Below are 107,849 nucleotides of genomic sequence, written 5' to 3'. Positions count from 1 at the left end.
GCAGCTCATCCAGAATGCCGCAGCTTGACTAGTCTTTAACCTCCCGAAATACACTCACACTACTTCGCTCTTCCTCCTCCTCCTCCTCCTCCTCCTCCTCCATTGGTTACCAGTAGCTGCCCGCATCCGTTTCCAAACATTGGTACTTGCGTACCGTGCTGTGAACAGATCGGGTCCAGTCTACATCCAGGACATGGTCCAACCTTACATCCCAGCCTGCTCCCTCCGCTCTGCTTCTACCAATCGGCTTGTTGCTCCTCGCTGCGAGCTAAACACTACAAAATCACGACTGTTTGCTGTCCTGGCTCCTAAATGGTGGAATGAGCTCCCCAACAACATCAGGACAGCGGAAACTCTGAACATCTTCCGCCGCAAACTAAAAACACACCTCTTCAGACTTTACCTTGAATAGGTAGCACTCTAGTAGCACTTAAAATGTCACTTACTGATAGCACTCTGTAGTTTGGCTTTCTTGAAGAAATTGTATTTTCTTGATTCCTGCTGTTCTGGGTTTTGTACCCTCATGGTTGAAATGCACTTATTGTAAGTCGCTTTGGATAAAAGTGTCAGCTAAATGAAATGAAATGAAATAATGTAATGCTTCAAAAGAATAAACTTCATAATTCTCAAAGTTCTCACCATTTGGCAATTATATTAACTACATATAATGTAGAAAAAAAAATACTTTTGATATTAAAGTAGAGTATATATCAGGTATTTGAAGTGATTTTCGAAAAGGTGACTTCTTACCAAAGTTATTTTCCGGTAACATATCTCTACTCTTGTTTGGCTTTCAGGTACTTTATACACCACTGGTTTTATGTATTATCAACAGTGACAGATTGTGGACATGATTTAAAGCCCCCATCACCACGGTCTTCTCCACCAAAGACAAAGTTTCTAAAATGTTGAATTCTTTAGTTTTTAAAATTTTATTTATTGACTTCAATCAGCTGATGTAACTCTACAGACTTCCCTCAGCCGGCTGTCACGGGAAAAATCCACTGGAGAAATATTGTTTCTTTATTTAATTTTTGTATATCCAACAAATAATTTACATTTAAATATATTCAGTCTAATTGTGCAGCGTCTGAAGTTACTGGACTGTGTAGATTGCTAAAGCCTTATCCCATATTCCTTCAATGAAATACTGAGTTAATGACAACGGGAGCCACAAATGTCTTTTGCATGCTTTGTGAGACTTGTTGGACAAAAGAAATAAAAGAATAGATACAGGTAATAAGACAAACAAACCAAGTGCCAACACATTTCAGGACAACATCCAACAACAAAGTCCCAAATTTCTACCATTCTCTGGCAATCTTTCTGAAACACAGTTCAATTTCCACAAACATAATTTGTCGCCTCCGTGACATACATACTATTGTTTCTGCCTCAGCCTGGAGCTCCCACTGTTTTTCTTTTTTTTTTTCATCACACCAGAGGGAGCCCCTGTCACTACTGTGCTCTGTTTTGTCCCTCTGCAGTTTCTAATGCCTCATCCCTTATGATAAATTAATGGCGGGTGATGATGACGGATATCGCTGTGCCAAGGTAACCGCCATTACGGAGCAGTGATTGAGGACCGGTCAGGCGAAGCTGTTGTTTATACTGTCTCCCCGGTGTAAAGTGCTGGCGTGATGACAAGGGTCATTAGCTAGGGGAAGGTCAGTAGTGTTAAGCTTATACACTTAAAGGTGATGAAGACTGATACCAAGAAAAAAAGAGGTGAACCGTCTTATTGCCCACGAGATAGTTTTAGGATCAGCAATAGGATAAAAGACACAAAGGTGATACTGTACTTTAACCTCCCTGCATATACTCCTATTGGTGATGCGTTGAATTCAATAATTTAATGTGCATTATGTGTGCTGTTATGAGCTTTTGTGTCCTTGACAAGTGGTTACAATGAACTTCTCTTATTTACTGTGTGTGTGTGTGTGTGTGTATGTGTGTGTGTGTGTGTGTGTGTGTGTGTGTGTGTGTGTATGTGTGTGTGTGTGTGCGTGCTTGTTTAGGTTGAGTTTTTGGTGTACATTATTTTATTTTTTTTCCTATCTTTTTTTTCTTGTGGTTGATATGTTACTTAAACATAATAAAAATAATAAATAATTAAAAAAAGAGTTTGAAGTATTTATAAGGTATTTTCAGGATTAGTTATTTCATCACTTCATAAATGTCCATAGCAGCTGTCATATTTAATGACAGAAGTTAGGCACATAAACATAATTGTAGTGTGTTATAAATCGTAAATATAGAGTAACTCAAAAGTTTGGACACACCTACTCATAAAATGGAGTTGTTGTTTTTTTACTATTTTCTACAGTGTAGAACAAAACTGAAAATACCAAAACTATGAATTGACAAAAATAGAATTAGGTACTAAGAAAAGGAAAACTGTAGACAAAGCAAAAGATGGATAATATATTTTAGATTCTTTTAAGTACTCACTGTTTTGCTTTGATGACAGTTTTGTATTCTAACCACATTATTCTTGATGATCCTCATGAGGTCGTCGCCTGGAACGGTTTTCAATTATCAAATCAAAAATTAATTGGTGCGTCAAAAATAAGTTTGCCACCGTCAGTTGTTTTTAATGCTTGTATACTACTAATACCTCCTGTTCAGTTACACTCTATTCATATTGGGAAAAGAGCCATGAAGAGAAACAACAGTCTGTCATAACTTAATGACATGAAGGTCAGTAAATCTGGAAAGTTTTTCGTGGTTCTCATTAAGACAGTTCCAGTAAAAGAGGACCAAAAGTTCCCCGTCCTGCAGAGTCTATTAGAGATACCAGACACAGACATCTCCAATTAACAGCATCTCACATTAGAGCCCACATCAATGCTTCCCTGAGTTCAAGTAGCAGACGGACTGAAACATCAACAATCCGGAGGAGACGGCATGAATCAGGCCTTCCATTTGCTGCAAAGACAACAGCTACTGAGGGAGATGTCGTGGAGCTTCTTATGTTTGAGAGCTGCTAATACTCTGGAGAGTTAAAGACTGAGTGTGATGAATCATATCCAGTTTAATTTTATGCGGGACGCGAGAAATATACACATTTGTTCTCAAAGAAAGCCCCGTTGGAGGTCTCTTTTATATGCAAAGACAAAAACAGCAGGTGACTGATGACTTTGCCAAAGAAGGGATACTGTTTCTAACTCATAGTTTACAAAAGAGGAGTTACTGTATGACCACACACCACTTTCTGCCCAGACATATTTTTGTCTGTGACACGGGTCTAAAGTTACTTATCGCCTTTGCCAGTAAATGGTCCTTTCACACAGAAACCTTAAAGAAGAAAAGTACTGATTGGGCCAAGAAACACAAGTAAATGATCACTAGACCGGTGAAAATCTGGTCTTTTTGTACGATGAATCCAAAATGTGAGAGTTTGGGTTTCAACCTCTATGTCCGAGACTCGGAGAAGGTGAACGGATGGTATCTGCATGTGTGGTTGCCACCGTGAAGCGTGGAGGAGGAGGTGGAGGAGGAGGAGGAGGAGGAGGAGGTGTGATGGTGCGGGGGGTAGGGAGGGGGTGTCTTTACTAGCGACACCATTGGCAATTCAGTCTGAAATCAAGGCAATGCTAAACCAGCACGACTTCCACAACCTTCTGCAGCGACACGCCATCCCATCTGGTTCCTGCTTAGTGGGACTGTCATTTGTTTTTCAAGAGGACAATGACCCGAAACACACCTCCAGGCTGTGTGAGGGCTGTCTGACTGAGAAGGGGGAGTGATGGAGCGCCGCACCACGTGATGAGCCCTCCTCCCCCGTCACCAGACACAAACCAGTGGAGAAGGTTTAGGAATGAGCTCGGCCGCAGAGCGAAGGAAAAGCAGCCAACAAGTGCTCAGCATATGTAGGAACGCCTTCACGACGGCTGGAGAAGCTCCAGGTGACGACCATGTGAAGCGGGTTCAGATGTCACTAGTGTACAAAAAAACATTTCACAAAAGGTCTACGTTGCTTTGTTTGCCACCTGTCACCGTGGTAATACCTGGTAATCCTGTGACTGCTTCACAATAAAAGCCCGTTTTGATGTGAAGCAGGAGCATCAGGAAGTTTTCATTGGCTTCAGATGGACGTGAACACGATGAAGCTCTGATACAGTGCAGAGAGAGGAAGCAGTGAGGCTGTTATTAATGAAATAAAAATCACACTGGATTATGTACATGCATTGTTTCCTGTGAATCCCTCATGAGAGAACTTAATCCATCACAGGAGTGGTGTGGACTGTTACTGAATCTAAGGAGATTAGATGCTGATTGCAGAAACAAATACACACCATAAACAATATTTGGGGTTTCTAATGAAAATGTTATAACTCTAATTCAGTGTTCAATCATTGGATTTTTTTTTCTGAAGTTTTCAGATTCATTTTGTGTTTTTTGTCAGTAAATGGAGTTTATTATTATTTTGTATTATCTTTTTATTATTTATTTATTATTGAGAGTTAAGACGAGTTTATAAATGAAGAAAGTAAGAATGAATAAAATGTGTTATATTTGTCATACAGTAAGTACTCGATTGGGAGATGTGAGTTAAAGACATTAAACACTGTGCTTGTATCTATTTGCAACTACCTCTTTAAAACAGTTTATTTATACCATGTACTTCTTCTAAATGCTAAAATAACTTCTTGAAAAAAACTCTGTTGAACTCGTGACCTTTCGGGAAACACAACTGTGACTGTGGGTTTCATATCTAGAGGAAATGCTGCTCACACACATTATGGCCAGTGTGTAAATGAGAGCAATCTCACTAGAGTGTCTCAGCTTTTGGAAACAGAAAGTACAAGGTAAATTAAGTAAGTCAACTGCTCAGGCATCAAAGCAAACCTGGAGGAGCAGAGCGTCTGTGTGACGACTTTATGACCACACTTCAACGTGACTGTGAGCAGTCTGCAGTTAAAAAACCTGTAAAATTAAATATGAGGTTTTAATAATCAACCGAAGTTTGAAGGATTTGTTGACTCCCTGAACACGGGACTTTATTTGTTGGTTTGTGGTGCTGTCACTACTTGTTCTAACCTGATGTGCCATAAATTGTTGTTTTCAGAACAAGTTAGACTGCTCATCATTCAGTCAGTATGACATGTTCAGTATCATTATTAGTAATGTCTTACAGTAATGTGATCATGTTTGCTGTCTGAACAGGAAAATAAGATAAAGCCACAATGAGAGCTACCTGTTGTTAACCATAATGACTTCTTTTCTTATTTCTACACACATTAAACATGGAATATTCAACATGTCGCTTGGTATATAGAGCTGGATTTGGGGAAACAACTGAAAGTAAATTTAAATTACTTTTGTTATTGAGTAATATTTTTTTTTTATTATCGACTGTCTGGTAATTGTAAAATGGCCTTTTTGAATTTTGTTGCACTGACAATTACAAACAAAAACAAAACATGTTTAATTCTGCACCTGAGGTTCAGGCTGGAGTACTGCAGCCATTTGATATTCATCATTAAGCTCCATATTCAAGTCCTGATGCTTCCATCTCTCCATCTCCTTACAGTAGCTCTCCTGTCTGTCATTTCCTCTCTTTTACCTTTGCACCACGTCGCTCAATTATATTTATTCATGCATGTCCTGGTTGATATACAGTATGAATATTCTTATTAGATGCTGTTGCTGGGACCCATTTCTTTATGGAGCATTGAATTTATATTCATGACCATGAATGCACATTCGGAGGTGTGTAATGATGGAGGAGTCATGTCCTACCACACGAGGCTATAGAGGGAACAATATTTGTTATGTTTGCATCAGCTGGAATGAGCCTGCGTTGCACGCATAGGATGACACCTTGGCTCAGATGAAAAAGAGAGAGAAAAAGATTGGATCTGTGTGTGTGACTCACAGCGGTTTTTGATCATCAAGTCTCACAAGTGACGCAAGTCCAATGTAGGAGAGTTGTTTGTTGTTTGTGGTGAAGATTACATCTGGAGGGTGAGGCGTTCGAAGATGAACTTTATTTTAAGGCTCTAAAGTAATCAATGAACTAAAGTAATCACCGTACATTGTTTTTGTACATCGTGTATGAATTCAATCAGGGCCATTTGTTCGCAGAGGTCGGCACACGATGCGGCTGAATAGAAGAGAGTTGAGTGGAGTGGAGAAAAGAAGAGGAAGGAAATACATGTAAAACTTCAAGTGTGACATTATGATTGTTTTGTTTATGACAGCCAGGCAATAAATCAGAGGATGCAAGTCATTCTCCGCTCAACTGACTCCAATTTTACATCTAAAATATTGCCCCCCTCCCCACCCCATTCGTTTATACACCAACACTGGTTGTAGAAACAGAACATACATGCGTTTCGGTCATTTCAACGCAACATTAAGTCCTCATACTAAAAACATTAATGTCCAAACACCAGTTTGAATAAATAAAGAAAAATTACAGTTTGTGGCAGGGTAATGAATATATACCACCAACAGAGAGAGGACAGATGACACAGTAACACAGCAGTTGTTTTAATTTGCAGAAATGAGGGACAACTAGCTGATGGTAGTCCTCTGAGTGAAAAGAAAAAGCCATTGTCAAGATACATCTGTTCTCTGCAGTGGTCTCCATCCCCAGAAAATACAGTAATAGGAAATTATGTCACTTGTTTGCTCATTTCGAGGAAAAGAGTGAACATTTAAACAGCAAACCACAACATTCTGTGAAACTGAAGTATGACGTGTACTTTTTCCGATTAAAGATAACGATAAGATCATTCTTGCAGCTTTGCATGAGAATAGGAGACTTACAGGGGACAGAAAAAATGTTGCAGCAGAGGGCTGAAATGTCTCGACTTTCTGAGCAGGCACCTGAAGCCACTCTGGATCCTACAGTAGGTGGCGACTGCCATGTTGTCCGGCATTGTTTCGCTCCAGCATATTCAATGCAAGAGCAGACTGTTTGATGCAAAAATAGGTCTCAAAGAACCCCAACATTTCATCACAGCATCTGCAGGTATGATCAGAAAGAGACAAATCTGACTGGCGTGGGAGGCGTGAAGGTTTTTCAAGCAGCAGAGAATGCAGAGTATCATTGTGGACTTCCCTCACTGCAGCAGCAGCGGTACTTTTTGTCAACCATCATATCACCATGGGACAAACTGGGCCGACATACAGCACATGCTAAACATCTGTTTGCATTCCTCAACTCTGTGCTTTATTCCAGAAGCGGAGGCCAAAGTGGTCTGACATCCGGAACAACACTTTCCGATGGTCCATATCTGCTGCTTCACTGAAATCCTGAGATTCCCCAGTGTGTCTCTCCAAACCTGATCCCAGTTTTTTTTTTTTTTTGTAACACCATGTTTTCTTCTCTGTGAGAAGGAAAGGTGTTGGACCTAGATCCCTGCAAGTGCAGAAAACCTTCTTCAGGCTGCGGAGGAGGCTTGTGGACACAAAGCTTTGGTCTCATGCCAGGAGTATTTCTGCTGCTGGCTGGCCATGGCCAACATGGTCTCTGATGTAGACACAAACGTCTGGAGTGACCCAGCCCAGAGGTGGAATGCTGGTGAAGAGTGAATGACCCTACAAAAAAAAACCTTAAATAAACCCATCCAACTTCAGGAAACAAAAACAAACAAAAAAAAAAACTTTTTGTATTTACAACTGAGAAACTGGGAGAAGAAATACCAAACAGATGGAGAGACACACGAACAAAGATGTAACGAGTCAAGGCAGGTCGACAGACAAACAGATGGATAGACAGAGGATTGGACAACACAAAATGAATTTCATCTAAAGAAGAAAATCTGAGCTATGAAGGAGTAAAAACACAATATTCCACGTTGGAAATTTGAGGGGAAATACTCTCTTGACTTCCTAAAGAATAGGATGTCAATATGACTTCCAGCTGCAGCATAGCGACACCATGGTGACAGGTCTGAGATTGGAAATATGATTGGCTAATCCTGCAGGATGAGCTCAAACATGACGCCTTTTTGAAGACCAAGGTAAACTTTGTCGAGGACGGGAAGTTAATTGAAGTGTCACTCCGTTCCCGATTTGAATGACATCCAGGACAAATGAGAATCACTGTTCTCTTCTCTCATTCTCCCCTGCTCTGCATAATTCAGTTTGGAGGTCACTGACTCTGAAAACAGCATCCGGTCACTTAGTTCACACCAATATCTTAGTCACTCTCAGGCATAAAATGGTCGGCCAGCTTTATCTGCTGCCAGTAGCCTTGACTGACATGCATATTAGCTCCTTTCTCCCAAGGCTCTGAAAACACATCATATTTTCCACAACTTTCATTTTCCCTATTCAGATTGCGGCCACATTGAGGTGTCTTGGTTGCATACTAATTGTGCGGTTCTCACCTCTGAGAACAAGCGGGACATCTATGCGAGGAACCAACTATTTTTCACTGTCTCTGTCGCAATAAAAATTGTCATCCAAGACAGGTTTCCGAATAGGAAAGATCCGTCGTCATCCGTGGAGAGCCGATGTAGATCAAAACATGGACAATATGTGATTGTTTGGGGACAAAAAGTCTAGATGGTAATATAAACACCGCCTGTCTTCATCTACAAACCCCGCAAAACCACCTTTTGTTCCTGGTGGCCTCTGATGATGTCTCGATTCCCAACTGTTGTTTTTTTCCCTTTCCCAATTCCAATCCTGCAGGTATCACCTTTGCTTTTCTTTCTCACTGAAATGAAAAAAAAAAAAAAAAACAGGCTCTTGTTTTCCCACCCCGAAGGATGTCTGATGCATTTCTCCACCTGTTTTCTACCCGAGAGAAAAGATGATCGCGAATAATGAAAATGCCACAGTGACATGTAAAGATATTACAGTTCTGAGGAGGCAGCAAATGTCTCTGTCGCACATTTACGCTCAGATTTGATACTTAAATAAAGGGTGTGGAAGAATGACAGATATTTAAAACATCTAAGACAAAGACCAAATTTGAATGCACAAAGCAGATTTTGTGTCATCAATAAGACTTCTGGATACTGAGACTTAAAGTGGAGAGGCTGTTTATTCACCGCATCTCACATTTCTATTCTACCTTTTCATTAATACATATGGAGAAAAAATTCCCAAGGAGAAATGGAAATGAAGGACTTCAGTAACCTAGCTTTGATGCTGTTTTTATAGATGGCGCGCGTGTGTGACGAAATATGGCCTGAGCAGGCCTTGTATGTGGTTTGAAATGAGTAAGAGAGTGTGTGTGTGTGTGTGTGTGTGTGTGTGTGTGTGTGTGTGTGTGTGTGTGTGTGTGTGTGTGTGTGTGTGTGTGTGGTTTAGGATGCTATGAGTAACATGATGGTGTGTGTTGGAGCCAGAGGATGCATGAGTCGCATTGGAAGAAATGGCAGCTGCAGTGGCATGAAGACCGACTTTAATATAAAAGAATCCTCGCTATGAAACATGCTTTGTCTTTTTCTTAGAGGACATTAATTATGGAATGCATAATGCATATTAAATGCATCTTTATCTTATGATAACCTATATTTTTATTTGATTGACTGATTGATTGAAGCATCGTCCCCTGCATCCAGCTCGTATTGGTTGGAGAGACACTAAACAACAACAACAACAACAACAACTCCTGTATATGGATATAGCAGCAACAGTTTATTTTATACACTCTCACTGATGTGTCAGAGCAGCAGCAGAGTCTGTAAATATGAATATTAATGTACAGTAGAGAAGCTGCATTATTATGCTAAAACTCCTCTGTCCTTCTGTCCGAGGCAGATTTGCAACCCAAAAATGCACTGATGTACAATACTTTGTCAATTTAGTCCATCAACTTTTATTTTGAAAATATTTTAGAGGAAGAGAAGAACAAGAAAGAGGCAGAAGAAGACATGAGAGAACTAAATACTGGATTATGTTACAGTGTGTTTTAAAACACATTATCAGTTCTTTCTGGCCTGTTGCACAAAGTCTCCAGCCCCTGCTGGCATCATCTGACACATGGTGTGTGTGTGTGTGTGTGTGTGTGTGTGTGTGTGTGTGTGTGTGTGTGTGTGTGTGTGTGTGTGTGTGTGTGTGTGTGTGTGTGCTGTGGGGGAGAAAAAGAGAGGGCGAGGAGCTTGACAAAAGAAATGTCTGAGTGAAATGAATGGAGGCTAAATCTGCCCATCAATAAGCAGCTTGGGCCTGCGCCACGAGGGCCACATGCCTCCCTGCAGATGCAGCACTTTAAAAAAAAAAAAGAAAAAAAAAGAAGATACATCTGGATCTCAAATTGTGAGTGCGAGTGTGTGAATGTGTGTGTGCGAACATGTCGCATGCAACTTGGTGCTCCTTCCAACAAGGATTAAACTCTCAGACATAGACTCATCTAATCACTAGTGGCCCAAATGGAGAGAAAATCCAATCCGCTCCCAACAAAGTGTGATCACAAGCACACACAGAAGCAAATGTGCATGGCTGGATGAAGAGCTTCCTCGCTTTCAGGCCAGCAATGTTTGGTATTTAAAGGCGGAGCTCAACCAAATTACTAAAAAAACCAAACATGTTTTCTCACTACCGCTGGACAGTGGTGGAGGAAGTTTTCACATTATTTACTTCAGTAAAAGTCCTGCTTTCAAAATCCAAGTACAACGTAGAAATATATTATCAGTGAAGTGTACTTCAAGGTAAAACTATGTGTAAAGCAGAAAAATAGTCTCTGTGACAGCTCAGTATTTCAAAATATTATCATGTACAATTGTGCCTTTATAAGTCTAAGACAATTAAATGACCTGGAAATTATTATTGATTGGGAAAGCTTGATTTAACCTTCAACGTTAATTTGCATTTTATAAGATATTATATCCCTTTAATGTGTCTATAATATTATAGATCAGAATTTATGTATATGTAAAATCTTAATTCTGGTAAATACAACGATCAAATACATTGTGATGTATTTCCTGCTGAAATGTAGTAGAGGTGAATTATAGCATCGAACTGCTGCTTCTAGAAGTATCAGAAAAAAACAGAGAAGAACTATTAAAAAAGATGTCCATGAGAGACAACTGAAAGATCTGAAATGCTAGTAAGTGGACCTTTAATTCACACACAGGTCACCCAAAGACCGCTGTTTATGGGGAATATTTGAATGTAGTACTTATGCACAAATCTCTAACACAGATATGTTAAAAGTGGGCCAAATAAAACTAAGATTATATGCTGCAGAATGAAAAAGGTGGTTTAACCTGGTTTAAATTCTTCAAATAAATCAAGAGAGCATGAGAAGATAGAAAAAGGCAAATATGGAAATGAAGATACAGCAACGGGGTCTGGCTATTTATATGTATAGTACACACATTCATATATATGCAATCATATAAATGGTCGGAAAAATGTTTATTGTCAGATGCTGCGGCAATACTGCTCATCTATCATTCATGCCAATACAGCACAGTGAATTGAAGTGAAATTAAGAGAAATAGAGAGGGAGGAAAGGGAGAGGAAGATTGAACAAATCTGACTTGGCTTTGATTGAATCCTGCACAGACAGTGGCCAGATACACCTGGGTTCCTCCGTTCATCTGAATTCAGATATTACCCCTGAATATAAAACATCAGAAGCTTGTGTAACAATGAGAACTACGTCTGAACGAAATGGCTCTGACTGCCACTGTGTTTAGCATATAGACAACAACAAAGGAAACATACTATAACCCGTGCAGTTTTACTACTGGGTTACACCCTCCCCTCTTAAATATCATGCACGTCCCACTGCTGGTTCACTACTCTAAAATTATAATTTCAAAAGCTTGACTTTGTGATCGGTAATCCCTATTATCAGCATTCAGTGAATCCAAGAAAATGCTGTACTTAAGCCCTGGAAAAGTGACTTAACTACTGTTACTAAGGGATTTCCTAGTTCAGGGTAATGGAGTCAACCCGATGGTTATGGATTCCTCTCCGACCTCCTGATAGGTTGAGTTGCTCCTGAGTCATTGCTTTTCGCTGTCTCTGACTGTTCTGTAACTTGACATGTCATCTCTTAACCAGCAGTCCTTTGACTGGTCTGCATGGAGTTCTTTTCAGGTAGGTCTAGCATCTCTGCTGGGGGGTTATCTGGTATGGATTAAAGTGAGTTTGGGTAACTGTCCTTTCTGGAAAAGGACTCAGATTCCCCATCTGTTGTGTTTTCTACATCCGGTCAGTATGATTCTGTTTCATTTTCTTTTTCAGGTAGAGTCAAGGGTTGGTTGGGCGCCTCATTATCAGGCCTCTCAGTAGAAGGGGTTCCAGGTGAGTGAAGAGCTCCAGTAACTGTCTCTTATGTCGTGTCCAGAAGGCTTCCAGGTGTTTCAATGGACCTGAATAAGTCAAGTTCATGCTTGGTTTACTTCCAGGTTTCTGACGTTCCTCTCTGTGTTTGTCTTATCATAGACTTTGACAATGCGTGTCTCTATCATCATGTGATGGTTCAAACTGAAAACAGATTTCATCATCCTCTTTGTCAGAATTGTTTACTTCCAGTTGGATTGCACTCTGTCTAGTCTGTGGTCTCTGAGACTTACTGGTACGCTGAGGTTCCTCTTCATCTGCTTGTGAAAGGAAGCCACAAGGGAGTAAGAGTATAGAGCGTTAGCAGTGATCCATCACCTTTCTCTGGTTTCAGAGTATATACAGGCATGTCTCCCCTTTGCTTGGTGACCAGGTATATTGTTGGTTCAGTCAGCCAGTTTGTGTTTGTTTCTGAGACGGAGATTGCGGACTAAGATCCAGTCCCCAACATCCAACGTGGACTCACAGATAACTTTGTCGAACCTTCTCTTGTTCTTTTCCGCCACTTTACAAGCATTCTTGATAGCTACTTGGTAGCTTTCCTTAAGATGGCTTTTCAACATTTACACATACTGTGAATGTGAGAGCTGTGTTTGTTGGTGACAGGTAGTCCAAAGGCTATGTCTATTGGCAACCGGGGTTGTCTTCCAAACACTAATTCATATGGGGAGAAACCTGTGACATCATTCTTTGTGCGGTTATATGCACATGTGAGGGGCTTGACAAAATCCCGCCAATGGGATTTCTCTTTGTTCTTTAAAGTACCCAACATACTGAGTAAGGTCCGGTTGTTGTGCTCTACTGGATTTCCTCTGGGGTGATACGGACTGGTTCGAACCTTTCATATCCGTAACAGGGAACACAGTTCTCGAATGGTATGTGACTCAAAATCTCTTCCCTGGTTCCTGTGGAGTCTTTCAGGAAAGCCATAATGGACTAAGAAATGTTCCCACAGGCCCTTTGCTACAGTGCTGGCCTTTTGGTCTCTAGTGGGAATGGCTACAGCGTATTTGGTGAAGTGATCAGTGATTACTAGAATGTCTTTTGTGTTCTTGCTATCAGGCTCGAGTGAGTGGAAGTCCATGCAGACTAGCTCCATGGGCCCGGATGTCTGTATGTTCACAAGTGGCGCTGCCTTATCTTACGAGCTTTCACTTTTCCATCAATGTGTATGAACAGCAATATGTGAAAAAACATGCACAGAAGAAAGCAAAAATCATTGTGGCAAAGTGGTCTCATCCAGGAAGAAATGTTTCCATCAATTGCAGGAAAATGAACATTAACAAATGCAAACACATATACTTCCCGCTGAGGGGACGCTAAGATTTTTGCTTATTTAAAGCAAATATATTACCTTGCAGCTTAAAAAGCTACACGGCTCTCCAGAGCTCCTCAGAGCTGTCATTGTTGATAATTAATTCACAGCCGCCTGGATCATTAAGATGCTGTTTTCATTGCACCATTGGTGACATCATTCTCACCTAAATGTCATTCTGCTCAACAAAAAGCTAATTCCTGTGCTCATTAAATACAGCGCTGGAATAATAAATTCTGGGCATCTGAAGAATGTTTTCATGCACACATTTTATAAAATAAATTTTGGAGGAGAACCAAAGCATCAGCCATTTCCACACAACCCTTTAAAATCAATACCATCACAGCACTGCAAAACACACAATCGCAATATATCTTCGTAACAGTTTGTAAGAATTGATAACGTTCTGTTTTTCTCTGGCAATCCAGTTTGTTCCCTTCCAAGAATAACTTCTAAAATCTAACCAGAGCAGGTCATCACCGAGATAAGATCGAATGCACACAACGATGATTAACTGTTGTTATTTAGCAGCGGATTCATATGCGTTATGTTATGTTTGTTAGGCTATTATATAAACTAATTACTGTCAAGGTTGCAGGAAATCTGAGGTCATGTTGAGGGCCTTTTAATTAAATATTCCCCCGATGTGTCTTAGAGTTTTTTACGATTATGCATTTATACATTGATGTGCTGCAAATTCATTGTTGCATTTCTCAAATCAATCTGCAGTCAATAATCTACAAAGACAAAGTGAAAGCATGTTTCCAGACAAATTTCTTATTTAAAAATTGAAATTGTGCATTTACAAAATGTGCCCTTTGCGGTGACCCTAAATGTGGTCAGATGTGTCCTGTTTTTTTTATGTTGTTTGTTTTTGATTTGATCTTCCTTGAAATGCGTTAAGAACCTGATTGAATTCCAGTGGTGGTAAATCTAATGAAATGGACATACTTTCAAAACGTCCATACTTGTGTAAATAGCATCTAGGAACCCAATGATTTATGGAACCGAGCTTCAGAAATCATCTGCATAGAAGGGAGAAACTGCTGGAAGGGTGACTATTGCAGCAGTACTCCATCATTAAAGCCTTAATGGTGGCGCATCAAGACCGAAGCAACTCTTAAATCAGAAGACAGCCTTCTTGGTGTTTGTCAAACATTATTTAAAAGAGTCTGAGAGCACAAGGGAAAAAGATTTTCTGAAAACTGAACCACAAGCACCACGTCCGGTAAACACCAGCCACTGCTCATCGCCTGCTGGCACCATCCCTACAGTGGAGCATGGTGGTGGTAGCATCATGCTACCAGCAGACTGGTCAGAGCTGATGAAAGGATAAATACACCAAACAAGTTCCTTGAGGAAACGCTGCTCCAGCAAGACAGTGAACCAAAGCCAACAGCCAATTTAATGTTGGAAGTGGTTTCAGGAAAAGTCTGTTAACTGTCTTGAATGGCCCAGCCAGAGCTCAACTTAAACCCCATAAAACATCTGCGGAGAGACTTGAAAATGGCAGTTCACAGATGCTACCCATCTACTCTGACAAAGTTTGACAGGATCTGTCAGGAAGAATTGGATAAACTGTACAAATCCAGGTGTGCAAATCCTGTAGAGACTCACCCAAGGAGACGCAACGCTGTGAAAGCTGCCAATACATGAACGGAATTAAGAGTGTGAATAAATTTGTAAATGCGAGACATAAAGAGACATAAAAGATGTTTTTACTTTGTCATCAGTGTAGAATGACGCCAATATTAGTCATTTAAAATCAAATTTACAACACTACAAATTAAAGGGATCAAATTACTTTTGTGAAGCAACTGTGAATTAGATGTGTTTGGAATTAAATCAAAATGAATGAGCCTTGAATGTTTGACAACAGTGTAATAAATTATCTATCTCTGTCACAGCATTTTCAAAAAATACAGTTCAAACATTTCACTAAGTAGGTGCTTCAAATGTTTAGATTCACAAAGTACCATCAGGGAGGCATCTGATCAATTCCTATTTAATTCTGGCGCATGACAACGACCACACAGCCAGAATCAAAAACTATCTTCAGTGACAAGAAGAACAGGGAGTCCTGCATCAGATGGTATGCCCCTCCTCCCTCTCCCTTCCCCAGAGTCCTGATGTCAGCATCAGAGAGTCAGTCGGGGATTACAGTCAACAAAAGCCTGAATCCACTGTGGCAACTGGATTGTGGTTCTCCAGGAACGACCCTACCCGCCTAGTACCTGTTCTCTGGATGTTTCACTTCACGTGTGGCATGTGTGTGTGTGTGTGTGTGTGTGTGTGTGTGTGTGTGTGTGTGTGTGTGTGTGTGTGTGTGTGTGTGTGTGTGTGTGTGTGTGATATCCCTTTATTATATGTGAAGTAATCCGCTTTAATAAAAGTGGGTAAAGCTTTAATGTAAAGTATGGACTGTTTTGATTACAACTTTACAATACAAAAAAATGTCCTGTTAGGCATCTACAATAGTCACAGGAGAAGTAAGCCTCATTAAAAAACCAACTCAATAAAGTAAGAGGGCTTTAGGAGATCTTTCATATTTCTTATGTGGTCTGCAGCAAAGGTCACTTCCTCTACAAAGTCAATTTCCCAGTAGTTAAACCTCATTATACCGCAAAGCATATCTCCACACTGAATGTTTTGTTCTTCAACTCGAAAATATCTGTCCAATTTTGAAACCTCCAAACACCAAGAAAATGATCCTTATCTCCGTCGTGACATTCAGTGCGGCCGGTCGTCAAATCGATACCTTCATAATGATGCCCTGTGAGGGTTTTGAGAGAACTGGGGGAAGGGTTAGACTTTTGGAGACCTCTGCTTCATCTCCATCTCACCGATTCAGAAACCCTCAGACAAAGACATGCAGCCATAATCCGGATCCAGGCGCTGCAACCACGCAGCACCTCCCAGAGCTTTCTCTGATCAAATCTCAACCTGTATGTACCTGCTGCAACCCTCCTGTCATTTTCACCCAGTTACATCAGCAGCTCTGTGTGTAAAACCTGAAAGGGAGGCTCCTGCCATTTGGTCATGCAAAATTAATGAATAGAAACTTTTGCAATGGACTGAGCAATGTGTTTGTTTCTGTTTGTTTGTACTGTATACAGGCCTACGTGTGTTTGTGTACTTGCTGTGAAGGAGGATATGGATTACAGCTCTGTTACCTCTGTCTAATGTGCACAAACCTTAATCCACAACAGCTGCTAATTCGTGGCTCACCTCAACGCTCCCTGGCAAACTAGTGCTGAGTAAGAGATTAATGGCAGCATGACACAGTTTCATGATCGATGTGATTGTCTTATATTGGAGTTTAACGGAAATTAAATTCAGTTTTGATAACAAATCGTATTTTCTTGGTGTTTTTATTTTTACTTATTTGTTTAGCATTAATAAACAATCAATAAAGTTCCACAGGGAGCATTATTTTTTTAGTTCTCACTGCCAATATAATTATTTCAAATTCAAGTGGTGCGGTATTTGTGAAGTTATCTACTAAAATACTTTGTAATGTCATTTAAATTCCCGGGCATTTAACCAGCTCAAGGTAACATACAGGCTCTGAGGTCACAGAGCTATCTATTACTTTTGTGTGTTTTAACAATGTCCTCATCTCAGTATCAAAAACTAGACAAATAACAGCTAACAACCTCCTCCCTTGTATAATGTTAAACAAATGTAGCACTGTTTGTGCAGAAGCTGCCGTGACCTATTGTGTGTTATGGGTGGGGTTAGCGTTGAATTGGGGAACATATTGGCTGTAATATGGCTCCTATTAACACCACAGTTTATGCGACACTAAGCAATACCCAACCAAGATCTTAGATGCTATTTCCACAAATATGACAAAAAAAACAAACAAAAAAAACACTGATCTGCTTATAAAAACAAAAGAATTACAACGTATTACAATTTATATTTCCCCACAGAAAAAGGGGATCAGATTCAGATTCCAGTTTAACTTTTAAGGTGTAAATGCAGAGATCACAAAAAAATGCATGTTTGAACAACGCCAGAGCGAAACAGTGTCCACAAACAAAGACATACACAGACGTGTGCACACAAACACACTCACGCAGGGGAACTGTCAGCCCATGTGAAAACCCTCTACGAGTTATCATGTTCTTCAGCCAAAGGGACATCCTCTCTGAAAAACCCTGCTCACAGACAGACCATTTTATTTGTCCACATAATTTTGGCTTAGCGCAGCTGACAAGTGTGATGTCCTCTTACACACCGGCTGAGGGGGGAGAAAGTGCTGACATGGACACTTGTCCCATGAATTTTGTGCAAGCGACGGGAATCTGCTGACACCGCCGAGTGTCTCAGGAAGAAATCTCAACAAAGAAGTGGAATTAAATGTCGACAACTTCTTCTGTGCTTCCAGGAGTTACACCCCGACTTAATATTTCATACCTGCTTTCATATCTTCCATATCCTTTTATTGATGCCAGACCTTACAAGAACCACGCTTCACAAAATCAAGGAACGAGTAAATCAAAGTATTCTTTCGTGGCTTCTGACCACTGGTTCCTCCTCGTTTTAAGATTGTAAGGAAACCTTTAATTATTCCGAAGCAATACCGAGAACATTTTATGATTTCAAAATCCATTTGGAAGAAAAATGAACTTGTTTCTGGAACACTCAGTCAACTGAAGTTCATTTCTATTTGCTGCAGTGTTTACAAATTAGGTGAAACATCATCAATTTCTGAAGAATAATGCTTCCTTCCTTTTTCGTTTATCAAGGAAATTAAACAAAAACTGGGGGGCAAAACAATCAACTGACACCAAATTATATTTCTGGCTTCCTCAATGTCTGAGGACTTTAGAACAATTATTCTGTATTATAAAGAGCTTGTCTTCTAATATTCATTTTGTCTTTCTGCCATTATATTATTGGAATATTTGATACTAAATTGAACCGTAGGAACCTGGAAGTCGGTGTGGGACACAGTGAGGATGGCAGCATGGCAGCGCTGCATTTTAGGGGATTTTTGCAATTACACTGACATGTTGGAGCGATGAGCAATGCTAGCTACATTAGCCAAGTTTAAATTGACCACTGACTCACCAAAGGTTTGATGTTGTACTTCTTCAAAGTCAATAAAAATGATAATTTCCCAAAACTATCCTTAAAATTAGCAAAACAACCTAAAGATGTATATGTCTGTTTCTCTTTATAGGCTCTATATTTTTTTTTAGTTTTCATAACAAAAGCCTTTTCTTAGAGGTTTCTTCGAAGTTGCTAGGTCAAATCTTGGCGTTGCTGTAGCAACTCCCAGCTACCGCCACTGAGTGAAACAACCAAGTCAAATAAAGGAACTGGCCACACAAAAAAATGTGGGTCACTACGGTGCCTGGAGTCTTGGATTTGAGATTTGACCTGAAGGGAAAATTCCCCCCAATAATAAATTCGCAAATATCGGGGCTGTCATCTCAAACAGCCGCGAACATTTCCAATCATCCCTGGCAGTTTTCTGTCCTCAAGTAGAAATAAAAATGATACATAACAAATAACCTTAAAAATATTTTTGAATTATGAAACCTAATGGAGAGTGTTTTTTTTCCCTCAAAATCCCCATACGGAGGATTTCAGAAGACCCCAGCACCGTGTTTATTGTGGTTCCCCCTCAGGATGCTGCATGCTTTTCATTTATTTCTTGTGATTGCCTGCCATCTTCGGTGGAGAGATGTGACCTTGGAGAGATTGTGGCATCTTGTAGTACCGTGGGTGCATCACGGATATCCTCTTTATGCTCTGCATCTCCTCATGTGATGATACAACGTTACAAACATCTGATTTTAAATGGAAATATACGATATGTGATTCTCGGACTAGTTTTCTTTGTGTTCACTGACAGCTTACAATGGCGTAATAAAACAGAACTGGAGGGAAGAACTCATCTAACATGGGACTAAGACGAAGCCCTTCGAGGCTTGTTGAGAACAGGGTGTTCAGACAGTAAATCAGTCTGTCAGTCTGCTCAGTATACGTCAGTCTCTATGGTCTATGTGGAGACATATATAAACTGGGGGCTATCTGACTTTGTGACCGTTGAGCATGCTCTTATAGCACAGAATGTGTTTCGAAGGATGTCAGACTGATAAAACATTTGCTTTTGCTATGCATTGAACCTAGTAGATGAATCCTGATGTTTGTAATGAGATATAGCGCCACCAGCAGATCGAACCTTTCATTTATCCAGTGGAATATCTCAACATCAATAGTACCTGACAGGCACCGCTTTTATTTTTTTTCCACAGACAATCATGGTTCAAAGCTGATGATTTCTTCAACTGGGTTTGGTTACTCCCTCATTTTTCCTGTCGCACCGCTGTGATTTTGAGCTTTGTGGTTGTGAAAAACCTCCACAACTAATCTTTTGTCACATCCAACTCTTATCCAAGAACAGCTGCAAAAGCTCGTGACATTTCCATCAGCCTCATGTGTTTGGTGCTAATTAGAGAATATTAGCACATCAACTGAGATGATGAGTATGTTAAAAAAAATACCTGATAAACATCAGCACATTAGCTTTGTCATTATAACTATGGGAGCAGTGTTGTGTTGGTCAGAGTGACAGTAGCCCAGCATGCGGCCCAATCATTCATTTGAATATGGATAGGAGACGCCAGCAAACAATGACTTAGCAAAACAGTGTATGTCAATCTGCAGCTTTGATCAATGACCAAACACATTTAAGAGCACAGTACTCGTCACATGAACACCATATTTCTGCTGAGTAGCTATGGACCATGGTAAAATAACTGTAACATGAAAATGGTGCCGTGTAAATTACCATCTGTAGCGCAGTGTTTGGGCATCTGATAAGACTTTAAAGGCTTCAATCTGTGCGGCTGTAGATCTTTATTCAAATTTTTATTTCACAATGAGCCGACTCGTGTTGCAAATGTGTCACACTGACGTACAAGTATTTATGGCACCCGTCGAAGTCATACGTGTTCTGTAGGTTAGACCTGTTGTAAGAGCAAGATGTAATCATGCTTAATACGACGTGTCTTCGGAGCTGCGTATGTAAAGGTGCACTGGTTGGAACGCTGATAAATTTATACGGGAGAGACTGGCTGGGAATAGTACAGCCTGGATCTTTTGGGACGTCTTTACCAGGAAAGATAAATGACTAGTGACCGCACAACCAGTCAACACAGTAACGTACAATTGAGAAAATACAGCAGTGGAATATATGTACGGGTCCAAATTAGCAACAAAGCCAAGAAGAAGGAAAATGAGAAGCTGAAGGAATAACAGGCTCTGAGACAGGAAGGAGGGAGGATGTTTTAAGGTCTCCTTGATGGTGTTAGGGCTCGAGGCTGAGGCCCTTCAAAAGGTGATCAAAAGAGATTTAAGGAATGACTTTTGATCTCTTTGGGAGATGCTCGGATATAGAAACAGCTACACAGATTCACTCACAATTTACAATATAAATATAGATATCTATATTTTTCATTATACGGATATATTTGTATTCAGAGGCAGAGGAGTCTGTTTCACCACATGTTCATTAAGTGAACAACAGAGGGCAGATCACCTTCTTCTAGTATGTTCCCAAAGTGGACCACATCAATTAGAAAACCTGCTCTTTGGTGCGCAAAACATTCTAGTCAAAATTTTACCTGTGTGCCATTAGTCAGTGTTGGACGCTCGGATGCTCTCAGGAAAGTCGGCCCTTCATGCACCAGCTTGAATCTCTGACAGACAAAGACAGACGATGTGAAGGGAATAGGTCGGGAGGAGCAAAGTGAAAAGCATGAAGATGAACATATCAAATGTTTCTCAGTGATTTGGGTGAGATTGTTAGCAATGCATGTTGGCTGCTTGTTTGTCTCCCTCCTGCACTCTCAACTCTCCCTGTAGTTGAGATGCTTTTAAAAATGGGGGAGAGGGGGGGGGCTGACAGCAAAATGGATTAAATGGGGTTTGCTGACGGAATACATATCAAATATGAGGGCATGCAATTGTGGGCTGCAGCATTTGCAAGGCTTATGACTTCTGCTGAGGCTGTGGATCCATCATGCCTTGCCTGCTCTCCTCTTCTCCTTGCTATTCAGATGTGTGGAGGAAGAGAGGAGGAGAAGAGCGAGAGGCAAAAAGGAAAGAGCTCTTGATCACCTGCTTTGTCTGAAGTGAGTCACCTTGCAAATATATGAATAGCAAATGTAGGAAAAGTAATCTGGTGGCACACTGGTACATCCGCATATTTGCATACCTGCCAGCCCATGTAGTTAGCTCCTGCATTTTCAAGACTTGGCACCTCAAATACGCAAAGGTATGCATATATTTTCGACCCTTTTTCCCCACAACTGCATCTCTTTCTTTTCCTATCTCGCCCTCCTTTGTCTCCTTCTCAACCCTGTCCATCTTTTCCCCCCTCTACTATTAGCTTTTTTTTTTTCCCTCTCTCCCTTTCTCCACCCCCTCCCACCACTACCTCACTCATCCCTTTTCCCTCTGTCTCCCTCAGACATCAGGGTGTATTTCCCCCCCGGCAGGATGCATGACAGGGGAGCAGGTGGAACGGAGAGCAAATGACAAATCTCTCTCTCCCCGTCGCCTCCCTGCATCTCTCTCTCACCATCTCTCCCACTGTCCTGCCAGAGGCCCTCCTCAGCCTTCCTTCCTCCCTCCTTCCAGCACCTTCCCATCCTATCTGACCACATTGATATTCAAATATGCCCAGGCTGCATTCCACCTTCCCTCGCCGTGAAGGTCTCGCCGAACAACCAAAGGAGAGAGAAGTTGGCCGCTGGTGTTCCCACCCTGATCCTTAATCCACAGTTATAAAAAAATGACAGAGAACATGCGATTAATTGCACTATCGCAGACTCATATCCAAGACGGTAACCGTCAATCTGTGATTAGAGGAACTTAAACAGGTCACTAAAAGGTTGTGAGACTGCTTAACTAAGACAATATAGGAGAGAGATGTCATTTCCCTCCCTATGTCCCAAACTCCTGCTTATTATTTGCTCTCATGTCTGTCTGCATGCAGCTTCTTCTGCAGACACAATCCCCAAAGAGAAACGGCACAAGAAAGTGGAAAAAGAAATTGTCTGTCTGTTGTTGTTGTTATTGACATGGTCCCACATGACATGCGAGTGGAGCCAGCATCTCACATCTGGCCATGAGCTATCATTATCTTTGCCTTCTTCTCTCTGATGAATCTGCCCCGGCTCCTCGCTGAGGAGCTGGGCTTTATTTAATGGGCTCTTTCAGCCGTGGTTTGCTTGGCGGAAGCCTCTTACAAACCCATTTAAAGAAGGGTCTATGGATTTCATGGCTCCCCGGGCGTCTCTCCTTCTTTCAATAAGGTGAAGTCCAAGGCTTTATCCATCCGTCAATGGGCCAGGGGAACAGTGGATGCAGCAGTTTTTAATCCCAGAGATGCCACTGTCCACTGTATGCTTGGCTGTTCTCTGATAGGAGCGCCTCCGTGCGCAGCTCTCACCTGGGGACTTTTAAGTTCCTGTGGCAGAGCAGATTTATTGTTGCATAGATGGGGGATAAAGACTGGACTCTGCCCGCAGTCAGAAATATAGATAAAAAGATGGAGGGAGAGACAGAGAAAGAGGATGCGAGCAGATTCGGGTGGTTCTGGAGTCCAATAGGTTTAACATGCAAGCAAACACATGGTCTCCATGAATATCTGTTTACTTGACTTTTTTGGATTTGAATCATCTGTCTGAAAGCATCAATTTCCTGCCAATGGTTGAACATGAAACTTGAAAAGAAAGACTTTGATTCATATAAAACTAAATAAACATACGTAAAAGACGGAACAGTGCTTTAAGCTAAATGCTTAAAGAGGCTGACGTGTCATTAGTTTTGAAAGTATTTTCCAAAAACTAAATTGTCCCAAATCAAATGTTACTGTGATAATCACATTAAATGAAAATGAAGTATTATATTTCGTTCTTGGAGGGGAATTAATATCTGCACCAAATTATGTGGCAATCCATCCGAGAGTGTTTGAGATACTAAAGTGGTGGACTGATGGCTCCTCATCTTTGTTTTCCATAGAGCCACACAGCCAGCATTACTAAAAACTCTTTACAACATTAAAAGTTTGCAGACAAACTATTGCTGTGTGATTAAAGCTTGAAAAGTATTATACACTCTTTCTCTTAAACTAAAGTAGCAACAGCTGTTTTTCTGGCACTTTATAATGTTCATATTTAATTGTATTTCTGTAGTTTTCCTTTGTAATGAAACCCAATGCTCATTATTACACTCTAATCTACTTCTGCTCTCAGCAACAAACATAAAAAAAGCCCTTTTGTAAGGTTTGAGTGTTATTTGTTATGACCACCACATTCAACTCTCTTTCTTTCCATTAGCCACTGGCATACAAATGAAAGGCTTTGAGGCTGAGGACCGATCAATGTGTGATTCAGTTACTTAGAAGCAAATGAAATGTGGTCATTTTTTTTGCTCTTTGATAAATCACTAGCGAGAAACATACACACCTCTTTCAGAAATAAAAGTATTTTCTATTGCCAGTCTCTTGATTGTGCCCCAGAGAATTGCAGGGCAGTGGTTAATGACATTATCAGAGACAATCACTTCACTGAGGTCAGATGATGAGGACTTGAAAGCAATAAAATACTCCACCGTGAGAAACTGTCCGTCAGCCCACACACACAGACACACACACCACAATGGCATGTCTTTTGTTCAAAAAATATATGGTAACCCACTTATTAATCTATTAAACAATATTCTGCAGAGAACAACACCTTCATATGTTGAACCGTATACGTTTTAATCTGTGGAAAACACAACAAAAGAGATTACCAGTGAGATTTCTTTGTGATTTGCATATTTTTCCAAAGTTACGTGCATATGTATATGGGCAGATGGTGGTGATGATGCTTTATTTAAAGGGCTATTTAGATGGTCAATTAAGAAACATAAAGCCCCTGACACATAAATTTGGTTAACGGTTTTAATAAAAATTATTTTCTCAAAGTTTAATTTGCTGGCGTGAAATTAACCCCGAAGATACAAGATGTGTGTAAATTTGAATATGTGACAGGCGGTCTGTATCAAAGGTTGAAAGTGTTAAAGTTTGATTTTACTGTGTATGTGAATGAATGGCTTCACATTCATTACGTGCTGATTGAAGTAAGTGAAAATGCATATTTTGTCTGTTCACCTTCATCAATTGAAAAAAAGCTGTTATGCCATAAAATCTTTTTTTGTTGTTGTCTTCCAATAAAAAAAATATGTAACAGTGCGTTGCTTTCCAATTTACTCTTAATAACTAAAAATGTTCTATAAATATGATTATTAGGCACATTTTGGAAGTTCATATTTTCGGGAAAACAGATGCGCTTTTCAATCCTGAAAGCAGAAATGAAATGTTCGCTCTCAGTCCCTTTTTTTTTGTTTTGTCTGCCATCACAAATTGTCATGCAGCACAAAATGTATAAAGTGCTCTCATCCAGAAGTGCAGTTTAAGTTTAGACTGCGGAAAATTGAACACAGCAGGTATATCTATTGTTCATTGTGCTCTTTTGAAGCATACTGTAAGTGCAGCGTAATCACGGCACCGCCTGTTCTCTTTTAATCCGCAGGAAAATTTTATCTTAAAAATGAATGAGGTGAAGAAAAAAAAATCCAAATAAAACTGCTCAGAGACACCAGAAAGACTGAAAAGTCTTTAAACCCCTTCAGACACTTCTCGTAAGACTTGTTATTACTTTTAAAGAACATCTTTCCATGTTCTCATTCTTTTCCTCCACTTCATCCTCCTGCTGACTGTCGTGTGGAGATGGACAAACACACATCCACCTTCGCTCAACTCAGGGCCTCAAATTCACCTCATTTGGATCCTTAAACTGTTGGAAGACAGTCGAACACTCGAAGGAAAGTCACGTGAGCGCAAGCAGCGCAACAAATTCTGGTAATCCTGAAATGATTGAACTTTTCGGACAAGTTAAAGGGCTTAACTAAATGAAATAGTAATTGAAACATTAATAATTCATGATCATTTCTCCATTTTAGGCACATGCCACGGCAATTTACTGGATGTACCGTCTGGGTGGAGAAGTCCTTGCAGGCAGCAGCCGAAGAGTTGATTTCCATTTTACACACTTGTTAAACTTGTGTTTTGTAATTCAAGTGAACGATCAAAGCTGCATTGTAATTTTTGAAGAAGTTATTCCTGGAAGATTGCGTAAATGCAGACAAAAAAAACCCCCAGATGTATAGCTATTATTATTATTATTAGACTGAGGAACAGCTTCGCCCATGAGGCTGTCAGGATGCTGAACTCTCTCCCTTTTCTCCCCCGTTGACCCATAGACTCTGAACTTTTGCACTATGGACCTGTATTTGCACCAAATTGTACTTATATATACTGCAGTTAAGCGTCACTGTGGTCGTTGTCAGTTTTATTGTTTTTATTGTTACATATTTATACTTTTCTTGTTTTATCTTTGTATTTTTCGCACCGTGGGACTTTGAGAAACAATATTTCGATGTCTCTATGTCTTGTACGTATGGTGGATTGACATTAACATTAACATTGACTTTGACTATTTCTTTCACATAATCTCATACAAAAGTCCATTTCATTGAAGGGCCTGTCAAAATCCAGTCAAGAAGAGTTGTATTAACAACTTATTGATTATAAAAACTCAGTCAGAACTGAACGGAAACAAACAGATCATACATATGTTGTGTGTTCATTGTGTGTGTCTGTGGTTTGAGAGGCAAATGAGAGACATTCAAATTTTTTAAAAATAAACCAACAGCATGATTATAGTTTTAGTTGAAGGTAGTTGTCGGTGCAAAGTCAAACTATCACGGCTGCAATTATTTTACCTCCTCATATTTACTCTGTCTGCTCTCCACAGACACACAGGTCAGACATTTAGTAATGTTTGCTGACCCATACAGGACTCCACTGGGTCTCACCACCAGTCTTGGGAACTTTTTCAACAGGGTGCCTTTGAGTTCTTGTACTCACATATGGGAGAGTAAGCTGTACTATATAAAAAGTCAGAATTTAAATAGTACCCCTCAAATCCCTTTCACTTCATTATTATTTGCAGACAGCTACAGATTTATAATTTGCACCTACAAGAGCAAAGAGCGTACACTTCCACCAGGCCAATATTCCACTCTGCTTTGATATGCAACTCTGCAATGACACCCACTATATACTGTGTGTGTGGACATATCTGCTGTGGCAAAGCTGCAATCCTACAGGTTCCAGTTCTCCCCTATGAAACTGTCCCTGAGCGCTCCGTACAGGTGGATCCCAGAGGATTACTAACGGTCGGGAATTTTGATCTCGATCAAGCAACGACCAACAGTGACATCACCCATTGGTTCACCGTTAACTTCCCTTATGAAGCCGCAAGTTCAGATACCTGACCGGACCACAGACCTGTCAATCAAACAGACACGCACCTAAAAACAGCTTTTTGAGGCCTATTTTGGAATAATGACGGGATTATTTTCAGATGAACCGCCAGAAAACTCATAAAAAAGAAGGACTTCAGCTAACGACACCATCGTAACATGTGGAAACCAGCCCCTACTGGCACTCGGTCGTACTGCAGTTCATGGCACTTCTGCATTGGTCTCATTTTTCAATGATCGTGACACGGAGTCATCATATTTTTAGAATGGCCGAGGTTTTCTCACTTCTGAGCTTCATTGCCATCTACTGGACGTTGAGATGTGTAGCATTTAGTTGGCCGAATAATAATTTGTGGCTTCGCCCGTGATTTGGATCCACTCCAAATAATGATCTGTTCTTCCTTGACCCCTTGCAACACCCTTCCACTAAGTTTCACGAAAATCAGGTCGGTAGTTTTTACGTAATCCCGCAATCTGGAACCATAAACCTCCTCGGTGGCGCTAATACAATTTTTTCCAATAAAATGCCGGTACATTGATATCAATGTATCCCCAAAAAAATAGTCCGTGGTCACCTTCTAAATCTGTACAGCACACCCTCCTCTCCCGCTCTCCCACCGCGTCGACCATCTGAATCCGTGACGACAGGTCTGTTTTTAGCCGTGCCGGGCGGAGGCCTGGCACGGTGTGAGGGGGAGGCCGGACCAGTGGGGATGTCCTGCTGCAGTCTGTCCTGCACTGAACGCTGGACTCCTGGTCGTCCCATATTAATCAGATTTGCCGCAGCAGCCATATGTCCAAGCAGCGTGATAAACCCCGGCTGCTACCTGGCACCCGCAGGACGCGCTGTCAACACAGTGTGTGTGTGTGTGTGTGTGTGTGTGTGATTACATGGGTGTGTGCATTTCACACATCGTTCCTCCAGAGACATTCCTTCAAAGATTTGTTGAGACATCAAAAATATTTGGCATGATTATCTTTGGTATTTTTTTGGTGATTGAATTTTTTTTCTTTAAGATGCTCTGAGTATAAAAAAATAAATTAAAAAAAAATAAACCAGGGCATCTGAGGTAATCCTGAAGGAGGAGGAAGTCCTGTTTGGGCCAAGTCATTATTTGTCACAGTGTTTGGGGAAATACATGGGGTTATGTACGTCACTGCAAAAAGAGAACTGGCACTATGGAAGTGCATTAACTAATGCTCATTCCTGTTTTCCATCTGTCACCTTATGCATAACAGCACATTATATATTTCATATTATGATTCAGCTCCCAGGATGTCCTATTTCAGACACTCTATCTCCCCGTTTCACAGCGTACAGGAGTATCAGCACTGGTGGCGCGGAGAGCATTTTGGTAATACAGTACAAAGAGTGACTGAACATCATTTCAGATCTGAAGCTTTCTATTAAATTCCACAAAAAATATGCATTCCACAATCCATAATTCATGGCTGAACCCCGCAAGAGGCAACATCAACACGTGTCAAACATGATTAACTGCGTCTGTATCGCACACAAATTTAATTCCTCTCTGTGTCTCTGCCTGTAAATCAGACAATTATTAGCGAGCCCGCTCACAAGATTCATGGCGGAGGTTTTTCATGAGTTTGAATGTCACTACTGTTATTTAAAAAAAGTAAAAAAAAACCAAAAAACAATGTTTCTCCAAACTTTTTTCCCCCCATGAATGGATAAAAAGTTAAAGCCCACAGAACAGTTCATGTGTTTGTTTGAATAAACAAGGCAGATGTTGGTATTGCCCTCTGCTGTCTGCGAAAGACAAGAAACAACAATGCGTCTCATTCACAACATTTAGCAGCTGCTAGGAAAGAGTTCAGAAAATGTTTCGTCTGCAAAAATTGTGGTAAAATTCTGTGAAATTAAGATTTATTTTGAACTTCATGTTGTTCCTGATTCATGTGCAAAATTGTAGGATACATATTTCAATTCACACCGGATCATCAGGGAGGCGCCTGATCGTCCCAGCAAATCCCCCACACACGTTCAGAGTCATAAGGAACTATCTTCAGCAACAAGAAGAAGAAGGAGTCCGGCAGCAGATGGCATCGCCCCCTCCCACCTCCAACCCCCCTTTGCCCCCTCCTCCCAGGGCCTTGATATCAACAACATGGAATCAGTCTGGGATTACATGAAAAAAACAGAAGCAATTGAGACGGCCTAAATCCACAGAAGAACCGCGACAGGTTCTCCAGGACGTTCGGAGCCACCGTACCGTAAAGAAATGAACGGATGGAGAGCTGCTGCGCCACGAGATTATTCTCAGTTTACTGGAGAATAAAAACTATTTATGGCATCACTGTAAAACATTTCTTTCACAACTGCATTATAGCTGCTAAAATTAAAGACCAACTATGGTCATTTATAGAAACGGGGTGACATCGGGCAGATGTTGGATGAAGATACATTTTATTTACAAAGGAACAACACAAGACAAAAGATTGTGTAAAAATAAATCTTAATGTATTTCGGTGCACCGTGAGCATAACTAAATAATTAAATGATAAATTCCTCTCATTAAAAGCCATCAAAGGGAGATCAACGTTCTCATATGATATCATAGTCACGCCATCATACTAGGTGGGCCCTTCTCCTCGCTACCCACCCACCCACCCACCAACCCCACATGTGCCCCCTTCATGCCGTTCAACCCCCACCCGCACTTCACCCACCCATCCTTTACACTGACATACATCTGAGCAGGACCCTGCACCTTTTGTCTTGGGCTCCCTCTTTGTTAGCAGCTGGTGGACAGAGCAGCAGCCTGCAGCACGTCTACGCTGCAATGACAGCAAGCTGAAACACATCAGTCCCGTTTTTTTTTTTAATTTATTTATTTTTATTTTTTTTACTGAATGTAAAGAAAGCTAATGAAAGTAGAAAATAAATGAACACTATGCATTTTTGTGAATTAATTGTTTTGCTTTTATTTGAATAAAACATTTAAATGTCTGGGGGAGGGAGGGGAATCAGTGGATGGGGGAATTTTTTTTATTTGTACTTTTATTATAAATATATTTTATTATAGTAATTATATTAGAATACTGGGATCTATCTATCTATCTATCTATCTATCTATCTATCTATCTATCTATCTATCTATCTATGTTGTTGTCTGTGTCTGCTTGAGGTGTGAAGCAGCATCACCACCAAAGTGAACTGCAGATAACCTCATGACGTGGCAGACATAGTATGCAAGCCTATATAAAAATTGACGGTGGCTGCATGTATCTGGTGGTGGTCTGAGCCGCTGATAAAGCTTTGCAGACTATCTGAGTTCAGTCTTAGATGAAGGATGAGCTTCTCAGGCATAGACGTTGTCCATCCTGCTGATGCTCCCTCGTCTCATCGTAAACTCTTGTGCACCCTCTGGTGCTTGCTAGTCTCTCAAACTTCTTTGTGTAGCCTGCTTTGCAGATTGTCTTCCTTGTCTGTGTGGTTGCTCATTATTCAGAGACAGACGGATCTCAGGTCATCTGCAGCTGCAGCAAAGGAGAAGCAGGAAAGATGGCGATCATCCATTAGACCGACCGGGCGCACGCATGAAATACGAGGACAACTTTTGGGAGGATCGCTTGAGGAGAAGATTGTACCAGTGAGTTTTTCCCTCTTGCACTATATTTCCAGTTTCGTCAAGATTTCGGCTGGGCTTTCAAGGTCTGCGAGAACGTCGGTATGGTAGATCATGGGATATAATTTGGAGAGCGCCTCGTGAATGACCTGGAAAGAGCTGATCTCCCCCGTTTCTCCTTTTAGTCCAGGTCCAGACGACTCGGCAGAGGAAGTCGGGGCGAGATTTTTGTCGGGTGGGCTCTCTGGCTGGAACCCATGCAGCCAAAGTCAAGTGGGTCTTCTCGCTTCCCAGTTAATATCCTAACCAACCTACCGCTTCCTCGCTATGTCGCCTTTCGGTTTGTTGTCAAAGTGACACAAGGAAATGGACGCGGCGGTGTAACGAGGCTCGCCTGCGTGTTTCAAGCAGCACCGGAGCGGAGTGTTTTGTTATTCTGACATGTCTGGTCAGGGGAATTATTGGCCCCGGCTGTGCGTCCCCTCTCCGGCCGTGCGTGTTGTTGCGCGTTAGCTTCATGGAGAAGCCATTGCACGGATTGCTCTCCTCTCCCAACCAGCCTCCATTAGCGACACAGAGGAGCTGGCATAGCCGCAGGTCCAGTCACACACACACACACACACACACACACACACACACACACACACTCACACTCACACACACACACACACACTCACCATGAAAGCCATGTCCAGCGTGAGGAGGCTATATGTGCTCCCCCTCCCCTGCTCCTCTCTAATTTAAAAAAGAAACCTTATCTGGTGGCTGATTTTGAGTCGCTTCTCCACAGTGTTGGAGCTACATATCTAGATGGTCGTGAAACGAATGTAAAAGCACAGTGTGGCTTTACAGAATTATTATTATTTATTTTTTAATGATTCTAACGCTTTGCTTTTGTTCCTGGTGCTTATGGCGACATTGTTAGCCGCTTGTCCCCCTGCACTGTTCGGATGTTTATTCGCTGTCACTGGTCTCAAGTCAGGTATGTCATGCAAGGAGAGCTTCACCATAAAATGGAGGAAAGCAGATGAGTCTCCAAGGAGAGCCCTGGAGTCAGACAGGCAGGATCCCTCACGCCAGAACAAAGGTTGTGTTTGTAAAAAAAAAAAAAAAAAAAACTGATCGGCCACCTCCTCTTCTTCCTCTTCTTCCTCTTCTGCTGCTGCTTTTTCAGCTCGGAAGTTAAAGTCAGCCAGAGGAAGCAGAAGAACTCTGAAAAGTGATCTTAGATCCTTTAATGGGGCTTTCAAGGTTAACTTATGCGTTTCAACTCTGGGAACTTACAGCTTTAATGTTCATGATTAGAAACAACCTGTCCTGTTAATATGTATTATTATTATTATTATTATTATTATTTAAAAGAAATTCATTTACAGCTGACACTTTTGTAAAATGTTACTGTGATGTCTGAGGGACACATGGATGGGATAGGAATTTTAATGCTGAATAATGCAGTGTTTTGACCATGCAGGTGGTTAATGTTCAACAGTGTCAACACACACACACTCACACACGCACACACGCATACACACACACACACACACACTCACTCTCTCTCTTCTGGCTGAGCGTGCATGTGTGTGAGGGTGAAGTAATGGCTGTTGCAGACCGCTTCTTTAAGGAAGTTCTCAAGATGTTCCTCGGTTTTTTTGTTTTTGGACGAGTTTCTGGTCCATTTGCTGTTTTCTGAGCACTTTAGTGGCTTTAAATGCAAAATAAAAGTGTTTGGTTGTTTATAATTTGTAGACTAATGGTTTACTAAGGGTGGCAGTGGAGTCTTCTGTGTACTGGGCAGCACACATGCATGTTATTGAAAGGTTATTTGGTGCTTGAAGTACTTTAAAAGTTTTTATTTTGGGGGATTAGGTTGTCAGTCCTTTGTTAACGGGCTCTGTGTTGTCATGGACCTCGTGTCCACCGTCCAGCCTCAGGTGACTTTTCACACATTATATCCTAAAGGTGTCTGTTGACCGGCCTGTCAGTGAAGTGAAGGAGGTGTGTTTGCAAGCTGTAGTGTGTTTCTGTGTTTTATAGCTGCTGTGTGTGTGTGTGTGTGTGTGTGTGTGTGTGTGTGTGTGTGTGTGTGTGTGAGACAGAGAGGCAGTGTGTGTGTGTGTGTGTGTGTGTGTGTGTGTGTGTGTGTGTGTGTGTGTGTGTGTGTGAGACAGAGAGAGGCAGTGTGTGTGTGTGTGTGTATGTGAGACAGAGAGAGGCAGTGTGTGTGTGTGTGTGTGTGTGTGTGTGTGTGTGATTGTGCTACGCTCTGCAGTTCCCCTGGTCACTGTGTGAAATCTTGCTGACAAGGAGACTGTGAGCTTGACACACTGTGCTGCGACAACGCTGGGGCTGAGAAGAGCAATCAAAATGGTGGCGATGCTCCTTCTCCCTGGTGTGGCAGGGCAAACAGGTTCTCAAGGAGGAGCCGATAGAGGACGGGCGGAGAGGAATCTGCTGCGGTCGACACATTTGTCTCGCAGACGGCTGCAGTGGATATTAGTCTGCTGGATGCTGGATGTTCTGCAAATGAGCTCGCTGATTTAAAACCTGCAGGTGATTGGGATGTTGTTTTTGATGAAAGCGCTTGACTCCACACAGCTCGTCTCTCTGCACTCACATTTCTTGCAGCAACTTTCTCAGGACTTCTCAACGCATTCTTGACCTATTCATGCGCCACTAGTAGTTTATCTATGAGCATCTGTCAAGGGGGCCCCGGATTCACCGAGGCCCCTGAAGTCCCCCGGTTCCCTGTGGGCCAATGTCTCTGCTGTAATTTGATAAATTGCACATCTTCATGGTAATAATATACAAAACATGCGAATTAAAAAGTGAAAATTATAGCTCTCTCAGGAGGCCCTGAGTTACGTGGTAAATTAATCGATGATAAACGATTTAATTGGAAACTATTTGAAAGTGATTAATGGTAACTCTAAACTGCAATTTAGTTACATTACATATAATATCTTTGGCTTTTAGACTGCTAACCTTTTGGACTGTTGAATATGTTACCTCGAATTGTGGGAAATTGTAATGTGACCTCACTTTTCTGATGTTTTTGAGACTAAAAGATTCATTATTGATTGATATTAAAGATTATTGTCAGTTGTAGCCCTACTAAATAGAATTTTGCAGTCAGTACTCTACTAAATGGAGCATATCTGTAAAGATTAGTGTTTTAGTGTGTTTATTACAAATGAACCTGTGATAAAGTAGTGCATGAGTAGTGCATGCGTGGGACTGCAGCTCCTGACGACGTTGACAATATGACATGAAATCTATTTTTTTATATTGTAGGTTTAATTATAATTTTATGGTCCAAATCTGTAACGAACCAAATATGAGCATTCTGCTTGAATTTTACTTCTGCATAAAACATTTAATTTATTGTTCATGCAGTTCAGCGTAAAGGTGACGGGGCAGAACCGAACTATGGCAGATAGAAAAAGAAAATTACATAACTGGATTTTTTTTTTTTGTTGCAAGGTATTTCAGGATTACGCTGAAAAAGCTTGACAGAGAGGAGAGAGGATCAAACAAGAGAGACTTCTGTGATGGTTTGAATGCTGAAAGGAAGTGGTCGTGAAGCTCATCACTCACCCTCTCTCTGTGTATCTTCCTCACTGACACCCACACCCACACACCCACACACCCACACACACACACACATACAGACACATAGACAACCACTGCCTCTCCTTCCCCTCCCTCCATCTCGCTCATTCATTCACTCACTTTGGGTGATGCACTTCTCCATTCTTCTCTACCTGGGGCAGTGAAGAAGGCTGGGGAGGCACACAAAAGCAAATTGAAATGCTCCAGTGAGTGCTTTCTTGACATGATGCATGGCTCACGAGATGCAGCCTGGCCCTGCTGCTACACTTGCAAGTGTGCTGAAGCAAACAAGGCCCCGGATCTAAAAACACTACAGTCATCACAGCACAGAGAAAAAAAACAAAAAACAACTTGCTACTTTTCTGTTGCATTTCACTGACCTGACCTTCATGTTTCTGGCTTCATGTGTTAAGATTGTGTGTACAGCTGCTTGAATTATTTAATGCTGTGTAACCATAGGAGGTAGAGATCTATTCGAAGCAACTAAAAGGCAACATCATGTCAGGGTTTAAGTGGAACAAGGAAGTGGCTCGGACAGAGGTGTCATTCCAGTTTTCTGTTGTTAGTTGCCACGTTACACTGCTGCAAAACTGGTTCCTCCTCTCTGCTTTTCATCAGAACATCAACAGTTCAAGGCTGCCTTTCCCCTCCTGGAACAAGACTTGTAGGTCAGTGAAGCTCGCAGTTGCGTCTATCTACCTTTGACATAGTCCTTTCAGTATACGTATGTTCAGGGATGAGTTTTATAGAAATTGAAAGTTTTAAGTGGCTGTTTGTCAAGCGAGATAAATTCAGCCACCTACGCTGTGTCCTCAGGTTTACAGCTTAATTTCAGGATTCATGTCCTTCTGTAATAAGACACAGTGAACCAACTCTGTTGGCCTTAAGCTGCCTGTGGTGGGGAAAAAAATCCTGAATTCTTTGGAGACGCCCGTTCCTTGGGCAGTGTGGTGCCACCGGACAAGGCCTTCATTGAGCAGGAACAGGAGTGGTCTTGTAGAAGGGATCCACACTGGCTCGGCCTCCGAAGCAACAGAGCTGTCCAAGAACGATTAAATATTTAAGAGCTTGGAAAGGAGGTCTCAGTGGTAAGTTAATATTGATGGGTCTCTCATCTTTCCCTTCTCCAACTTGTTGATCTGCCTCGAAAAAACGTCTGTTTGGTGGACCTGGTGAGGAACCTCACTTCTTCTCTTCCTAAATAAACGCAGCTTCAAAAAGTTCGTCGTTCCTCCAACATCTTTGTGAGGAAACCGGACGGAGTTTGAATTCGTGGCCTCTTATGGTCACTCTGAAATACTCTGTCCTGATGAGCCTGTAACCTCACCCACTCCCTGTAACTGTAGTAACTGCCATGTCAGGCTTACAAGGAAGTCGGCATTGCAGTGTTTTCTGGCAGATGTCCACCGAGCACCACTGACAAGAAACCTTCCAGTGCATCTTGTCTTTTCTTGCCATATTTGTTTTTGTTCTTTAATTTTGGTGAATTGGGGGGAATTGAATATGGATGAAGGCGTTTGGAGAAAGGAAAGGAAACAGGAGTGAAATCAAGGTTTTAGGTTTGATTGACGTGACAAGGAAGGTGTGTCAGTTACATCCCATATGTTAGAAACTCAATTACACCATTTTTTGTTAGTTAGATTCTTTGAGAGCTAAACTTTGGTCTGTGTAGTTTGTTCACAGTTGTTTGAACGAGTTTTCTGAGATAATGCAGAATTCAGACAGCAGACGATTGATTTACGTCAGGAAGCGGTTTCCTTGGAGAGACGGACGACAAGGCTGCATGGAATGTAAGGTTTCCTGGAGTAATTGTCCTTGTGGAAAAAGACTTCCTGGTTTCTCTCCAAGATCTGTCCTTGGACATCCTTCACTTGCCTGACTCTTCATGTTGTTTATTTAGCCCACCAACCCATGTGTTTCACTTTGGGGAGATCTGACTCAAGCACGTTTTTCCGTGTGTGAACATGTACAGTTTATACTTGTGTGTTGTGTGACGAGCAGCTAATATTTGTTTTGTTTTGCTGTAGCCTACTTGTGTACACTACTTAATAGAATTATTTTTTCTGAATTTTTCTCTTGACGCTCAAAAGGGAGAAACCTCCAGAGAAAACCAAATATATCTACCTATTCCTTCCCATATCAAATTGCAAAAATATTCACGCCTGAGGCTATTAATTAAATTGTGCACTTAATCATTTTTGGATGGAATATTTAATTATGTTGCTGAGGGTTGCCCCAAGTTTTGTCTTTGATGCTTTTCGGTTTAGAGGGAAAAAAAAGATTTCATTTCTATCATAAAGCACTAAAAACATGACAAGAACATGATGGGTCACCTATATTTCCTTATCTTCAGAAGATTCCACATATCTTCTTGAAAGTTTCGTACAACAGGGTGATTCAAAGCTCCGTGTTTTGAGGCACGCTGGACAGGTTGTGGACTTTGAAGAGAAGCAAAGTGATGCTGATAGGTAGCCATCTTTGCAGCGAGCAAAACCGCACATCTCACTTCTGCTTTCTGCTGACTGTCATGACAGTCTGCAGAGGAACCGACAGGAGGGGAAGCTGCTCGCTCAGGTCGGTGCTCTTAAAGTTAAACACTTCCATCTGTGTAACAAGATAGCAGAGCGAGCAGAGGCAGCAGCTCCACTCAGCTGAGCAGGACAGTCAAAGACCTTGAGGAGCACAAAATGGTGGATGGCCATGCCACTGATACTCCAGCGTGATTGGCTGTGTCTCCTTGGCCACTGTGGGGCTGGCTGTGTGAAATGGAGTCCTCTGTGTAGAGCACTGGCCCAGCCTCAGCTCTGATGCAGAAGATAATTCTGTCAGCCCCGAGAGAGAGAGAGGAGAGAGCAGCCAAGTGAGGTGACTATACTAAAAGAAGGCTGAGCAGTAGACTTTCAGAGCTGGAGACATGCTTCTCTGCTTGCTTTCTGTCCTCACCCAACTACTACATTTTCTAACAGTTTTTTTTCTTTTGGTGCTTTTTGCATGAAAGGCTCATTTGGGGTTTTTGTTGACAGGAATGAAGAGAGTGACTATGTGAGGGTATTCATTATCTAACCTTCACACCCAGCAGGCTCGAGCTGAGGGATTTACCAGCCCCCTGTTTTGTTGCTTTGTGAAAATTTCATCCTTGAAGGTCACACAAATATCTCCGAGGCTCGTGATTAAAACCTAAATGCAGGACATGTAAAAGACCGTCTGCACTTTGCTTTGAATGGACTGGTGAATTTTTTTGTATTTTATTTTGCAGGGAGTTTTCACCATGACAACCTGAAGACAGTAGCCACACGGAAGATGGCCATTAATGCTTGTCTCCTCCTAATCTGCTTGGTCATTATCGTCAGTGCAAAAAGAGGCCAAACGTTGCTACCGAGTGCTCCGTGTTGCAGCCGTCCCCTTTTCAGGAGGAACAATCTGAGCCCTTTGCTAAACACAAAGCCTACCCTTGGAGCAAGGTTACTTGTGCCATGATGGCCGGCTTCTTTCTATCTCTTTTTTTTTTGTGTGCAGCTTTAGAAAGAAACATGAATTTAGTTAGTTGTCTTTGATTGAGAAATGAAATGTCTTGGTTTGTAAGGGAAGACTCTGAAGAGGAGAGTGAGCGCACTGATATTAAGTATTAAGGCCGTCTGACTCGGGTGGCTGATGTCAGGTAACCATCTGTCAGAGAGAGACAGGCTGACATGGGCGCTGTCTGACCTTGCAGTATGGATGACCCAGACATAAAATAGAAAATGATCATCTCTTCCTGGGATTAGCATCGTATTCCAACTGGCAGCCATGCGAAAGGCATTCCTGTCTCCTTCCTAGCTGGTCTGTCTCTTTTTGATGTGAGAACCTGCATTAAGGTCTCAGTCAGTAGAACACTTTGAGGTCCAAAGATCAAAAATCCTGTAATCATCCAGGGCTCTGCTTGTTGTCCTGTGCTACAGAGGTGGCACATGTTGTTATTGCGCAGCTGAGATGTCAATCTGTTTAAGAGCAGTATGACTGCATAAACATTCATTCAGTGAAACAGGAAAAAACTATTCTGCTCTGCCTCATTTTGTTCCATTAAACCTGCATTCAGTCATCCAAATAGGAGGGTGGTAAACCTACATGATCTCCTCCTTTACCCAGAATCCTTAAGGGTCGCCTGAGCCTGCTGGGATGAGTTGTTTCTTTTTTACGCCCTCTGAATGTGACACGAGTGAAGGTCAGGCAGCAGACAGATCAGCAAAGCTGGCTGGATTGCAGCGTCTGAAAGGCTCTGCACCTGTATTTACTAGTCCTCTGAGACAATCGAGGATTACTGAGCCGGTTTCCTCAATGTTTACAAAAAATCCGGACTTTTTTGGTGTTCATTCAGTTTTAGTAAACAGTTAAAAGAAACAGTTTTTTGTCTGTGCTTATAACGGCTAAACATTTGTTGTGTAAGAATGCACATGCTTCATTAATTCAGACTTGTAATTATGTTAAGATTCAATTGCCTAATTGCATTTAAAATCATAAAGTTATCTAATTTTGCTTAAATTCATTCTAATTCGATAAAAATAAAACATAATTTTGTATTAAATGTCAAGATAGTAATGGGCAGGGACAGCAAGGAGGCAACATGACAGTTTCAAGATGTTACTGAAGAACATTTTAGATTAAGAGCAAGCATAGATTTAAAGCCTTCAAAAAAATTCCAGAACCACAGTGAAGACAGACATCAAGGAGGGTATTATGGCACCATGAGGACCAGATCTAGATCAGGTCATCTCTCTGTGATGGATGGTCATATAAAGAGGAAGCTCTAAAGGAAAAACTAGCAAGAGGCCAACAGCAAGCTAAAAATAACCGAAGGACTGGACTGTATAGCAGTCTGTCCACAACATGCACTCAGCAAGACTTTTATTTGCTCCGCTCACTTCGGAGCTCTTCAGGGCAACAGCACCAAGACGTCTTCTCGCCAAAAAGCACATCTGAAGTCTGCATGCATGTGGTTAATTCCCATGACAGGAAATAAAACTTGTGGTTTGATTAAATATAGATAGGTTTTCATGTCAAATATAGAGACAATGACACGTATGTGCAGGTTGAAATCTTTACACAGCTGTTGGGTAGGTGGGGAGGAGAGATGTTTCAGACATATTTTTTCTGATAATGTAAACACAACTGTTGAAAATGATTGTGGCTGGAAAGTATCATCCCACATCCAGATTTCCAGAGTTCAAAAACATCTTCAGTCTGTATGAGAGCAAAAGGTGCTTCTGCTGCAATCACTGACTTAGTTATTGAAAAGGGCTTTAACCTTTACATGTTATCTTTCTGCTGGACAAACAAAGTGCCAACATTTTATAGATCTAATGCATGTGAAATAATCATAATACTCTAAAGTTCCCCATTTAATATGACCTCGTGTAACTTTAGTTTAACCATGGCAACTTGTCACAATGACAGGCTCATAGTAAATGCTAAAATGTAAAGTTGGTTAACATTTGCTGCAAGCTGCTGATAACATCAGACCAAGTAAGGCTGCAGCAGCACCAGCAGTGAGTGTTGTGCATAAAGATGCATCTTATTGGGTATGAGCTCAACATTTGATTTGTAAGAGGAAGAATGTGGTATTTCTCATTTCAGAATTTACACAGTTGTGTTTTATTGCAAAGTGTTTTGCTTGTCATCAGATGTTTGAGATGGATTCATGAGGAAGGAGGGCAAGAAGAAAATCTCTAGTCAAGGCTGTGTTAGCTGGTTAATGGTTGACCTACTTTTTTTTTTTTTTTTTTTTTTTTGGTTGCCATATGCCTCCTGGAACAGATTTGTTTTCCGATTAACGTCAGCATTTTTAGTCAGGTGTCTGATAATATCTTCTGACAATGAGGATTTTAGCCAGTCTCAAAGACACTGTGGGCTTTTAGACTATTAGAGAGTTGATGAAAGGTAGGTAGGTAGGTATTTACTTTATTAATCCCCGAGGGGAAATTTTTTTACTACAGCAGCATACAGAAGCAATAAGATAATAATAGAAATAATAGAATAAAATAATAGAATAAAATATAATAATAGAAAAGCAATAAAATAGCAGTAAATAGCAGTAAAAAAAATATAAAATGCACAGTATATACAGTACATTATATATCTATATATATTATATACAAACAAACCAAGAGATGTGGCCTCAGCATTGCTGTGATTAGGATACAAATATGTGTCGTCATAGCTGGTGGTTTAGCTTAAAATAGGAGTAATTATGTGGCTCAAACTGCCCTTTTTTATTTAAGATATAGGAATAATCTCAGACAAAAAAAAAGAAAAAAAAGAAGTATCATCAGATTTGTGAAGCTAATTACAATAAAAACATTGTAAATTGAAACGTACACTCTACAGGGACATGTGTGGCAGCGTTGCTGCTCCACCCTGCTCTTTTCTGTAGCATTTCATGTCATCCCTCAATTCCAGCAGATGTCTGATGAATGTTATGACAAAACGTTCATACTGACCATTATTGATCTCTTACATCTCCCCTGAAAAGGCCGCGCTCATTGATCGGGCAGGTGGGATCGATGTTTCATCTCTGTGTATTCAGACTTTGCTGAAATGAGCAGCATCATGTGACCACGTCATTTAAAGGAAGCTCTGATCCCAGACAGAGGAATGAGGTCACCGTCCAGCTTACTGCTCTTATCACACAAGAACTGTTGCAATGAGACAGATATGCTCATCAAGGACACAGTTAGAGATAAACATCTGTCCCATTCAGGTGGTTGGATTGTGGTATTCTGAGTTGACTCCTGTGTCGCAATCTATTGTGTTATTAACGTGCTATTATCTCAATGTATAACATTCAGGAAATGACAGACCAAAGTAACAGCCCACGCTATTTCAGTTAAGCCAAGCCATGCGAGTTTGGGTATATATAGTTGTTATTTCCGGTTTGTATTTTTTGACATTTCTATTCTGATATGCAGCAAATGTTTTAGGATAGACAATTACTTATTTGGCTTTTCATCCAATGCCCTCTTGAAACACCTGATAGGTCCTGAATTCACTCTGCAGCACGACAACGAGTCCAAACACACAACCAGTTTAACGAAACTATCTTCAGCAACATGAAGAACAAGAAGTCCTGCAACAGATGGTACTGCTCGCCCACCCCACCACACCCCACCCCCACTCCCTCCAGAGTCCAGGTCTCAACAACATTGAGTCAGTCTGAGATTACATAAAGAGACAGAGCAGAAGAAATTGAGACTTAATCCACAGAACTGATGAAGTTCTCCTGGATGCACAGAGCAGCATTTTTTCTTAGTCATCAATTCATTAACTGCATTTTTGAGCCACACTAATATATTCCACTTCAAAATATTGCAGTACACAAGGCCTGCATGCACCGTTAAAAATAAAAACCACAAAAGTGCAACAAAATTGCAGCTAGGGCTAAAAGCCAATAAATAAAACAGCAGACTTTTCCTAACTCTGTTGACGCATTCTCAAAGGAGACTCAATTACTGATTTGACCATGTTAGATTTGATCATTGCTGTCAATAACAATCCGACGATGACGCCCGATTTAAAATCATGAGATCACCAAAGTGAGGCGCATGAATGTCATCCAATTTCATGCCAATCGTAGTTGAGACATGGTGGCTCGACACCCAAAGTCAGGAAATCACCAGAGTGAATAGGAGCCATCCTCTGGGTACCGTAGATATCTCCACCAAATTTCATGACAATCGATCCAACAGTAATTGTGCTACTTCAGTCTAGACGTCCCAACACTTTAAGATGCGAGAGGACATGACAACAATGAGACAAAAAGTATGTAAATAATGTAAATCTGTAAAAAACTAAATCGGCCTTCGTCATACACAGCACCTAGATACTGTCTCTCTGCTTTAGATGCTTACTAATGCAATATGAGACCACCATGCAGCATTGTGGTTGCATCTGTCAATATGTTATTCTTCAGTGAAGGGATGTGCCACAGTATTTGAATATTAAGGTCAGACAGGTCGGTCCGGCCTTTCGGTTTTGAGCCAGTGTTGTTAGCTGCTACAGTGCAGACAGATAAAAGCCTGTGAGCTAACTGAAGTGTGAAGCAGCACGCAGGCCAAAGAATCGCAACAAACCAGATCCTGTTATTTTTTTTTGCCAGGTTGCATTTGAGGACACCATAACTAATCTGAACCAAAATAACTTTCAAAGTATCTATTAAGAAATTCTTGAGGGACCCTTCGCAGGGAATAATGCTCTGTGACATGTTCAGCCCACATGGCTTTAATGTTGTGCTCTGAGACCTTCAGGTGAGGCTAAGCCATGAAAAATCCAAGACAAGTTGATGCTGGAAATCTGCACTGTGTGTTTGAGGTTGTGTCAGTGACTGTGTGTGTGTGTGTGTGTGTGTGTGTGTGTGTGTGTAGTCTTCACTGATTATCGTGTGTGTGCAGGGCAGTGAATTTAGGCACATATGGGTGCACGTTAGCTGACAGAACAAATGTTAATTATGCTTCCTGACCAGCCTTTAGCTGTGGTTTTAGGGCCTGTAGCACCGTGTATGTCGGTTCACCATAAAAATGAAATGATATAATAAATGTGTGGTCCCATCCCACTGTTAACATCGGCACTTTATTTTCTTTTACTTTATTATTATTTAAATCTCGCTGTTACAGATCAACAATATAATTCTTTTGGTATGAAGTTTCTGGTCGCCTGGCAACCATTAGTCCAACAGTCTCTTTTGGCTCTGGTTTGGGTCACTACCGACTCCTGCGCCACACTGTTAGCTATTTGTGACTAGGGGTGAGTTTTTAAAGCATTTTTACTTAGAAAGGCTTCTTGCCACTGCTAAAAATAAAAACATTAGATTTTAAAATTAAGTGTGACAGTAGAGATGAGTCATAAGGGCAGTGACTTGTGTCAATTGGACACGAGTGTCTTGGATACCAGAAGCTAGTTAGAGATTTAGTACTGTGACCAAGTAAGGATGGAAAAGGGAAACCTCTCAATAGTGTTTTTGTTTGTGTTGAACTGGTTCATTGGTGAGAAGAAGCATGTTTTACATGTGCTTTCCAGTAATATGGCTTTCAATTTTGTGTAATATGTTGAGTTATTCACATTTTTAGTTGTGATGGGTAACGTAGCGAGAGTTTCTGCTTGGCTGTTGGTTTAGCTTCTGAAATGTAAAGATGAGCGACTTTTCTTTGTTGTACATGATAGTAAAGTAGTTAACTTTGGATAAAGGGGTACGAATCTTTAAGATGGCCCCTTCAGTTCTGGGAAATTACAATCTTCACAAATTCTGGGGTCACCAGATTACTCAATATTGAAAATATTAGTCAGTTGTAGCCTGACATAGGATGAGATTTACACCCCAAATATTTTACAGAAAATGATCTGCATTAATAACACTGAATAATAGTTTAATGGTAGAGAGCTGTGACAAAATGGGAAAGGCACTTCTCAAAGATCAGGCTGTTTTGTGGGTTAAGATTTCCCACAGATGTGGAAGGAGTGACTCAGTCGTCCTGACCCTCCAGTCAGTGTCTGTGGTGACTCTATTTGCAACTCCGGGCAGCCTGGACGGTCGTGGCAGTCACCTAGTCTGAACTGTGTGGATGTTCCATCTGAGTCAGCTGCTTTTCAACCTGTTTTTTGGGAGGTTTGCGTGATGTTGTTCGCCTCACATATTGTCTCTTTTGCAGCGATTTCTCTTCACCAAGTTGGAATTTTCTTGATTTCAAGTGGGGATATGAAACGTTTCACTTGTTTCCCCAAAAAACTGAAATGTGTTGTTGTTCATAAAAGGAACTACTTCTGATAAGCCAATGCATTGCATGCTGTTGGTTCTTTGGGTGCTACACTTCCAACCCACCAAGGCATGGACTCTACAAGACCTGAAGGTGCCCTGTGGTATCTGGCACCGAGACGTTAGCAGCAGATCCTTTAAGTCCTGCGAGTTTGTGAGCTAAAGCGGCAGCTGATCAGACTTGTTCCAGCAAATCCCCCAGCACCCTGCTGCCTGCTCATGGTTTGTCGGACCCCTCTCAGCCCCCCCACTGCTGACTGGGAGCACCCTACGAGTCTTCTTGTTTTAGAGACACTCCAACCCAGTCATGTGGCCATAACAAGTCACTCAGATGTTCAGGTCTTTGCACCTGCCCATTTCCAGTTTTCTGTATCTAAAACACGTTGACCAGAAGAACCAACTCACTCACCATCTGATACATCCCAGACTTTGGCGTTTACTGTTGTTAAAAGATAATCAACGTTGTTTGTTTTGCTGATAAGTGGTCCAGCGATGTGGTCATAATGCTTTGGCATACAGTCAAAAGTTAGAAATCAAATAAGAAGTGTGGTCTAAAGAATATTATAAAATGGTGAGAGGTGCCTATCACAATCTCTAAAAATCCAACAGTTAAATCTTCATATTGCTCAACCAAGAGTACAAAACAGAATAAGTTTACTGTCACGTAAGAGAAAGAAAAGCAGCAAATCCTCACAATCGATAAGCAGGTATTTTTTGCATGAGATATATCTGAAACAGGTATTCAGTTATTAAAATAGTTGCTAAGTATTGTGACATCTCGCAGTGGGTTTCAATGTAATCGGATCAAAAGCTTCAGAAGTACAGAATAACTTCAACTGTTCACTGCTACATTAGCCACCAAATCAACTTTGGCCATTTGAACATGTCTCATCATCAAACTTCTAATAATAAGTACTCATTTATATTTGAATGGCGCATATTCTCCTATTTTTTCTGCTAAGATACCTGATAAATAATTTTATGACAAATGATTACTGTCTGTCTTCAAGAACCTACAATAATGTTATCGACAGGCTCTAGGTCTGTATCGCTATCACCCACCTAATGATGCAGTCACCAGGTGTAGGATGAGCAACAACAAAAAAAATAAAAGCAAAAATTCTGACTTTGAAACTGAAGCCTTACATCAGTTTTTGCTGGTTTCAAAGTCTCTCGGTTTGAAAGAATGATTAAAGGTTCGGTGCCAAAATAAATACTTCTTGCTGCTGCTCGACTTGGCCTGTACTTGCATCAGCAGATGCTGGATTTCGTGGACGATGATATGAGCCTTCACATACAAAGGGTTCGCAGAGGTTTGTCATTCTGTGATAAAAAGGGTATTGTTTAAAATCAGCAGGGGGTCCTGTATTTATTTTAGGTAAAAATATTAAAGTCAAAACAAGGCGAATGGGGACCAATGTAATGTCTGAATGTCATTTTTATAAAATAGCAAGAGAACGTTTCTTTAACTTCTTTAATGCATCATGATTATGACTTAAATGTCATCTACTTCCTTCATTAAAAAAGTCTAAAGAAAATAAGTATTACCCAATTAAAACAGATGATACAAAAAATAATGTAATGATGAACTTTTAGGGGAAAATCTATTTAAAATTAGTGTGGGTGCCTTTAAATTGTTGTTCGAAATATTTATTTTCTCTTGTTAGGAATGATAATAACAGATTTATTTCTAGAATCTCATTACTTTCCCTAAACTGTGTAGATTCAGGGACTCGTAGGCAGATTTGGCACATTCAGGAAAACATGTTGTGCACTTGAGTGTTTACTCAACTTAAAACAAAAAGTGTTAAAACAAGGGCGGGCGGAGAGGCTTACACACAGCATGGAAAGACAAAATCCCAGTAAAGGATCCAATAAAATAAAGCATAATTTGATATTATGAAATGAGCTGACCGATATTAACCCACTACTGATAATTCAGTTAAATATCAAGTGGTGTTATTTCCATATCTGGCCCGCGACTTCTATTTAAGTGATGCCTTTCATCAACAGCTTTACTCAGGTCTGATGGGATTTCCATTGTAGTTCAGCTAAATGCATCACAAAGGCTGTCAGTTTAAGTAATGTGTATCAGTCAATAAATGTCTCCTCAGTTTTTAACCGAAATTAAAACTAAGACCAAAGGTAACGGATACGACTGGGAAAATTACACATCTTGTTAATTTTTGAATTATTGACATTTTAATTCATGAATTTAGAAAATAGAATTAAAACTAGGTCAAAGCTAATATATAGCTGGACCATGTATGAAAATGTATACCGGAGGATTTTTATTTTGAAACAGATACAGGAAGTCGTGGCATTCAGCAGGCGAAGCAGATCAATAGTGTAACTTTATAGCTCACTCAGTGACAGACACTTGCTTTAATAGCGTTGACGCTGCTGTTAAAGTCCATCCAAAACCTAAACAGAAACTGTAGTATGTGCAAAACTTGTCTCAGAACTTCTTTAACTTGTTAGGCCTTAATTGACTCACTCGGACTTGTAAGGCAAGTCAGACTTTGACATTAGGAGTTAGAGCTCATGGCAATTTCAGAGCTGATAAAATAAAGTCTTTGACTTTTCAAAAGTTGTACTAGCAACTCTACAGGTTTCTGTAAGCCTCACTAAGGATCTGGAAATGAAGCTAATTGATGCCAACAAAGCAGGGAAGGGCTAAAAAAAAAAATATCAAAGCATTTCCAGCTTTCAGTTTCCACCGTCTGAAATGTCATTAAGAAATGTCAGTTAAGGCGAACTCTCGAAGTTGAGACAAGATCTGAAAGACTAAGAAAACGGCAAAACCCAAAGCACAATCCCTTCTGCAAAGGATCACAAGGGAGGTTCAGCTGACACAGAGGGGGTGGGGCACCGTTCTACTCTACGTGGAGGAGTCATCAGGAAACCTTTCGTCCAAACTCGTCACAAAAGTCAACAACATCCGTATAAGCTAGAATTTTTGGAACCAAGTGAAGAGTTGAAGTTCAAACTGAACTCTTTGGTGACAATTACAGAAAAGGACCAGCATTTGATGAAAACAACAACTTGCCAAGGTGGACACAGGAAACAGCACAAATTAAAGAATGGATACCACCTAACATCTCCAAACTCTGGATGAAAATGTAATGTCTGTCAAGAAAGGACAAAGATCCAAAGCATACCTCAAACTCCACCATGACCTACTTAAAGGCCGTCACAGTCCTGACTTGAAGATCATTGGAAATCCGTGGGTAGATCTTGAACATGCTGTGCATGCAAGACAGCCTAAAAATGTCTCAGAACTTGAAGTGTTGTGCAACAAAGAGTGGGCGACAATTCCCAGAATAAAAAGACTCAGTTTGCTACAAAAAGCATTTGCAAACCCTGATATCTCTCAAAGGCGTGTTACTAACCAACAACTCAGTCGGGAGCCCAAACCTTTTTTTATTTTTTTACTTTTGGCTACCATTTTTAAAACAAATACAAATACGGTATTAATAGGTCCAAATATATGTAGGTGAAGGATTAGTTAGGAAGGATTCGATTAGTTTTGGTTTTCAGTGGTCAGATGACATTATACTATGGGATTAATATCACTATGCATCAAAAATACGGTTTTCAATCACATTGTTGTCCAGAGCTTACCAATGTTTTGTTTTTTTCTAAATTCTTAATGATCTGCCTTTATTTTATCGGAGGAACTTGTGATTGTTTGTGTTGGCCAGACAAATCAAACATGTGGAAAAGTCTCCTTTAGCTTTGGGCATCCTCTTTTACATTTGATAGACCAAACAATTATTTAACTAGTTATGCGCAGACCTCCTTCAGTGTGCCTGCAGCTACTTCACAATAAAAGCTTTCTGTTGCTGCCAACTCTTTAAATTTGACTCAGTTTTGTAATTCCATCGATTTATATATATTCTATACATGATTCTCTGAGCTCTTAAAAATAATGTTTCTTCATGTCAGCAATCTTGTCATATAAAAGTTTTACATCTGACTACTCATTGGCAGATTCACTATTTATGACCAAAAGTACAATGGCTTTTTATACCCTCGAATGAATCCTTCAGTCAAAGCATCCTGTCAAATGTTAATATATTTTATGACAGTGAATGAAGGTGGAATAATGTTTCCAAAAGACAGGTGCATTGTGCGAAAGAAGTTGGGGTGGGGATGACTGACAAAAGGGAAAGGCACTGTTTTTGGCATGCCAGTAGTTAGTCATTTACACAGAGCCAGTGTGCCAGCATGAAGTAGCTGCTGGTTATGAACCTGTTTGTTGTGGTGTGCGGCGGACGTCCTGTCTCTTGCGGCTGTAATAAATGTGTGATAAACTGATCTCGTCAAAGAGCTGCAAAATTTTAATTCAAACAAAGCCAATCTCATTTGCACCGATCTTCTACCAGTAAGAGGTTCTGCAATCAGCTGTCGATCCAATATTTGGTTTTGATGCCAGGTCTGTCAGACGTTGAAGGCCAAGCTTTGCTGGGTTAGAAAGTTAAAAGTCTTAGCGAGGTCCTGCATATATTTCTAGTGAGCGCTTGGCATGCTTTTCTGTTCAAATTATAAATGTAATCGAATAGTTTTCTAATTTTAGTTTTTGAAGTATCTGTGGTGAATATGCGTGTCGTGAGTAAATGTTGAGAGAGGTTTGGCTGGTCATGTGTTTAGTTTTACCATAAATTTGCTGCCTTATGAAACATCTATTAGGCTCAATTAGATTACTGTTCAAGTAGATTTCGATTATTCAATGCACTTCTGTAAACGTTGTCCCATGTAGCTCCACAAACATCTGTATAGAGGTTCAGGTTACTTTATTTGAAGGTAGATTTGGTTTAAAGTAGACGGGGGGATCCATTGTGACCCATTCTAGGAAACCATACCAGTCCAGTACAATAGCCTCGCAACAAGTCTGTTTTGCGATTTATGCTCGACTGTTGTTGAAACCAACTCTGGAGAGGTGCTGTTCCAAGTCTTTGGTCACTTTCGGTCATTGCCTTGGTCTTTATTGGAGTGGATTCTGCTGTGTGCTATTTCTACACGAGCAACTCCTATGCTCACCGGTCCAATCTGGTGTGGTGAGTTCTCCACAGCTGCTGACATCAGAGGATGGGAGTAGCCATCTTAATCTCCAACTCTGTGTCTCCTGTTTGTGCAAGAGGCCAAATTCTCCCTAGTCCTGTGACGCAACGTTTTCTGCTCCTCTGCTGACACAATGAGATCTTTCTCTACCATCTTTCCCTCTTCTTCTGGGTAAACACCTGGAGACCACAGCGGGCTAAAGAGATCTGAATTTAAAGTGTGTTGCGGTTATCTGGCGCTCTTCCCCTATCTCTCTCTTTCTCTTTAAAAAAAAAAAAATCTTTCTTGAAACTAAAAATGTATTGATTTTTCTCTGGTATTCTCATCTCATTTCTGAAAAAAAAAAAAAATCAATTTCCATGATTCTGGCTATACCTGCTGTTACTGCCACTGTTTTCTTTTGGTCTTAAAAAGCAGGCTGTCACTTTCAGTCAATGGGTCATTAATTATTGAGGCTGTGCAGGTTGACAAGATGCACATCCTGTATTGTTTGCCACATGAATTGTGGTCTGTAGCCAGGATGGTCGCCATGTAATAATGTAACACATCCGTGGACTTTTCTCTCCCTGACGGCATGAGATGGTAGCACTAACCAACAGTTAAGGACAAAACCTCTGTACTCCTAATCAGCTTAATGCTGGCTTATTCAAAGGCCCTCTTTCAGACAGAGCAGCTGCTGTCAGCCAGTTTGAGTAGAGGGTGTGACTGCTGGCAGAGCTCATCGATGCAGAGAGACCGGTTGGTGATTAACAAATGTCAGTAGACTTTGGAATCTGGGGAGCCCAGTCGGATGGCTTTGTCCTCTGTTGCCTACCACTGAAGGTCTTCCAGGTGGCTCCGTCATGCCCTCCCTTCTCCTCCCACCCTTCCCTTCAGGCCTGCTCTACTCTTTTGCTCCTCTCTGACCCTTTTTCCCGTCGTCTCCTCAGGGCTCGGAGTTGCAGAACTCTGAGATAAAGAAGTTCAGACATGCCTCGCATTTTTAGACCCCCTCGTGGAACGTCGTTGGCAGCTTCTACCAAATGCATTTGCTGTATTTATCTGGACAAAGTTGGTGCTGCTCGCTCTGACCTATTCTGTCTGTCTGTGGACACGGGGCTCTTGCGTTTTCTCTGAAAATCTTTTGATGTGAGAGATAATGTCGCTGAGAAATGAAAGGACTCGGCAAAGTCAGGCTGGCAAAGAGTGTGAGATGTTTTCTGCTGAGCTGTGTGGGCAGAGGGCTCGGGCACAGTGCTGTACATCTGGCAGATAGATTTCTGTCAGCATCTCTCCAGTGACAGGCTGCCTGCCTTTGAGGAAGAGGATCAGATCTGTGGGTCCATGTTGTGTGCTGGCTGAACACCTAAGCGCACATAGTCAGCTCCTAAAATGGCTGCCCTTGAAGCTCGGCTCAGAGGAGGATCTGAGCAGCTCAGTCGCTGTCTGTTAGAGCCCCAGCTGACTTGATGAAAGCAGTTACACAATCTCACCCATTAACTTGATGCGGCGCAGAGACTGACTGGCTGAAAAGACACAGCCAACTCTAAGGCAGATGGTGGTTGTGTAGGAGAGGTTTTTTTTTTTTTTTTTTTTTTTTTTTTTTTCCCACCCCGGGCATTCCTCTCCCCTTCTTCTCCGAAAGGATTCTCTTGATATCCATGTCAAGGAACCTGGCATTAAGAGGCAACTTTGTTCAAAACAGCAGCGAACTGCCAAGAGACCAGGGTGGGGCCACGTGGTGAGGCTGTAACCTGACCCCGAACAACAATGGGTCCCCTGGTTGCTCAGGGACAGTTTGGCTGGCTCTCCACTGGCTGGCCAGTTGGGTGTGGGAAGCAGGGAGGGATTCCCAACTGTCTCTGGCCGGAACTCGCTCGAAAATTTCAGCGCCAGCGAGAGCAGCGGACTGAAATTGATAGCGGTGTTAAAGCAATATTTCACGGATGTCTCGGTTCGAATTAAAGCAGACACTGTAAACATTGTAATATTACATTTCTATTTGATAGTATGGCATAATTAGTTTAATTGGTTTTTCTAGTAAAATGAAATTATACTGGGGCTGTTTTTCAGCTTCACGTTTTCTGATGGTTTGGTTTTTCAAAATTGAACTCTTTAAACTAATGACTGAAGTTTGAAGTAGCTTTGTCTTTTTCACATCCGAAACAACGATTACGTACGAATACATTTTCTGTTATTTTTTTTTAATTGTGTGTTAACTACAGCACAGAGGTTTTTGTTTTAAGTAAACTTGGTGTCTTACCACGTTTGTGACATTTCAGGAATATTTCATTTGATCCTTTCCTGAACCTTCCTACGGTTGCGACGCTTGCTTGACTAGAAACTCCTCACCTGTTGATTGAGCTGGTGCCGGACTGGTTTGGTTATGTGCCTTCGCACAACGACCGTGGATATGAACAGTCGGGATCTAAGGGGGAAACCTGCTGTAAATATCATATTAAGTCAATTCAAAATGTACAGTTCTTCTTGAGACTGGGCCAGAGAGGTCCTGACTCTGTTTGAGCGTCCATTTGTTGCCGGGTTTACCTTTATTTTATATTTTTCATGCACCAGCAGTTTGAACTCTGTCATTAACTTAATTTTTTTTTGTGAAAAACACAACAATAATTGTGCAAATGTTTGGGCACCCAGCAATGCCAGTGATTATTAAGCCTCTTTTCTCAGAGATCACTGCTTGTAAACATTTTTGCAGCCAGCTAAGAGTCACGATATAGAAATGATCAACCCTTCTTTCTTGCAGATCGCTTGATGTTCTGAGATCGACCCTTAGATTTTCAATAATCCCCAAGCATACAGTGCCGTTAGTGATTGCATCCAAAAAAATACATTTAAACATCTGTCTGTAGCACATGTTTCCAAAATGACTGTGGCTTATCCTTATGTTGACTTTAGTCAGAAGGTTGCCGATTCGGTTTTTTTCTGATGCCTCCTCCATGTAGACCGTGTCTGTATGTCAACGCTGCACAGTGGGACCACTGCTCCTGTGTCAGCCTCCATGCCCAGCAGACATGCACTTATGTATCTTAATAATTATATCTATGTATGAATATATATATATATATCAAACTTACAGATCTTGTCTTGACTTCCACAGTTTCCCTTCGCTGCTGTTTCTTAATGATATTTCTGACAGTGGAAAGTGCAAACTGAAAGTGCTTTGATATCTTTTTATAGCCTTCCCCTCCTAAGTGGGCATCAATTGGTTTCATTTTCAGAGCCTCAGTCAGTTGCTTAGGAGGTGCCCAGGGATGTTCAGTGTTATCATAAAGTTTGACGATTCGGCTATTACTATTCATAATTTTATTATCAATTATAAGACAATTCCTAATGACCAAATCAATTGAAGCCTAACAAGTCGTGAAGTACTAAGATGTTACAAATAGAAAGTACCCAAGCATTTTGCAAATGCCACAATTACAGTTTTCCTTTTTTTTTTTCTTTAAAGTTCATACAATAAAAGGTAACAGTAAATATGTGCAAGTACAGTTGTGTGCAATGCTATGTATAGTGTGTACTGTTCTTGAAATACATTGAAGTACATCTATATTTAAAAGTGAAAATCATTTTAATTGCTGGAGCAATTCTCTGGAAAATATCTCGTACCTTCCTCTGAAAGGATGACATGCACCCGTATGAAGCTCTCGCCTTAAACAAATATAATACGCAGTCAAAATAAAAACATGTTTTACTTTGATTTATTTGTTATTGTGTAAAAAAGAAAGTCTGGAAAAAAAAAAAATCCAATTGAATGGGTTCTGATTTGACAGTCAAGGTTGTAAACAGTGTCCTTTAACTGCCTATTCAATAAACCCCGAGTTATTTTTTTTTTAAATTTGTATTTGGTTTGAGACAAAACAACAGATGATTAGAAAACCACGATGAAAGTGCTCTGAAATGATGGTCACAACATCAGCTTCCATTTTTCCGGCCAAGTTCAAACTGCAGCGAAGCCCTAAAGACACAAAGCCTTCATTTCTTAGTTGATTTGTTCAATCTTATTTCAGAGCGGTTGATACAATCTGATGGAATAGTCTGCTCTAAATACTGAGCTGTGAAGCTGCTCTCCAGCTGTTGCTTATCCCAAGGTAATAAAAATGGGACAAATCAGAGTGTAATCCCTCCTCAGTCCCTCCATTGTTCTTGGAACGATGCTATGCTAAAAAACGGGAACCTTCTTAGTATTCAGAGTAACGGCAGCATCTGCTGAATTCTCCACTGTGTCGTGTTTTGTCGGGCTTTCAATCAGAGTTTATGGACAGCTCCCGTCGTTTTAGAGACTGAAAATATTGCCATATGAATGTATGACCCCTGATCTCTGTGGTTTTGACATCTAAATGAGAACAGAAATTTGTTGGCAGTTTGCATAACAAAGCCATTGTGCTTTCTTTCCTACAATGACTTCCAACAAGTTGTTATAATAACAACTCTAACAAAAAAATTTGGCCTGGCTTGTTTGGGAGGTATTTCAGAGATATATTTGATTTAACTGGTAATAGTGTTGTTATAATTTAGATTTTGCTAACTTCAGTCCACTCTGCTACCATGGCATCCCTCTTCAACATCTAAGTAAATATAAAAAATTACATTCAAATAATTTTTTTTTAAAAACAATTGTGATAATGTGCTAGCTGAAGAGGTTCTCTAAAGCTCACGCATGAGGCTCTGCTTTCGGGGATTTATCTTTGGAACACATAATCATGAAGTGTTGTATTTTTTGTGTCATCCATCTAGCGCCTGATTATTCTTTGTTCACAACAGGAATCACTATCGGTAATCATGTAAGCTCATGACTAAACTCATTCTTAAGGAAGGGCATACTTAATACACTGAATATGGAAGCATTATGGGATAATATTTGCCCTGAAATCTTGAACTGCCTTCAGTTTATAATTTTTAATATCAGAGTCTTGATGCTTAGTCCTTGAAAAATGCTGTATATCCTCATAATTTTCCTTCTCTTTCTCTTTTTCAGGTTTCCCTGATTTTCCAGGGAGTTCTCCCCCTTTTTAGTGATGGAGGTATTGCAGTGTGATGGCTGTGACTTCCGTGCCGAGTCATATGATGACTTGAAGACCCACATACAGGAAGTACACACTGTTTTCCTGCAGCCTGCAGATGCAGACGAGTCTGATTCCCTGAAAGACGAGGATGAAGACGACGAGGAAGAAGGGGAATTCGAGGATAAGGATGACAAGGATTATACGTCTCCTAAAGCTGGAATGAGTATGCCTACCACATTAATTCAGATGTCACTGTTAATTTGTTGAGGATTAGAAAACACATCTTGCATGGTTAGTTGTTTTTAAGAAAATCTTCATAGTTGGACGATCATATATTTTATTGAAGAGGATATATATGTAAAGAGTTGTGGGTGGTTTTATTAACAGAAGCAACAGAACATCTAAGTGACAACGGCAAATACCATTTTTCTCATAAAATGTTTTTTTTTTTTTTTGTAGGCCCCAACTCTACTGATGGCCCTAACCAAACATCACAAAAGCAAACAGCTGAAACCCATTTGCAGTTCTACCAGTGCAAGTTCTGTGTCCGTTACTTCAGATCAAAGTCATTCTTAAGAAACCACACCAAAAAGGTGCATAATGCCGTGGAGGAGGATTCAGATGCAAGCGTCTCCTCGCAGACAGCTAAACAGCCCAGCTACACTGTTATAATGCACAATGACCATGCAAAAGTGTATTCCTGTCAGTATTGCACATACAAGTCTCCACGCAAAGCGAGGATAATAAAACACCAACTAATGTATCATAACAAAGGTCCTTCAGATGGCGCTGGAGATACTCCAGAATACGTTGAAGCCGGGGAGGAATCTGACTCAGCTAGTGGGCTCATGAAGGGAACATTTGCCTGTGAATGGTGCGACTATCAAACTGACCAGAAGGACAGCTGGACGAGTCACGTGGTGAAAGAACACAGTGACAAGGTCAAGATAGTTTCCTGCATTGCAGAGCTGGAAGGGGAGGCAAGTGAAAGCTCACCCAAACCAGACTCTCCCTCCTCTTCCCACAGCCCGACTCAATCAAAGATGAACTCTGCTGATGTTTCTGAAAAGGACGAGTCTGTTGTAAAAACACCAGAAAACACTTTGGAAAAGTCAGTGGCAGAGATTTCATCCTTTCAACATGCACAGATAAGTGCAGTAACACCCAACAGCACGGGGTCCTCCATTTTGTCTAAGAGGTTTGCGTCATCAAGTGTCTCCAACAATGTCATCGACATGGATGCCACTGTACTCAATGAGGAAGACTCAAGGAGCAGCTTAGAGGATGACGATGATGAGGAAGACTTGGGTGATATAGATGATCCCAGCTATACAGGAACCCTGTCTGCAGATGCGAAGCAGTTATTAACGGATGAGGATAATAAATTACTGGAGACTAAAGGAATACCTTTCAGAAAGTACATGAACCGATTTCAGTGTCCCTTCTGCTCCTTCCTCACCATGCACCGGCGGAGCATCTCCCGCCACATTGAAAACATTCACCTGTCTGGCAAGACCACAGTGTATAAATGTGATGAATGCCCATTTATTTGCACCAGCCCTCTGAAACTAGGCACGCACAAACAGAGCCACAATTCCTCAGATTTAGACACCATGGACCTCACAAGTGAAAGTCCAGAACCTCAGAATGACAACGTCTCAGAGCCAGTAAATGGGGGTAATGTAAGCTCCAAAGTCAATGGAAAAAAGACAACCAGCACACCGAACAACCAGCAGAACCCTCATCGCTGCACACTCTGTAGCTTCTCAACCACCACTCTGAAAGGTCTGAGGGTCCACCAGCAGCACAAGCATTCCTACTGTGATGACCTAGATCCCAGTCTCTTTGAAGCCCAGCTGACTGACCAGCCAGATTCGGAAGTGGACGCTTCTCCAATCTTTCTACAAAAAACTCAGACCTCCATTTTAGGACTTTCCACCAAAAAGCCCTTAGTAACAGGGAAAAGAGCGAGGAAGTCCATTAATGACTTGCCTTTAGATTTGTCCTCGGTCAAAAAGAGAACAAGAATTGATGAAATTGCCAGTAACCTTCAAAGTAAGATAAGCCAAAGCCAACAGGACACAATCATAAATCTGGATGACATGGATGACTACGATACAGGAGAAAATCATGTCAGTGCTGATGAGGGCAGAAACGACGATAACAAAAACCCTGTCTTTGCTTACAACACACAAGAGCTTCATGTGCGAGATTCAACAATCTCTCATGAGGGAGGCAGAATAGGGAAAAGAAAAAGCAACCCGAAGTCAAAGCCGAGAAACATTCCCTTATCGCTGACTCTCTCAGATGATAGTGAAAACATCTCTGCTGATACCAGTGACAGCACCGTCCCGGAGAACATTGAATATTCAGAAGAACCTGGAACTACTCGTTTCTACTGTAAACACTGTGATTACCACAACAAATCGGCTCGTAGCGTCAGCACCCATTACCAGAGGATGCACCCTTACATCAAGTTCAGCTTTAAGTACATCCTGGACCCTGAAGACCAGAGCGCAGTCTTCCGCTGCTTAGAGTGCTACATTGAATACACAAATTACAACGATCTGCACCAACACTACATGGATCATCACCCCGAAGCGAGCAACGTACTCAACTTCAACCAACCGCACCTGTTGTACATGTGCCGCTTTTGTTCGTACACGAGCCCCAACGTCAGGAGCCTCATGCCCCATTACCAAAGAATGCATCCCACAGTGAAAATTAACAATGCCATGATTTTCTCCAGCTACATAGTTGAGCAGACCCACAAGACGAGTGAATCGCAAACTCTGAGGGAAATATTAAACTCTGGTCCCAAGAATTTTAACTCGGGCGCAGCAATGCCGAGGTCCTCCTCAAGCCCAGTGCTGAAAACTGTTTCCAAGTCCCCTGAAGCTAGTGCTGAGGCAGAGCCTCTCAAAGAAGCCATGGGTGGTAATGTGGTTGTATATGACTGTGACATGTGTTCTTTTGCTAGCCCCAACATGCACTCAGTTTTGGTCCACTACCAGAAGAAACACCCAGACCAAAAGGCGTCTTATTTCCGTATACAGAAAACCATGAAGGTCATCTCGGTGGATCAATCGCAGCCTGTAGCCAACTCTTCATTCAACGCCAGCATGTCTTCGACTCCAAAACAATCAAGCGCAGCACTGTATGGATCCGATGAAGAAATGTACTACTGTAAACATTGCGTGTACAGCAACAGATCGGTGGTTGGTGTGTTGGTACATTATCAAAAGAGACACCCAGAAGTGAAAGTGACAGCGAAGTATATCAAACATGGCGCTCCCACCCCTGGTTTGATGAAATTAATGGATGAATTGCAAATTGCAGCTCCCAAACACTTTTTGAAGCAGTTTCAAAATAATGGTCATGAAGGATCTAATAACTCAAGTCCTAAACCAGGAAGTGGTGAGAAAAGTGAGGATGAGCTGTTCTTCTGTCAGCACTGTGATTACGGCAACCGCACTGTAAAAGGAGTGCTTATTCACTACCAGAAAAAGCACAGGGAAACCAAGGCCAATGCTGACCTTGTGCGTCGTCACACTGCGGTTGTCCGGAGTCAGCGTGAGCGTGCACAGATGGTCCAGTCAGGTAGCGTCTCTTCTGCCATGATCCCAGCTCCTCCAGACCCTGAAAACACTACACCTCTGCGTTCCCTGAAGTGCAGACACTGTTCTTACACGTCCCCTTATGTCTACGCCCTAAAGAAGCACCTGAAGAAAGAGCACCCTACTGTGAAGGCTACAGCCATGACCATTTTGCATTGGGCTTACCAAGATGGCATTCTGGAGGCTGGCTACCACTGTGAGTGGTGCATTTACTCCCATGCTGAGCCCCAGGGCCTGTTGCTCCATTACCAAAGACGTCATCCTGAGCATAATGTGGATTACACATACATGGCTAGTAAGCTGTGGGCTGGGCCTGAAACCACCCAACAGGGGGGCAATATGGAAACTAAACATTACAAATGTAAAGACTGTGCTTTCGAGGCCTGTACAATATGGGACATCACCAGTCACTATCAGGCGGTCCATCCCTGGGCTATCAAAGGGGACGAATCTGTGCTTTTGGATATTATCAAAGGGAATGGCCCAGCTGAAAAGATCCACCTGCAGGTTGCCGACGAACTCGCACCTCTAAATTGCCAGTCTGTTGAAGATGATGGAGCACTGGTCATTGCAACCCCACCACAAGAAAGCAATCCCCACCCTCCCCACCCACGCCTTTCCATCTGTAATAATGCTTATCAGTGTACTGTATGTCTGTCAGAGTACAACAGTCTCCACGGCCTCCTCACTCACTATGGAAAGAAGCACCCAGGCATGAAAGTAAAAGCCGCAGATTTTGCACAGGAGGCCGACATCAACCCCAGTTCGGTGTATAAATGTCGTCACTGTCCGTATGTAAACTCCCGCATCCATGGAGTCCTAACTCACTACCAGAAAAGACACCCATTAGTGAAAGTCACTGCGGAAGACTTTGCAGATGACATAGAGCAAATCAATGAGTTACATGAAGGAGATGACAAGTTCAAAACCCAAAGGCAGGGCTATGGAGCATACAGATGCAAAATGTGCCCCTACACACATGGGACACTGGAGAAACTCAAAATCCATTATGAGAAATACCACAATCAGTCTGCTTCTGATATGTTCACTCACTCTCTGGCAAATTTTTCTTCCAGTAAAGAAACAGAGCCAGTCGCTGAATGCAGTGCGAGTAATATATCAGGCACAGCAAACATCCAGGGGGTCAGTGAGTTGGACCTTGCCCTGGCTCAGTTACCCATCAATAAGACGGAGAAACATGCCGTGTTCAACTGTCAGCTCTGCAAATACTTCTGCTCTACCAGGAAAGGCATCGCTCGCCACTACCGTATCAAGCACAACAACGTCCGTGCTCAGCCAGAAGGGAAAAACAACGTCTTCAAATGTGCTCTATGTTCATACACAAACCCAATACGCAAAGGCCTGGCAGCCCACTACCAGAAGCGCCATGACATCGATGCCTATTATACCCATTGTCTGGCTGCTTCCAAGACTATCACCGAAAAGCCGAACAAAGTGATGGTGCCCCCGCCAATCGAAGGGGACAACTCAGAAATGAGTGAAGACTTGCGTTTGGCCGTGGAGAGACGAAGGTGTTCTCTTTGCGCCTTCCAGGCCTTCAGTAGGAAGAGCATTGTCTCACACTACATTAAACGCCACCCAGGTGTCTTCCCCAAGAAGCAGCATGCTAGCAAGCTTGGTCGCTACTTTACTGTTATTTATGCCAAAGAACCCGAGAAGACTTCTGCCGATGAACTGGCAGAGGAAGAAAAGGAAGTTCTGGCGATTCCGCTTGAACCCGAGCAAGACGGAGATGTTGAATGGCTGCCGTTCAAGTGTCTAAAATGCTTCCGGTTGTCCTTTAGCACAGGCGCGCTGCTCTCTATGCACTACAACGACCACCACACCAATGACTTGAAGAGGGACTTTGTGGTGTCGCCTGATCCCGTGGATGAGGAGTCTGAGTTATACCAGTGTTCTCACTGTGAGCTGAAGTTCCTTTCTCTCCCTGCTCTGGCGAAACATCTACTGGATCACAATGAGGAGTTTCAGAAGAGGGCCATGAGGCAGGAGAGAAGGAGGCAGCTGCTCAGCAAACAGAGAGCCGCAGAGCTGACGGAAAGTAAACTTGAAAAGGTGAGTAGTATTCCTGACACCTTCGAAATGAAAGAATAAAACTGGTATCATAAAAAAAAAAGATCCTTTTACTATTTATGCCTATTAGGACATACTGTGATTTCTCCAAAGCCATAGTCAGAAGCCACTACTATGATTGCACAAGTGTTTCTTAACTCCTGGAAGTTGTAGGCTTTCAAGCTTTCTTTGAAAGGGAAACATGACTTTAAAAACCTACATTCTTTCCTGTTGTACCTACAGTAGTAATACTCCGCTAAAAGTGGGGAGACGATTAATACTTTAATTATATATTTCAATTTGCCCTCACATGTAATAGTGCAATATAATGAGGTATTATAATTAGTTTCATAATAACTTCATTAAAAATACAATTGATCTGATCAGGTGTATATTAGAGAACAGTAACATTCTCTAACTTTCTGGAGAAAAGATAAATTTAAGAAAATATAAAAATGTCTTCTGACTATTACAAATACATCAGCTGCTGTAGACTATTCATAGGCATTAATGACACAAGGCCAGTAAATCTGATCGTTAAACTCCTAAAAAAAAAAAAAAAGTAAATCATTGTGTTAATGATAAATAATTGTATATACGTTTTAAAAAGAAGACAAAAATTAAATAAAACTGATTTTATATGTCTTTTTTTGTGTTTAGGAATGCCCTGTGAATAAGACCCCCATCGGATTTAGGTGTAAATTCTGTGTGGAGATACACCCGACCCTCCGAGCTATCTGCAACCACCTTAGGAAGCATGTCCAGTATGGGGAGGTCAAAGAGGGACATGTCAAGGTAAGTGAAGTTGGATTTTTATTTTTTTATAAATCTCTTTGATACTGTTTTAGTAGTATTTATTTCCATTTTATTTTAATTTTTTTCAACTGACTACTTGTTACGTTAGGTTTTAAATATGTACGGTGTGCTACGTATGCCTACTGTACTAAAGTGATACCACTTTAGTACAGTAGAATATAATATCCTCTTCAACAATATTTCAAGGCCCAAGTTTTCAGTCACTGGTGTTTCTGTTTTGTCTTCTAACGCTGCAGTGATCTGTTTTACTGAACGCGGGTTCTGTTTCCCATTTTGTTTATTACTGATAGAGGCTTTTGGGTAGATAGTCTGTCAGCTTCCCCCAGAGAAAACAAGCAATGCTGTCCCATTGCTGTGGGGGAGTTGGAGTGGTGAGTCTTAACTTTTAGGGCAGCAGCGGGTAACCATTCGAACATTAGTATTCCACTGAGGCTGCCAGTGAGGGGAACAGGCCCAAGGATCCGACGCCTCACCCCAACGGAGGCCTGCTTCTTCCATCAGACACTCGGCCTGTCTTTATGTATCTAAGATGAGAGCGTTTGGGACCACTGAGAGTGATACAGTGAAAATGTACCATATTCACTTTGAGAACTGAGATCTATAAAAAAAAAAATAAAAAAAATAAAAAAAAAATACGCACATTTTAAAAAGGGAGTATTTCTGTTGCGACTTTTACTTTTAGGGACATTTTTTTTTTGCTCATGACACTTACCCTAGCCGGGTTATGAGCTGGTCACCATTCACAGACTAAAACATCACGACTCCAACGACGTACAACACATTCCCCAGATGGAATAAACTTGTATGTTTTACACGTCGCGTGGGGTAAAAACAAATGTTGCAGTTGAGTTATAATTCAAAAACTGCAACCGTGTCTCACAGAGGTGGACGTACAGCAGGCTGACAGTGCATTCAAGGTCTGGATGGAAAGGTTTGGCCTGTGTGGATGACATCTTATTTATGGCAGAATGAAGTGCAGGGTCAGGTCCTTCCACAGAAAGAATGAGTTTCCTCGAGGCAATAAAAAAGTCATGGTGATTGTCTGTCTTACTAGTGATCGCTGCAGTAACCAGCCTGCACTCCAGCAGATGAAGGAAGTAGAAGGAGATGGAGAAATTCTGTTATGCAGTTGGTTTGTGTAATCAAAGTACTGTAATCATTTAGAATACAGTAAAAGGCTTATGGTTTAGTAGAATGAAAGGGCAAATTGAGATTGAAAAAGTGTATTGCATTCATCCTCAATCTTATATGGTAGAAAGATTTAGGTGTTGTAGATGATAAGTAATAAAACTGCCACATTCAAGTGAGTAGACTCAAATTTTCCAGTCCACTCTGTTTGGATGATGCAATCACCTCAATATCAACTGTGCATCATGTCTCTGTACCGGCCAACTAGAGCGTTTCAGGTCAGGGTGAAAGTTGACCTCAGGTTACCTTTGCCTGCATGTTAATCTTCCAATAATACAGAGAGTGAGAAAGAGAACCAGAGTGAGTGTGAGCTGTAACTAAAGCTTAACTTACAGTGATTGCACTAATACTGCATAGACAGAACCGGAGGTGTTAGCCAGATGCTTAACCGTTTCTCATGTGCTGTTAACATGATGCGACTAATCTCGGAAAAAAGGGCAACAGGTGCCAAACTGAAAGCGGTATTTAAATGAACAGCTATCTTTTGCTTTTTTATTTTCAGTGCTCTGTATCCAAATAATAAAAAGGCTTCAACAGGCACATAAAGGCTGCTGAACATCTGAGACTTGTACTCTTGGTTTTGCAGCAGGAAGTCAGTGACGTCCCCCTGACGCTGCCTTCAGAGAGCCTAACTAATGGCGACCTGGATGGGGATGAAGCAGCTGAAGCCGATGGCCTCGAGAGACCTGCGGCTGCAGCCGTGGGATCGCCCTTTTCCACCGCTTCTGCTGGTGGCGTTGCCGTGGAGACCCTGGATCCCGAAACGGATGCTGTTGAAGGAAGGGCAGCGGCCCTCGTGGCTGCAGCCAGGGCCGTGGTGTCGGAGGGCCAACTGAAGCAGCGGTTAGCCGCGGGGGGTCACCCGTGTGCCCAGTGTGACCGCGTCTTCATGTCCATGCAGGGACTGAGGTCCCATGAAAGGAGCCACTCAGCCATGGCACTGTTCAGCAGAGAGGACAAATACAGCTGCCAGTACTGCCAGTTTGTCTCCCCCTTCAGACACAAGTAAGTAGGGAGGAACGGCACCTGCAACACTGATTCTACAGTGGCTCTGTATATAATGTGGTACTTTTATAAGGAGATTAAATGGGGCAACTTTGCCCAAGGTAGCCACACATTTCCCTAAATGTTAAGTTATCTGCTAACTCTCCATTGAACATTGATATATTCTGACTGCCCAGTTCATTTCATTTTTACTCTCCATTAAGGTTAATCAGAGTTGCAATCCTTTAAGACGTTTTCCACTCTACTGAATATATTTTGCCTATATTCTACGTCTCTGTTTTCTGGTTTTAACCTTTTTTGCTGAAACCATATGAGACACATTGTGTTATTCAAAGCAGTCATTTTTAACAAACTGAATGTGTGACTGAAGGTGACCTTAAAGATTTCAGTACTGCTTGATGTGAAGCTTTCATCTGCAGCTCTTCACCTACTCACTGTGCTGTCCCTTATTTTTCCATTCTTTGTTGCAAATATTAAAAATGAGGGGGAAAATTGGCTTTTTGGCAAAATTGCTGTAAGTGCAGATGTGGTGTTGATCAACTGTGGTTGGCGCTAACCTCGTGATAAACACGCTGTGCTCCTGTGCTATTAGTATGCTTCCAGTGTGAAGCAGAGTTACAAGACTTGGACTTTATTAATCCCACAGTGAGAAAATTCAGTTACAAGGATATGTTAGGTTTGCATTTGAAGGAACTTAACAGTAAACAGGGTGTCTGATATTAAATGAGATAAAATTACAGGTAAAACGCATTAATTCCCTGACGATATGCGAGCCCCGGTAGCGGTTCATTTTAAAAGGTCCCATATTTAAGACATTGGTTTATCTGCAGTTTTGAGCCAGAAGGAGATATTTGTGGATTTAAGAACTAAAAAAACATCTCAACACAGTTTAAAACGCTTTCTACCAAGAGTGTCTGAGTCTTTAAGTGATATCAGTGACCCTCTCTTCTGATTGGCTCACAGTTTTCTAATACATGCCTAGGCCAACTACAGCTTCTCTTCGTTCTTGTAGTTTGCTAGCTTTTCGACAGAATGGCCGCTCTGTGTTTTCTTCTCCATAAAATGTTGGACAGTGAGTGGGGCTGTGTTGAAGGCAGACATACGACATGAGCTTGAGTTTGTGACATCACAAACTTTAGGAAATCCAAACGGCACAGTTGCTGAATACTAGCTGCGTGTATTTCTGAGTATTTAAACTTTCACAGTATTTATATAGCACCTAGACTTCTTTATAATTAAAAAAAGAAAGAAATGGAAATGTGAATTTATACAATATGGGACCTTTAAACTTTCACCACTATATACTTTCCCAGTGTTGCACCATTTGTTCTTCAAAGTGGATGTTAAACACGTTTTGTGCAGAGTGCAGTTTTACACCTTCTGTTTACCTATCAAAATCCCTTTGAATCGTCAATCTTCTCAAAGATTTCCTGCCTCCGCGGAGAGTAAGACAAACATTAGAGCGAGACACATTTTGGTAGTGTGATTTGTTTTATCCATCACAGAGACACAGAGTGAGAGGGAAAAAGAGAGTCCTCATCTCCTCTGAGCTCCCAGGTGTAATCCCTCTGTACTGTATGTGCCCTGACCCAGAAAGAAGCCGCATTCCCATGCCACCTAGGAGGCTGGCATTAAAAACACAGCTACCGTCCCCACAGGCACTCACACACTCATTCCCACCAGGGGATTGTGGGTAGATGAGTTCACCCCATGGCTCCTTGTTCTGTAGTCATTGGAAATGTGCGGCTGTTGTTTGTGAGGTAAACACAATCGAGCGCTTTAGATGCTGCTGAAAAACCCCGCTGTTGAAATCATCAAAGTGGATGCTGCAGAGCTCTGTCTTTCTTTCCTGCTCTCTATTCTTGTCACTTTTTCCTCTTTATCTGCGATCCTTTGTCCTCATTTCATCAATTTTTTTTCTTCTTTTATCCTCTTATCTCATATCCCCCCCTTCTGTTTTTTTTTTATTTTTTATACTTTGTCTCATCGCCAGTCTGGACAGACATGTGCAGTCTCACCACGGGCACCACAAGCCCTTCAAGTGCAAGCTCTGCCCCTTTAAATCAGCCTATGTGAGTCGCTTGAAGAGCCACCTGCATAAGGCACACACAGGTAAAAAAACACACACACACACACACACACACACACACACACACACACACACACACACACACACACACACACACACACCTTACTGCTGTATCCATGACTAACAAGGTACTCCCGGGCCCAAATAGCAACTTCCTGTTTATCACACAGCGCTTGATTTCGTTTATCCAGCAGCAGTCGGTGGATTAGCTTGAAGAGCAGCTTCACTATTTACTGAGTACATCAGACACACAAATTAAACAGATCCTGAGGAATCTTTGAATCAAGATTTCAACACTTACAGCCCGAGTAAAGTTATTGGTAATATGTATTTGTGAGGAAAATGGTGGAAAAACCCTCAGCATGCTATAAAGGTGAAGGCATAGAGGCGTCTGTGGAGGTGAGATCCTCCACCTGTGGTTATTTTTGTTATTTAGGGAGCCAGATGGCAGACAGTGATCTGAATACATGTAAATACAAAAAAGCTCCATCTGTGCAATCGATACACATGCAAAGACACGATCTTAAAATGACAAGCTGGACAGGCCTTGACAGCATTTCAGTGCTCTAAACTGTCCAAACAAGAAACAGCAGTAAGGCTTAAGGGTTCAGCATGTAGGACTTAAGGGGATCTTTTGGGCAGAAATGGAAACTAATATTCATTAAAAAAAAATTAATTAGTGTAAAATTAAACCAAACACTGAGACCAGAAAGGGCCTTTCATGTTATTTGCATGTTTTGTGGCCGCTATAGATCCTCCTACACACTTGGAAGGGGAGGGTGAGTCAGAGGGGTTGAGTTGGTTGTAATTTACAACCTCACCACTGGATGTCACTAAATCCTGCACATGGCTCCTTTAATGACTGCTGTGAATAAAAGATACAAACTTAATTATCAATGTCAGTTACATCTGAAAAGCTGGGTTTGATCAATTTGTAGACTTTGTGAAAACAATCATTAAAATTTTAACATAATGATTCCTTGCTTGCTGTAAAAATACTTTGTATTGATGCGTCTACTCCAAGGATAGGGAAGCATTTTTTTTTCTTATCAAACCAAATCAGATCAGATTTGGACACAACGGCTCCAACTCCTCAGGATGCTGCCGAGCAAATATATTCAACAGAGACAGGAAGCTAGAAATCCCCCACGGGCATGTTCAAACCCCCCAAACCAAAGCTTTTGCCAGAAAAACACACAGCGGCACTACCAGCATTAGTGTCATATTCTGGAGAGGCATAAATCAATAAGGAAACTGGTCAGATTATTGGAATCTAAACTGCAAGTGAAAGATGTGATCAGCTGATTGTAACCTGTATGTGTGATATAAAGTACTAACATAAAAAAAATGCTAGTTACATACGGCACTGAGTGTTTGTCGCACTAATGCAAAATAAAACGTAGTAACTTCCAAACATCCTAAAAGGATCCTAAAAGGAAGGAAGATTGTAACTCAGCATTTTTTTCAAAGTGGGAGGGGAACATCTGTGACTACAAGGTGACATATTTGTTATAAATTGTTTGTGCTCTAAGATACCATAATGTTTTTGTATTTTCTTAAGTAACTACAATCGTCTCTTTTTGTATGCATATAAAAGTCAAGTCGAGTAATTCTTGATTCTTAATATCCCTTCAGGTGAGCAGCACACATACAAGTGCTTGTCGTGCCCCTTCTCCTCTATGACCATCAGCCAGCTGAAGGAGCACTCCCTGCGAGACCACGGTGAGGCCCTGACCCTTCCCAAACTCCGAGCTGCTACCCAGGCTGCGCATGCCGCCCTCAGGCCCTCCCGACTGGCCACTAACACAGAGCAGACTCCCTTGGCCCCGGATGGTATGACATCATCTGTAATCTCCTTTTCTAAGATATAAAATTATTGTGATACGTTTGCTAGGCCAGATTTGGAAAATCTTGATTGAGCATTAAAGTCATAGTTTCACATTTTGGGGGAAGTACACTTGCTTTTTTCTGGTCGAGTTCGATGAGAAGATTGATATCAGTCTCATGTTTGTACACGATTATATGAAGCTACAACCATCTGCAGCTTTTATTTCTTGCCCAGTGACTTCTTGTTTCTGGTGGTTCCTTGGCAACACGCGCATCAAAGAAATAATCGGACTGTTTTTATTCTGGGTTAAAAAAAAACAACACCAAAATCTTTCTAGTTAAATTAGTGAGTTTAAGGGGTGATGGCCCAATATATGTTTCCCTTCCTTATGCTAAGCTAACTAGCTGCTGGCCTCACCTACCTGTTCACCATACAAACATGAGAGAGGTGACACATCTTTTCATCTAACTCCTAAGCAAGAAGGCAAATAGATCCAGAATATCAAACTATTCTCTTTGAATGAAATCCACCACAATAGATAACGACTCTTTTTAAAGCAACGTTTCTCAGCTCCGAGAGCTGCGAACTCATTTTATGTTTTATATCCACAGGAGATTTATATACACACATTATATATGATTTATATGTTATTAATGAAACATGAGTGGGCTAAAAACATAATAGACAGTTATCAGAACCTCTGGGCTAAAACATGTTTGTTGATTTTTTTTTGAGAGAAAAAAAGTAAATAAATCAGCAGCAATGTTACTTTTCATGAACAGAAAACAAATTTAAAAATGAATATAATTTTATATTCGACTGAATATGTGATCAGATATAACTTGAGATCCTCTAAATCTGAAAGGAAGGTTTATTTTTCAACCTATTGCGAAAACATTGATTTGCTTTTGATCTGAATTTACTGTGATACTATGTTCACAGTCTGAGGGGGAGGCGTATGTGTGCACAGATTTGCATTGTTCAGATTTGACTTCCTGAAGCCTCCAGCGTTTATTATGACACTTTTCTTTACAGAATGCGTTAAGAGGAAAAAAAACTTACCTCCAGTGCAGGTTGGTGGAGCGGTAAACTCCTTGATGTGATGCCATGCTTTAGGTGTTTTGGTGGCTTTGAGGCGGCGGCTGCTTTTAGCTCACAGACTGTTCTTGGCAGCAGCTGTCACCTTGCTGCCGGAGCTGGAGAATCTTCCCCGAAGCTGAAGCTGAAGCAGGGCAGCATTCCTCAATGCACCACCGCTGTCAGCTGTGCCCCGGAAAGACAAATGAAGCAGTGAGAGAGAGCAGAGTTGACGTATTGAGTGCCTCTCTACTTTGTTAGACAGAGTTTGTGCTCTCGGCAGTGCGTTTTGAAGAGGCTGGAAGAGTTTGAAGAGATCATTGGATTGACTTTAAAAAGAGATGTTGTTTATTAAAATTTCTTAAAAATGTTACACCTGAACAAAACTTAGAAAATGAAAAAAAGTTATTTGTAATGCAACTTCATGTTTCATCAGACTTCATCTGGAGATCAATCAAGCCAGTGATTATTGAAAAACAAGGGAGATAAGACGATGACAGTCGCATAAACGATTTAATCTTCTAGGTTTTATTTTTCCATTTGAAAAATTTCAAAGTCAAGACCCATACCTAGTGGATTGCTATGAAATGTTGTACACATACATCTTCCCCAGAGGACGAACCCTTAAAGACTTTAATGAATCTTAGATTTTGCATACAGCAAAACCGTCAGGTCGAAATGTCCGTTTTTCCAGTGCTTTGGTTTATGACCAAATACCTGCAAAACAAATGACCTTCCCCAAAGCCTCAGCTGTACTTACTTACATGCTAACATGTAAGCTGGTGACATGCTGAACATAATAACATACTTTACATCAGCATGTTAGCGTTGTCATTGTGAGTGTGTTTTCATGGCGTTTAGCTCAAAGCGCTGCCGTGTCCTCACAGAGCCTCGATCAACAGGTGTTCTCCTCCATGATTCTCACTCAGGTATTCCACCTCTCACACTTACAACGTAATACAAATATGCGCCTTAATACAATATAGAAGACACAACACCACCCAACTACAGATTTTGCTCTCCATCCGCTGTCTCATCACCATGCATCTCCACAATGCAGAGAGGATATTAAAAGCATGAATCAACCGCGGCTTTGTTTGATTCATATGAATTCTTCTGCCTCTTCTGCAAAAGTCAGAAATTGGATCTCGAGAATTTTCTAAAGGAAAAGTTTAAAAGAAAAGGTTTTTTTTTTTTCCCTTTCATGCTTCCTCCCACTCTGACTGCTGAATGAGGCATTTTTCACATGGATAGATATTCTATTAGTGTCACTGTGGTTTATTTATTGATGTGTTGGAGGCTCAAAGTAGGACGAGAATATGAGCTTGCTCACTGATATTATAGACTCTCGAGAAAGGGAATGAGAAGGGAAAGATGTAGGGGGCAGATGATGCCAGTCACAGTTACACTTCTGGATCACTATGGGGGGAGGAGACGTTTCAACTTCTGCCAGCTGATGGCCTTTTATTAAATATTATGTAAAGTGTATGCACACTCACTGAGCACTTTATTAGGAACACCTGTACACCTATTTATTCATGAATTCATCCAACCCGCTAATCGTTTGGCAGCAGTTAAAAACCTGCAGATAAATGTCAGGAGCTTCACTTAGTGTCAAACATCCGAATGGGAAAAAAAAACAAAAACAGGATCTCAAGTGCCTTGTGGCATGATTGTTGGTGCCAGACGGGCTGGTTTGGTGGTTTGAGAATTTTTGGAAATGCTGATCTCTTGGGATTTTCACACACAAGAGTTCACTTAGTATGATGCAAAAAAAAAAAATCTAAATAACACACATCCACTGAGCGGCAGTTCTGCAGACAGAAACGCCTCGTTGGTGAGAGAGGTCGGAGAAGAAGGGCTCGTATACCATCTCTTTACAACTGTGGTGAGCAGAAAAGCATCTCAGAAGACCTCATCAGGTTCCACGTCTGTCAGCCAAGAGGAGAAGTGTGAGGGCTGCCGTGGGCACAGAGTCACCAGAACTGGACAGTTGAAGATTTGGAACAAATGTAGAACTGATCTGATGGATCTTGATTTCTGCTGAGGCTGCAGACGGTCGGGTCAGAATTTGGCATCAGCAGCGTGAATCCATGAACCCAGCATGCCTCGTGTCACCGGGTCAGCAAGCTCCAACAAGTCATTGTATGCCACGGCCTACCCGAGTAGTTCTGCTCACCTTGTGCATCCCTTTATGGCTCACTATTTTCTTTTAATGGTAACTTGCAGAATAATAACGCAGCGTGTCACAAAGCAAAAGACACCCGTTCTGAATCTAACAGAACACCTTTGGGGAAGTGGTAGAACGGGGGATTTGTAGCATGAATGTGGAGCTGACAAAACTGCTGTCATGACTTGATGCAACTATGTCAACACGGATGATAATCTCTTACGATTTTTTTCCGACATCTTATGGAATTCTTGCCGTGAAGAACGAAGGAAGTGCGTGAGGATTTGAGAGCAGAGGGAGGCTCCACTCAGTGTTAGAGATGGTGTTCCTAATAAAGTCCTCAGTGAGCTGTCTGTATTTCATGTTTGAAGAAATAACCAGACATCTTACATAAACACAAAAGAAAAAGGCAGATGAATCGATCTGGTTGAAATGTATAAAGTAGGTTAAACTCCCTCCTGCTGTGCCAGAATTTCATCAGCTTGTCAACTTCCCTGTGCAGTGAAGTCAGTGGGATAAAATCTGGAGCCTGAATTCTTTTGACATTATCAGAGAATGCTTTTTTTTGTTTTTTATATATATATATATATGCAATTATGTGTTCTTCATGAAATAAATACAATCAACGGGGCTCAGACGCCAAAAATATTGCAAAATTTATCATGAATCAGTAAACTAACTGTTAACAATAGCTCGTAAATAAATGAAAATGGAGTATAGTACAAATAGATCTGATTCATGCTGGAGGAAAAGTACTTAGTTACTTGGCACCACTGGTCCACGTTCCCAAAAACATCTGTTATAAGTGGTCACGACTGACATGCATTAGTTTTTCCATCCACACACTATGTCGCATTGTAATGAACACCAAGGTTCTCTCAATGTCCCTGCCCCGCTCTCAGATCCATCCTACCTGGAGCCAGCGGATGTCCGTCAGCAGCTCAGTCACTACCAGCTGGCCTCCCGCAGTCAAATGTCTTCCAGCTCGATGCTGGGTGGCTTAACGGTGGCTGACGGTCGTCCGGACAGCATCCTCACGTGCGAGTTCTGCGAGTTCAGCTCCGGATACATGCAGAGTCTTCGCCGGCACTACAGGGACCGCCACGGTGGCAAGAAGCTCTTCAAGTGCAAAGACTGTTCCTTCTTCACCTGCTACAAGTAAGGAGAGAGAGAAAAAAAACAAAAAACAGGGCAAACATTTATTGCACTTTTCTATCTGGTATTTATAATTCTAAATGTTAACAAACTGTATACACATATTAATACGACACACTCCACATTGCGAGGAGTATTCACACATGTACAAGCACCAGATTGATTTGGAGGCTGTCTGTCTGTAAATCCGCCTCAGGAATACCTTCACCATGCACGTGGAGGCCGGTCACAACAACAACGGACCCGAGGACCTCCCTAAAGACCTGCGCTGCCCTCTCTGCCTCTACCACACCAAACACAAGAGCAACATGATCGACCACATCGTTCTGCACAGAGGTACGTTTCAGACACATGGAAAACTTTACTTTTAAAAGGAATAGTTCCACATTTTCGGCATGTTATGTTTCTGGAAACGAGGTGGGGGGGACCTATTTCTATACTGTGTCTGGGCCTGGAGTCCCCACTGGTTGCCCAGCAACCTTTGTGATGTTGTCAAGATTGCAGGAAGTCACGGCGCTTGGCCAGCCGTTATGCATTATAGTGTGGCACCCTGCGCTGCATTTACTGGATTTTATTTCGATGTAAAAGCCGGTGACGATGGATCTACAGTTTGTTGATACTTCTGTAGTTCTTGTAACTTGATTTTTCATAATATTAAATGGATGAACATGAGAGTGATATCGATCTTCTCATCTCACTCTTGGCAAGAAAGCAAAAAAGCCTATTTCTTACAATGTCGATTTCTTTACTGCAAATGCTATTACAGTCAAAAGAAATGGTTGAATGATTGGATTATCAAACATGTTTCTGAACGCCTGACACACCGAGCACACGTCAGATACGCATTCTGTTTTCCATCACAACAAATATCAAGCATCTACTGTTTGTTTGCATCGCTCATGTATCTTCGGCTTGTCGCAGTTTTTACGTAAATCCTCAGATTGTGATTATTTGAGCATAATTTCCATCATTTTGCATAATCGTCAGAATCGTTTCCATTCATGTCTATAAAAAAACAGCTAGATGAAACGGACAGAAACATCTGGCTTTGACTGGCCCTCTTTTAATGACGTCATCTCATCACGATCTCTTCATGCTGTCCTTAAAGGCACGAGTGGAGAATTAGCGCCATCATCTGTTTATCTGGACTTCTAATATACAACTAAGGACATTTCAATAAGGGTTTATTGACATTAACATTATGGATTTAGTTGAAAAGCAAAACAACAGCCAGTAAATGGCTTTTCTTCACAAGCTGTATGTGTATTATTAAACTATTATAATAGTAGCTAAAATAAATGGAAAGACACAACAAAATGTGTGTGTGTGTGTGTGTGTGTGTGTGTGTGTGTGTGTGTGTGTGTGTGTGTGAGAGAGACAAATGCCACTTGATATCTCCTGCGAGCCCCGCCATTTCCTCTTCCCATTCTGTTGTTAGCTCAAGCTGTTGTTCTTCCCCTTTGCCCTTTTCCTTCGTCCCTTTCTCCAACCTAATAATCCACTTCACTCTCTCCACTTCCTCCACCAGAGGAGCGAGTGGCTCCGCTGGAGGTCAGCCGCTCCAAGCTGTCGCGCCACCTTGAGGGCCTGGTGTTCCGTTGCCACAAGTGCACCTTCACATGCTCTAGTGACCAGGCTTTGCAGCTGCACCTGCAGAAGCACGCCGAGATCAAGCCCTACCAATGCCAGCTCTGCTATTATGACAGCAGTCAGCGGAGCCAGCTGGAGGAGCATCTACGCGTCGAGCACAAGGTCAGATGGAGTCTCGCTATGATACAGTTAAACTAAATCTTAAATTGATGTACCTTGCTTAATTGGTTTTGACAAAATAATTGAATCGTGAGTATGAACAGTGGTGTCATTAGGCAGATGACAGACTTTATCTTATCACCAGCAGAATTTATCAGTCTTGCTACTTGTAAGAACAGGTTTTAATAATCAGTCTGATTATAACAGCTGTAGAGCTAATATCCTAAAAACATTTTAATCTCATGAAGCCAGAATTCTTCACAAAATTCGATTGCATTTAAAGCTAAACTCGATGCTGCATGTTGACAGTCAAAGGAGAAGATCAAATATAAATGAAATGGCTCCTGAGTGATACGTTGGACTCAGATGTGTCGGTGCATACATATCAGATTGCTACAGCTTCAGTATATTCGGACCACATCCAGGAGAGGAAAGGTTTTGTTTCTCAGCCTCCCTTGATGGGGATAATTTATGAGACGATGTGTTGGAGCAGACGGTATTTTAGGAGTTTAGAGTACAATAAACTTAAAAAGGGCACCCAGTTATCGTTTCTCAATCTTTCCGTGGCTACAACCCCGACGCGCACTTGGATAACGTGCAGCCCACCTGTTTCTTAAAATAGGAGAAGGTGGTAATGCATAATCGATGAATGCATAATCAACATAGTAAATATACAGCAAAGAAAATAATGTTTTGTACTGATTGTCTGATGTAGTTAATGGAAGGAAATCACTGTGGTGAGACAAGTTTACTGGGAGGCAGGAAATAAGTTGCTGCGAGAAGATGATTGCTCCACTGATCAGTGAACGCAGATTTCTGAATATGTTTCTGTGGGCTTGATTGCTTTAGATATTAACATCCTCTGTGGTGGAATATGTCAGCAATAGCTCTTGGTGGGAGGGGGTGGGGGGGTGGGGTGGGGGAGGAAGTTGGAAACCCTGCAGTTGTTGTGAAGGAGGGACTCAGTCTGCTTCATGGCTTAAGATCAGACTCAAAATTTATAATAGTGTTTAATTTAAAAAACTAAAATTTGGTTAAATTTAAATAGAGAAACGGAAAATCACAAAAGCAGTAGCACTAAAATATACATATTTACTTCACTACACTGCAATTCACTTTCTAAAGAAAAGAAAAATGAAGAAGCCGTGAAGGCTTGGTTGAACTCTGGAGAAGAAGAAAAAAAACTCCCAACATGAAAAAGAGATTTCTCCGAGATAAATATTCAGTCAAACCACACGACAACAAACTAAAAAAGTACCTCTTGTTTCTGGTCAGGTTATCCGCAACTTTGAGCTGATGGGTCGGGTCAACCTGGACCAGCTGGACATGATAAAGGAACAAAGCAGCAGCGCAGAGGAGGAAGAGGAGAGAGAAATGATGGAGATGGTAGTGGATGGAAAAGTAGCTCTCGAGGAGGAGGAGGAGGAGGAGGAGGACTACTACGATGATGAATCAATGGAAATCATGGAGGACATAGTGGAGAACCAGAGAGAGATGGACGATGAAGAGATTGAGGACAACATCAAGGAGGAAGAGGAGGAAGAGGATGAGGAGGAAGAGGAAGAAGTCAAGAGGGCGGGGGAGGAGAAGCCTACACTTCAAGGTAACTCCAGATGATGAAACACTCATCTTAGTCAGCCGCCTTGGGTCACTAAATGTCTCATCATGAATATATTGAATATGTAGTTATGAGCAGTTCTAAACACGTAATTTGACCAACTGTTTGAACTCTGTTTCCCAGAGGTCCTTGCGTCTCCCATCAGCAGCAGCGACACCAGCTCCGGACCGAGCAGTGCGGAGAAGCGTCTGCCCTGCGAGTTCTGCGGCCGCTGCTTCACCAACAGCCTCGAATGGGAGCGACATGTTCTTCGACATGGCATGTTAGTATTTTATTTTTATCTTCTTTCTTTTATGCGCACCAGCCTGTACACTTTCTCTACACATTCATTTTACTCCAGCTCGCTCTTAATTGTCACCGACGACCTCCTTACCTACTAAATATGGAAAATGGTGCCTTCAGGCTGCAGGGTTACAGAGTGAGCGTCTTAACGTGCCACGACAAGACGCCGTTTTTTTAACCTACAAATTTTAGAAACCCTAGTTTTGAGCAGACAATTGATATTTACAAGCAGCTGGTCAGTCCATCACCTCGTACTCTTCGGGATCTACTGTGGCGATCCAAGTGCACGGTCCAAAGCGCGTGATGTTGGTTTCCAAATTCACTTTTGCTAGTTCAGCGACGGATAATCTAAACAATCGCTTAAGATAGCAATTCACCAACAATGCACCTGACCACACCTCCTTCTAAGACACAACATGCCCATTTGGCTCTCAGATTGACGAAAGGACATTTGCTATTTGAACGTGGGTGCTGGACATTAAAATGACGACTGCATCAGTCAGATACGAGCAAATCCACTTTGCAGCGGGTGGAAGATATTTCTGTTTAATGACTGTACATCGGAATATTCTGTCATTAATCTTTTGTTTGTTTGTTTGTATGTTATCCCTCCTTTTTCTTCAGGACGGTGAACAACAGTCAGGCGGACACCAGCACCACTTCAGCAATAGAGACCTCAGCCCCAACTTCCACCGGCTCCTCTGCGTTCGTTGACACGAGACTGGACCTATCCGGCAACAGAACGGAGGAAGGGAACACCGCTGATCTATCACTGACAAGTCAAAGCCAGTATGTGGAAGACAAAGAAATGCTTGACACCAAAAAGGATCAACAGTTTGGTTGAACTGATTGTGGCCTCTTGGGATACTGTGCTAGAAAATGATAGCATTGATCGACGCTGAGTGGGATCGGAAAATAAGATGTCAAAGGAAACAAAATGGTTGGAACTTAAAAAAAAAAAGTGACTTTTTATGAGTTGGTGCATTATTAGATTTTAGGTGTTACATATATAAGTATTAGGTTGTGCTGCATAAAATGGCTGAGCTCTTTAAATGGGCGGTCCCCTAGGACAGATCTTAATATATTGGTAACCAATAGTGAACAGAACTCTTTATTGCTGACATTCTGGTCAAATCTACAGTGAAAGATCCCACCCAGATAAAAGTAAGCTATTTATAAGAATGTTGTCCAAAATGATTAACTAAATTTAGCATTTTATTCTTTGAAGCACCTTTTACACTCCTCCCTGCTCATCAATAACAGGGCTACTGTAAATTTACCTAAAAACATACAAACAAGGTATGAAAGCATTTACGACCATGGCCCACTGTAGAGCTACATTTTCTTATTTCTTGTCGAAATTCGGGATTGTTTTTCATTTTAGCCTTGTGTTGAACGTGTGGAAGTATTTCTTGAGGAAGAGTCGCACCTTATGTATTTTAGAAAAATCACAATTCATGTTTTCTTCATTTGTAGAAATATTTGCCCTGGTGTTTGTAGCAAATTGCTATAATTTACGTCCCTTAATATTATACTACGTATAAGCCTTCAGCCTCTGGCACCCGTCGCATTTTAATGCCCAGTAATTTCAGTAATGAAATCATGGAAAGAGCGGGATTGATTTAAATCTCCGTTACCCTGGAAGATATCCTGTTGTTGGTTGTCCAGCTGAAAAGTTTCACAAGTTACCCCGTACACTCAACAGACCAACATAACGAGATATATTTTTAACGTGTCATGACCATTTCCGTTAAGGATTAACCCAGAACGTACCTACGGGTTTTAACAATAACGGTATAAAGAGACAGAAATTACACTTGTCTTTTCAATGCAAAATTTGTAATTGGGTGAGCCAGAATCCAGCTCCGTCCACTTTCATGGAGGAGGCGTAGCGGCCACGTCTCAAAGAGATCTGGATGGTATGTACCTCTGGCTGTGGTCTCGCTTGCTGGATCACAGTGTGCACAGGATTGGACCGCCCTATGTTCAGACCAAGAGCCGGCTGTGTTTTGAAACCAGTGCGCAAGTGCCTTAAAATGCAGTTCCTCTAATGGCCACTGTATGGCTCTAATTGCTTTAAAAAATATATATTAAAAAAAAACACCCAACTTCTATATCAAAAATATTTTTTTCCACAAAAATGTATGAACTCAACAGCTGAAATCTAATGTGTGCCTTAGTGGCAATTTGGAAAGTCTTTTTTTTTTTTTTTTTTTTTTTTTTTTTAATTACGAGCAGATTAGATCAAATTAAATTCCTCTTTATTAAACTTGCACAGAGCAAGTCCCACTATAATAAAATATGGTTTAACATCTAGTGCAATGATTGAGGTTTAAAGCATTGGTTTAACAAAATTTGCCAAAAAAATATCATTTCATCCATCTGTACTTTTTAGACATACAGGAATTAAAATTATTTGCCAATGCTTTGAGTTATTCATCTGTGATTTCTGCTGCCACCCAAATCAAATGGAAGTGAATGGAATTTCATTAGTTATACTCTCAGCATTAAAAAAGTACAATGGAGGAAGTTGTTTATGGTAAGAAATGCTGCTTTTAGTTTGTTTTTTGTTTTTTTAAGTGTGTTTTTTTTATGTTGCGAGCACCACAAATGAAATTCCAGGCTAAAATGGGTATGTTTGGAGCCTTGTTTACTGGATTGGCCAATGTCTCAGTCAGCTGTGGTGATTACATTATCACCAGATTCTTCCACATTGTCCATATTTGTATTGCCTTGCATGGAACATTCAAATCTAGGCTTCAAAACATTTGGCCGATGCCACGGGCATGATCATATTTTGCCATAATTCAAGGTCCAGTTTTGACATGAAAGGATGCACTGAATAGACAAGTGTAAGCAGAACAGACAGCCCTAAACCAATTTTATATATATATATATATATATATATATATATATATATATGACACTACATCAAAGAGAAGTTTTAAAAGGTGTCAAATCCCCCAACTTAAAAACCCCTTTAAATTCTCATTCTCTATCGACAGGTGTGTCATAGTCTGCATTTGTGTGCTTCTTTTTAGACAAAGTTGTTATGTTATTGTTGATATTGACAAAAGGCAGAGATTGTATTTGTTGGAAGTTGCTGCTTGAATGCCCTAAAGCCTTATAAGAAGTGAATAGCAATGAAGTCAAATTTGTGTCCAAATCTAATAAGACCAATAAGTGACATTAAACAGCCTGAAATTAAAAAAAAAAAAGGCTAATAACTCCAATGTCAAATTTGTAGAGGAACACGACTAATGTAGCCTAATTGTGTTCTTGGTACCAAAATATTTACCAAGCCTGCTGTGTTTGCTGCTGTATTTGTCTTTCCTAAGCATTGAACCATTGATGGAAATGGGAAATCTGGGTTTGGACCATAGAATTTTGGAATTAGAGTTCTATGGGTGGAACCCTGATGAACTACATGTTTGCAGCCATGTATAGAAAACAAAACTACTTGTTAAGTGTTTGAACTGTGGTGTTTCAGAAAGGATAATTTAACCTTTTTTTTTTTTCTTTCGGTGTTCTCATTTTTAAAAAATAAAATAAAAAAAGAGGATAGCTAACCCTTCAGGGCTTTTGAGTCCCCAATCCAACATTATTACGCTGTTGTACAATGTCTGGTTACAATGAAAAATATCCCTTTTTTTGTACTGTAATGGGAATGAGCAGATAGGGAGCGCAGTGTGGTTGTAAAATATTGAACATAGACGACATGTATGCAGCTCTTAATTAATGGCCACGGCTTTTATTGTGAAGAAGAAAAACAAGGCGAAGAAAGAGACAAGAAAACAATAGTTCCTGAACCTAAACTGCTCGATCCTTTTCTGGGCTCGGCCAACATCTGGGTTCCTCGTCAGCCTACAGATCCTTCTGAGATCTAGCTCATTTATGTCCAATCCAAAATATGATACTGTAATATCTTCTATCTGTGACAGGTGAGGGCATCTGCTCACTTTCTCCAAGTATACCTGCCCATAGTCCACCCACTCAACAGAAGGTGGGAATGTAGCGCTCCTACTCTGCTCCTCAGTCCTTGTAATACCCGAAAACCAGTTGAGTTGGTGCTGAATCTCAAAGCCCCTTTTTTTCTGTTTTACAGGACCAGCTAGTAGCTTTTGAAACTGTTTGAAAATAGTTGTTGTAGAAATAAGCTTTGTAAGGCAGCTCGTCACCCAGCTTGAAAGCCCAGAGAGAACCAGATGGTGACTGGGTGATTTGGGACAATCTGGGTTATGAAGCTGTCGACCCAAAATTGTTTGTTGTTCTGTGATCATTTTAATAGGAAATGACTATGAATCCCTCACTGTGTGCAGTCTAGAGACTGTGATATTCCCAGTTTACCCAAAGTTAAGCCCCTGCTGACAACACACTGGATACTTGTATATATGTTTAGTTTGTTTCCGATGCATTTCTCTTTTCAGACTGTTGTCTCCATAGTTTGACACTAGAAATATCTCCTTCTTGCCTTTTTCCCATATAAATCTGATTACCTGATGGTGGGTTGTGATGTTGCCTAGAATGATTGTTTACAATTTTATTCCATTTATCTCTGGATATTCTGTAAATATTGTAATTCATTGTCTTTTTTTAACTTGATAATAAAGTTATCAGATAACAGCTAACTGTGTTACTGTCCTCTTTGCGCCGGCATGTCATACAGATTTAATTACGCCTCTAAAATTATACATTTACTTACTTATCACAAGATTTAGGTGATATAGACTGAACTGTGTGCTCAAATAGAATCTTTAAAATAATCATTTATATATTCTACAGACTTGATATGCTTCATATGATGCATAATATCACTTCCTTCTGTATGATATAACTCCAGCGGGGCTCTAAATCAGATAATTATGCAAAATGGGGGAAATGTCAAAGTCAGAATTCCCTGAGAAGCAAGTTAACTCGAAAGCAAATTGAGAGTAAAGTTAAAGTGAAGCATTCTTTTGAATCCAATCATCTTTAATGCCTCACTCTTAGGAAACAATTATCAAATTGAACGTGCAAGTAAAGTACTTAAATTGCAATTTATAATTCTTACAAAGAGGGGTTGCAATTTTATTTGCCTGACTTTATTATCACAAACACCCAGATAACTCTTGTCTCCACTCGCCAGGTGGCAGATGGGGTAAATAATGGCAGAAGGATTTGGCAGCTGCTTAATCTTGATCATAAAATGGGACAACGATAATTTACAGTCGGTGGCGGAGACGATTTAACTCGGAGTATATTTTCATCTGAGGGCTGTGAAGAAGTGACCAGGAGTAAATAGACAAACAGTGGAAATTAGGGGGCCAAAAAAAATATCTATACACTTCAGTACTGTGCCACTATATTTTGTGACAAAGCCTCGATTCTCGAAAAACACTGTCAATGTTTAATTAATAGTTTGCAAGCGAGGATAAAAGGTAGTGACGTGATGTTGGATTTAAGGGACTGTGATAAATGCAGATCCCACTCTAGGATTTTGTAAATATGGTGGTGTATTTGAATTATTTTTATATACATTATGACAGTTTTCCAAAAATAAAATTGCAATATATCACATTGCTTGCAGTATCATAATATGTCACAATATATTGAATAATATCCCTTGTAAAACAAAGCCAAAGTGGAAATATTGGACATATATCACACATGTAAATTACTCCACCTCCAGGGATTATAAGTAATTATTATCATATGCTTTGTAGCATATCTTCATGGCTATAACATTTGTGCAGCATGTTTCCCATTTTCCGTGGCTGTGATTTCCTGTGTAACATGGCCACAGAGGCCCTGGAACAACCAATAATAGTCCCTGCACCTTGTTCACAGGAAATAGCTTTGGGCTGAGGAGGCATCTCAGTGGCCTTCAGTCTGCGTCACACCAGTCCACCCATCGGTTTCTCTCTCTCTTTCTTTCTTTACTCCACATCCTGCCAGACTTCTGCTGACCAAAACCACAAAACCCTGAAAAAAATTCCAGTTGCGAGTGTCTACTTGTATTTGTATGTCGTTTTAATGTACGTGCATGTAGATGCTTGCAGCTCTTTAAATCTAAATACGACAAATAAAGCCTTCACTTTATCAACTACAATAACAACAACAACAACAAAAAAGCACCAGTCTCCAACTATTGTCTTCCTTCTGAAATTCTTGATATTACATGTCCTCTAGTGCCTATTTTAGAAGAGGCTGAGTCTTTATTTCACATGTCTAACATCATCTCTTAAAAATATCTTCAAGTGGCTGGGGGGGGGGGATCAGACTCTAATCTCTGTAGCTCACCACTTCAGAGGGGGGCTGAAGGCAGACTGACGACCCCTGGAGACAGGAGCAAGAGGCACAGCCACAGCGGGGAGAGGGGAAGAGGGGAAAGGAGGACACTGCTGCTGCTGCCGCCGAGTGGAGCAACATAAGGAATGCCTGATGAGTGTGTGCTCAGGCCGGGGCGAGGCGAGGCGAGGGCACCGCTCCTGTCGTAATAACTGGATGATAGAGAGACAGGAGGGAGGGGGGGGACAAAATAAGAGTGAGAAGGACAGAGGAGTGGGAGATAAAGACAGGCCGACTCTTACCGTGTAGTCATCGACAGTAAGAGGGAATGAAAAAAATAAAATAATAAAAATAATGGAGAGGTGGTCTGAGGAAGAAACCCCGCTGAGCTGCAGGATATTATCTACTCGCACTTAACAGACCTCTTAAAAAGTCTGACATGGGGAGACGGAAGGCCAATAAAACCCTCTCTGAGCACAGGAGAGCTGGATGTTAAACTTTCTCCATAAAATGTTTTTAAGGACGTGTGGGATAGTTGAAACTTAAAAAAACAACAACAAAAAAACTAAAAACCCCAGCAGCATCATTTTAACCTCCCACCAGCTGAAAGCGCACTAAAAGAGAAATGTAGAGTACTTACCACGTGCGTAGTGCATCACTTCGTTTGAACTCCAAACACTCGTCCGCTGCACGTGTATGACGTCACTGCAGCTTTAACCCAGGTGGTTAAAACCCGTCGCAGGTGACCAGGTTGATCAATTCGGAGGTCGCCTTTGTTTGCAACCACCATGACCCTTGACAAGCTCTCGCGAGATTTCGCACTTAAAGAGTTTGTGCCGCAACTTGTGCAAAGTCATTAAAGGTCTTTTTTTTTTTTCTCCAAAACTATCACTGTAATTATCAAAACGATTTACATGTTTTCTATGTAGCCGAAATATATGTAAAAAAAAAAATAATGGAATAACTAATAGTTAATAGTATTTTTTTTATTCAAATACATATATCTTGACAGTTACTACTGACTGCTGGAATTTAAAATAGGCATGATTAGCTTTTAAAATCCAAATATGATCCAGAACTGTATATTAATCTGTCTTCAAACTATCAAACAATTCAAGGCTGCTTACATGTTAATGCGTCAGCAATGATAACCGTTTAACATGGGTCATTTGCATAGTCTGTCATTTAATTTGTATTTATTTTTGTCAATTTTGCTGACAATACTTCTTTTCAATTTAATGGTGGTGTTCGAAATTAAACAAATTAAACATTTGTGCTGTGATTGTCCACATGTCCACTGGACTACCATGCGATGGACTCGTGTGTTGGACTGCAGTGTTTAAGGTTTTAACCGCTAGGGGCGCTGTAGTCCGACCGGGTCTGTAAACGCAGAAGAAGAGAAGCGAAAAGTCATGGCGGCTGACAGTTTGTAATGAGCCAACAAAAACAGCCAAGACTCTTTGCAAGTCGGATATACAACGTTTCAAAATCAGCCCCGGGGATCAAAAACACTCTACCGACAAAATGCTGATCACTCTGAAGACATTACAACAGCAAACGTTCAAGATCGACATCGATGAAGAGGAAACGGTGAGAGTTTAAAAAAAAAAAAAAAAGCCCCATGCATTTGTGAAGGGAGGGGGAGGGGGGGGGGTGAGGAGGAGCGGGGTCCGGGTATGACCTGGAGCCGGGCCACACTCTCCGACCAATTTTAACCCGAAAAGACCCCGGTTTACACGGTCAGCGAGCCGGCGGCAGGTTTGTTTCTGACCGGGTCGCTTTTCGGCTTGAAAACGGCTTTTACGCGAAGTTGCGCGTTTGTTTGAAACACCGGCCGGAGCGGAGCGGAGTTCGTGGTGTCAGCATTTAGCCGCAGCCCGCCTGATGTCCCAGATGTGGGGCTGATAAATCGGCTTTAACGTCACCGTTTCGTGGAAGTTATTACAGATTAACGCTTTTTAAAAAAAAATTTAAAAAAAAATCTCCTGTTAAATAAACGAACGTTTGGCGCCATTTTGTTGACAGCAACGGCTAATTAACGGTTGTTGTTGTTGTTGTTGTTGTTGTTTGTAATGTAGTTATGATATCATAACGCTTCGTGCTAATCGGCTCAAATTAAACCAGCAACAACGAAACGTGGAGGTTGTTTTTTTTTGGTGAATAAAGGAAATCAAGTTGCTTTAACCGACGATGACAGGAGAATAAAACTTTACCCGGTTGCATTTTCTTTATGCACAATAACACTCGTTAAATTTGACTTTCAGCCAGCTCATATAAACACTCTTATTTGTGTTTCATTTGATGCATTTTATCTTTTCTCGTGCATCTCATTCCTTTTCCATCTTTCTAAATGTCCCTTTATGTCTGTTTTTATGTGAAACATGTAATTCTCTTGCTGTGAATCACTTTGAGCTGTATTTCTTGTATGAAAGGTGCTATACAAATAAAGTTTATTATTATTATATGCTGCTAAATACAGTCACAATAACTTAACTTAAGATCAAGGTAAACGTAATTTTCTGAACTTTGCATTTATGTGTAAAACTTTAATTTAAATGTTTGTGTTTTGCATCGTCTTTCAGGTAGTTGCCGATAATATAATATTATTTTTGGCCACTTTGTTAATGTGGGCCTTGAAACTTGGATCTGAGTTTCTTTAAGGGGTCCGAAGCTTCCTGTCTGTGTAGCTCCAGTTTTATGCAGACTTTGGACTATATTTGCACTCGTGCCGACGGTATATATAGCCGGTTAGGGCTGGGCACCCTGCTGTGACAGACAAGCTGGCTGGTTTTATTGTGAAGGGATGATGACTCTTTTCTTTTTCTTTTTTTTTACAGGTGAAGACGTTGAAAGAAAGGATTGAACAGGACAAGGGAAAGGACCTTTTTTCAGTCGCTGGACAGAAACTGATATACGCAGGTTTGTTATGAGCGCTTAACTGTTTTAACCCCATTAAATCCTGCCATTTTTTAAATTTATTTTTTGTATCAGTTTATGTTCTGTCTTCATAAATGTTAATAATGGCTCGGAAATTCTTGAATTAAATCGTAACGTAGCCTAAAATGGGCCGACATTAAAATAATAATAAAAAAAAAAACATTCAAATATGTGTGAGTTTAATAGTAAGGTGATAATCAGTAGCCCGCATCACAGCTCTCCTGAAGCATTTGCGAGGGGAGAACAGCTCCTAAACTTCTGTGGTATAAAAGTCGGACAGTATTTTACAGCTTCTCTTCATAAACTAGCAGAAGAAAACACGGAGCGACACTTCGAGGTGGGTCGTCCCTACAGAAACACAGCGTGCTGACGTGCAGTTTATTCCCTCGATGCTGTTGTTACCTTGTTCACAAGGCTGTTCAGTCCCACGGTCATAATGTTGCACTTTCAGCAAATGAGATAAGACTTTATTAATCCCACAGTGGGGAACCTTAGTCGTCACAGCAGCACAGATACAGAATTAGGAAGAAAAAAAAAAAAGGTAAGAAAGAAAAAATTACAAAGTACGAATACAATCAAAATAAGACGTAGAAACATAGAAAAACGTACACCGTGAAAACCAGACTAAGAACACGTCTGTCTGTCAAACAAATACCAGATCACCAGATATCTGTAAAGATCGTAGGCACAAGTGTTTCAATGACATGCCAACCTTCATTTCTTGAAACAAGCTTTCCAGTTATGTGTCCTTCACAGGTGCATAAGTATAAATAACTTGAAATTTTGGTTTAAAAAAATTCCACTAATGTACATTGTGTTTGAAAAAAAATCCAACATGGCAAACTCGAAGGGAGGCGGGATCCTTAATGAGCGCTGTGCATGAGCATATTAGACATTTAAGTTCTGCTTGACCGACTCATCTTTTCTCAGATGCAAAACAAAGGCAGCGCTTCAAAGTGTGAGAAGGAGAACCAGATGTTCTGACAAAAGTGGACATTTTTTTATCAGCTCAACAAGCTTCTCTTCAGTGACACAATATGATGTTATCTGTTGTTGAATCTCATGCTGTGAAGGTCACGGAGGATAACGCCGGTAAGAGACTTTTCTGTTTGTGTTTCTTCACAGGTAAAATCCTCGACGATGACTCGGTCCTCAAAGAATACAAAATCGATGAGAAGAACTTTGTGGTCGTCATGGTGACAAAGGTTTGTGAATGAAGGTTTTCTCTGTCAAGCAGGTCTGATGTTTTTGTAGAGCTTCATGTCTTTGAATGTTATAAGTGCGAGCTAATATCGAACTGTGATTTGGTTTCGTAACCTTCTCTCTCTAATGCTGACCGTCCGTCCGTCTGTCCGTCTGTCAGGGCTGTTCAACAGTAGAACGAGTAGCTCACTGTGGTGACTGCTGACTCACGGTGGTGTCAGCAGGTCACGTCTAGCTCCGGTTCCCTCTTCTATATTCCTCTACATGACGGATTACTTGTTCCAAGCGAACAAAAGATAATGGGACCGTTTTCTTTCTTGCCAACTATTTCATACCAATCATTTCTCCTCAAAAGTGTCTTCTGTACAATACAATATTTTTTTACTTCTGTTGCAAGGCAGCGACCGGCATAATGTGGTTTTGTATTTAATATGAGACGACCTATTGTTGCTTTAAAACGTATTTTTCTTACCCTGACGATGGACAGAGGTTCTCTTCATCCGGTAGAAATCTGTCTGCTGTAACGGAAAGAAAAGATAGAATTCAAAATATTACAGGGCACGATAGAAAATCATGATCAGGCCATACTCACTTAATGCAGAGCTGGTCAGGGGCCAAACATTTAAACTGGACATGATGCTGCATCGGAGAAAATACATATTTTCAAATGAGATTCTGATTCTTTTGATGCACAATATTCAATTCTTTTCACTCAAATGCTGTCAGAATATATGGAAGAGATTTCTAGCAGGTTTTGAAGTTTAAAATCAATAATTTAAACTTCTATTTGTAAACTTATTATAACCAAGGCATCTTTTAGGCAAAGACAACCCAAATAAAATACAGCCCAACATTTCTACAGCTACTTTGAGGTATAATTAATGATCCATTGGTGAAGTTAACGAGATTTTAAAGGTTGAAAACTGTTTTGCAGGCTAAAACAGCCGGCGCTGCCCCCCAGCCTTCCCCGGCCGCCTCCGCTCCAACCCCCACCACCACCACTACAACACCTGCAGCACCCCCCGCCTCATCGTCCAGTTCGGACAAACCAGCAGAGAACTCTACAGGCGACAAACCGGAGGACAAACCGTCTACGACAGCTGAACCTGCTTCCTCCCCCGTCGGGTAAAGATGGGAAGATGTTTGTGTTCTTTTCTTTCATAAATGTTGTGTTGGCCGTGTCTCAGCAAAGGTCCGTTTCTCTTGCAGAAGCTCTGAGGCTTCAACAAACACAAACTTAATCGATGAAGCCGTTTCGACTCTCGGTAAGGCTGCTTTTGCAAAGCTCATTATTGAATCACTTATTATGGTTGTTGAATCTCAGAGAAAAAGTAAGTATGAGTCAGATATAAGAATTTTGCCACAAAAATTGCATCATTTGCTTGACCTTTGCAAATGATGACTTCTGCATAATTACGTCTTGGATGCATTAGTCTGTGGGCTCTTGTGTGAGCAGAGGTTGTTGATTAATTTTGGCCAAATTTCATTTCTGCTGGCTATCCATATAATAATCAATAAGCAACCGGATACCACGGCTCAGCCAAAACCTAATCCCACGGTGCTCCACGACCACGTACTCTGAACTTTAATATTGCTTTGCGAAGAGCAAATCCAGCAGGTCTTAATTATTATTGCTCATACAGCCATCGGTGTAATCAGAATTTGTGGCGAGGTCTTTATTTTTATGAGACACAGTAGTAAAAGAGTTCAAATCTTAACTTAAGCTGCACGACTGAAATGCATTTGACTCTTTTTGGTGTTTTCGGCCCTTCTCCACAGTGACGGGTCCATCGTACGACGCCATGGTGAACGAGATGATGCTCATGGGCTACGAGAGGGAGCGGGTGGTGGCAGCTCTGAGGGCGAGCTTCAACAACCCGGACAGAGCTGTGGAATACCTGCTCACCGTAAGAAAACGTGTCTCTGGCCACCGCAAACACGCACAACCTGACACGGGACGGCACGCTGGGTGTTCAGAAAGCTTAGCGTCCCTCAGGTCATGTTTTTAGTTCACTGACTATTTCAGCATGGTCATGCAAATATTCCACCCACAACCACTTTTGCAACAGCTGCCAAGTTGCATCCTGAATAATAATTTAAATGTGCACATGCCATTATGTCATCGTCACACTTTTAAACTGAAGTGGACCACACGTAGTTCTAAATCTTAAAATCTTCAGTGTTTTGGTCCCGGCTTGTTCGGTATTTCTGGCATTTTAATTGGTGTACGTCGTGGATTTTCCTGCAGGGCATCCCAGGCAGAGATCAGGGCCATGCAACAGGACCTGATGCGGTGGTGCCTCCAGTCAGCGGAGCTCCAGCTGCACCTGCCGCCGGCATCAGCATCCCCGCCATCACTGGGTCTTCATCACCGAGTGCCGGCGGAGGTACGCGGCCTGCACTGTTCTGCATGTTACAGCAGCCTCAATGAGAAAATGTTTGTCTCTATTATTATCCTTCCTGTTGCTGTGCGTCTCGCTTCTTGCTGCTCACGCTGGTCTGACTCATGCTTTCAGGCAATCCCTTGAGTTTTCTAAGGAATCAGCCGCAATTCCACGTGATGCGACAGCTGATCCAGCAGAACGCCGCCCTGCTTCCTGCTCTGCTGCAGGAGATCGGGAGGGAAAACCCCGAGCTGTTGCAGGTGAAGTAGTGACTGAACTCCTTTTAAAGTGTGGATGTGAAAGAGCCTTTGGCATGGTTTCATATTAAATACGATTATGGTTGAAATACTGGGAGTCCCGATGCACTTAAAGGGACATTATCACCTATTTTACATTTTACTTGTGATGTTTTTCTGGCGCTGTGAAGGAAGATTTCCAAAAGTAGAAAAAAATAATCCTGAAGATGCCACGAGGGTTAACACGATGTGTGGTTGGGAATTTAAACTGTGAACAGAAAATGTGCATTGATTGTCGCTGTCGCCGACATCCAACAAGTTTTACTTTAAGGTAAAACAAATCTGCAAATTGAGGAAACGATCTACTATTAAGTATGACTTGGTAAGACATGCGTCAGGAAACAACTGTACAGTCAGAGCAGAGGAGTGTTCAACACAACATTTCCCCCCAAAAAAATGAATCACAAGAGACTAGATACTGACAGTTAATTAGTGTCCGATATGCGTGAGCATTTCTATCCCTTTAATACTTCATGTTTAGGTTTTTATTTTACTTCACTGAGAAACTGAATATACAGTTTTGTTTTAATGTAAAATTTTGCGCCGCACTTCAGTGTTGTCAGTGCTTCCAACTGTCCATTCACCGCTGTAGGAGATCAGCAGCCACCAGGAGCAGTTCATCCAGATGCTGAACGAACCCAATCCGGACGCGGCGCCAGGAAGTGTCGGAGGTGGGGCCGGAGGAACCGGAGGAACCGGGGGAACCGGGGGAACCGGAGGAACCGGAGGGATGGGAGGTGATACACCTGGCGGGAGTCACATGAGCTACATCCAGGTCACGCCACAGGAGAAAGAGGCCATTGAGAGGGTGAGTTAGGAGCACAAGTCCGTCACAGAGCTTTTACCATCAGTCCACAGTTCAGCGCTGGAGAATTATGGAAAATCTATTTCTCTGATGAGTTTGTTTCTTTCTCCACAAAGTATTGTAGAAAGGTGAACATGAAGCAAAACTTTTTTTTTTTCTTACATATTCTTACATTTCCTTGAAGTATAGATTGACTGGTTCTCAACTCTTTTCTGTCTCTTTAATTCCAGCTAAAAGCCTTAGGATTTCCAGAGGGACTTGTTATACAAGCCTACTTTGCTTGTGAGAAGAACGAGAACATGGCTGCCAACTTCCTTTTACAACAGAACTTTGACGACGATTAAAGGTGCCCTCTTCGTTTTGATTTGTTTTTCATACTTCTTCCTCTGCTTATTGATTGCTGATATTCAATGTATGTGTACAACAAGTCTTTTATTTTCCCAAAAAAATATTTTATTCACCACTTCCACATTCAACTCTCTGAATAACACTGGATCATTATCAGCTGTTGGCTGGTGCACAAGGCTCTTGTTTGTGATCAGATTAAAAAGGAGGAACAATTAAAGTACAATAATTTTGCAATCCGAAATCACGTGGTATCGATTTTTTTTTTTTAATAAGAACGATGTGATTTCTTTGACCTATGTGGTTTGCAGTAGTAGCGTGTTTTGCATTATGAGTGACTTCAGGCCAGATTAGAGCTGAACGGTTATAACAGCATTCATGCACTCTTATTAGAACTGGAAAAAATTAAGTTGTGCAAACAAGCAAAATGTATGGCACTTTTTTCCTATTAAACATCCTTCATCAGCATGTAAATCACCCGGATTATTGGCAGCAGCTGTGTGAAGTCAATTGCAGCGTATATATGAAGGCATTTTAACGTGTCAGATTTCCACGTGTGGTGAGGCTTCGTTGCCTTTCACAGAGAAATGAAGCCATGTCGCTGTATTTGTTTGGGGGAATCGCAGAGTAAAGATTTGACTAAAACTTCTATACAAGTACAAGTCATTCTGTGACACAATCCCTGTGACCCTTTCCTGAATTTGTCGTGTTAATTGCAATCAAAATCTTTTGCCTTTTTGCAGGGAAAATCTGACCTAAATCAAATCAATATTCTGACATCTGGAACACCACGTTCCTGAATTAGAGTGATAAAAAAAAAAAAAATGTAAAAGTCATCCTGATGTTGCTATAAACAATAACCTGGACCAGGTGATCATGCAATAAAGAGACTGAAGATGTAATTTGCTCATTCAAACAGGGTATTTTTAGGACCATACAGGGTATAATTTATTTTCACATGAGATTTATTGGTGTCACCAGACCTATGCCATATTTAGCTGCTCTTATTACAACGATGGAAACTAATTGTGACTCAAAAGACTTGAAGACATTTTAGGCTGTGCTGCTTTGAGGAATGAGGAAGGACCCAAACTGAACAGACCTATAGGGGGCAACAGAGACCACAACATCTTTCCAGCTTCCAACACTGGCAGCACCAAGTGCTGTTTACCTCAATGAAGATGTGACTTATACAGAAAATGAACCAATATCTAAAAACGAACCCACTTTTAAGTGAAGTAGTACAATAGTTTGGCTTCTTAATACATCTGGAACATTTTAATATTTAGGCTTAACCTCCTCATGCGACCTTAGGTTCACTTCAAACATGGGCTCTCTGTCTTTTGAATCTTTTCTTATCATTAATAAGATGAATAAGTGCTGGTTTGTAGTCTTGAATAATTTAATGAGGTGGTTTGACAGGTGTTGACAGTTTGACAGTAAAAAGTGACAAATAGTTGAACCACCGGAAATCATACTCTGATTTCTAAATAAAATGTCAAGTCTGATTATCAAAAAGAAGTGCCGTCCTTTTAACAGCACATTAGTCCCAATATCTTGGAGAGCTCTGCTATATTTACTGCCCGATATTGCATAACATTGTCATGTCACATTATTGTGAAAAAGGTAGTACACAGTATGTCCATACACTGAAGAGAAGGATTCAACATATAGCAGAAACCTAAGGAAACATGATCTCACTGCAGCATCTTTGTGGGTTTTATTAATATTGTGCAGGCAGATTTGGTGTCACTCTTGAATGTCAGCCGGTAACTCGGATGTCCTGCCCATTCTTCCCTCTGACAACTGGAAAGAAAACCCCATGGAAACGCAGTAGGAGTGAATTTTCTTTTGAGAATCTTTTTAACGGCAACATTGTGTGAGTTTGCCTGCGGTGATCTCGCTATGATCCGGGCGGACATTGTTTGCGAGCTGCCTGTGAGCTATCGCTGCCATTTAAATGCACTTCTCAATTACACTACCAGGGAAATCTTCAATTACTGGTCAGGGAAACAGTACTTGACATGTATGCCAATAGGGGTTTTGTTTTGTTGAGTATAAAAACTAACCCTTATGGTTTTCGTATTTCAAATACATTTTATTTTACTATAATGTAAAATACAAAACAATACCAAAGTATTTTTATTTACAAATGTACAAAATTCAAGATTATATTACATATTTTGGCTATAAACAAAAAAATTCTTTGTTCAGAGTTACTCATTCAATACAAAAATATGAATGTCTCATAAATTATTGCACTATGCAGCTGCAGTGCATTGAAGATTGCCATCACCGTTTAAAAAGTGAAGTTTTTCACCTGATTTAAGTCAGATTGTGGAAGAGAGGTTTCCAAGAAACACACAAACAACCATATGGCACTTTTTTTTTTTTCATTTCACCCTTTTGTCGACTTTCCTTAATCTTTGGTACCTTTTATTAAAAAAAAAAAAAAAAAAAAAAACCTTCAGAGTTACTGAGCACCATTCGGTATAAATTAACATTGTACCTGAAATCAATGGCATCGCAGGTGAAATATGTATATAAATATATATGTATCTATTAATACAGTATTTTGAACAGTGTGTAGTGAACAGAGCCTATGATGGCATGTTGCTGGTAGAAGGCCTCTGGAGATGTTTGTCTGTTGCTCCTGGTTTCCCTGACAAAAATACATTTCCAGTTAAAAAGCTGTTGGCACCTGGTCCTCCAAGTTTTGTCGGTTAAATAAGACAAATTCCAGTTTGGTCCCTTTCATAAAAGTTTACAACCCTGGCTGAGAGGTCTTGTCGAGTCACCTGCACAACACAGGATCAGTCTTGAGAGAGATCGTAGGCTCTTAAAGGAGTAATGTTCTTTTTGCCATGAACACCACAGCTTGTCTTGTTGCTCGACGCCGGCTTGAAGGCAAATTATGGTTTCAAAAAGTGTAGGTTTGTTCAGGGTTCTGCTAACACACATATATAATTTTCCCGCAGCCTTCATCCGTCGCCTTCTCGTCCGGTCCTCCAACCAACTCTCATAAGTGTCTTTTCATATGGAGAGCGAGGTGGTCCGACCTTGAAAACGCCCGGTCACATTTCTGACACTGAAATGGCCGGTGGCCTGTGTGTTTCCTGTAGTGGCGAGTGAGCTCATCCGATCGTGCAAACTTCCAGCCACAACCCTCCCAGTCGCAGTGGTAGGGCTTCTCCCCTTTGAGGGAAACACAATACACACGGAGCAGTTAGTTGCTGGCCCTGAGGTTAAAATGGCCCCGGCTTCCCCACCTCCGGGAGAAAAGAGGTCCATCCTGTCCCGCAGCTAGTGTGTGCAAAAGGCCAAACCAACGAGCCTGGGGTTTGTATTTGAGCAGGGATCAGTATCAACCTGTTTCACTGCACCTGCTCCACAACTCTCCTCCCACATCCCCCCCCACCTATCTAACCCCCATTCACGACTCAATGTGTTTGCACATGATGTGCAACTGATGTTCTTGTTTTAGAAAACACAGCATGAAACCGTTCCCCTGAATCACAAAATAACTCGACTGAGCTGTAATCTACAGTTCGCATGAGTGCACAGAAGTGAAACCAGATGTAAAGAGCACCAGAAACAAAAAGTAGTGTAAAAGATCATACGAACATCTGGTTACATACCTGTGTGTGTGCGGTGATGTGCTTTAAGGTGGGAGCTCTTTGTGTACGTCTTCCCGCAGCCGACGTAGTCGCACGTGTGCGTCGCCACTCTCTTCCTCGGCCAGGAGCGTCGGCCGCGCTTCGGCTTCGGCTCCTCTGGCAAGCAGTCCCCGCTGGAGATCATGAGGGGATCTGTGGGGCCAAAAGATCATCATCATCATCATCACTGTGCCTGATCATACTGCCACATGGAGAGGAAACATATAAACATACGTCAAAGATCACTGTCCACTGTAAAAAGGCCTTAGATTTGAATTTTTAGGTGACATGAATGATCATATTGTGTGTTGGAGATTTGCTTTGTGCTCTTTAGACACCTGAAGTGATACAAAAGTTGAAGAATCATTTGAATTGGTTTTTCTTCTGTTGTTAACTTCAAATGGTTTAGAAAGCATCAGATTCGTTCTGAAATAGTTCGTCCAGAATGCAGCCGGGACTCCTGAAGGCCACAATGCTTTAGTGTAAAAATGCACATATTGGCACACTTAATAAGTACGTGACGTGAACTTGAACACAGATTTTGTGTAAATGACTAAATATCTACATGTCGTCATGTCTTGTATCCATTTGGACTATTTTAAACAATTTTATGATAAGACGATGTTTTTTGTCCAACTTTTTAAACCACAAATTAAGCACTTAACGTCGTATAAGATCTATTTAATTAGGCTCGATTAATGTTGTGTTAGCCTGTGTATGCTAATAATGCTAATGGTCAAAATTATAATAAAAGCCCCCCCCCCCCCCTCTTAAAGTAAATAAAAGGTGCTCTGACCTGGATACTGGATGGACGATGTCTGAGGGTAGGCGATGTAGCCCTGCGGGGAACTATGGTGGTATCCCTGTGGAGGTAGAGGGATCTGAGAGTGGGGGTGGCCCAACACCTGGTGCTCCCGGCTGAGAGGATGGTCGGGGGAGAGGGAAGAGGATGAGGATAACCTGCTGCTCGTCATCGACCGTCCTCCGCTGGGGAACCCGTGTAGATCCAAGTGGCTGGGGCGCTGCTGCTGCTGGCTCCCTCGGCCCTGGGAGTTTCCCCCTGTCAAATGCAGGTCTATGGGCTGTGAGATGGTGCAATTACTGGGGTTCTCCTGCTTTATCCTGTGGCACGGAAAGGACGGCGAGGCGCGTGAAGGTGTCGGGTCGGACACAGCGTTAACGCAGGCCTTGCTTCCGCTCATGCACTGGCTGTATTCTCCCATGTCCATTGTGGTCTTGACCACGAACTTGCCGTGGAGGCTGGCTGGGTGGAGGTACGCCGGGTCCAACTCGGGTCTCATGAGTTCCGCCACAAAGCCTCCAGAGGGCGAAACGTCGCTGATGTCTGGGATGGTATAGAGCAGCTCACTGGCAGTGTCCTGAGGGGAGGGAAGAGGGTAGGACGAGGAGAAGGAACCGGGAGAAGGAGACAAAGCCTGAGCAGAGCTGCATGCCATGGCGTCCTCCTGCTGCTGCTGCTGCTGCTGCTGCTGTTGTAGCTGCTGCTGCAGAATGGAGTTGGACAAAATAAAGTCATAGTCCAAGTCCAGGTCCAGCTCTGTGTCATTCTTGGACATGCTGGAGCTTGTTATGCTGGTGGCGGTGCGATGCTCCGGGTCAGGGCAGCTGCTTCCGGCCGGCACACTGACTCTCTTAAGATGGGACAACTCCTCCCTCCATCTCTACAGGAAAGTTACAGAGGCATTAATAACAGCACTGGTGTACTAACCTGCTTCTTTGTGTCATATCACAGTTTACAAGACAAATAGCTGAGAAAATCCCACCAGGGTTTTTAAATGTCCTTAAAATGAGTGCTTGTCTTGAAGAGACAAGGACAACAGAGTCACGTATAACTTGAGGAGAAAGGAACCCGGATCTGTCCTAGAGAGTGATTATTATGACAGCTCAGCTGCACAGCTAAGTCAGGTGTAGAACTTGTCCTTGTCCCAGAGCACTTCCTGGAATACCGATTTGTATTATTAACCGTGAAATCGTGCTGGAAAGCACCAAAAGTGTCTCAGGTGAGTAACAAGGACGTTCTTGTAATCAATTTGCAGCGTTTTGAACAGCAAAAACAATAATAATAAAACAAAAAAAATAGTATGATAAAAACAAGACCTGGGCATCAGCATGCTTTCTATGGAGCAGAGCAGTAACCCATGTGCGCCTTCCCCCCCCCCCCCCCCCGTCTCTCCACGCTCACTGGAAACCTACTGAAGCAGCCTGTGTAAACTGGTGCACGCCCCAGCAGAGCGTGGTGTCAAGCCCTGGCTGCGGTGTCAAAACATGGGAGCGACGCACCAGAAAACGGCCCCTCCGTACATCCACCGCACAGACTACCGACTCTCCCCCCCCGACAGACTCTCCCCCCCCCGACAGACTCCCGTGGTTATCTGGCATGCAATAAGAAGTGACCGCGGGCTACTCACTAAATTGGCACTTCCGATGGATTTACTCTTGACAGTGGGGCCGCTGGCGAACGTGGATATGGATGGAAGAAGTGTTCCACTTAAAGCCATCTCGACGTCATTTGGAGGCTGCCTGAAATTAAACACAAAACATCGTAAAATCCTCGTGGAGAGATCCTGGAAGGCGCGAGCGCAGCCTGTTTTATACAGTCCATGAGTCAAATGTTATAAAAAGTTTTTTCTCAAAAGAAAAAAAAAAAAAAAAAAAAAAAAAAAAAAAAGGTCCACACCTCATCAGTTAGAATCTGTTTGTGGAAGTCCTTTCGGCTGTTCCTCGGTGTGGCTGCACTGGGTCGTTGTTTTGTTGTTGTTGTTGTTGTTTTTGTTTTGTTTGTTTTGTTAATATCCCGCCGGCGGCTTTTAAAGTTTCTGCTCCGCGTCGCGCGTCGTACTGCTGCTGCTCCGAGACATGCCGCCGCTACACGCAGCCGGACGCGCTGATTGTGAACACCGAAGCGACCGTGAACGGGAGGACGGAGTGGCGACGAGCAGGGGAATCCCTCCCGCCTGTTGCCATGCAGGGACCGGCGCTGTGAACTGAGGAGACCGCGTGAGAGGTATCCTTAAATCACTGGAGCTCGGGGAGCCGCCGCCTTCGTTGCCTCGTCGCCCCGGCAACAAGAAAAACATGAAGGGGGTGGAGGGAGGAGGGAGGAGGTGGAGGAGGAGGAAGGCGGAGATAGGTTTGTTTGAATGCTGAGCAACAGTACCAATCCTTACTTCGGTTATACCCGTGAAACGTCCGGAAAGATGCACCGACTGAGCTGCGTTTATTTATTTCTACCTGTCGGCTCACCTGCAGTCGGACACGTCACCTGGGTGCCCCCCAAAACCTTAGTCCAAGCCATTTGCTGCCTAAAAGCACAAATAACTAAATAATAATAATAATAATAATAATAATAATACACAGACAGGTTAGGTAGTTCACTCATAATCATGTAAAGTATTGTGGGCCTTCACATTAAGTTTAGTTATATATGACGTCACTGTTTCACAACAGGAGCCAACCCCCACACAACACACATTACAACATTCAAGTCCCAATTATAACCTATTATAATAACATATCATTTGTACTATTACAATCAGTGTACCTTTAAAAGTACCAATGTGTTGAATTTATTGCCAGATATTGAATTTAATATTCCTAATTATGTTTTCATTAGCGTATAGTTCCCTTGAGCCCTTCATATCCGCTTCCAGGGAGCCGCATGGTGCCACAGTGGACCGGAGCGGCCAAATCAAATACCAGCTGTCGATTAGTGTTCTTCACGAGTTTCGCAGCCGCCGTAGATTCGACCGAAAGTGCAATACCGCCAAGAGTCGCTAGGGGGTGGCTTAAAAAAAAAAAATCCTCCATAGGCTCCAATTCAACTTCTAACATGAAATACAATGTCAGTAAATTTCTTTCACACGTCAATATGGTTTAATTTACTAAATTTACTCCTAATCAGTGTTTTGGTGGTCGTTCGGAAAAATAATCCCATTTTTAAGTAGATAATGGGGCTCATAAAGTGGTATGTTTGAGGGCCTGTCTGTTTGACTTGGGTGTGTCAGGTTTCCGCTCCAGGAGGGCCGGCACGGTGTACTCCGGGTCAGGTCGCTCCTCCCAGCTCCTCCAAGTATGGTTCAAAACTTCTGGTTTAAAAAAAAAAAAAAAAAAAAAATATGGTAGCAGCCAAAATGCCAAACAACACTTCATGAACCAATTACAATCTGCAACCTCACCTCCAAGTGCCAATAAATTCTACACACCGACGCTTTAATTCTTCAGGCAGCACAAATACATATTTAAATTATACTTTTAGACTGTATATCCACATATGTAGGCGACAGTAGATATACTATAGAGCTTAGCTAAAATTCTCAAAAGATACTTAACCTGAAGCGCGTTATAGTCTAAACTACTGGAATATGTGATGTTTATGAAATACACAATATACATCTGATTTGTCAACATTTTCGTGTTATGTTTCTTTACACAGGTGTTTATAGAAAGAAAGCTTACCTTTACTAAGATGTCTTTATTGTCTTAGCTTGCTATCACACTTTGAACCCCTCCCCCCAAAACAAAAACAAAAACAAAAAATATTCACAATGGTATAGTTATGAAAATGTTGTATTTGACCAGAGAGCATTAAAACGTGCTGTTCCATGTTTGAACAGGGTCCCGGGCCGTGTTTGCAGAGAGCCAGCGAGCCAACACAAACCTCTCTATCCGACATAATTAGACACATTGACTCAAGTGTTTCGGTGCGACAGCAAACAGAGCGCTGATCCTGCTGCATCAGGATCTTGTCTGTTAGGCATGTCAACAAACATGCCGTCATTTCAGCAGGACACACTCGCTGTAAACGTCCGTTCGCGTCTTCATTCAAAGTTGAAAACTGGATGAACGCACGGCGCTTTGGTTGGCAAACAGAGCTCGTGGGAAATAAATACAGACTACAATGTCATAAGATCTTTGTAAATAAAGCGCATCCTGTTGGGCAACTCCTGATTATTGTTTGATCTATTAACAGCACAAGACTTGATATAAATCCAAATAGCAATATGTGCGTTGTCTTCAACTCTCCAAATGGGAAATGAGAAGCTTTAAACCGACCCCGTCTCTTGTTCTTCAAGACCTGCTTCTTTCAGCAGGGGAGGAAGACAATGGAAGCGATGTCATTATAGCCATATTCTTTATGATAGAAGATAATGGTTTTTGAAAGTGATCCTGAAAACAAAGGCCTGACTTTGACCACCGAGGTGCTTTGCATTGCAATAATGCCAGGCAGTGTTGGGAGAGAGAGAAAAGAGATAAAGGAAGAGAAGATGACACCACTGTATGCTGTTCACAATGAAGTCACGGTGATTCAGTAACTCACACCAAACATTTGTATGGAATATGTTAATGCAACACTTACAGCATTAACTGCTGAGAGCTACGATACCCTACCCACAATGCATCATTTCAAGTGTTTAAGGTGTTCGTGACATAGGAATCGGATGTGCTGAGTGTTATTGTATCAACAAGCAGAACTTTCGAGTATTAACTCCGTATCTAAGTGTAATATTTCCCTCTCTGACGTAAACAAGTGTCCTGATAATCGTAGATAAGAATCCCTTTCTAAACAGTCACTGTTTTACAGGTGAGCTCCGGTGTTGATCTTGGCTGCTCAGAGAGATTCGAGCGATCAGAAATTTCCAAAACAACCCTGGCACGACAATCTGTTGTCATTCGAGTTTTCAAATAGTGATCAAATACTTTACAGCTCAGTTACAGAGTTGTGAACATTCATAGAAATAGTGTGAATAAGAAAAAAAACTTGACGGCAGAACTCTTAAGTATTTTGGCTTCCCCCCCCCCCTCATTATTTCCACCGGTGTCCCTCAGTCTAGTTTCCCCCTCCTGGAAAGCACCCAAGTGAATACGAGTATCAGCGGATCATAACTCCAGATATTGAGGTTTTCGGTGCTCTCTTCCAGATGCCGTTCAGTAATTAAAAAATAGCTTTCATTCTTTCCTAAATTCTGGGAAGCTGTGTCAAGCTTTGTTGATTCTCTGTGCTGTACTTCCCTCCACTCCGCCTCATTTCAACTTTAATACAATTATGCATGTAGGAACTTTCTGTCTGTTTTCTGTCACTCAGTGCAAAGCCAAAGAAGAACCGAGGCTCAGATGTCGTTTTGATTATTTGCCTTTGAACAGCACCAACAACAAGATACCGACTGGATTTCAGTGAATTATTTCCGTTACTGCACTTTGAACAGATATGTTTTTAGTTTAAAGTCATAATTACAACCAAAAGCTACATATAATATAGAAGAGCATAAAAGTCACATTTAAAAACTGAAAGCAGCAAATGTGTGCAATTTTGGGTTGAAAAATGACTTGAACAATGAATCCAAGGCGTTAATATTCTGTAAATTGACTAATCAGTTAATTTACTATAAACTTCAGTTCAATACAATACTGCATTTTAAAAGTTACAATTATTAACTAAACCAGACTAGGTCTTAATCTAACGTTTTACTGGGCCACGTATGACACATTAGAGGGCTTTTAATTTGAAATCAGGACTTTTAATTTACATCTGTTCCAGGAAGTTGCGTAATTTGGCCAATCAATGGTGTGACTTTAAGAAATATAAATATTGGTAACAATAATTAAAAAGAACAACTCTAAAAGTAAGACTGGGTTCCCTTCTTTCAGTGATGTTGTTTGTTAACATAACATTGCTGGTATCTTTCATCAACCAGTAAGTGACAGACGACAACTAAAACCAGAGACTTTCGGGAGATTTATATTAATTTATACAATTAAGCAATATTTTACATTAAGATATATTGTAATATAACTTAATTTCATGTCAGTTTTCTGTTGTTAGTATCAGTCATTTCAAAATCCCCTGAGATCAGGAGTGCTTATTTAGTATGACTGACCAGCTTTATTTATAGTCATCTAGAAGTTAATAAATAAAGTTATTGGTGGATTCAGACTTGGTGTTTTGGGGACCACGGGGTGACACACCTGTTACTGTGGTTCAGACGTTCACCCCCAAAGCAGAGCCTCACACATAAATCACCGCGGTGGCAGTAATTAGCTCGGGTCATTTCTTTGTTTGCGAGGTTGATTGACAGCTCTGCGTGGGATGGTGTGCATATGGATGAGGTCTGAGTCAGTGGGGCGATCTGTTTGGACGATCTCAGCCAAGCCTCTAGAGCTGGACGAGGCTGCGGCGAAGCCGGGACGCAACCGACCAACTGTGGGCTTTCATCACTTCATATAATTTAGTGGTGGGCTTCCACACTGGTGGAGGGAAATGTGGCTGAGGTGTGGGGTGGTGGTCGTGGTCATGTCGCAGGGCTTGTGTAAAGCGAAATGGGTTTTGAGGAGGGCGTAGCGAGAGGGAGAAGTTAGCGAGAAACAGACTGAGAGGGAGGAGAGAGCTCCTGCCGGGCGGCAAGCTGTCCAGCCTTTGCCTGCCCTGGGATTCCTCAGCAGCCTTAAATATGCCAGTTATTTTTAACCAGCGACGTAACAGAGCCCAGCGCCAGCCCCCTCTGTTACAATATTTCCTTTCTGTCAAGAGGGGAAACGGAGGGGAGCCACACTTCCTGGTCACGTGACGCAGCCCAGACTGCCGAATAAGAGACAAGAGGGGAAGTGGGAAAGAAAGAGTGAGGGAAGGAGAGGGGAGCTTGGTTGGCTGCCTCACACTCACACCAGCCCACACACTCACTCAGCACCTCCTCTCTCCGAAGTTTAACCCCCTCAGCCAGATGAGGCAGTAGGTTTTAATCAGATGCTCAGACGTCAGAAGCTGGAAGGACGAGAGCAGTGATTGGTGTTCGTGAGCTGCGGAGGAAATGAGAGTGTGGATACAGCACATCAGCAGATGAGGGGGGGGGGGGGGGGGGGGGGCGACCCTGTGACGTCAGGTCAGGGACCCACCAGGATTAGAAGCCTCTAAAAAGAAAAGGCCCGGGACTGGGCTGCCAGAGCTGGAGAGAATGTGTTTCTGTGTGTGTCCGACATGGGAGAATCAGGGACTTACCATGAGCTCACCTTGTTGACATACAGAGAACTTGGACGGCTTCGCGTCTCAATGTGAAATCTGAAAAAAATCAGTACCAACCTCACATCAGAGATGTAATGTTTGACAGATCTGTCCTTTGTTTTCTCGTGTCAGGTAGATTAGCATGCAGAATATGCCAGCTTTCATTTAGTTTAAATACATATGACACAGTTTGATGTCAAAATACTGTTTGGTTGTCGATGTTTGTGATCTTCAATATCTTATTTCAAGCTGCCATGTCACTGTTTGCTACTGATTTGTTAATAATTGTGTATCCTTTACAGTTCTGAATGTCAAATACAGTATTTTGTATATATTATTTTGTACAACTTTAAGTTCATTTGTAGTAATTTTCTATGTAAATCCTTAACTTTCAGAGTCAAAATAGCTTAACTTTGCTTAGTGACCCAGTGGTTATTGGGTAAAGCTGACCCAGTATTGTATCGTTGCTATATATATTGACCCCAAAGCAACACTATGCAACTGTTGATAAGCAGCAGCAACAGCGGCCTCTGTGGCCACAAGTGGTAACAACACACTTTGCTTATGATCATAAACTAGCAACTTTGTTAACACAGGCAAAAAACTGAGATAGCAAACCGGCTATTAATAGTCCAGCAGCAAGAAGGCCGTTATTATTTTTGCAAAGCTTGCTTTAATGAATAAAAGGCAAATTTACTCTCGTTCTGCCTTTTGATCCGTCACGTTTCTTTTTCTCTTAGCTTCCACCGCTCTCTTCCGTTCGCTTCACTTATGCTACGTTGTCTGTACTGAGAACGCCGAGCTGGCTTCTTATGGAAACCTGGAGACCCGTGGTTTGATGGTGTGTGACAGAGTGACGAAAAGCATCATATATCCTCTTAAACCAAGTTCTATAGTGCGAAGACAGGTGTTCGACGCACAGAGTGAGAATAAATGAGGTGCCAATCTCTCTATTAAAAGTCAGTGTACCATCAAAATGGTTTGGAAGCTGTTATTTTAAGGTAAATGGGTTTTGCATTGCTATGAGTTAAAGTTTAGGGAAACTGGGATTGAAAGGTAAATTAGGGCAACTCCTATAGAAACAGTGAACCTGAACCCACATAATACCAAAACTACTTTGCTTTTGTAATACTCTTAATGCTTCAATAACTTCAACCTGAGTTTTAAAGGGTTTTCATAACTGAAAAGAATCTTCTATTGATTGGTCGTCTTGTCATTGGGCGACCAGTTTTTTTTTTTATTATACTTGTTATTTTTTTGAAAATGTGATTTACAGTCCAAATGATTTAGTCATCTGCAAAAACAAGGAGGTACCCATAATAAATCAGTCAGCGCACCTATCCGCACGGTATAGACCACACATTGTCAAACGGTGCTTTCATCACACTTGCATGCACTGCTTCAAATATGCGTCATCCAACGACAAATACCAGTCAGCAGTTTCTGTCAGCTATAAAACAGAGAGGAGGTTCATTAGGAGATAATTGAGCTCCAGTGAGGTCACGTGGACACATACAACATAATATGTGGGAGGAACAAATCTCAGAAAAGATGGGAACATGTTAACACAGACAGGTGATGAAGTGTGTTGGACAGCTGTCGTACATCGTTCCATAATCAGAAACACACATCTGTACACATCTGTATCCACGCCAGAGTAGTTATCTTCCTTAAAAGGTTCCCATTATTTTGTCCACCCTTTCTCTGTGGATTTTAAAACATAGTGAAGTGTAGTCCAGAGGAACATGAGCTCTACAGAACAACGTAATTTAAAATGAAGCATTTCAGTCATGCTTGCGCCGTAAAAGCTAAAACGTCCAGTTCAGTCGGTAAACCAACGTGACATCTTTACAATGTCAGAGACGTTTCTATAGAAACATAGGAGCATTCGGGTTTTTTATTTCACTGTACGAGTCTGCATTAAGACCCCTGCTGCACAGCAAATATGGCAATTACCGGCATTGTGAAACATTCAAGAGAACCCTGGCATTGATTCAAAGGCCGCTAACGGCTCGTCGATCCTCACGATGCTCCGCTGTTAAACCACGGCTGTCACATTTTCACAGCACTTGATTAAATCTTTACGTTCCTGAGCCATATTGGAATTTGAGATGCAATGCGATAGAGGCTCAGTGGATCAGCAACATAGACATGTGGCCGAAAGTTTGTGATTTACGGGGCTTTGAGTCTGCACTTGGAATTTTAGGCATCTGTAATGTGAATTTAAACTTTCCAGCAGATTTGATTGAGGCCTCTACTTCTAAATGCACGACTTTTACAGTTAAAACTACCAACACGTCCTCCGCTGATGATCTCCAGATTGGGTGAACACCACTAAAAGTGTTTGGCATTATAATATGCTGAAATTCATGTGGTAATTGTTGTCAGACTTCAGGGAAGTAGGTTTCTGCGTTCCTCTGAAGGTGTGGACTCTCCGGTTTTCCCGCTGGGAGCGGTCGGGAATGTGTGACCTTTTCCATGGATTACTTTTTTTGTTTTTTAAGGGCCCTGGCTTGACTGGCTGGAAGCATGCCTGCAATTGGTGCAAACCATTCAGACATCTAAAATGACAGTAATAATCCCGAATATCAGCACGTAGGCGCTGCAGGATGATCCACGGTTTGAAGGAGAGAGGAAACGGTCTTGGTGGGAAACTCTCCGTCACAAAAACCAGGGAACTCCTAATACATTTTCTGTGCAATAAGAGAGGAGCAACATAAATGTCACCACTGTTTCTCCAAACCTCCCGATAGCATGCAGTTTAATATTCAAGTATAAATCTGAGAGCTGGATGGTAAAAGTTTGGAAGAGCTAAAAAAAAAAAAAGACGACTTTCTTTTTCTTTCTTTTTTTAAGAGGAGCGACATGGAAAATTACAGTCGGAAAAATAATTAGAAGTTCAAAGTAGAAACTAACTGATTTCTTGCTTCTTGCTTCAAAGCATTTTGAGTGAGGAAGCCATTTTCCTCCGTCAGTGCCTTTTCTTCATATATATATATATATATATATACACCCCCACCAATAATAGGCAAACAACTTTTGTGGCAATGTTTTCAAGGCAAGCGCCCAAATCAAATCAGAAATGGCACACTGTAGTAACCTTAATCAAACTACAAATCATGGTAGGCTGATGGGCCCGGCTGGAATGCCGAGGAAAGAACAATACTTGACAGGCCCAATTTCAGTGATGGCTTCTCCAGTCTGACGTTTTATTGACATCATGCTGAGTCTAATTGAGGAGGGGGGTTTCAGTAACTCAAACCAGATGGGCCACCAGCTCACGAACTAACAGCCCCCCCCCCCACCAACCCCCTACTCTCTCTCTCTCTCACTCTCTCACCCTTTTAGAGCTATTTTGGCTCAATGAAATACTTAACTATGAAATAAAATGTCATAAAACTGACCTTTATGAATTGACTGTAGGAATTTGATACCACACCATTTATCATAAAGACACTTAAAGCTGGCAAGGGGAAGTAAGTGGGGAAAGTATTCTCTTGATAGATAGATGGATAGACAGACAGACAGACAGACAGAGACAGATAGATATACTTTATTGATCTCGCAAGGGGACATTGTTTCGTTATAGCTGCATGGAAGATAAAGCAAAAGCAATACATATTACAGAATAAAAATAGAGGTAGTAAAAGTATAAAAAATTTCTAAATGCACAATATATACAAATAAAATTGAATAAAATTAAACAACAGTGCAACCGTGTTAATGGTCAAGGACAGATTTGGCCAGCTTGTTTGCTTTCTTGCCAAGAGTTAAGTTAGAGGAAAAGATTGACACCACTCTCACGTCAGTATAGTAATATAGCTGGAGCAAGAAGTTTGGTTAACAGGCTGGAAAAAGACAGGAAACATCTAGCCGGGCTCTGTGAGATAACAAGTCCACTTAGCAGCACCTCTAATTAACACATTATATTTAGATTAGTGTTTGGGGTCTCGTGCTGGCCTGTTCCTTGGACAGGCAAACCATTATAATGTGTTAATTAGTGGACTTTAGAGGTGCAAGTAGGTTGTTACCTTTAAAGAGAGCCGGGGTAACTTTTCCCTCACATTCCTAGTCTTTACAATAAGCTAAGATAACTAGCCTCTGGTTTCAGCTTCCTATTTAGTGCTCAGTCACGACAGCAGTGTCAATCCTCTCAGCAAGGCAGGAAAATGTCAACCAGCTCCTTCGAGCCCGATGTAAAGTTTCAGCGGAGCGGCATCATCACACATGCACGAGAGCTACTACGCAGGATGTTCATTAGACACATGGATTTAATGAGTCTGCAGAAGAAAATTGGCTGTTAGAAGTGAACTAAATTAGTAGGTTCAAGTGGATTTCTTCAGAACCAAGATGGGAAATTTGCCACATCAGCAAGGCGCTCTTCGTTTGCTGACATTTTTTGAAAAGACATCAGAGGCTTTCTGATTTAATACCGACTGCGATCAATAGGGCTCTTTGAAGGCATTAAAGTAAATTCACCAGCTGCTAACGACATCCATGACACAGCTTGTAGACTATGGCACTGTAATCAAGTACTGTAGGCTTCAGCAGGAAAAAACACAGAGAAGTTCTTGGGAATTAAATTAGGGTTTCCCTGGCAGGACCTTCCACACAAATGGCCATAAACATGACAAAAGCATGGTAATCATTAAAGTTTGGCCTTCTTTTGGTGCTCTGAGAAGTGAGTTTGTTGCCCACAGATTTTTATTGATATTTAGTGGGAAAGATGACCAAGAAGAGAGAGGAAAAAAAAAAAAAAAACGTTCGCGTATATAAATGTATCAGAAAGACTGGAGAAAAACACTCGACGAAGCCCTTCATCCCGGTAACATCGGTTGTCTTGTTTTTCTGCGACTTGCACAGGAACACGTTTTGGCTCACAGAGCTTTTACCAACAAATATTTAAAAGCACTTGGCAAATAGGTTTATGCTTCAATAATCCGTTTGAGGTGATTCAAGCCAGTTCTTTCCACCGTCTGCTTTTTGCCCAAAAAAATAGCAACGAAAGGCGGTTAATAGATGGCGATGATGATATAATTCAGATACGCATAATGAATAACCAGGAGGATAACTGTCCTGAAACATGTCTAACTTTTAGTACGAGTACTATAACATGCCATGTGTGTACTTTTCCAACAATACCTCAAGCCACCAGACATTTTAAGAGAACAGCGTGACTCACTCAGCGGTTCCTTTCGAACTGTGTGACCTCGTTGCCCTACGTCGGTTTATAGACCTTACAGTCAGAGTGGATGCTCTCCAGCTTGTTGATGGTGTGAGAGAGTGTGTGGACTTATTCCACTACCCCACAATGCCAAACTGCAGCATGTATGCCCGCTCACATACATGGCAGACGTGAGCTAGTTACATCTGTACCAAGGAAAATGTGATGCAGGGCACTGTGCTGTCGACATATTATGGAACTTGACAAAAAAGGCACTGAGACGTGGGCATGCAAACACCATGTAAGCATTATGCGCGCACACACACTGGTACACCTCCACACTGTGTGCTCAAGGAAAAATACAACTTTTTGTTTGTCTTGGAGGCTTCGGCACCAGTGTCGCCACATTCACACACACAGCAAGAGAAAGTCACTTTACTATTTAAAGCCCGCCTGTGTATTTTCTTGTTAAATGGTCGAGGGGCTCCTTCCTGCTCGGAGCAAACAAGTGCATGAGCTGGCTGCACGGTCTGCAGGATGACGTGAAGCCAGGAACAATGTGTAGTTTGTGTACCTGTTGTGATGGACGTGTCGTTGCGGCTAAACGGTTGTTGTTTTTTGCACTCACACACCCAGGATCTACAACTACCCTCATTTCCTCGTTCTGCATGTGGTTTGTGTGAATGAGACGTGTGAGTAGAGGACCAGCATATTGTGTACCTTAGAAGATTATAGTGTCAGTTGAACTCCAGGAAACACCACGGGGAGGACATTATACTATTTTTGGAGCTCCTCACCTCTTCGGGGCTGCCAACGAGGAAGCTGAGCACGGCCTTGACACAAAAGTGTCTTAACATTAGTTTAAATAAAATTACAGTTTATTACAGGTCCTATGAGACTATTCAGAGTGCCAAAGTGCAGACTCAGTAGTTTCAAATCTCAATTGTGCCCTTTTCAATTAACATGGTTGTGTAATATGTTGCCTTAAGTGCAGCCCATAATGGGACAATATGAACGAGCAACAGTAGTAATAATAGATGATGAATGTATTTTTAGTACCATGCAATATGCCGTATCATCCATAGTATAATACATGCTATATTTTGTTGTTAAGCATGTATACACATTTTCTATTTTTTTTATATTATTAGTATTTATGGTACACAATGTATATTTTTTTATGGATATGAATAATGTCCAAAATGCAGAATTCTATCAAATGCAGCGAGACTTGCCTGAGAAAAAAAAAATTCACTTTAATTTTTTTTTTAAATTACATAAAAGCAAATGCTAAAATTGTAACCTAAACTGTCCACACTCAATACAACGTAGAGGCCAACGTTCTGCATCAGGTGAGCTATCATGGACATACCTACGACACTAAAACTTACTTAGGTATGGAAATGAAAGCTGTTCTTTTCTACTACAGATTATTACCAACATTTGTTAGTAACGTTTTATCACCAAAGTCATGCAGATCTTCTGGTTTGGCTTCTATAATTTAAAAGTGAACAGCAAGCTCATTTTATATGTATAGAAGATGCATTATATCAAAATATCATCTTTTCTTCCTCCCTTTAAACTTTCTCTTCATCCCCTCCAGTTTGATTTTTCTTTACATGCACAGTACAGTCATGTGCACACATAACACTCGTCAACACATCTACTGCCACTTTCCCTGCGTTCCTTAACAGAAGAATCCAGATTGTGCAACTGTCTGTCAAACCAGTTTTTTTTTCCCTCACTATTTAAAAACCTCACCACAAAGTTGCAGAGGGAGGACGGACCCTCCCCTCCCTGTGACTCATTCTGATACGTGCGTAAGCAGCTGCTGCAGACTTTAGAGTAGTATTCCATTACTCCTGCCACTATTATTGTCTTCATCATCATCATCGTCATTGTCGTTGTGCTGGTTGCCTGTGCCAAGCTGGTGTAAATGACGGTTATGTTCAAAAACAGAGAGCAAGTCGGTGTAGCAGCCAGACTTAGATCATAGTCTAGATAACACATCTCCATGGAAATGCTCAGCTATTTAGTTTCTCTCTCTCTTTTGGAGTGGAGTGGAGTTTTTTTTTTAATGGAGTAAGAAG

General features: G+C 41.4%; 3 protein-coding genes across 6 annotated transcripts; 2 read left to right on the top strand and 1 right to left on the bottom strand.

Annotated features, from left to right (window-relative positions):
• The first annotated feature begins 30,299 nt into the window (after window positions 1-30,299).
• znf462 (zinc finger protein 462) lies at window positions 30,300-79,316 on the top strand. 2 transcript variants are annotated; one of them, XM_069171139.1, is made up of 13 exons: window positions 30,300-30,594; window positions 53,994-54,244; window positions 54,481-59,714; window positions 60,372-60,506; window positions 62,302-62,720; window positions 64,714-64,832; window positions 66,445-66,642; window positions 70,787-71,042; window positions 71,236-71,375; window positions 72,568-72,791; window positions 74,064-74,391; window positions 74,530-74,668; window positions 75,313-79,316. In XM_069171139.1, exons 2-13 carry the CDS (start codon window positions 54,034-54,036, stop codon window positions 75,530-75,532), a joined length of 7,623 nt encoding a protein of 2,540 aa, XP_069027240.1. In that variant the 5' UTR covers window positions 30,300-30,594; window positions 53,994-54,033; the 3' UTR covers window positions 75,533-79,316. The 2 variants fall into 2 exon arrangements, with proteins under 2 accessions (XP_069027240.1, XP_069027249.1); XM_069171148.1 differs by having other exon boundaries at window positions 30,300-30,843.
• Window positions 79,317-82,349: 3,033 nt separating this feature from the next.
• On the top strand, window positions 82,350-89,393 carry rad23b (RAD23 homolog B, nucleotide excision repair protein). 2 transcript variants are annotated; one of them, XM_069171117.1, is made up of 10 exons: window positions 82,350-82,545; window positions 83,793-83,874; window positions 85,018-85,097; window positions 86,030-86,220; window positions 86,305-86,360; window positions 86,875-87,002; window positions 87,344-87,482; window positions 87,612-87,739; window positions 88,368-88,583; window positions 88,811-89,393. In XM_069171117.1, exons 1-10 carry the CDS (start codon window positions 82,480-82,482, stop codon window positions 88,922-88,924), a joined length of 1,200 nt encoding a protein of 399 aa, XP_069027218.1. In that variant the 5' UTR covers window positions 82,350-82,479; the 3' UTR covers window positions 88,925-89,393. The 2 variants fall into 2 exon arrangements, with proteins under 2 accessions (XP_069027218.1, XP_069027227.1); XM_069171126.1 differs by lacking the exon at window positions 82,350-82,545 and adding an exon at window positions 82,628-82,713.
• A 1,609-nt stretch (window positions 89,394-91,002) lies between these two features.
• Window positions 91,003-100,609, bottom strand: klf4 (Kruppel like factor 4). 2 transcript variants are annotated; one of them, XM_069171105.1, is made up of 6 exons: window positions 100,593-100,609; window positions 95,280-95,586; window positions 95,011-95,122; window positions 93,378-94,263; window positions 92,564-92,734; window positions 91,003-92,120 (listed from the first exon to the last, which is right to left on the bottom strand). In XM_069171105.1, the coding sequence occupies exons 2-6, from the start codon at window positions 95,282-95,284 to the stop codon at window positions 91,945-91,947; spliced, it is 1,350 nt and encodes a 449-aa protein (XP_069027206.1). In that variant the 5' UTR covers window positions 95,285-95,586; window positions 100,593-100,609; the 3' UTR covers window positions 91,003-91,944. The 2 variants fall into 2 exon arrangements, with proteins under 2 accessions (XP_069027206.1, XP_069027198.1); XM_069171097.1 differs by lacking the exon at window positions 100,593-100,609 and having other exon boundaries at window positions 95,280-96,085.
• Window positions 100,610-107,849: the final 7,240 nt, after the last annotated feature.

This window comes from Embiotoca jacksoni, unplaced genomic scaffold, assembly GCF_022577435.1.
Source record: "Embiotoca jacksoni isolate LCO1_2020_lvr unplaced genomic scaffold, fEmbJac1.0.p SCAF_10, whole genome shotgun sequence".
Classification (NCBI taxonomy): Eukaryota; Metazoa; Chordata; class Actinopteri; family Embiotocidae; genus Embiotoca; species Embiotoca jacksoni.
Note: the sequence above shows the minus strand (reverse complement) of the source record. Positions and strands in the feature narration are given on the sequence as shown.

Bases quoted from the DNA above. Each gene is read 5' to 3' on its own strand.
- rad23b (XM_069171117.1), top strand. From the start codon at position 82,480: ATGCTGATCACTCTGAAGACATTACAACAGCAAACGTTCAAGATCGAC. The intron at 83,875-85,017 runs GTTTGTTATGAG...GTTTCTTCACAG, and splicing joins ACAGAAACTGATATACGCAG to GTAAAATCCTCGACGATGAC. The intron at 87,740-88,367 runs GTGAAGTAGTGA...TCACCGCTGTAG, and splicing joins AAAACCCCGAGCTGTTGCAG to GAGATCAGCAGCCACCAGGA.
- klf4 (XM_069171105.1), bottom strand. The intron at 92,735-93,377 runs GTCAGAGCACCT...TTGGCCCCACAG, and splicing joins ATCGTCCATCCAGTATCCAG to ATCCCCTCATGATCTCCAGC. The intron at 92,121-92,563 runs GTATGTAACCAG...TTTCCCTCAAAG, and splicing joins ACATCACCGCACACACACAG to GGGAGAAGCCCTACCACTGC.
- znf462 (XM_069171139.1), top strand. From the start codon at position 54,034: ATGGAGGTATTGCAGTGTGATGGCTGTGACTTCCGTGCCGAGTCATAT. The intron at 59,715-60,371 runs GTGAGTAGTATT...TTTTGTGTTTAG, and splicing joins CGGAAAGTAAACTTGAAAAG to GAATGCCCTGTGAATAAGAC. The intron at 74,669-75,312 runs GTTAGTATTTTA...CTTTTTCTTCAG, and splicing joins CATGTTCTTCGACATGGCAT to GACGGTGAACAACAGTCAGG.